The sequence below is a fragment of the Aethalodelphis obliquidens genome, unplaced genomic scaffold (assembly GCF_003676395.1).
Source record: "Aethalodelphis obliquidens isolate GAN/ISIS:26980383/991018 unplaced genomic scaffold, ASM367639v1 scaffold30, whole genome shotgun sequence".
Taxonomy (NCBI): Eukaryota; Metazoa; Chordata; class Mammalia; order Artiodactyla; family Delphinidae; genus Aethalodelphis; species Aethalodelphis obliquidens.
Window position 1 is genome coordinate 9604068 of NW_020837974.1, and position 140983 is coordinate 9745050.

Genomic DNA, 140983 nt, shown 5'->3' on the forward strand with positions numbered 1-140983 from the left:
CCCGTGCACTACAACTCCTGAGCCTGAGCTCCAGCGCCGGCGAGCCGCAAGTACTGAAGCCTGCACTCCTAGAGCCTGCGCTCTGCAACAAAGACAAGCCACAGCAATGAGAAGCCCACACACTGCAATGAAGAGTAGCCCCCGCTCTCTGCAACTAGAGAAAGCCCACTCGCAGCAACGAAGACCCAACGCAGCCAAAAATTAAAAAAAAAAAAAAAAAACTTAAGTAACTTTGCAAATAAAATTTCAGTGCACAGAAGTTGTCTCAGGGCCCACCAGAAAACCCCCATTTCCCCTGGGTGTTGTCACTGTATCCTGCAGTGTGTACCAGCATAGCTCCTACCGCAGTACCAGGAGGTAAGTTTTGTTAAGTGCTAATCAATGCTTGAGTACTATTGTTAGTACAGATGAGACAACCACAAGGGTCACTGAGACTGAGATTCAGTCTGCCTCTCTGAGGACATCGTGGCATCCTGGGGACCTTGATGGCCTGGGGTTAAGGTCAATCTACCTGCAGAGAAGGTGCACTGGCCACCTGAAAGTCCCTCCCTCCGTGCCTGTCTCTGTCTCTCCTGGAGTCTCTCCCTGAATCTGGTGTCTCTGAATTTGCGAGCTGCTCCTGTCATTCCGGATAACGAGGTCACAGAGTGACCTCCAGCCAGCTCTCTCCAGAGGCGCCCCAGAGAAGGCAGCCCATCTTTCCAGGACAGTCCTAGCTATTGAGCCAGGATGTGAGTCTCACACTGTCAGTCCACAAAGGACCGGCCCTGTGTGAGCTCTGTTCTGGGAGCACTGTTCTGACCACAGTGGGAGATGCAAAAATAAGCCCGACGAGAAGTTCGTGATTGGAATGTCCTCGCACCTGGAGAGCACTTGCGGCTGGAGTGGCCCAGGCCCCACGGGGAGATGATCTGTGAGCTCAGCCTTCAAAGGAAGCACAGCTCAAGTTTAAATCGATGCTCCTGAGCAAGAGTGTCCAGAGGAAGCCTGATTTTGAAACGTCTACACCTCTCAGAGGAAAATCTTGGGTCCTGGGCCCCCAGACACCTCCATTTTGAGGGGCAGGGGGAAGATGCCTACACAGGACCCTAAGATGCACCTTTTAAAAGACCTTCATTTTTCCTCACAAGGAAAAGTGGCATTTTAGAAGGGGTGGGACTGGGGATTTCAGAGAGCCCACCCTGCTTTAGGCAAATCCCCAGTAACAGTCCTTTAAAAACCCTCCCAGAGTACCAGCTAGTCTACAAAAATGCGGTTCCAGTTCAGTGCCTTCTGTATGTAAATTTTTCACTTTAACCGTTTCGTTACATTTTAGCAATCGGGAAATTTTGAAAACTGCTTTACATACTTCCTTGCCTTCTTAAAATAAAAGCGGATGCATGTTTCCTGGCGCCTTAGGGCTTTCACTACAGAGGCTGCGTGACTTGTGTGCTATAATGGGGGGTTGACCCCAGGGCTGGGGGGTTTAAGTGCAAGTGCTGGACCACTTGTCCTCACCCTTGACAGCCCGGATCGTTAGTCTCTTTAGATTTTTTACTTTTTACTTCTCATTTTGTTCTGTTTGTTTATTCATCCAATCTCTCCCTTCTTCCTGCTCTCAGTCTGTCTGCCCTGGCCTGCGTGTAGCTACCTCTCAATCCGCTAGTGGATGGGAGACCAGAACATGAAGTTCGTTCAGTTATGTCCCGGCTATCCCTCCACCAATAATGTTAAAATTACTACATTTGAGAGATGAGAGAGAGTACTTTTTTTTTTTTGCCAATCTGGTGTGTATGTATATATATATATATATATATATATATATATATATATACACACACACACACACACACACACACACACACACACACACATATATTATATAAAATATAAATTATATGTATATATAATTACTGTTTTAATTTTCATTTTCTTTTTTTTTTGGCCACGCTGCTAGGCATGCAGGATACACCCACCAGGGATCCAACCCGTGCCCCCAGCCCCCGCAGTGGAAGCGTGGAGTCCTAACCACTGGACTGCAAGAAAACTCCCTAGTTTTTTCCTTGATAAGCTCCTTTTAATATGTGTGTTGACCTTTGACATTTCCTCTTCTGTGACTTGTCTGTCCATTTTTCTGTCCTGTACAAATTATAAGGCCCTTTTGGAGAGCAATGTGTCAGTTTCTAGGGATGGTTTGTTTTTTATTTCTATTATTATTATTATTATTATTATTATTTTGGCTGCGTTGGGTCTTCGTTGCTGCGCACAGGCTTTCTCTAGTTGCGGCGAGCGGGGACTACTCTTCGTTGTGGTGCGTGGGCTTCTCATTGTGGTGGCTTCTCTTGTTGCAGAGCACAGGCTCTAGGCACGTGGGCTTCAGTAGTTGTGGCACACAGGCTCAGTAGTTGTGGCTCACAGGCTTAGTGGCTCCGCGGCATGTGGGATCTTCCCAGACCAGGGATCCAACCTGTGTCCCCTACATTGGTAGGCTGATTCTTAACCACTGCGCCACGAGGGAAGTCCCGATGCTTTAGAACTATACATTTTTTTGACCCAGAATTTGCTTCTAGAAACTTGTCTGAAGGAAATACACATATTCACAAAGATATATGCACTAGGATATTCATTGCAGCGGGTTTTTGTTTGTTTTGTTTTGTTTTTGGGGAACACACACTGAGCAGCTTATGGGATTTCCGTTCTCTGACCAGGGATCGAACCCGGGCCATTGGCAGTGAGAGCATGGAGTCCTAACCACTGGACCGCCGGGGAATTCCCTCACTGCAGCAGTTTAGAATGGAAACAAACAGAAAATGATAGAAATGTCCATCTGTAGTTGAATGACTAGGTAAATTATGGTATATTCATGCTGTACAGTCACTTAAAAATGAAGGCCATTTACGTATACTGAAATGGAAAGATCTCCGTGTGCCCCCCACCCCCCGAAAAAAAAAACTCACAGGAGAAACATAGTCCAATGCATTTAAAAAGAAACTACATCTCAGCCTGAAACAACCAACGTTAGTTGTGTTTCCCTCTGGGGAGGACAGTGGTGTGGAGGCACTTCTGGTGAATTGGGGAAGGAACTCTTTCTCTCATGGACTTCTGTTAGTTGTAACCTTCTACGACAAGAGTTACCTGTGAGCTACTTGTGTCTGAACTATCTTATTTCAAATGAAAATTATTCTGTCTAAAGTCTTGCCACATCAGCTGTGGTCCAGGGTCCAGCAGCATGGGCACCAGCTGAGAGCAGGTTAGAAATGCAGGCTCTCAGGAATCTCTCCACCAGTAATGAAACCGGCAGAACGCGTCTCAGTGCTCAGTAGAGCATAGGTTCTTCTGTCTCAGGGCAGAAAGAATTCAGCGAGAGGCAGAGTGACAAGTAAGGAAAGAGTTTATTAGTATAAGACACTTGTGAGAGATACAAGCAGGTGGGCAACGGAGTGCCACCTTGAGAATTTAGTGGGCTATAGTTTTATAATCAAAGGAAAAGTGGGGAGGGGGAGAAGACCACCTTCTCCCTCATTCTTTTTTTTTTTTTTTTTTGCGGTACGCAGGCCTCTCACTGCTGTGGCCTCTCCCGTTGCGGAGCACAGGCTCCAGATGTGCAGGCTCAGCGGCTATGGCTCACTGGCCCAGCCGCTCCGCGGCATGTGGGATCCTCCCGGACCGGGGCACGAACCCGCGTCCCCTGCATCGGCAGGTGGACTCTCAACTACTGCGCCACCAGGGAAGCCCTCTCCCTCATTCTTGAGTAGACGTCAAGCTTCCATCATCAGCTCCGCCTCCACCTCAGGTGGGGGAGTTTTTTTGTCCCTACGTGGTCAAGCCGGGACTGTCATGGTGCAATGGAAAAGAGGCAAGAGGCAGTAACATATACTAAAATATGGTAAATCATCTCAGGTTTCAGTATAATGTCACCTTTTCCTTATATTTTTGTTTTTCTTGGGCACCGAGAAGCATGTTCTAGAAATCATTAACTTACTGAGCTCACTGGGCAGGATGTGGGTCTCATTCCACCATTTATTGTTTTGGGGCATGTCTCATGCTTCTGTTGCATGGTTTTGTTGCTAAGCAAGCCTGCTTGGTTTTGTGGTTGAGCAAACCTGCTTTCTTGAGTGATCATTAACTTACAGGGTCGCCCATAATTTTTTCTTTACTTAGAATCCCCTAGTGGGATTAACTATTTAATCACCTACTCTGTCCCTTTACTCTGTCCCTATCAGTAATGTTAAAATTACTACATTTTAACGTATGAGGATGATTAATGAGACAGCATGTTTTTGCTCAAGCCTGGCTGCAGAGAATCACCTAGAGAGTTTTACACAAATGCAGAGGGCCCAGAGGTTCTGATGTAGTAGGTCTGGGGGCCTGGGCATGCAGCTGGGCTGAACCTCTGCTAAGGTGTCAATAAATGAGGGGGAAGCAGTGTGAGTAGGGGTGGGGGGATTCTCCCAGCAGGAACGTGAGAGCCAGGGCAGGCTCTTTAGGCTGATCTGTGGGGTATATATTTTTATTTTTTGCTTCCTGTTGGGTACTCTGTGGCATGGGATATTTGGACTGCCAGATCAGGAAACCCACTTAAGAAGTCCTGGGAATTCCCTGGTCACCCAGTGGTTAGGACTCTGTGCTTTCACTGCCTAGGGCTCAGGTTCAATCCCTGGTCAGGGAACTAAGATCCCACAAGCCACCTGCCCCCCCCCCAAATTTTTTTTAATAAGAAAAAAAAAAAAGGCCTATACTGAAGAAAACTGTGTGTCCTCACAGGATCAATTAGGGGTTGATTAACTGCATTCAAAAAACCTCATCTAAGCAGTTTCACATTTCTTTCAGTAACAGCCTCCCCAGGACATTATTTCTCAATCTGAGGTCATGTCCACCATTTCAATACCACATCCACTGCGAATGGTTCATGTTGGTCCAGTCTAGCTGGCTGGTGCTCCAATTTGGGGGGTATATTTTATGTTTCCCCTAATCCTAGAAATAGCCAAGCATGGGTCTCATCTGAAGAAGATATCATGTACATTTTAAACAAAGCTTAGTCCCAGCATGCCCACTCATGCTCACACAAGCACGCCACATTCCTTGGGAAGCCCCGAGGGCATCAGTTCCATGAAGGATGTGTCTCACAGGTGGAAATGTTTTCTTCATACCTGAGGCCCTTGGGTGCAGGGTGTAACTGTGAAAGTCCTCTGTACCCTGATTCCACCAAGACTATAACTTCTTATGCTCCAGGAAGTGTCCTGGGTGCAGGGATGTGTAGTACACAGGCTGAAGGGTGAGGCGGTGAGGAGACACAGCAAGAAAGGCTGGTGCACAGTGTGTGTAAGGCCCTAAAAGAGTAGGGTCTGACATCCATGGAGCAGATGTGCGGGAGTGAAGGGTTCCATCTGAGGGTGGTAGCAAGAAGAAATGGCCACAGGGCTTCTCTGGTGGCTCAGTGGTTAAGAATCTGCCTGCCAATGCAGGGGACACAGGTTTGAGCCCTGGTTCGGGAAGATCTCACGTGCCGTGGAGCAACTAAGCCCATGCGTCACAACTACTGAGCCTGTGCTCTAGAGCCCATGAGCCACAACTAATGAAGCCCACACGCCTAGAGCCCGTGCTCTGCAACAAGAGAAGCCACCACAGTGAGAAGCCCATACACCGCAACGAAGAGTCGTCCCCTCTCGCCACAACTAGAGAAAGCCACATGCAGCAACAAAGGCCCAATCAGACAAAATAATAAATAAATAAATTAATTTTTTTAAAAAAAGAAGAGATGGCCACAGACACAGGTGGTAATTGAGTTCTCTTCAGCTATCCATCCATCTATCCATCCATCCATCCATTCATTTATTCAGCAAGTATTTATTTAGTGAACGAGGAACAAAAAGTCTGGGCCCTATTAGAGTGTGGGATACGGATGAGGAACTGCTTTAGCTCAGCATTGCAGGTGCTACAATAAGGGAAATCCCAGGCCATGGATGCAGGGAGGGGGACTCCGAACCCAGATTTGGAGAGGAAGCATCAGGACCCAGGCCGGGACCTGATAGTTGAGAGGGAGTTATCCTCCTGGGGGAGCCCAAGAGATGGGGTGCCCTGGGTTTCAGGAAAGGGTGTAGTCCATGCAAACATCCGGAGGGGGTGTCTTAGAGATCAGTTGAAGCTCACAGAGGTGAGTTCGCACCAGGTGGAGCAATTGGAAAAAACAAAGGGACAGCACCCTGAGAAGGTACAGTTTGGGGAATGACGGGGGAGGTGGGGGCGGTTGTTAGGGACACTCTTAAGTAGCTGAGACAAAGGATGCCCAGCTGCAGGAAGGGCAGGTGAGGGGCTGGAGAGGAGGCCAGGCACTTCTGCGAGTGCCAGAAAGTCAATCCTGTCTCAAACCGAGGAGGAGGGGATGAAGGGACCCATGAAGGGATTAGGGGAACCGGATGCACCGTAAGGTTAAGCGGCATCCCGACTCACTTGGAGGGCACTGGAGTCCCAAACCCGGTCTCCAATCAGGGGGTGGAGCCTGTACATGCCCCCCACTCCCAACCTATAGAGGAGACGGAGGTGGGCGGGTCCCAAGTAAGCATTGTCCAGGAGGTCCCCACTTTGGACAGTCCCCGATCAAATACCACCTCTCCACAACCACCCGCAAATATTTACATCCTGTTTATGCCGAGGCCTCCCAGGGCCTCAATTTTCATGAATAAAATATGAGTTTCCAGGCCGAGCCAAGGAGGGAAGAAACCCCCGCCAGCTGGTAGGGACCAGAGGCAGTTTAGCATTTCGGTTGCTGTCGCCTCCCGCGTGGTATTTGGAGGAAATTTGAATTGGCCCCGGTCAAGGTGACCCGGGGCGGGAGATTCGGCAGTTTCCATACTCTCTGAGGGTTCCTGGAACTGAACTACTTGCAGTGCACATACCCGGAACTCTTTTCATAAGGCTGTTCCCTGAGAAACTCAAGACTTTTGCTTGTTTATCCTTCAGAAATGCTGAAGTCTGAGCATGTTATAGCCAGAGGGGGGTGTTTAGACATAATCTAGCCCAAAGCCCTCATTTTAAAGATGAGGAAACAGGCTCAGAGGGCAAGGAGCTTGCTCAGGGCCATTCAACGAATCGGTGATAATCTGCCGCGGTTCCCTGTCGCCTGGTCCGACGTTCTTTCCACTGCATCACACTTCCGGCAAGTACAAAAAATTTAAATTAATACAGTATTCTTCAGAACAGTTTTAGTTTTACAGAAAGTTAAGTAGATAATACAGAGAAGTTCCCCTCTAGCCTATTCCCTGGCACACAGCTTCCCCTATTATTAACATCTTGCATTAATGTGGTGCATTACTTATAATTAGTGAACCAACATCGATACATTATTATTATGTAAAGCTCACAGTTTACATTAAGGTTCACTCTTTTTTGTTTGTTTGGGTTTTGATTTTTTTTTTTCTTTTTTTGACCGCGCTGCACAGCTTGTGGGATATTAGTTCCCTGACCAGGGATCAAACCCAGGCCCTCGGCGGTGAAAGCATGAAGTCCTAACACTGAACCCGCCAGGGAATTCCCAAGGTTCACTCTTTATGTTCATCAGTTTTATGGATTTTGACAAAGGCATAATGTCATGCACGTATTCACGATTACAGTATCTAACAGAATAGTTTCAGCACCTAAAAATCACCTGTGCTTCACCTATTCAATCCTCCTCCCTCCCTCTCCCTCCCAGTCCCAGGCAACCACTAATATTTTTGCTTTTACAGTGGTTTTGCCTTTTCCAGAATGTCATATATTTGGAATCATACAGTGTGTAGCCTTTTCAGACTGGCTCTTTCACTTGGCAATATGCAGTATATATACATATATTTTTAATACCCATAGAAACTTCCTCATGAGTAATAGAGATCTTATAGGTTGATTGAATATTTCATATTCTTTGCTCCTTCCAAAGATGTGGAAATTCCTGGAAAATGATGCAAAATTCTTCCTTAATTAGAGAGACGGATTCAGGTTGGTGCCTGGACTTGCTTCTTCGAGCCTCAGCAATTTTTCTCCCTTGCCTTTCAGATACCTTCTCTTTAAAAAAATTTCTTCGTCAGCCTTTCTTGTCGGGATTGCCTCTCACGTGGTCTTTTTCTCGGTTCCGACTTCTCTATAAAACCTGAGTTGGGAGTGGGTCGGGGAGAAGTTTTGTTTCTTTGGACATGGAGTGTTTTTCCTGCGCCAGGCTCTGTACTAGAAGCTATTTCCTACATTTTATTTAATCTCTACAAGTCTGTAGCAGAGAAATCCTTCTTCCTATTTTTATACAGGAGAGAACTGAACAAGTCCCTGATCAATTAGCCCACAGCCTGGCAGCCAGCAAGTGCCCCAAGGCGGGGGTGGGGTTTGAACCCAGGTCCCAGGTCCAGATCTGGGCTTTAAACCTACACTGCTTCCTTGGACGGCCTTAATTTTAATTCGGATCCAAGTAAAAAGTCCCCCAAATTTCCCCCGTTTTCAGAGTGGGGTGACAATGTTAGTAACCTGAGGAAATACTACTTGTGGGAAAGAAAGTTCTGGTTTAGAACTGCTGACCGAAAACAAAACAGGAAGTCAAGCATTCCTGGCTTAAATGGACCATCTGGGAATCTACTAGAATTAGTCCTGCCGGAGGCCAGGCTGCGCGTGCTTCACCCTGGGCTCGGAGGAGAGGAGAGGGACTCGAGACTGCAAACCGCCCTGGGCCGGATCTGCCCTCCCACGAGGGTGGGAGTCAGGGAGGGGGTGGCCACATCTGAGCTGAAACACCAAGCGCGGGAGAGAAGCGGGAAGGACAGGACACCGGAAGTCCTGCAGCTGATGGGGAGGCAGTGCTGTGGGGAGGTGTGGAGGGAGTGGGGGGGGGGGCGCAGACGCCAGGGCTGGTGCGGGGATGAATCAACCTCGGGGGCGTGTGGAGAGCCTGCCTGGCTGGAGCTGGGTGGGCCCTTGCAGTGCACTGGAGTCATTCTTTCCCACTGGGCCGGTGGTACAAATCCCTGGCACCCCTGCTCCTTGAGAGCATAATTACTGCCCCCTCCAGAGGACCTGCAGAGGTGCCAGGGCCAGGCGCTGCGTGCAGAGCCCTGGAGAAAATGCTGTCTTATTTTGCTCTCCCAGAGGGGCAAACTGAGGCACGGAGCAGTGAAGGTCGTCATCCAGGGTCACACAGTCAGTGGCAGGACCGGGATCTGAAGAGAGGTTGTTGTTCCCCGGACATCCCTCCTACCCCTCTGCCCGCAGCCTCTGTCTAGACACCTTGGACCGCCTCTGTGTCCCCTTTCCCAGGAAGTACCCGGGACCTGGGTCCGAGGTGTCATCTGATCTCCTCTCTGAGGCAAAAAGGGGGGAGCCAGGATGAGGGGCCCCCGATGTCTGTGGCCTCAGTCCGGTTAGATGGTAGGAAGGAATATACCAGAGAACGGGCTGCAGCCATGGGAGGGGAAACAGGATCCATGGATTCTTTCCCAGTTCCAGGCTCCTTGAGTTAGAGCCTCCAGGCCAGAAAGCGGGCCCCGCACCAGGGCGATGCCCTCTCCACCCCAGCCCACCTGCCTCAGTACCACTGGGGTCTGAACCATTCAGCTGGAGGACAAATGGCCATACTTAGATTTTAACAGACAGCTGGAACAGGGCCCAGGTGGAAGGGGAGACCAGGTGGGGCTGGCAGGGTCCCTCACCTCCCTGCTAGGGGCGCTGGAGCCCAGGTCACAGGCTGAGCTGGCGCTACCCGCCAGCAAGGCAGGGATCAGTTTCGCCGCCCCCCCCACCCCGACGTGCAGCCGTTCAGGTCTGAGAAGCCCGTCTGGGTGGAGAGGCTTCGTTCACTGCCCCTGCCCTCCTGCTTCCTGGAAGCTCTTCGTCTTTCGGAGGCCTGCTCTGGGCTTTTTGCATCTCGTACCTTTGAGGAGGGGATGGACTGGAGAGGTGGGTGTAGGGGGTTCAAAGGTCCAGGGAACGTTACTTTCTTAAGCCAGGGGTTCCTAATATCGCTGTTCTTTTTATTATATTTAAGCCATGTCTACAAATGTGCTTTATATGCATGATATTTTATGATCAAAACCAAAAGCAATTTACCACCCACCTCCCCACCCCTATTCCCATCTTATGAACCAAGGACCAGGATGGTAGGGGCAGAAATCTGACCCCGGTCTTCCCTGGTGGTGCAGTGCCTGAGAATCCGCCTGCCAATCCAGGGGACATGGGTTCGAGCCCTGGTCTGGGAAGATCCCACATGCCGTGAAGCAACTAAGCCCATGCGCCACAACTACTGAACCTGCGCTCTAGAGCCCGTGAGCTGCAACTACTGAGCCCATGCGCCACAACTACTGAGCCCGTGTGCCACAACTACTGAGCCCGTATGCCACAACTACTGTAGCCCGCGCGCCTAAAGCCTGTGCTCGGCAACAAGAGAAGCCACCGCAATGAGAAGCCCGCGCACCGCAACAGAAGAGTAGCCCCAGCTTGCCGCAACTAGAGAAAGCTGGCTCGCAGCAATGAAGACCCAATGCAGCCAAAAATAAATAAATTTATTAAAAAAAAAAAGAACTCTGCCCCCAAATCACACAGGGAGTTGGGAGCAGAGCGCAAGATTACAGCCCCACCCTGATCTAAAGACCCCCCCCCCGCCCCCCCCTGACCTACACACTCCCCACTGTAGGCAAAACCCCCTATGTGTCTCCTTTATTCCCACCCGATACTTCACTGCACTCCTGATACCAGATGTGTGGGATCCCCACACCAAGCAATGTTCTCTGCTACACCAGCTGGGGTCCTGCAAATTTTTTTTTTCTCCACACCGCGTGGCTTGCAGGATCTTAGTTCCCTGACCAGGGATTGAACCGGGGCCCTCGTCAGTGAAAGTGCAGAATCCTAACCACTGGACCACCAGGGAATTCCCAGGGGTCCTACAATTTAACTCAATTCTGATGCTCTCTACCTGGAGTTAGCACTCCTAGCTTCTCCCCAAACATCTGGCCCATAAGTTAAGGGCCGAGTCCCATGAGACTGTCCCCTACCTCCCCCACCCCCGAGATGCCAGTCACAAGTCCAGGTTGTCACCTGTGCTTTTGATCAACTGGCTGTAAATTGGACGTTCCCACGACCCCTCCTTGGGTTCAGTCATGTGCTGGAACGGCTCACAGAACTCAGGGGAACACTTACGTTTACTGGTTTATTATATAATAGAGGATATGGTAAAGGATAAAGATGAACCGCCAGTTGAAGAGATACATAGAGCCGAGGTCCAGAGGGGTCCCAAGTGCAGAATCTTCTGTCCTCGTGGAGCTGGGGTGCATCACCCTCCTGGAGTGCGGATGTGTTCGTCCACCCAGAAGCTCCCTGAACCCCATGCTTTGGGGATTTTTATGGAGGCTTCATCATGTAGGCACCATCGATCATTAACTCCATTTCCAGCCTCTCTCCCCTTCTTGGAGGATTACGGGGTTGGGGCTGAAAGTTCTAAGCCTTTAATCATGGTTTGTTCTTTCCGGTGACCAGCCCCCCATCCAGGAGCCCACCCAGAGCTGGCTCATTAGAACAGAAGATGCTCTTGTCACCCAGGAAACTCCAAGGGTTTCAGGAGCCCTGTGTCAGGAACCGGGGGTCAGATACCAAAGAACAGCACAAAAGATGCCCCTGGTGCTCTTATCACTCAGGAAATTGCAAGAATTTTAGGAGCTCTGTGCCAGGGTCTGGGGGACAGAGACCAATATATTTTTTCTATTGTTTTCCACCCGCCCATCTGCACCCTGATCCAGAGACACTCCCACCCCCCCACCTCCACGCTTACCTAGAGACCCTCCACCCTACTCCCACCTTGATCTAGAGACAGCCCCACCTCCACCCCTCACCCCCACCCCAGTCTAGGGGCCTTGCTGTGACTCTGATCTTGGTGTTTCCACGAGGCTCCAGGGAGGAGACCAGGGGCTTTGATCCCAAACCCGGGGCAAAGGGGCTAGAGGGTGATCTGTCCCCAGTGCACCCTCACCTGCGGGGAGCTGGCAGGCACAAGAGGGGGAGGGGTGGCCTTGAGCAACATGCCGGGCCTCAGACAGAGATCCTTGTGGACAAGAAACCTGGGGAGACTGCAGCTGCAGGCTGGGTGTGGGCAGGCGGGCACCCCCTGATTTGATAGATGGAGGCCCTTTGGTGGCTAATTCTGGGGAGCCTTTGGTCAATGATACCCTCTTGATTTCTGACAGCCCCTCTGACTTGCCCTGGGGCCTCTGGACACTTCAGCTCGGGGTGCTGGCTGGAGGACGGAGTTGCAGGGAGAAGAAGGAGCACGTCGGAGGGGCTGCAGGACCTGGGCTCCTCCCTGCACTGGCACCAGCCCTGGGACCTTGTGGCGAGGGTTGGGGGAGCTTGGCCGTGAGAAGAAACAGCAGCGGCGTGTGGTGGGGAAACTGAGGCAGGAAGTTGTTAGGTGGCTTTCTCAGAGCCCCAGGGAGGGTTTGTGCAGGAGCCGCTTTTGGCTCTCCAGGCTGGCGGAGGAGAGGAGCCAGCTCGCTGATGACATTCACAGACGCCCTCCCTCCTGCCAAACACGGACAATGTTCATTTTGGTCCCCTCCTCCTCGCCTCCCTGCTAAATCTCGATCAGAGCTGCTCACTCTGAGCCAACATCGCTGCTTCTGCCTCTTCTTGCCCAACCAACAGGAAAAGACAGGCGTGGCAATGCTTTACAGACACGGCCCCACTGCCCTAAATTCCCTGTCTTCTTAGCCCCGCAACTGAGAGGGAGACGTGGCCCCAGGCACCCTGACCATGACTCCATCAGAGCACTTAGGCTTTGAACCCTGTCTGTCTGTCTGTCCATGCAGGTGGAGGTGGAGCCTGTCATTCCCATTTTGCGGACAAGGAGACTGAGGCTGCCCCTCCACCCTCACCTCAGTCCCAGTTCCCTGGTGCTCTGCGGGCTGAGCTCTTCAAGTTTCCTCCCAACATCACTTGTGAGCTGCCCCCTCTGCCTGCGCACCACATTTATCCTTCCAGGCACATCGGGGCTGTCACCTCCTCCAGGAAGCTGCATTGAGAATTAGATGTGGCCCAAATCACTCTGCCCACAACTTCATCAGAGCTCTTATCACTTTATACTGAGAAACCGTGTCTGCATCTTTTCAAAGCAATTTGGTAGCCACACACTGGGCAGAAAAGTGGTGAAAGTATTTAAAAGCAGTAAAAGGGGTTTTGTTGCTGGGACACTAACATTTTGAATATGAGCTCTAACTGTTGTATGTTATGCACACCTGGACCACATCTGTGGGATGTTTAAGAATGATGAAGCTGCAGGGGTGAGCTGTAGCGTAAGGAGGCTGCCGGTGGTTTTCCTAATGATGCTTTGTCTAACGCACTTTATCTTTCCTGCTGAAAAGCAACAGGGGTTAGACAAATGACCTCCTAGCTTCTCCCCAAACATCTGGCTCACAGACACTGGGGATGGAATGACACCAAAGCTCAGAGCGTGCCAGAAGGTAGGGTGGGGAGGATGGAAGGGTGTGTGGGTTGGTCTAAGAAAAGCCAGATTAGGCAGCGCAATTCTGTCAGGCAACCAAGGTGGCCGAGAGCCCCAGGAGGGGTGGGACCAGGAACGTCACTGCCCTGGGCCAGCGTGAACCTCCTTAGGACACTGGTTCCCAAACATTCCAGGAATAGCTGCCAACTTTGACCTCCATCTGCCACAAAGTGAATGGAAGTTTTCCAGAAAGCCAGGTTTACATCATTCAAAGGGCTGTCTTTTATTCCAAAATGACGTTCTTACCTTTTTCTGGTGCTAAAATGTCCTTTCTCGCAGGCCGTGACGGTGGTAGCCCAGTTGTTTTTTTTCCCAGCGTCTTTTTATGGTCAAATCACAAACTGGTAACCTTCTGTCAGTTTCAAGTTTTGTGTTTCTGGTGGGGTGGGGTGACTGGTGATCGGGGTGACTTCTCAGAAGGACCCGAAAGACCGAAACCAAAAGAGATGACCCCTTAGGCGGGGGCTGCGGAGAAGGTGCGGCCTGTGAGGGGCAGGCGGCCCGGGAGGGGGCAGGGGCCAGCAGCTGGCATCCTGGGGAGAAGGACACTGGCAGTCTCCCCAGGCAAGAGGCTCACAGAGACGGAATAAACATGATTCCAGGGCATGTTACCACCTCGGCCGAATGATGCAATGCACAGATGTGCAAACTTGGGGACGTGGAGAGAGGAATGAGGGATGGCAGCTGGGAAGGAAGGCTCTTTCCCTCGGTTGGAAAGCAAGGGACTGCAGAGGGGCCCTGCAGGTAGCACCTTCTAGAGGCTTCCCTTGGCGAGAGGAGGCTGGGTGCTTGTGGCCCAGCTGGGGACCCAGGGAGGAAGTAACCCCAGGGATGTGGCAGGCACCGGCACCTAAGGCCTCTACCCACAGAGGCAGATTTCCACCCCAGCGGGAACCACGGCAGCAGCAAAGTCCTTAGCCACACGTCACCCGATTCTCAGTGATTGTGGGTGCTGTCCATCCACGCAGGGGGTGGCTTCTTCCCTCCACAGTCCCCATTTCCAAGGTCCCCCGTTGAAGGAGCCCATTCAGGAGTCGCCCAAGGAGAAGCGCCTTCCCCCGCCCATCAGGCCTCAGCGGGGGACTTGCGCCACCCCAGGGTCACAGGTGCCCCCCCGATGCATATTCACAGCCACTGCTTCATCTGAGAGGCCGGAAATGCAGGAATTAAAACATGGACTCTGGCCCTGGGCCGCCTGGATCCCACAGGGTGCTTCTCCCTACCTGCCTGTGAGCCTGGCCGACATTCAGAACCTCACCTGTAAATGGGGCGGGTACAGCCCCTGTTCCTGGGGCGTCCTGAGGATTACGTGAGCTTACAGAATCTCAGGTGCTTAGAAGGGTGCCTGGCATGGAGCGAATCATCAATGCAGCGTATACAATAGGCTCTCAAAGTGCACGCCTGGAACCGGCACTTTGCGAGCAGCCCTGTGGAGCAGGCAGGATTCCTGTGTTACTGGCCCAGGGTCATAAAGCCGGGGAGCAAACAGAGCTCAGGTTGGAGTTTAAGGTGGCATCTATCTCCCTGCTCTTTCCTTACAGGCTGGAGGGAGCCTGGCTCTGAACCCCGGGGGCCTGGCTAACCTTGCACTCACAAGCTGTGTGACCTTGGGCACGTCTCTTAACCTCTCTGTGACCCGGTTTCCTTTTCTCTAAAATGATATAGTAATCCCACCAGCTGTAGAATATTTGGTGAGGATCACAGGAGTTGATACTGACAGGCTGCATAGACAAACGGACAATGGCAGACCGTATATAAAAAACAACTGACTCACAGCCTGAAACCTCCAGTCCAGGAAGGCAAATGGTAACCCCCGGAGCAATGGGCCCCGAATGGCCAAGGTTCGATCAAGAACTGCCAGCTTCCTGAGTTTTTTGCCTCTACTTCCAGCTTAGGGCCAATCCCCGAAAGCCAGATGCGCTCCCCTCACCAGTCACAGAGGGGATATTCATCCCTCTCTAGTTACCCAGCCTCCAGCCTCCCCAGCCAACAGCCTCCAAACAAAACACACCCAAGGACCTCCCTGGTGGCGCAGTGGTTGAGAGTCCGCCTGCCAATGCAGGGGACACGGTTTCGAGCCCTGATCCGGGAGGATCCCATATGCCGCGGAGCAACTAAGCCCGTGCGCCACAACTACTGAGCCTGCGCTCTAGAGCCCGCGAGGCACAACTACCGCAATGAGAAGCCTGCACACACTGCAACAAAGAGTAGCCCCCGCGCGCCACAACTAGAGAAAACCCATGTGCAGCAACGAAGACCCAACACAGCCAAAAATAAATAAATAAATTTATTAAAAGAACAAAACAAACCCCACATCCGAACCTTCCCTCTGGTCCTCTCTGAAGCCCTCCCACTCCTGGCCTGTGCGTCTTTGCCAAATGCGAGTGTTGCATCTGACTCTGTCGCTAGACCGAGCGCTGCATAAACAGCCCTGGCTGGTTCTCTGCTGGGTGGGCTTTGTGGATTTCCATAATCCATATAACTACTCTGTAATAAGTAGTCAGAAATGCCAGCTTTGGGTCACTCAGCGAGCCTGGGTACGGGCTGTATCAAGCCTGTACCAAGCGGAGGGAGGGCGCACGGCTTCCTCTTGAGGAAGGAAGAACTGGGCTCAGGCATCTTCCTTGCGTTCGAAAGTAAGGGTGTGGCCTTCAGAGTGATGTGGCCTCAGCTCCTGTCTCCATGGTGATGTCACTCCCAGCTCAAGGCCACAACAACATCCAAACAATGTTTTGTGTGTTTTTAACAGAGACACAACATCCAAACAACCATTTGAACAGACACGGGTTTGGGTTTACATTTCTTTTGTTAGTTCTAAAAGTAACACATGCCTGTAGGAAAACACAGAAAAGGGAAGAGAAAAATCCCATTGGCTCCCCCTACCCAAAGGCTACCACGGTTACATTTTTCCCCCTTGATGGTTTACGAGGCTGAGATTGTACCATATGTACATTTTGTTTTTCATTTGACATAAATCCAGGGGTGTTTCCCGTGTTATTTATTACAAATTCCTTGTAAACAGCAATTCAGAAGCTATAAAATATTCTATCATGTGAATGTGCTATTGGTCCTAAAAAATTATACAATAAAAAGTATCCCAGGGAGGCAGCAACCTGCAGGGCAGCCAGGCCTCTCGCCCCACCGCAGGCCCCCTGCGAGAGCGCTGCCCCGGCCCCCCCGGCTGTTCCCAACGTGCTCTTCCCATGAAACTCCCCCTCCCGTGGGGCTGCCAGTCGTGGCCAGTGTCAGCAAGAAGATGGCCAAATCAGCACTTTCTGTGGAGACAAAAGAGCCGGGTGAGAGGTCTATGGGGACAGCCCCCTCCCCCAGGCCTCCCCCCTCCCCCCATCCCCAGGCCTGATGCCCAGGGCATCGTGCCCAGTTCCACCCTCCACATCTACAGCAGAAAACCCCAATCGAAGCTTCAGCAAGGTAGAAGCGGATCTTCTCTCTCGTAGAACAAGCCTGGCAGTAGCAAGGGCAGAACCTCTCAGGTGAGTTGCCCCTTTGCAGCTCCGCCCACCATTCAGGTGAGGGGAAGCTAGGACTCTGTGGTGTTCTCTGCTGCTCTGAATAACTGGGGAGGGGGGGGAAACGGCTGTCAGTGAGGGAGGGGGGCCAGTGGGGGCCGGGGTGGGAGGAGGGCAGGAGAGGGGTGACTGAACCTGCCAGGTGGCACAGGTGAGCTCAGGTGTGTCACAGCAGCACCTGGGCAAATCCCTGTCTCTCTTCAGACCTCAGTTTCCCCACCTGTACAAGGAGGGGCCAGTACTAAATGGTGGTTTTGTTTCCAACAAGGAAGCTTCTTAGTCCATCCCTGATGGGCTGGTGTCCTGGGAACTTTATCCAGTTTCCTGGTTCCAGAAGCCTCAGGTGTTGAAGAAGGGAGAGGTGCCCACAGGGCCCAGGTGCCATCTGATCTGGGTCAACCCCCCTCCCCGGCCCTGCCCCAGTTCGGGCAAATCCCACTTTCTGCTACACCCCATTTCCCCCCTGTCTGTTCTGAGCTCTCTCTCCTGCCCTAGAACCTGGGTGTACAGACCAGGTGGGCTTCAGGGATCTGTGAACTGCCTGAAGCTGTCTGCAAAACTCTGTGTGTGTGTGCACGCACACACACGTGTGCACATACATGTGTGCATGCGTGTATGTGTGTAAGCATATTGCATGTGTCTGGGGAGAGTCCCCATGGATTTCAGAGTTTCCAAGGCATGTGTGGCCCTAAAAACTTATAAGAACCCCTGGCCTGGGCCTCTCCCTTTGTTTTCTGTGCTGTCTCCCCTCCCCAACAGAATTCCAGATCCCCAGCTCTAGCCTGGAGCCTCCCAGCCTCCCAGCTGGTCTCTTAGGGCTTCAGCCTGCTCCCATGGGCTGCCAGGAGAACTTTCCTTTTTTTTTTTAATAATTTTTTTTTTTGGCCACACCTCAAGGCATGTGGAACTTCCCCGACCAGGGATCGAACCCACGCCCCTGTAGTGGAAGTGCGGAATCTTAACCACTGGACCACCAGGGAAGTCCCAGAACTTTCTGAGTAGTTTCTCATTGAGTCCTACCTGCTTTCTGTCATCAGGACCCCCCTGGCCTTTGTAGCCATCCTGGGCTCCCTTCCTACCCCACACTAATTCCCAGGCAGAATCTTCAGAGGAGAGTAACCTGCAAAAGCCCTGCCCCTTTACCCTTTGTGTTTCCTCCTCTCCGTGAGAGAAGTCCCTGTTAGAACTCATTGCCCACAGGAGAAAATCCAAACTCCTAATAGGCACTCAGGTTCTTTTCTAACCCAGCCACTTGAAACAAAGTTCACATTTCGCGAATGCAGGCACTATTCGTTCTTAGCACTTCACCTAGATTAACGTATTCAACCTTGATAACAGCCCTAGGACGTAAGTGTGTCACTAGCTCCATTTTATAGATGGGGGAAACTGAGGCCCAGAGAGGATTGCCCCTGAGCTGGCAGGTGATGGAGCTGGATTCTTACCACTGCGCTTTGCCTAAGGTCTTATGTCTCAGTATCAAGACCGTCCATCCCAGCCACATGGAACAATTCACTCCATGTTTCCTGAGCTCAGCCCTCTCCTCCCTTCCCACCCTGTTGACACCTCCTCCAGAAGCCTGCTCTCCACTGGGCTCACTCTGCACCCTCCTCCTACCTTGGTCTCCAGGTCTGGCTCCCCTGACCAGCGGAGACCTCCTCAGGGCTGGTCCAGTGCCCAAACTCCATCATCAATATCATGACCCATTTGCTGAACTGAAGTGAAACACTATCTCCAGTTTATCAGCGGGGAAACTCAGCTCAAGAGGTGAAGAGGACTTCCCTGGCGGTCCAGTGGTTAAGACTCCGCGCTTCCACTGCAGGGGGCACGGGTTCCATCCCTGGTCGGGGAACTGAGATCCTGCATGCCAGGCAGCGTGCCAAAAAAAGAGAGGTTCATTCATTTCTCAGAGATTATGGATACTAGTGGAGAGATGGTTGGTAGCAACTTAGCAAATTCATCCATTCAAAAAGTGTCATTGAATGTCGACCCTTGGCCAGGCAGTGCACTTATACACAGGGCATATAAATAAGACTGGGCCTGGTGCCTGCCCCCCCCCAGTCTCACTGTACAGACCACACCTCCCACGACACACCCACATTCCCATATGCAAGGGAGATGGAGGTGAATTTGAGATGGGCTTTGAAGGGGAAATAGGATTTGTCAAACCGAGAAAGTGGCGAGGAACCAGCAAGGGCAAAGGAACTGAGGTTAGCTCATCAAGGGGAAAAGGGGGAACAAAGGCACAGAGGCCGACCACAGCCAGGTACCTTGGGTGTTGGGATTCAGTTACTTCTCATCCCTGGACTGCCACTTAGCCTCTGCCCTTGACCTACCTGGGAGGGGGTGGATGGTAGGGGATGTGGGGTAGGCGGGTAGCTATCCCAATCCTCTGATATTGTAGGAGTCAGCTCCTGCCGGGGGAGGATGGTGCAGGGTTCAATCTGTATCCTGGGTACCACTTCTAACAAAATAGTGTTGGGAGAAAACCACCAAGACATCCGTGCCATTTGTCTCCACCCGTTTTGGCCTCAAGACAGCTCAGTAAGACCTGGAGTTCGCACGTCAGCTACCCTGTCTCCTCCTCATCCCTTCCTGTCCAGTTCAAACGTCACCTCCCCTGTGAAGCCTTCCCGGAAACTCCAGGAACCTCCCCAACCTTCTCCGCAGCTTCCCGAGCTTCCATCTCTCGCAGTGCTCTGGGACATCCTTGTGAGCAGAGCAAGGCTGAAGGATGCTCTTCCGCCAAACACGACTGAAGCACCAATAGGTGCCCAGAGCTGAGGTAGGGGATGGCGCGCCTCGGACGCCCCACGATTGACTGCCGCTGGAAGCGGTGGACAAGGCTCCACTCCGTTTTCCGCCCGCCCGCCCCCTTGCGGCGCGGCGCCGCAGCCTGAGAAACGCGAGGCCGCGCGAGCGCGCGCCTGACCCCCGCCGCGCCAGGCCCCGCCCTCCCGCGCCCGCCCTAGCGCCGGCCCCTTTTGTTCCCTCCTGGAGCCCGGCCGCTCGCTCCGCTCACCCTCAGCTCCGCTCTGCTCGGCCACCGGGAGCGCAGGCGGCGGCCGGGGCTGCCAGGGTCAGAGCCTCCCGCCTTCCCGCCGCCGCCCGGCCGGCCGCACGCGCGGCGCGAGGCCCGGGCCCGGAGCGCGAACGCGGAACCCCGGGCGCCAGGAGGGGCTGCAGCCGGTGGGCAGCGGCGCGCGGGGAGGGGCTGCAGCATCCTCTGTCCCCGCGGCGCCCGGGCCGGGAGAGGAGGGGGCCGGGTGCCCGGCCACCCGCCGCTCAACCTGATGCTGGAAGGGCGAAGGTAGGAGCAGCCGGAGGGACCCCGAGGGAGGGGGCTCGATGGGCAACAAAGGACGGAGGGAGGCGGGAGGCCGCGGTAGCCCCGGCCTGGTCCGAAGCGGGGCGGCCGGCCCGCAGGCATTTTCGGGGCGTGGGGGAGGTCTAAGGGTCGGGGGATGGCGGGTGGGCGTGAGCGGGAGCTGGTCCTGGGTGCACCCCCAACTTCCCCGTCGCCTGTAGGCGAGGAGGGGGCGCTACTGGTGTTGGCGGACCCTTCCCGGGCTGCGGGTCCTCTCGGTGAAGGCATCACCGGCACCCTCGGTGCCCCCAACAGGGCTTCGGCACATATACTGGGGAGCCGCCCGTTCCTCCTCCCAAGGGCAGCGCTGGGCGGCTGGACGCGCCGCGGGGCTCTGGGCTCACAGGCCCGGCGGAGGGGGGTGGGGTGAGGGTGGTGGTGGGGTGAGCCTGGTGGGCGCGGCTACGCAGCCCCAGGATCCGGGAGGACACGGAGCCCCCGCTCCGCTGGCCGGGGTCGCCTGGCCAATGCCCTTTGCACAACTTGGTTGAAGTGCATGGCGGAGGGGGTTAGGGGGAGACTGGGGTGGGGCGGCTTTCCGCAGGGGTGCCCCCCCTCCAAGCTGGCGCTCATGGCTGGTGAGGCAGCACATTTTCTGCCCTCCCCACAGGGAGGGGCCGTGGCCGCGCGGAGGATGCTTCGCTGGGTCTCCAGGGCCCGCCCGTTTGGGTCCTTCAGGCAGGGCCTGGGCGGGGCGGGTGCCCACTGGGCACTGCCATGCAAGTCCCAGCCCCACCATGGATAGGAGGGGGCACCTTGTGGGGAGTCACACACCCAGCTGCGAATCCCCCAACCTCTGAGATGCCGCCTCTCCCTTCTGGGTGAGAAGTGGGAGTCCAGTATGGGGGGGGGCTGCCCTCCATCCTGTAAGATGCCCTGGGAGGCTAGTGGGGGTGCTGCTGTCTTAGGGTTGTGGGCAGAGGAGGGGGAGGGTGCAGGGAGTACCACGTGGGGCGAGACTCCCAACCAGTTGTAATGTAAACAATGAGCTCTTCATTCATCCAGCTGCTGTCACCTGGCCCTGCACTGCCAGGGGCCGACAGGTACCCAGGACTGGGGCCTCGCTGCTCCCACGGAGCACAGCCCAGCAGCCTTTGACGAGTGCAGTGATGAGGGAGCTGGGAGCACAGAGGAGGGACACCTGGAGGATGGGGTGGAGCAGGGAGCTTGATAGAGCTCACTGTAGAAGTTTGCTGTCAGGATGCCAGAGGGGGCTTGAGGGAGGGGAAAGAGCATTGGCAGGGGATAGGAGTCAGAAGAGGAGGCAGGAGGCCTGGTGGCTGGTGGCTGAGAGGAGCAGCAAAGGATTTGGGTGACTGGGGCATGAGGTTTAAGGCAAGAGAGGTTCTGTTGAGGGAAGGGATTGTTCTGTCCCTCCTACTTTCCCAGGTGGAGCTCCTTAGATGCCCTTCTCCATAAGCCCTGGATGCACTGGCATCTGCAGTGCCTGGCCTGGGAGGGGTGTTGGGATACAGGCTCTGGGACAGGTGGAGGGGGATGGGACAGAGAGGAGTTTCAAAGGCAGAAGAGTCTGGCGGAGGAGACCCGGGGGGACCCTAAGCACACAGGACTGTGTACCCGGAAGCCCCCAGGTGCAGCCAGCAGGCTGGGAAGGAGGTGCCTGGAATTTGTATCCAGAGCCTGAAATGCCAAGGGGTGCCACCCACAGAGGCACTAGTCCCTTTTCAGCATCTGCTGTCCACTCTGGCGATTAAGAGTTTGGATGCTGGAGCCTGACAGCCTGGGTTCAAAGCCCAGCCCTGCCACTTACTAGCTGTGTTACCTCAGACAAGTCACTATACCTGTCTCTGTCTCAATTTCCCCATCTATAAAATGAGGATACTTAAGGTGTCTACCTTTTAGGGTTATTGAGAGAATTGAATGGATGGATGTGTGCAAAGTGTGTACTGTGATGGAGAGAATGCCCGGTGTTTGTTGTCGCCGCTGTACTAGGTGGCCCTCCAGCCTCCATCCACACCCACGAGTGGCCCATCCCCTCCCCAGCTGTTTGTCCACTGTCAGGTAGTCCTGCCTTTAGCCCTGCCCAAGGCCCTGCTGTTCTCTGCTTCAATGCAGCCTCCTCCCTGGGCTGTTCTCTCTGCTCTGGTCCAGCCTCCCTTGGTGATGGGAAGGCCGCCATCCCCACAGCCCTGGCCATCCTTGCTCCTTCTGCTCTGGTCCACGATGTGGGGGACAGTTTTCTCTTGACCTTTCCTCCCTGGCCTTGCCACCCTAAAGATTGATCCTACCCTCTTGATGCCGCCTACCCTACCTCTGCTTCAACACCCAGAGGAGAGAAGCTGCGTTCTTCACCCCTCCTGGTTCCCTGCTAACATAGTCTGAGCTGTCCTAACAAAATACTAGGACTGGGGGGCTTATCAACAACACATCTATTTCTCACAGCTCTGGAGGCTGGAAGTCTGAGAGCAGCATGCCAGCATGGTTGAGTGAGGACCGTCTTCCAAGTCGCATTTATTTTTGTATCCTCACGTGGTGGAAGGGGCTCGGGAGCTCTCTGGGGGGTCTCTTTTACAAGGGCACTAATCCCATTCATGAGGGATGCACCCTCATGACCTAATCACCCCCCAAAGGCCCCACCTCCTAATACTGTCTCCCTGGGGGGTTAGGATTTCAACCTATGAAGTGGGGTGAGGGGGGACACATTCAGACCAAAGCACCTGCCCGGTGGTCCTTGGGGAGAATGTCAGCCTTCGTATAGGTTAAAAAAACCAAACAAACCCAATGCATATTGAATGCTTACTCTGCCAGGAACTGTTTGAAGCTCTGAGTGCCTGTATTAGTTTGTGGATATCTTGATACCATCGCCTCCATTTTACGGATGAGGAAATCAAGATGTGGAGAGGTTTCCCTGTTTGCTCTCCACACGTTTGTTAAACACCTACTGTGTGCTTGGGAGACCTGCTTCCTTCCCCCGCCCCACCCACCTGCCTACCTGGTTCATTTTCCGAAAGCGAGGTTTTGGCGGTGCCTTTCTCAAACACCTCCACCTCATTGGCTCAAGTACAAAGTCCAGACACCCCCAGCTGGCTGTGCCCTGCCTTCCCAGCAAGGCTCTACCCAGACAGGCCTCACCTTTTATAAACTGACCAGTGACCCTGGCTTGATGGGCGGGCCTGGCCCTGAGCTGGAAGAGGGGGGAGGGCCCTGACACATGTCTTAGGATTTTGTCGCAGGGAACAGGAACCGCCTCCAATTAGGTTAAGTGAAAGGGGAGTTGAGAGGAAAGGAACTTTGCAGGAAACAGTTGCAGGCAGCCTGGCTCGGCCTGGTTCCCCCAGGACCCGGGAAGCTGGCAGGCAGCCCCTCCTCCGACTTTGCTCTCTCTGGACTGTGGTTTCATTTTCTCATCCTCTCCCAGTGCCTCTGTCCCTTCTCCTCTCCCTGTGGGCTGCTCTCTCTGGATTGCCGGCCTGGCCGCCCTGAATGGTGGCTTCCGCTTGAGGCCCCAGGACCACCCAGGGCACTCCCCTCAGTCTCTGGGCGCCTAAGAGCCGGATGGGCCCAGCCTGGGTGAGGGCGCCCACCCCATCCCCTCCGCTGGTCGGGGCAGGCCACGTGGTCTCTGGGGCTGGGAGTAGAAGACAGTGCTGGGCACAGCTGGTACAGTGTCAGCTGCAGTTATGACGCGGGGTGTGTGCTGGGGGAGAAGGAGTGAGTGGTGGCCTCGCTGTCCCTGGCAGCCCACCTCAGGCCTCCCGCCCCCCTGCCCCGCCCCGGGCTCAGGGGCAGAGGATGTGCTCTCCCTTCAGCGCCTGGGAACTGGTGTGGGGGGGTGGCGATTGCTGGCAGGGCCCCCCCCCCACTCCTTCCTCTGGGCTGTGCTGCCAGGCGCACAGAAACAGTAACACAGAACTCAAGTTTTCAGAGGAAACGCTTCAAAATGATAATGAAACATTACCCCTCTGAATAGAAAGTAGAGCATATCAGGTGGTTTTTATTAACAAGGCATAAATTTGGGGCCTCGTGCACTTACCGGCTTCCGTCTTCCCGGAGCAGCTCTGGCTCCATCCCTGGAACCTACCTTTGACTCCAGCTGCAGCCCAGAGAGACAGACGCCCACTCCTCATTCACTTCCATCTGTGCCTTTGTCACCCTGAGAGGGGGGAATTTGAGGCTCACACCGAGGACCTGGTTTTCTAATCTCTCCTCCCTAAGGAGGTGACCCTGTGGTGTCCAGGGCTGATCTGCTCCTGTTTGCACCCATCTCCTCCCCGGGGTGCCCCAGTCCTGCCCTCCAACCTGCAGCATCGAGGGTGATGGCTGGGGGGAAGCCAGCCCCTCGCTGTGGGGGGAGCACAGTACACCTTAGTTTTGGACCCTGCCTTTGAGAAGCTTTTGCTGAATTAGGAAGACATCAGCCCCCTTCCTGAAAGTGTAAACGACACCAGCATCTTTGAGGAACATTTTAAGGCCAGAGCAGAAGAGCCTCCCTGCCCAGTGGGGTCATTGCCCCGGGAGTGGTTCAAGCCTCGCGAGGGTTGCTCGGGCAGGGCACGGGGTGTGTGGGAAGGCTGAGGAGACTGTCTGGGGGAAAAGGACTGGGCTGCGTCCCGAAGGGTGGGTGGACTTGGGTAGGTAGGGAGTGCCTTCCGTATGGGCACAGGGAGAGAAAAGGGAAGGAGAAGTTTGGGCGGCAGGGTGTCGAGTGTCCGGCGGGGGTGGGGTTCAGCGTGGAGCCCACCATTCTTCCAAGTCCACTGTGAAGTCGGGCATCTGGTTGTCGGACCCTGCGGTGAAGGAGAGAATGAAGTTTGGTGTTTCCCGATTTGTTTTTTTTTGGCTACCTTGTGCGCTGACCCCGCTCCTGCCGTTCCCTTTTCTACCGTAGACTGTGCCCTGCTTAACGTCATCTGCTTGTAAGTTCGCTCCGTCAGCTCTCATTCAGCTTCTTTCCCATTCAGCTGGGCACTGGGAACTCGGAGCAGAGGAGGGAAGGCATCTGAAAGGGTCTCGTGTCTTCTTTGTCCGATTCCAGAAAGGACTTGAGGTGATTTACAAAGATAAATGCAGTATAACGGGATGAAAAAGTTGTGAGAAAATCAGAGCGAGGAGAAACCCTGGGTAGCAAACATCAGATGAAGCTGGAGGAGCTGCGGCACCTTCTATCGGCGGTAATTTGACTCTGAGCTTTCTAGCAGCCGGATCGAGGGGGATAAGGGGTTTGGAGTGTCTTCGCATTGTCACATTGTCTCGTGTAAGCTGCTGCTATATATAACATGAAAGCCTGAGTGAGGGGCGGCAGCTCCAGGGAGGGGCTGGACAATGTGGTCCTGGTTCTGGGGTAGGGTCCCTGTGAACCAACGTCTAGAATGCGGTGGTGGGGTGGGGGGGTTGGAGGAAGGCAGCCACCTTCTGATCTTTCTAATTCTCCTCCTGGAGGATCCTTACAAGCAGCTGTGGGAGCTGGGGCTGATGCTCACAGCCAGCCCCCTCCGTGAGAGCCTAGTGGGCTCCAGGGCTGGGTGAGACCTCGTGAGCCAGGAGCAAGACTGGTCCCTGCTGGAGAATCCCCATCCTGCTAGGAGGCCTCAGGGGCTGTGGTACAGGGGTGTGCAGAGAGCTCCGGACACACCCACTTGGCTCCAGGACTTGGCTAAGGGGCAGAAGAGGGGTGAACGCATTCCAGCAGAGCAGGCGATGGGCTGGGGTGTCTTCAGGAGCAGTGAGAAGTTCAGGGAAGCTGAAATCAGGGTGCTGGGTGGGAGGGGTTCCAGGAAACAGGCCAGAGGCGAGTGGGGGCCAGGCCAGCTGGCAGAGGTGCTGTGGACCATGACCTTGGCTCCCAGGGCCGTGGGGCACCCTCATGACCTCCTGCTTAAATCTGTGCCCTTGTTCCTGCAACCCTGTGCCTGGAGGAGCGTTGGTCCCAGTTCTGAGGAAGTAAAGAGCAGTGGTTAAGAGCATGAACTCCAGGACTTCCCTGGTGGCGCAGTGGTTAAGAATCCGCCTGCCAATGCAGGGGACACGGGTTCGAGCCCTGGTCAGGGAAGATCCCACATGCCGCGGAGCAACTAAGCCCGCGCACCACAGCTACTGAAGCCCACGTGCCTAGAGCCTATGCTCCACAACAAGGGAAGCCACTGCAATGAGAAGCCCGCACACCGCAACTAAGAGTAGCCCCCACTCGCCGCAACTAGAGAAAGCCCGTGCCCAGCAATGAAGACCCAACGCAGCCAAAAATAAAAATAAATTAGTAAATTAATTTTAAAAAAAATGTGAACTCCATGGCCAGAGGGCCTGAGTTCGAATCCCACCTGCTGCTGCTCAGTTGTGTCATCCCGGGCAAGTGACTTGCCGGCTCTGGGCCTCAGTTTCCCTGTTAGTAGAGCTCCCAACAGTATCTTCTTCACAGGGCTGCTGTGAAGACTGAACAGGTTAATATCTGTAAAGGCCTCCGACATGCCTGCAGCAGAACAAATGTTACTGGTCTGGGAATTCCTTGGGCTGAAACAGCTTGGCAGGGGGTAGAGCCTCATCCCCTATGAACCACCACACCCAGCACACCGCACAGGTTCAGAGTCAGGCGCAGTGAAGAGCACTGCTGCAGTGGACCAGCCCTGGGGGCGTGGGGCAGGGCTCAGCAGGTTCTGGTTAACCTTACTGACAGTAATAATTGCTGTGCAAGCTCATGAGAGCCTCTCAGGGCAACAGGAACCCACTCTGAGAGCAGGCCTCAGTCTCTACTTGATTCCCTCCAGAGACAGGGAGCTCACTACCTGATTCTTTGCTTGTTGGATCCACTGGTGAGCACTGGCTCTGTGCTGGGTGTGCTCAGTGCTGGGATTCAGAAGAATGTGAGTTAATCCTCTCTGTTCTTATCAAAGATAGCTCCAAGCCGACCGGTGAGTGTGGCCATGGGGTGTGACAAGCTATTGTGGGCCTCCAAGTCAACATGGGAAGGATGATGGAGGCAGAGGACTGTATTTAATTCATTCATGTATTCCTTAGACATCTTTTGAGCTTCTCTATGTGCTGGGCGCTGTCCTAGGTACCGTGAGTCCGGAAACCAACAAGATATGCAAAGAACCTGCCCTTTAAAGCTGCTGTCAGTGAGAGAGTCTAGGGCTTATGCCAGCGAATGAGAGGAAGGGTATTCTAGCAGAGGGAACAGCATGTGCAAAGGCCTGGAGATGTGACAGAGTGTGCGTGGGGTGGCGGTGGCACTCCGCCAGGATTTGGTGGCTGGGGAGCATTGAGGTGGGGAGTGCCTTTCTGGAAGCAATAAAAGAAAACACTGACTTTGAGAGCTTGTTAGCGACTGACCTCACCCCTGGGACCACCAAGTTCTGCCCCTCCTCCCCCCTTCTTTCCCCAGCAGCCCTGGCTGGCCCTGCTGGTAACCATGGCCCCCTGCCTGGTTCATCCCTTCTCCAGGCCACCCAAGCGTGACCCCCTTCCCTGATTTCTAGCACCATTAATACATTTTGCCTGCCTTTGAGCTTTTTTTTTTTTTTTTTGCGGTACACGGGCCTCTCACTGCTGCGGCCTCTCCCATTGCGGAGCACAGGCTCCGGATGTGCAGGCTCAGCGGCCATGGCTCACGGGCCCAGCCGCTCCGCGGTATGTGGGATCCTCCCGGACCGGGGCATGAACCCGCGTCCCCTGCATCGGCAGGCGGACTCTCAACCACTGCGCCACCAGGGAAGCCCTGAACTTCCTTTTAAACGGAAGCATAAGGTCACACTCTAAGCACCTTTACATCTGCCTTCTTTCACTCAAGATTCACAAGGTTCATACGTATTGTTGCACGTGGTTGTACTGACACTTTGTATATTCTTATTGCTGTGCTTTATTCCATTGTGTGAATAAGCCACCAGGTATTTACTCATCCTGATGGAGGGGTAATTTGGGTTATTTTCAGTTCGGGAGTATTAGGAAGAGTCCATATGTTTTGGTGCATGTGTGTGCCCTTTTCTGTGGTGGCATAGCTAGGAGTGGGATCGCTGGTCATGCTCAGCTTAAGTGTGTAATGCCAGACTGTCTTCCACATTGTTTACACCAGTTTCCACTCCTACTAGCAGTGCACGAGCGTTCTCGGTATTCCACATCCTCACCAACGCGTGGTGTGGTCCGTGTTTCATTTTATACATTCCGGAGGATGTAGTGTTGGCATGATGCCTAATGAAGGTGAACATCTTTTCACCTGTTTATTGGTCTTTTGATTACCCACTCCCCCCCCCTTTTTTTTTTTGGTGAAGCGCCTGTTCAGGTCTTTTGCTGATTTTTCTAACTCGATTTTTGGAGTTATTTCCATATGCTGAATAGGAATCCTTTGTACAATACAGGAATTACAAATTCTTTCTCTCCCTCCCCACCCACCCCCACTGGTATCATTTGATGCAAGGAAGCTCTAAATATTGTCCAGTTTATCCATCTTTTCCCTTATTTTCAACACTTCCTGGGTTGAAATCTTTGCCTGCTCCAGCGTTAAGGCAGATCTTCTTTCATGTCTACTTCTAAAAACTGTATTGTTTTACCTTTCACGTTTAGATCTTCTATCCATCTGGAGTTGATTGTTGTGTGCGATGTGAAGTAAGTGTATTAGTTTCCTGTGGCTACTCTAACAAATGACCACAGACTTAGTGGTTGAAAACAACAGAAATGTATTATTTTGCACTTCTGGAGGTCAGAAGTCTGAAATGGATCTCACCAGGCTCACAGCAGGATGTCAGCAGGACTGCGTTCCTTCTAGAGGCTCTAAGGAAAAATCTGTTTCTAGAAGCCTCTTCCAGCTTCTAGAGGCCTCCCGCATGCTTTGGCTGTTGGCCCCTGCCTCCATCCTCAAAGCCAGCAATGTTGGACCGGGTCCTTTGCAGGCTGCCATCTCTTTGCTTCTCTCTCTCCTGCCTCCCCCCTTCCATGTATAAGGACCCTTGTGATTACATTGAGTCTGCCTGGATAATTCAGAATAATCTTCTTCTGTCTGGTCAGCTGATTAGCAACCGTTCTCTCTGCAACCTTAATTCCCTTTTGCCACGTAAACTGACATGTTCACAAGTACTGGGGATGGGGCCATTACTCTGCCAGCCGCAGAAGGGAGCATGATTTTTTTCCCACGTGGCTGTCCATTTGATCCAACACCACTTATTGTAAAGACTCTCCTTTGCTCAGGGGTAATTTTTAGTTGCGTGTGCAAATTCCACCCCGACAGGCTGGGTTGGGGAGGAGAACCCAGGAGATGGGGGTGACTTTCCTGCAGCTGCCCTGGCCTGGATGTGTTGGATGGGGCTGCCATGGAAACCAGAAGCGAAGGAGGCAGTAGTGAAAGATGACTGGGTCAGCATCCTGGCCCGGAAGGCAGGATACCAGAGCCTGTTCCTTCCTATTCCCCTGATCGCTGGGCGACCTCAGCAGGCCCCTCCCCTCCTCGGGCCTCTGACTCTGTCTGGTCTTAGGGCCCTTCTTGGCCAGCGCAAGTTTTCTTCATTTGGGCAGCTGACTCTCACTGTCCTGTTTGCTTCACTCCTGTGCCCTGGGCCTCAGTTTTCCCATTCTGTGAGGTGGGAATAAAGGTGGGTCAGGGGGCAACTTGAGGTGTGTTGTTCCCCAGCCCTTCTTTTTGGGCCTGACTGGGGAGCCCATCCAGCAGAGCCAGGGTGATGCCTGCCCAGTGTCCTGGGCCAGTAGCAGGAGGGCTACAGATGTCCAGTTGCTGGGGCCGTGGGTGGCCACACAACCAGGAGTGAGTTCTGGGGCCATGGCTGTGCCCTGGTTCTGAGCATGCCAACTGTGCGTGCATGCGTGTGTGTAAGACAGGGAAGTATATTGACGTTCCTTCCCCTCCCTAGACCTGACACAGCCCTGATCCTTTTTTTCTTCTTTTTTTTTGGCTGCCCCACATGGCTTATGGGATTTTAGTTCCCCGACCAGGGATTGAACCCTGGCCCTCGGCAGTGAGAGTGCGGAGTCCTAACCAATTCCCAGCCCTGATCCCCTTTGCCAGGAGACAGGATCTGAACTCCAAGCTCGAGGGGAGGATGGCCACACCCCAGTGTGTCCAGCTCAGGTAGGACTGACAGGGTGGCCCTTCCCAGGGCTCTGCAGTCACCCCGGGGGTGGGCAGGACACGGAAGATACCAACTGACTTTACAAAGTAAGAACCGCAGCCCTGAGCTCAGAGGCCGTGAGGATGGTAGGATGGTGAGTGTGTGGCACTGGATGCCAGCCTTCCGGCCTCAGCCCCTGCTTGTCTCCCCCCAGCAGGTGCCAGGGAAGCGGGGAGTCGACGGGCTCTTAGGTCGGTCTGTCCTTCCCCGCTCAGCCCCGTGGGTGCCCCTGCACCCCATGTCCGAGCTGCTGGCACGCATGCCCTGCCGTCTTCCCAGCGTCATCCTCCCTCCCCGTCCTTGAAGCCATATCAGCTGGTGTGGCGTGGGTTCCTGCCCCGGCCCTGCTGTGAGGCTTGGCTGGGTCCCTTCCCCACGCTGGTTCTGGATGGCCACCAGGCCTCTGGGTACTCCCAGGGCGACTCGGGGCCCCAAGCCGGGCCCACCACCACCACATTCTTCCTGGGGTCTCCCGTCCCATCTCCCGCTGCTGGCCGGCCCCTGTGTGAATGTTGGGCTCACACAGCCCGCCCCGCGGCCTCACTGACTGGGGGAGAGCAGGGGTGGGTGGGGGGCTGGGGCGCGGGCAGACGGGCGCCGTCTCCTCCGCTCTCCCAGGCCTGAGGGGCAGCTGGTATGAGCTGGCAGGACTCGCGGGGGGCGGGGGTGGGGAGGCTGTCCCAGATCTGCTCTGCTCAGTGGGGATTCTCGCTTCACCACTGGGTGAAATTCCCTGGACCTCAGTCGCATGCGAACAAGATGGGCCTCTTTTCCAAGCAGGTGGGACAAGCAGTGGGTGCCGCCTGGGCGGAGGCCCATGGGGACGTTGGTCACACTCGCCCTTGGGGCCCCTGCTGGACATGGGGGTTGGGGTAGCACTGGGTTTCTAGTGCAGGCGGGAGTGTTGGGATGCCCCGTGGGGCAGCTGGGGGGGCCCACGCCGCGCCCACATAGGGGCCTGCCTTTGGGAGCCTGGCGGTCAGCACCCGTGGGGTTCACTCTGTTTGGGGCCTGTCCCCCATTCCTCTTGGTGGGTGTGCATGGGGAGGGGAGGAACTGTTTCCTCTCCCCGTCCCCTGGTGTCTGTCTTTAAATTTTTTTGACTTAAAAAATGTTCTGAAATATTTGAGGCACTCAAAAAGAATAGACAGGGCACAGTGAACTCCCACGTACAGCCTGCAGGGCTTGAGCAAATCTCGGGACTTCCCTGGCGCTCCAGTGGTCGAGACTCTGTGCTTCCAGTGCAGGGGGTGCAGGTTTGATCCCTTCCCTGGTTGGGGAGCTAGGATCCCACGTTGCCATTCAGCATGGCCTACAAGAAGAAGAAGAGGAGGAGGAAGAAGCAAATCTTACAAATAGAAACGAAGCCCCAGTTGCCCAGCCCCGGCCCCGTTCCCATCCCCCAAACTGCATTTCTTGGCCGTTGCGTGGGATGCCGTGGATAAGCGCCGTGTAGGCGCCTCCAGGACCCTCGGCCACGGTCCCCGGCCAGTCTCCACTGCACCTGCACTGTTCCCCCAGGCTGTGCCTGCCCTTCGCCCAGCCCTTGGCCCACCTGCCCTTTCCCGGAGGCCTTTCTAGCAACTTGGTATCACCTGGCTTTTTGACTTTTCGCCCATCTGATTGGGTGGGAAAGGGGATCTCCTTGCAGCGTGGATTTGCATTTCCCTGCTGACTGGGGAGGCCCAGCTGCTCTCCAGCCTAACAACATCCTCTCCTCGAAAGCTGGCCCTGCTGTCATCAGGGTGCTCTCAGGTCGGTGCCCTCTGCTCCCTTTCTTCTCTGCCTCCTGCCCCGTATACTACACACCAGGTGGGTGCCCCAGGCCTCAGTCACTTCACACCCAGCCTGTCCCCAGATGAGCTCCCCACCCTGGCCCCTTCCTGCTCCCAGGTCCCTCCAGGTGTTGAGAGGTTCTCCTGACTTATGCAGTCCTCAGCCCTGCCTCCCCCCCACCTCCTCCCACCTGCCCTCCTCCACCAGTACTTGTCACCTGCTCTGTTCCCTCCAGCCCCTGCCTCCGTCTCAGCTCAGGCCTCGTGGAGTCCCTGTCTGTCACGGCACCCGTCCTCCTCATGAGCTCCCAGAGGTTTTGCCAAGATGCTCATCCGATCTGCGGGTCCTCTGGCTGATGCCCTCCGTGTCTCATCGTCCCCTCAGCCTGATGCCTGGGCATGATTGGAAGACCCCCTCCCCCCGCCTGGATACCCACCCCCTGCACATTGTAGGCAGTCTAAATCCTTAGCTGTTGGGTTGACCTGGCAGAGCAGAGTCTGTGCCCTGCAGTTTCCCCAGCTTGGACCCAGCCCCCCACCCCGTGCGCCTCCCACCGCCCGCTTCGCCCCGCGGCACTGCTGTGGTCTGGAGGCTTTGGGCCTGCAGTGAGGGGGCAGGGGCCACACTAAGTCCATCTCTGGCTGCCATGTGGCCCGGCACATGGGTCACAGGCTCAGGAGGTGGGGGGAGCATGGGCACCCTGACTGCTGGGACCCCTGGGGTGGGCAGGAGGAGCCCCCCCCCGCCCCCGGAGAGCTGCGTCTGCTGGGCAGCAAGAGAGCCCAGGGTGTGGCTCTTGGCCGAGGTCTCTGAGCTGAGGTCTGGTCCTGGGAGCCTGCTTCCTGGTGCCCGCCTCCCATGCCCTCTGGGCGACGCTGGCACAAGGACATGGGCTTTCCACTGCCCTAGTTGGCATCTTTCCCCCTTCTGTCGGGGCCGCACCCTGGGCCGCTGATTGGTGGAAAGTTCCTGGGCCTCATCCCCCGCCCCCGAAGCTGCAGCCCGCCACCCCCGGGGCAGCTGAAATGGAAACCCTGAAACGCAGCCCGGGTTTGTCTTTGGTAAATGGTAATTGAGGGTGGCACAAAGGGGGCCTGTTGGTCTGAACGCCACCCGCCCTTGCTCGCCTCTCCCACACCCGCCTCGTCGGGGCCCCGGCTCCCTGGGGGAGGCGGGGTGTGCATCCCGGGCCTTTGGAGAACGTAATAGAGACCAGATCGTAGTGATGCTGCCCTTTCCACACAGCCTGTGCGCCGGGCACAGAGGGACGTTCGTGGGGCTGTCTCATGGACTCGCTCATCTGTGCTCCCCACACGGCAGCAGTGCTTTCCCCCCCATTTTACAGGTGATGACACTGAGGCTCGTGCGGAGCCAGGGTCCCACAGCCACTCGTGGTGGGTCTAGGGTTTGGACTCCATGAGACTGGAATCTACTTCCTCCCAGGCCTCCCCCATCGGCTGCAGTGTGGCCAGAGGCCAACTTATCCCCACGTCCCAGCTTTTTCCAAGAAACCCCTCTCTTCCTCTGTCCCACAAGCAGGGCTGAGTCATAAAGGGGCCTCCTCCCCCTCTTCCTGTTCACCATTCTTCTCTCCATCTCCCCTTCCCTGTGTTCCCCCAGCACCGGAGGCCTGCACGGGGGCAGGGGTGGGACTGGGGTGGGCCAAGTAATGCAGCCTTGGTTCTTCTCTCTCCCGCCAGCTCCTCTGGTCTCCTTTGTCCGTGAGGCACGTGGGTGCTCTCCCCAGAGGCCAGGGGTCTCACAAATGTTATTCCAGGCCTGGGCCAGGCAGTGTAGGGAGGCGGAGGGCTAGACCTGGGTCTGGTTCCAGCCCAGCTGCTGAGCCATGTGTGACTTTGGGCTCGACCCCGCACTTTCTTGAGCATCGGATGTTCCTCCTGTAAGGTGACCACCGCCTCATCAGGGCGTAAGGCCTGGCACACAATAGGTTCCTCACGCTGGACGCTGCTGGGTCATCAGGGTCTGGGAGGGTAGGAGGGTGACTGTGAGAGCCTCCAGAAGCCTCCCGTGGGAACAATGTCCCTGGGGATTTGTGGCCTTGAAGGCCTTTGTCCTCTGGGCCGTAGCACGTGTGCTCTCATACGGGGTTTCCAAATCACAAGCTCTGTGCCGGGCGCCATGCTGGGGCTGGGTTCTCAGAGAGGAGACGGTGGCCCCACCTGGGGTTACCCGTGGGCTCCCAGGAGGCATGATGAAGGTAGGAGAACGGTATCCTCTCTCCTTGGCTCAGTGTGTGGTCCTGAAGTCTCTGGGTCAAAGGTCCTGGGAGACTTCCTGGAGGAGGAGGCATCGAGCTAAGTGTTCCATATGTGGTTGGAATAGGTGAAGTGAAGCAGGTGGGAGAAAAGGCACAGGCAGAGTCTGGGAGGTGGGAGACGGTCAGGCGAGTGGTAAGGAAATGCAGGGTCATCGGCAGCAAGGCTGGTTGGGGAGCCTCCAATGCCGGACACAGTTAGGACGCCTGGTCCCTGTCTCAGAGGGCATGTGGGCTAGTGAGGAGTCTAGACCAGCTGCATGAAAAGCTGTGGTGTCAGACGGCCAGCTGGGCTGATCACTACAAGCCACTCAGTCCTGAGGGCTGGGCCCTGAGGAGGTGAGGGGGGCCTCCCGGGCCTCTCATCCCCATAAGCCAGCATCATTCATCCATTCAAGTGTTTTCCTGAGCACCTATAGGCACCAGGCATCCCATCAGTGCCGAGGATACCACAGGAAACAGACTCAAGTCTTTTCCTTGTGCAGTAGAGAAAAACAAAGCTGGGGAGGGCTGGAGAGGGGTTGTAATATTCGAAGGGGACGTTGGAGCAGATAATTGGAGGAGATGAGCAACACACTGGATATTTGAAGGAAAAGCATTCCAGGCAGAGGGAACAGCATGTGCAAAGGCCCTGAGGCTGGAGTGTGCTTAGTGTGAGCTAGTGTGGCTGGAGTGGAGTGGGTGAGGGAGGGCCTTGAATCCCATTGCACTACTAGGGGGAGCCTTCAGGGATTTCTTCTTTTTTTTTTGGCTGCGTTGGGTCTTCATTGCTGCACGCAGGCTTTCTCTAGTTGCGGCAAGCGGGGGCTTCTCATTGTGGTGGCTTCTCTTGCTGTGGAGCGCGGGCTTCAGTAGTTGTGGCACGCGGGCTCTAGAGCGCAGACTCAGTAGTTGTGGCGCATAGGCTTAGTTGCTCCGCGGCATGTGGGATCTTCCCGGACCAGGGCTCGAACCCGTGTGACCTGCATTGGCAGGGGGATTCTTAACCACTGCGCCACCAGGGAAGCCCAGGGATTTCATTTTTTATAGAATTTTTTTTTAAAGTTGAGATCTAATTTACACATTATTAAATCTATCCATTTTAAGTGTACAGTTCGATGACTTTTAGTATAAACATACAGGTGTGTAGCCATCACCACAATCCAGTGTTAGAACATTTCTACCACCCAGAAAGTTCTCTCATGCCTGTTTCAAGTCAGTCCCTGCTCTCAACCCCTGGCAACCGCTGATCTGCTTTCTGTGTCTATAGTTTTGAAATTTCAAATAAGTGGAATCAAACTATATGTAGTCTTTTGGGTCTGGTTTCTTTCACTTAGTGTAATGTTTTTGGAGGTTCACCCATATTGTTGCAGATGTCAACAGTTGGGTTCTGCATTTGCAGATATGGAGGGCTGACTGCACTATACCATTTTATATGAGGGACTTGGGCATCCTCGGATTTGGGTAACCTCAGGGATCCTGAACCAATTCCCCAAGCATACCGAGGGGCAACTGTGTACTATTGTCTAGATGAACTTTGCGTTTATATATTCACCCGTTGATGGACATTTGGGTTGTTTCCATGTTTTGGCTATTGTGAATAAGGTCACTATGAACATTTTTTTTTTTTTTTTTTTAACAAATGATTGTATGGTTATATGCTTTTATTTCGCTTGGGTGGTTGGGTCATATGGTAGGTATATATTTAACTTTTTTTTTTTTTTTAAAGATGTTGGGGGTAGGAGTTTATTAATTAATTAATTTATTTTTGCTGTGTTGCATCTTTGTTTCTGTGCAAGGGCTTCCTCTAGTTGTGGCAAGCGGGGGCCACTCACTACGGCGGCCTCTCTTGCTGCGGAGCACAGGCTCCAGACGCACAGGCTCAGTAGTTGTGGCTCACGGGCCTAGTCGCTCCGCGGCATGTGAGATCCTCCCAGACCAGGGCTCAAACCTGTGTCCCCTGCATTAGCAGGCAGATTCTCAACCACTGCGCCATCAGGGAAGCCCCTAGATTTAACTTTTTAAGCAACTGTCAAACTGGTTTCCAGTGGGGTTGCACCGTTTTTCATTTCTACCAGCAATCTGTCCTGATTACTCGACATCCTCGTCAGCACTTGATATTGTCGGTTTTTCTGATTTTAGCCATCCTGATCTGCGTGAAGTGGTATCGCATTGTGGTTTTCATCCACATTGCCCTTGTGACTAATGGTGTAGGTCATCTTTTCACGTGCTTATTGCTGTTTACGTATCTTCATTGGTGAAATGGGTATTCAAATCTTTTGTTCATTTTTTTATTAGGTCTTATTAGTAAGTTGTAAGGGTTCTTCATATGTTGGTGAATAAATGACCTTTGTTAGATATATGATTTGTAGCTTGACCCAAGCCTGACAGCGAGTGACTCCTGAGCCCCAGAATTCCTGGGGTGTCAGGGAGTTGGTCAGGGGATTAGAATGTTGGATTTGGCGGACTCTGGGGGGGCAGGCCAAGGCTGGCAGGCATGCCTCATACTCCCATCAGCCCACCTGGGCATGTAGGTGCCACTACTTTGTGCCTTGCAGGAGCTCATTTTCCTTTGCTCTTATGTCTAACCACCCTGTGTGAGGAGCTGATCCTTCCCATGGCTATGCCAGGACGGTAATAGTGTTGTTGGCTCATCCTGCTGGCTTGGGAGCCTTTCCGGGGACACATATTCCTGCTGTGAGCATTGTGGGTTGGCTTCTGTATTAGTCAGAACTTCTTTGGTTGCAAGTGACAGTGTCCCTCAAAGAGAATTAGGCAAAAAGACATGACAATGCCTGTGTGTGTCAGGATTTGTTGGCTGATGTAAGTGAAGGGCTCAAGTGACCAGCTTCAGGTTCAGCTGGATCCAGGCCCTCCAAATCCTGGGACTTAGCTCTGCTTTCTCTGTGTTGGCGTTGTTCCCTGGCAGTCTCTTCTATGTAGTAATCCTGCAACTCCTGGCTTTCATCCCACACCTGGACAGCCCCAGAACAAGAAGAGCACCTTTTCCTAAAGGTTCCAGCCAGAGTCCAGGCCCTGATGCTCCTTGGGTCACATGATCTTCCTTCAGCTAACCATGGGGCTCTGGCCAGGCCTGGGTCATGTGTCCACTCTAGGTGTGGGGATTGGGGGTCAGCTCATGTAAGTCATATGGCTCAAGAATGGAGAAAAGGGTTCTCTAAAAAGGAATAATATTCTGTGACCATGAGTGGGATAAGGATACGGCTGGACGGGCGAAGGGTGCGGCGTCCCCTACTGCATGAGTTTAATGTCCAGAAGGCACTAATGTCCCCTGTTCCCGAGGTCCTGAGGGGGTGATGCTTTCTCCCCAAATCCTCTGTCCGTCCGCTGTGCTCTGCATCCCCTCTCCCCACTGGACAGTGTGCTCCCCTAGGTGGAGGACGCATCCTGCCTGCGGCTCTGGGGCAGGACAGGGCCTGGCCTATGGTGAGCCCTACATGAATACCTAGTAGAAGAGAGGGTGTGCACACAAGACAGTGGGGGAGTAGGGGATGTGGGCCTGTCCTTTCTGCCTCTCCCCCAACTCCCCTGCAGCCAGTCCCATCTTTCTGTCACCTGGTACCCTGAGCTGATCACCATGGAGATTGGGGGCTTCCCCTCTCAGGAATCCCCTTTGTCAAACACTAGTGCCCTATTGGCCCTATGCATCGCATCTTTCTCTGCTTAGTCATGAAAGCAGGGAGCTGTAATCGCGGGAGGGCAGGCTGAGGGCACGGCAAGTCCGTCCCGGCAGGGGGTTGAGGCGGGTGTAAGCTCCTCTGTGTGTGTGTCCCCGCACCTGGGGTGGAGTGGGTGAGTGCTGGATGGTGAACCCAAAGCTGGCGTATGGCCTGTGTGGTGAGGCTGGTTGATTAAACTAGATGTTGCTTTGTCCAGCCTGCATTGAGGAGTGTGAGCTGTTGGCTGGTCCTAGAGGGTGTGGGGGCCACTGGAGAGTGACCCACTGGGTTGCCCATGCATGTCAGGATCTGCTGGCCAGTGCTGTGTGGTGAGAGCTGCATTCAGCTGTTGGTGGCCGTGCTGAGCTGCACGGTCCTGCTAAGGGGCTGCTGGGGTTAATACAGCCTGTGCCGCAGACCCCTGAGCCGGCTTCCTCCCGATTTTCACCTCCTGGGTCCCGGATGTAAGAGAGAGTGTGTGCCCGACCCAGAGTCTGGCGGACTGGAACACGTGTCCTGGCAGCGCCACCGCCATGCTGGGCCCACGCCCGCAGCCACTTCTCTGTACCTCAGTTTCCCTATCTAGAAAATGGGGATGACCATGGTCCCTGCCTCACGGGGCCAGGGGTGCTCTGCCATCTGGTGACGTTGTGATGTGATCCCTCCTGTTCTCTGCCCACAGGTGAGTGACGATGGTGGAGAGCACGTGACCTGCACAGACCCTTCTCTGCCCACCGAGTGGCACCACCATGCAGAAGCCCAGCGGCCTGAAGCCCCCCGGCCGCGGGGGGAAGCACTCAAGCCCCATGGGCCGGACGTCCACTGGATCAACCTCGGCCTCTGCCACTGTGACGGCCACTGGCTCCAAGGAAGGTGCGCGGGGCCAAGGGTGGAGCGGGGGTGGGTAGTGGTTCTTCCAGAAGAGCCAAGGGAACTTGGGCTGCTCCCTGACTAGCCTGGAGGCCAGCAGTTCCCAGAAGTTCTTCTGGATGTCTGACCACATCCCTTTGAAAATTAACGGGCAGGGACACATGCTTTATGTGCAATTGTTCCTTTTCACGCTCCTCCAAATTTGGGAGGCGGTACCACTGTTGGCTTCCCTTAGGGATGAGGAAATGGAGGCCCAGGGAGGCATGGCAACTTGCCCACATCACTCAGCCTGGGAAACACAGGCCGATTCAAACTCCAGCCTCTGCCAGCCTCCCTGCCCCCACTCATTCCCCTTCCAGGGTCTGAAATGCTCCCCATCTTCCCATCAGCTTTCTTGTCACCACCCAGACCTATGCCCTTTGAGCTTTACTTGTGTAACCTCTAGTCGTCCTGCTGGTGGGCAGAGGGTTCCTGGCAGGGCAGGGGTAAGGCCAGGTGCTCGGGCTGGATGCACCAGCTCTGAAGGCAGATGGGTTGAGGACAGCTGTTAGCTATTGGCTTTTTCTAGTGATAAAAAGTAAGAGAGCCCACTCTGTAATATTTGGAAAGTTTGATGTAGGGGTAAAATTGCCTATAATCTTCCCTAGAGGTAACTATTACTATTTTGGTTTATATCCTTTCACTTTTTTTTTTAATATATATCTTTGCAATCATGCTGCATATACAACTTGAAAATCTGCTTTTTTATTTTCTTATAAATTTATTTATTTTATTTTTGGCTGCATTGGGTCTTCTTTGCTGCACGCGGGCTTCCCTCTGGTTGCGGCGAGCGGGGGCTACTCTTGGTTGTGGTGCGCCGGCTTCTCATTGCGGTGGCTTCTCTTGTTGCGGAGCTTGGGCTCTAGGTGCGTGGGCTTCAGTAGTTGTGGCACGTGGGCTCAGTAGTTGTGGCTCATGGGCTGTAGAGCGCCGGCTCAGTAGCTGTGGCACATGGGCTTAGTTGCTTCCCGGCATGTGGGATCTTCCCGGACCAGGGCTCGAACCCGTGTCGCCTGCACTGGCAGGTGGATTCTTAACCACTGCATCACCAGGGAGGCCCTCTTATTTTTCACTTTGGTAAATAATGCTGTGATGAACATCTTTGGCACAAATTCCCACTTTGACGACACTCCAGCCAGCAGGGTAAGACGGGGTCCATCTCATCTGATTGGCATAGAAGTTTGGAGAGGCAAAACCAGTCACAGGCCAGACTGGGCAATCTGGGCCCTGGGTAGGGTCAAGTGAAGTTTGAGCCAAAGGCACGGGCAGTTGACAGAACCAGGTCCTGGGAAAGCCAGACAGCTAGCATGGAAAGGTGAGGAAGATGTGTCATGTGGCCCGTGGACTGCCCTGCCTGGTACAGGCTCTTGTGGAGGCCCAGACAACCCCTTTCAAGGTGGCAAATCCTCCTTTCCTCATTTCTGAGCCTCAGAAGAACCTAGGCGGGGGGAAAAAACAAGGGGAAAAGGCTGTTCCAGGTGAGGGAACAAGTAACGCAAGGACCCTGAGGCAGGAATGGATTGTTTGTTAAAAAAGAGAAAGAAGACAGTTCTGGGTAAAGAGGAGTGCAAAATGAGGTTGGGGAGGGCAGCAGAGGCAGGTGGTGAAGGGCAGGGGGACTGGGTTTGTTTTAAGTGTGATGGAAGCTGTTGGAGGATGTTAGCAAAGGTCGTCTGGTGGTGTTGGCATTCCTCAGGCCACCAGGCAGAGGGCGGGTTGCGGGGGTTAAGAGTGGGGCTGGGGAGACTGGTGAGGAGGCATGTGGTCACCCGGGCGAAGATGTTTGTACTCACTTCCAGGGCTGTGGGAGGTGAAGGGGGCTGACCACCATGGGTGGGCTGCAGGGAAGACTTCCTGGAGGAAGTGTGAGTGAGCTCAGCCTTAAGGAAGGAGGGAGTGTAAGTGTGGAGGAGGAGGACGATGTGGGGCCTGGAGACAGAGCATGGGCAGAGGCACCAAATGGGCCTAGTGGTCTAGAGCGGGTGGGAGTTGTATATCCCACTGGCTGGAGAAGGGCTACAGCCAGGCTTGGCCCTGACCCTCTTCTCCACTGGAGAGAACCCCTAGCACCTTCTGGATTCTTTCCTCATTGCCTCCTCTCTGATCCAGAGGGCCTGGGTTCTGGCTCCGATCCAGCTCTAATGTCCCTCCTGTGTGACCTTGGAAGCATTACTTAACCTCTCTGAGCCACAAATGGGATAATGTCATTTCTCTCAGGGAATCAAGTGAGTTAATAAATGAGAAGTGCCTGCAGGCACAAGACTCATTAAAGAGTAATTTCTTTTCCTTTCATCCCTCCATAATCTCATTACAGAAAAATTTGAGTGATAAAAGAAGGAACTCCCATTACCCCTCCACTTAACCTAATCACAGCCACCACTGTGACCTATTCCTTCTGGTCTTTTTTCCTGTTCACATGTTGTTGTTTCAAGCAGTTAAGTCATGGGTTGTATCCAGACTTGCATCCTACTGCTTCACATTTGATTGCGTTCTATGCGAAGCGCCCCCGCCCCCGTGCTACGGCAGTGTCCTCTTTGCCATCATTTTGAATGGCTACATCCTGGTCTCTCGAGGGAAGGGGAATGGACCACACTGTGTGGCCTGCTGATTGCCTCCTGGTCACACCGCACGGTGGTCTGGGGGCCGCTGAAGGTGGGGCCTGGGTGGTCTGACTCTGCCTGGACCCCAACCCTGCAGGGCTGTTCCTGTGCCGGGAGAGGAGGTGCCGCTCCATGAATGCCCAATTGATCACAGAGACACGCCCCCTGCCGAGGGACACGGTGGCGGCAAAAGGCTGCAGCTGCGGTTGGTGACGCCCTCCTTCCCGCTCTGGCACCTGCTGCCTTTGCAGGTCAGAGAGAGACAGACCCCCGGGCTGGGGGAGGGAGCAGAGAGCCGGCAGCAGTTGGCCAGGGCAGTGGAGCCCTGTGACAGGGCAAGGGAGATTTCTGCGGCCCAGAGCTGCTTTCGTCCCTGCTCCAGGTCTCATAACAAGAGTCCCAGCAGAGGCAGGATGTGTGGCGGCAGCAGGGGAGGACAGTGGCCCCATTCCTGGCCCGCAGGCTCCCTCACCCACCCTATGGAACTGGCCATCAGCTCTCCGAGGTGCTGGAGGCGCCCACCCCCGTGGGAGGCTGGGAGGCTGGGACTCCGGAGGTGGGTGCTGGAGCACCAAGAGAGGGTCTGGCAGAGGCTGGAGCCTGGTGGTGGCTGGAGGGGGGCAGTGGCTCTGGGAATTGGGGCAGTGGCAGCCTCCCAAAGCATGAGCTCAGCCTCCGGGCAGAGGATCTGCCAAGGGTCAGGCCTGGGCTGATGCCTCCGCCCCGCCCGGCCTTTGTCGGTTCCCAGAGCCGTGGGACCAGAGGGGCCGTGGGAGGGGGTCTCTTACACCAGGAGGTGGCCCAGAGGTGGTCAAAGCAGGTGCACAGGAAGGCGGTCTGGGACCCACCGGTGGGCCAAAACCTGGGTGGGGCCTCTAGGTCAGGGGCAGCCCAGCCAGATGGGATGGACCCCCTGGAGACTGCTTCAGATCAGGCGGGCGGGGGAGGGGGTCCTCGCTCAGGAGGTGACACCGGCGTGAAGATCTTAGCGACAAGCAGGAACCCGCAAGGTCAGGGAAAGGGCATCCAGGCAGAGGCAGTAGTAGCTACAGAAGTCCTGAGTCTTGAGACGTCTAAGGACAGGGATGGAGGCAGAGCGGCTCGAGAGGCCCGGGGAGGGGTGTGAATGGGCCAGGGCAGGCGTGGCGACCGGAAGGGAGTTGGGGAGCTGTGGCCCAGGCCGCCTGGGGGTTGGGAGCCTATCCTGGGCCTGAGGAAGATGTGGGGGGAGCTCAGGTCTCCGGGCTGGCGGCCCAAGATGCTGCCGGGGTTAGGCCTTCCGTTTGGGTCAGGAGCAGCCGGCGCTGGCCGGGCAGGTCCAACCCTGCTGGGTAGTCGTAGGAACCACGGCAGGCTGTGCATAGGAGCCCTTAGTCCTTCCCGGGGTCTGCTTCTGAGCCTCAGGTGGGGGCAGGCCAGGCTAGGCCGTGGGTGTCCCTCTTGGGACAAGAAGGGCTGGCCGCAGGGACCTGGGGAGGGCTCTAGGGACAGGGACAGACCATAGGCCACTGTGAGGTCCCTCTGCCCTTGCCCCCCACTGGGGCAGGAGGACCCTTGGAGGGCCTCTCCCACCCCTTGCCCTGTGGTCCAGCCCCAGAGATTTCCCATCTAGGAGGGACAGCGTTTGACACTTGTGTGTCACAAGCCGGCCCTGCAGCAGGTGTCTTATCACATTTCTTTCTCATTAACAACTGAGTGAGAGAACTGCTCTTCTGTCCATTTGAAAGATGACAGAACTGAGGCTTGGAGGTCTCAGCTGAGTTGCTCAGAGTTACAGGGCCAGAGGGTAGCAGGGCTGGGCTTGGTCTGAAGCTGGTTCAGGCTGCTGGCACCTGCTGCCCCCGGGGTTGAGGCAGCTGCGGTGGCTGGACTCGAGTCCACTCCTACGCTCTGCTCAGGCACCGGCTAGATGGGCGGGGTTGGAGGAGCCATCTGTTCTCGTTAGGTTGGTCACAGCTATCCCCCAGTGTGCCTGTGGCCTTTGCACACGTGGGGGACCCAGGACACAGGAGGTCGAGGACGCGTGTGCATGGGCGTCCCCCTCGGAAAAGCAGCGGGCCACTTGGGGCAGGGTCCACTTCCTGTATGTTGATCTCCCCCAACGGGCCCAGAGCTTTGAAGTTCTGGCTTATTGAGCTGGGGCCCGGGTGCTCCCACACCCTGTGGGTGCTCCAGACATGGGAGCCAGTGTGACATGCCCGGGGTGGGGTGTCCCACAGAGCTTCACAGCTGGCCTCTAGTCCTAGACACTGACCCCACTCCACTCCACCCGCGGAGGTTCGTGTCTTTCACCTTGATCCCCATGCTCCCTGCAAGGGTAGGTGGCTTCATCCCCGTTTTAACTGACCTGTCCCAGATGCTGCGCAAACCTGGGCAGAACCGGACCAGCTGCCAGCCCTTGCTCCTGCAGAGCTAGCCCTGGCTCCAGGCGGCACTCACTCCCTTCAAGGTCAGCTCTCCTGCTCTCCTCCCCTGACCACATCCTAAACTTTTTAATGGCATCAGGACGGGGAAAGCCAAGCTGAGCTTTTCTGTGGCTGGGCTGCGGATGGGCGGGGGGCAGGGCAGCCTCCTAATGTTCCTGACGACGCCCAGAATCGATCGGGAATGGGGGCGGGGGGGGAACTGGGGGGAGCAGGGGCCCAGCTGCCAGCGCCCGCCCGCCTGCCTGCCTGCCGTGGCTGGCGTGGCTGTAGCAGGGCTTCTCCATGGGAAGCTGGCTCTGCTCCTTCCAGGGTAAGCCTCCCGCATCTTTTTCTCCCTGGGGCCTCAGCTGAGTCTGCTGGGTAGGGGCTCTTTCCCCCTGGTTTGGGAGTAAGGGGAACAGAAGGGGGCTTCTGAGTTCCCTTTGGCTCAGGAAGGACGCTGAGCAATCCTTGGGACTGGGGCCCGCCCCGGAACGGCCTGGTAGAGGGTCCCTTCTGCAGGGACGGCTGGCTGGAGACGGGGAGGTGGCCACAGGGGGCGGGCCCTGCCTTGGTCAGAGTGGGTTGGGAGGGGTCTTTCCAGAGACCATATGGGCGGGACACTGTCAAGGGACTGACTGGAGGGTGGACCGGGCTGGGGGACTCACGGTGGGAAAGCTGGCGCCCTTGAGGAATGCTCTAGAGACCCCATCCCTTCCTTTGGACCTTGGTGTTGAGTCCCTGCCAAGAGAGCCGGGATCTTAGAGCAGAAGCTGCTTTGGGGTTTGTGGGGCATTTATGTATGTTGCATAGAGGCACCAAGGAGGGGAGGTCAGGGTCGTGGCCAGGGTATATTTCAGCCCCATTTTGGGGCCCCAGGGATGGAGAGGGGGTCTGTGTGGACCCCACCTCCCAGGGTTTGTCTTCTGGGTGGGGTGCAGACGTGTACCCTGGCAGCCTGGGTGGCAGGCTCTGCCAATCAGGGAAGAATGGAGTTCCGTGGGGTGGCAGTGCCAGTGAGGGGTGGTGGAGCTGGCCTGATGGGCAGGCAGGGTTTCCTTAGGCGACACAGAGAAAAAAATGCTATAATTTTAGGCCAGAGTAACTGTGTACTGCCTGTGACAGCCCTAGTTTATGCTTGTGGTCTTGGCATGATACTATATTAATAGCACCTCTTTTCTCTCCACCGTGTCTAGTTTTGGATTATAAATTATGTAGTCACCTTATTTATAGCCCTTCCTAAGTCATCACACTGCTCATTTGCACATTAAAGGCTCTGACAAGTCCTGCAGCAAAGTAACCTTAACTTTGCTTAAGCCCCTGTTCCTCAAGTTGTTTGAATTTGGAGATTAAGGTTTTGTTTTCATGATACTTATTAACGCCTTGTTGAACTATGTTCTATGGAACATTTATAGATACGCTTTTTTTCCCTCTGGCTTTCAGGGGCAAAGGGCCAACTTCATCATGCTCCTTGGTGCATGTCATATCATCACTGTGGGTCCCTCCAAGGCCCCTCTTGTGGGTTTTTTTTTTTTTTTTTTTGCGGTACGCGGGCCTCTCACTGTTGTGGCCTCTCCCGTTGCGGAGCACAGGCTCCGGACGCGCAGGCTCAGCGGCCATGGCTCATGGGCTCAGCCGCTTCGCGGCATGTGGGATCTTCCCGGACCAGGGCATGAACGCGTGTCCCCTGCATCGGCAGGCGGACTCTCAACCACTGCGCCACCAGGGAAGCCCAAAATTAAGTACATTCTATTAAAAACATAGGTAATAAATATTCAAAACTCATGACTTCTAGTGTTTCTCCTAGTAGTGTTTATACCACTACTACTACTACTATTTTACTACTGGTAAAAAAGCTACTATTTACTACTAGTAAGATTTTGTAGCATCTGTGTTTTTTTCGTTTTGTTCTGTTATTTATTTATTTATTTATGGCTGCATTGGGTCTTTGTTGCTCCCATGGGCTTTCTCTAGTTGCAGTGAGCAGGGGCTACTCTTCATTGAGGTGCATGGACTTCTCATTGCAGTGGTTTCTCTTGTTGCGGAGCATGGGCTCTAGGCGTGCAGGCTTCAGTAGTTGTGGTGCACGGGCTTAGCTGCTCCGTGGCATGTGAGATCTTCCCGGACCAGGGATCAAACCCGTGTCCCCTGCGTCAGCAGGCGGACTCTCAACCACTGCGCCACCAGGGAAGTCCCCAGCATCTGTGTCTTTGAGGTTATTTACTCTGTGTTGGAAATACTATATATAATCTCTTCCCAATTCTGTGTTCAGTGGCATCATGCTGGTAGCTTGAGGTGGATCATGGTGGGAGAATTTACACTATGGAAATTGGCAAAGGCTACAAAATCAGGGTTATTATTATTATTATTATTATTATTTTCTCTTGGAGAACTAGTTAAGCCTTTCCCAGCACAGCACTGGCTGGCATATAGGTGGAGAGGTAGTGGATGGAGACCACCCCATCGGAGAGGACCACCAGTGTGGGCCAGGGTGCAGGACTGGGGAGGCCCCAGTCCTGTCACAGGAACAGGGAGCCTTGAGAGGAGCATGGACAGCAGGGCCAGGCACCACAAGGCCAGGAAGGGCCCCCTGCAGTGCAGCGAGGCATCCTTGCAGGAGAAGTTTCCGGAGCGGGGAGGGGTCAGGAGCTGAGGGTCAGAGAAGGACTGGGAAGCAGAGTCTTATTAGGGCATGGAACCGTTTCCTTCTAGACACTGCTGGATGGAAAAATACCAACTGCAGGGAGAGCAGAGGACCGAGGAATATCTAACTACAGCCTGGCTTGTGTTTTTGACTTTTAAGTACTACACACACACACACACACACACACACACACACACACACCCCCTTACACGCACAGGATAAAGCGTGGAAAAACACACACCAAGATGTTAACTGTGATTATGTTTATATGATGGAACTATAGATCCTTTTCTTTTTCTTTCTTTTTTTTTTTTGCGGTACGCGGGCCTCTCACTGTTGTGGCCTCTCCCGTTGCGGGGCACAGGCTCCGGACGTGCAGGCTCAGTGGCCATGGCTCACGGGCCCAGCCACTCTGCGGCATGTGGGATCTTCCCGGATCGGGGCACGAACCCGTGTCCCCTGCATCGGCAGGCGGACTCTCAACCACTGCGCCACCAGGGAAGCCCAGGTCCTTTTCATTTTTATAATCAGTAACTATGTTTAAAATTTTTTCTGCACTGGACATGAATGATCTATGTAAGAAACATTTAGAGAGAGAAAAGCTTGTTTGCTGGGAAGGAGAATGGGTGACGGCAGGAGGGGGCGAGGTGAGGGAAGCTGTTTTGTGGGCCAGGGCGGTGTTCATGCCACCCGTGGGCTCTGACCTCTGTCGGAGGGCCATCGCGGGGAGAGGAGAGAGGTGGCGGGGAGGCGGGTCCCAGGGAAGACCAAAGCGGGATGGAGGTTTGCTTCTAAAAGGAGAAGAGGGTTCTTAGCTTTCCTCTGGAAACACAGGGAAAATGGGAAGGGCTCAGGGAGGTACAAAGGCGGAAGAGAGACCAGGTGAACCGGAAACTGCCTGGAGTGAGCCTCAGATTCCTTGACTGAAGAAATGGGAGCGACGTTCTGCAGCTCGGATTGTTGACTGTTCCGTGCACCCAGCACAGAGCCGGTGTGGGCCCCCGTTCTGAGCCGGCAGTGCAGTGCAGCTTGCATGGAGGGCCTGCTGCGGGGAACCAGGCTGGGTGCTGGAGAGGAAACAGCCCGTGTGAGCTTCCATTTCAGTCTGGAGGCAGACATACTCAGGTGAAGACGGGGTAAATCTCTTGAAGAATGAAGTGAGTAGAGGGTGCTGCAAGTGGGTGGGCTTTTAGGTGAAGCAGTCAGGGAAGGCTGCTCTGAGGAGGTGAGGGAACGAGCCCTGTGACTGTCAGGGCAGAGGTTCTGGGAGGTGCTCCCACCTCTGTTTGCAGTGAGCCCTCTCTCCCCAACCCCAGGGCCCCGTGGACCTTGGTGCCTTCCTGCCAGGCAGAAGGCCGGCTGAGTTGTAGCTGCGGTCCTAGTGTTCCCCCCACCCCTTTGCTGGGCCCACTTTGACACTGGGTGCTCAACGAATGGGGTCCCTGGTGGCTGAGATTCGGCAGGTATGAAAAATGCCTGTCTCCGCTTCCCAGGCAGGGCAGGACCAAAGCCCTTGCGGAAGCAGGGGAGGATGCGCTCTCATCTGGGCACCTCCCACCACCCCCGCCTTGAGCGCCCCCCGCTCACGTTGGAACAGGCCACCAGCTGCTGTCACTCCACACCATGTCCTTTAGCCCTTTTTATCAAAGTTCTACTTTGAACTTGAAACCAGCAGTCAATTCCCTTGTGCCTGGTGTCTGGGGAAGGGTCAGCTGCTGGCGTGAGGTTTAAGTCTGTTGCTGCCCTTTGCTTTCTTGGGGGTTTGCCGAGCCGCTGCTGGTCCATTTGGGAACTAGGAGGGCGGGGAGGCCCAGGCCCTGCCCTCAGGGAGCCTCCAGAACCACCCCAGAGGCTCAGCCCATCAGCCGGGTCTCATAGCTCTGATGACACGCCCCCTCCTCTGGGAGAAGAGGTGGGGCTTGTAGCATGTCAGTGCTGGCCAGTACCTTAGCAATTTCTGACCTCGCCCTTTGTTGCCCCATGGGGAAGCTGAGGCCCAGATATGGGAAGGGGCTCGGCCAGGCCCAGCCAGCGTGTTACTGACGGCTCCCTGGAGGGAAGGGGGCTCTAGTGGGGTTGCCACCCTTTCCCCAGCTCAGGCGGCTGCAAGCTGCCCGGGGTGAGTGGGGGAGTGGGTGAAGGTTTGTGCCTGTGAGACTGGAGCATCAAAGAGGAAAAATGCAGCAGAACGCCCAAGTGTGGTCGCCAGGCTCGTGACCTGGATTTTATTTTAGCAGCTGTTCAAACAACTGGTCCCCGGGGCCTGTGACCTCTGGAAGGGGCAGGGGTGGGGAAGAAAGGAGATTACCTGGGGGTCTGCCTGGGCCAGGACAGCTGGGAGGACAGCTGAGTAGGCAGCTTCTTGCCAAGAATAGCCACGCTGGGTCCCCCTCGACCTGGGACCCTCCTCTATGCTCTCCGCACAGACAACAGGTAGGGCAGGGTCTCACCTGAGCCACGGCCATTCCGTTAAGCAGACATCACAGAGCCCCTCAGCACGAGGAAGTGTTCTGGAAACGGATATGGGAAGGGCACTGACACCTGCTAGACACCTCCTATGCCTGCCTTACGGGGAGGCTCTGAGCCAGACCAGGTGGGCCTGGCTCCTGCCTGGGTGACTTTGGGCAAGTTTTATAACCTCTGTTTCCTAACCTGCAAGATAAGAATATAATATAGAAAAAGTACCCAGTCCAGGGCTTCCCTGGTGGTGCAGTGGTTGAGAATCGGCCTGCCAATGCAAGGGACACGGGTTTGAGCCCTGACCCGGGAAGATCCCACTTGCCGCGGAACAGCTAAGCCCATGCACCACAACTACTGAGCCTGAGCTCTAGAGCCCGCGAGCCACAACTACTGAGCCCACCTGCCACAACTACTGAAGCCTGCATGCCCAGAGCCCATGCTCCGCAACAAAAGAAGCCACGACAATGAGAAGCCTGTGCTCCGCAACGAAGAGTAGCCCTCGCTCGCCGTAACTAGAGAAAGCCCGTGCATAGCAACGAAGACCCAACACAGCCAAAAATAAAATAAATAAATAAATAAATTTATATATATATTAAAAAAAGTACCCAGTCCGTTGAGGGCATGTAGTCTCACTTCATGAATGGTAGCTGCTGTCTTCATGATGATAACCTTGACCCCTCGTTGTTAGCAGGACCCACGGGCTGCTTGGGCAGTGTCACGAGGGCCCTGGAACACCATCTAACTTGTGGCTTCCTCCCACTATGGCTGCTTTTCGGAGCAGGTTTTTTTTTTTTTTAAGGAACGGGCCCACCTGACCTAGCGGGGTTCCCAGGCCCCGTACTGCTGTGATCCCAGCAGAAGCTCCTTGTAACAGGATTGTCCTAGATGAGAACCAGGGACCCGGAGCTCAGCCCAGGCACAGGGAACAGCAGGACGAGGTCGGCTGCTCTGGTGGGGGGTGTGTGTGGTGGGGGCAGAGCCATGGGTCCAAGGTCACCAGAACTTGCTGGAAGCCCTTCTTCTGCCCCCTGATCCTTTTGTGGTTTAAAATTTTTTCTAATCCCTTAGTTTGAGGATCAGTCATTTTCATCCCAGTAAGAACGGTCAGCACTTGTTCACTTGTGTGGCCCAGGCACCATCCCTAGGGCTTTGTGTCCATCACTGTACAGCAGCCCCGTGGCGGAGGGCAGGTGAGGAGACCGAGGCGGGGCTCCAGGGTCTGCTCCCTCAGCCACTGTGGCCTCCACCTTGTGGGATCTCAGGGGTGGAAGAGAAGAGCCTTGGGGACACCCCCCACCCCCACCCCCAGGGTCCCACAGAAGGAGAAGGAGACATCCCTCTGCAGGAAGGAGTACAAGATGAGATTGTTCCCTGCTCGAAGGGAACTGTAGGGTTTGGTCAGAGTGTAGGAAACGGGTCCATGCAGAGGAGTCCAAGATTGGGGTGGTTGTAGTTTAGGGCTTGGCATGGCGGGTGCCTGGTGCACATTTCCTGGACGAATGAAAGCGCCCTGCACCAAGAGCCAGGGGCTGTTGGCCGGACCTTGGCGCTGCTGCCTCCTGCCTGGGGGGCCTAGATAAAGCACCTGATATCTCCAGGCCTCAGTTTCCTCATCTGTAAAATGGGATCATGGAATCACTTCACAGGGTTAACTGAGGGTCCAATGAGCTACTGTACGTATGTCTGCCTCTTAGCACAGAGCATCAATTCGTGGGTGTGATCACTCTGGTTGTTAATCAAGTTCAGTAGCAAAGCTCACTGATTTCCCAGGAGCCCGGCTCACAGCTGAGAGGGAGCCCCTTGCTCCTCAGTTAGGACGCCCGTCCTGGCTCCCCAGGCCCTGGGTGATCACATGCTTTCCCACCACTACCAGTGCCCCGGAGGGAGAACCTGCCTGCTGGAGCTCGTATGTCAGCCCTGCCCTGGAGTTGTGTGGCTTCCTCATCTCCCAGAAGCTCTGTCCTTCCAGCCTTGAGACAGCATGCAGCCAGGCCTGCGGCCCCAGGCTCCTTGGCCTTGGGTACAAAGAGGATGCTGGTGGAGCCGCTGCCCCTGTGGCCCCTCTACTGGCTACCCATGGAAAGGACCAGAAACACAGGCAACCCTGATAGGGGCATGGCAGTGTCTGCTTGCCTCCTGTCCCCATCTGTATTTGACAAGTCCGTCAGCCTCTGGAGTAGAGGAGGAAAAGGATGAGTCCTTCCCTGCCTGATACTTGGTCTGGCAGGAAGGAGGGGCAGCCTCCAGACCTTGAGGTGTAAATGGGCAGGCTTGCCGGCATCCGCTTGCACAGGAGGCCCTGCGTGGGGCCCAGGAGCCAGACACGCACAAAGCGTGGTGGGTTTGAGCTCTGCTTTGTCCTTTTGTGAGCAGGTTGCCCCCCTTCCCTTCTTCTTCTGAGTCTAGAGCACATCAGAGCCCAGGCCTGGGAGGCAGGCCCCCTCCAAGGGTTTGAGTCCCCATTTCTGCTGTGTGGCCTTGGGCGAGGCCCTGGCCTCTCTGAGCCTCAGGGTCATTCTTTCTGTAAAGAGGGGCTGGATTAGGGTACCCAGTCCAGGCCAGAGAGCCTGGAGTTCAGTCCAGCAATGAGGTTAAGTGCTTGCTTCCGCCTCCCACCCTCCTCACACCCCTTCTCCTGGTCTGTGTGCCCTGAGACTTGGCCTACAGCTTGGGGACCGGGGAGGAGAGGGAGACTCAGGAGTGGAATAAGAGGGTTTTCTGGCTCCTTCCTTGTCCCGAGATGTCTGTGGCCAGCTGCCAAGGAACAGTGAGGAGCCCTTCGTGGGGCCCAGAACTTGCTGGAGAAGAAGGCGGGGGGCACAGAGATCCCCCCACAAGACCTGAGTCCCACATGGGACCATGGGCGGCCTCAAAGTAACAGCTGAGGGCCTGAGCCCACCGGGATGCGGAAGTAGCAGCTTGTAACCCTCGGTCATGGGTTCATTCTGCCCTCAATTTCGAGTGACCCTGAGCAGTGGAAAGCCTTCAGAGGAGGCACTGTCCTGAGCTTTTCATCCCTAGAACTTTCCAGAGGGGTTGGCAGAGTAGGGAGCCGCCCGGGGATGCCTACGGCCCAGGAAGAATGAGACCCGCCCCAGGCCCCACTCCCAGCCCCGCCTGCCTCAGTTTCCCCCCGGCCAGCTGGACTACGCGCTCCTGGGACGGCCGAGGGTCCAGCCCCCACCCGAGCCCTAACCGCCGCCTCTCTCCTCCTCCACAGGCTCCCCCCTGCACAAGCAGGCCTCGGGCCCCCCCGGCCGCAGCCCCCGCCGCCCCCGAGAAGCCCGGCGCCAAGGCGGCCGAAGTGGGCGACGAGTTCGTGGGGGACTTCGTGGTGGGCGAGCGCGTGTGGGTGAATGGAGTGAAGCCGGGCGTGGTGCAGTACCTGGGCGAGACGCAGTTCGCGCCGGGCCAGTGGGCGGGCGTGGTGCTGGACGAGCCGGTGGGCAAGAACGACGGCGCCGTGGGCGGCGTGCGCTACTTCGAGTGCCCGGCCCTGCAGGGCATCTTCACGCGGCCCTCCAAGCTGACCCGGCAGCCTGCGGCCGAGGGCTCGGGCAGTGACGCGCACTCGGTCGAGTCGCTGACCACCCAGAACCTGTCGCTGCACTCGGGCACGGCCACGCCGCCGCTGACCAGCCGCGTCATCCCCCTGCGGGAGAGTGTCCTCAACAGCTCCGTCAAGACCGGCAACGAGTCGGGCTCCAACCTCTCCGACAGCGGCTCTGTGAAGCGGGGTGACAAGGACCTGCGCCTGGGAGACCGTGTGCTGGTGAGTCCCCCCAACCCAAGCACTCCACCCCACGTAAGTGAGCTGGATCCCTGGGACTGGGCAGGGTGGGGGACCCACGGGGTTCGGGTGGGGTCCAGGCTGGGGTACCCGCTCCTGGTCAGAACCACAGAGTGGCCAGGGAGACAGGTAAAGTGGGTACCCTGGAGACTGTCACTGTGTGACCCTGGACAAGTGTCTTAACCTTCCTGGGCCTCGGTCTTCCCATCTGTAAAATGAGAACTTTAATAGTACCTGCCTTGTGGGTTGAAATGTGTGAATACATGTTAATGCCTTTAGACAGTGCCTGAAACTTAGTGCCCTCAAAATGTTAGCTGTCATTGATATTATCCATTGATCCAGCCCACCAGCGTGGATGTGCCAGGATTATACTGGAAAAGGCTGGGGACCAGAGTGCTCAAGACCCTTGGCCCTCCACTTCCTAGAGTAATGAAAATAAAAACAAAAATAAACAAATGGGACCTAATTAAATGTAAAAGCTTTTGCACAGCAAAGGAAACCAAAAACAAAACGAGAAGACAACCCACAGAATGGGAGAAAATATTTACAAACGAAGCAACCGACAAGGGATTAATCTCCAAAATATACAAACAGCTCATGGAGTCAATATCAAAAAACAAACAACCTATTCAAAAAAAGGGCAGAAGATCTAAATAGATGTTTCTCCAAAGAAGATATACAGATGGCCAAAAAGCACATGAAAAGATGCTCAACATCACTGAGAGATGTTGAGATGTTATTAGAGACATGCGAATCAAAACTACAATGGGGTATCATCTCACACGGCTCAGAATGGCCATCATCAAAAAGTCTACAAACAGTAAATGATGGAGGGGGTGTGGAGAAAAGGGAACCCTCCTACACTGTTGGTGGGAATGTAAGTTGGTACAACCATTATGGAGAACAGTATGGAAGTTCCTTAAAAAACTAAATATAGAACTACCATATGATCCAGCAATCCCACTCCTGGGCATATATCCAGAGAAAAACATAATTTGAAAAGATACATGCACCCCAGGGTTCACTGCAGCACTATTTACAGTAGCCAAGACATGGAAGCAATCTAAATGTCCATTGACAGAGGAGCAGATAAAAAAGATGTGGTACATATATACAATGGAATATTAGCCATAAAAATGAACGAAATAATGCCATTTGCAACAACGTGGGTGGCCCTAGAGATTGTCATACCGAGTGAAGTAAGTCAGACAGAGAGAGACAAACATCATATGATATTGCTTATATGTGAGATCTTTAAAAAATAGTACAAATGAACTTATTTACAAAACAGAAATACAGTCACAGACATAGAAAACAAACTTATGGTTACCAGGGAGGAAAGGGGGGGATAAGTTGGAAGATTGACAGATACACACTACTATATATAAAATAAATAAGTAATAAGGACCTACTGTATAGCACAGGGAACTCTACTTAATACTCTGTAATGACGAATATGGGAAAAGGATCCAAAAAAGACTGGATATATGTATATGTATAACTGATTCACTTTGCTGTACGCCTGAAACTAACACAACATTGTAAATCACCTATACTCCAATTAAAAAAAAAAAAAAAGACCCCTGGCCCAAGGTCGGGTGGTTCAGACATCTAATCAGCTAGAACCCCGAGTGGTCAGGCAAGCCGGCTTACAGTCTCACTGAGCTGTCCTTGGGGGTGCCTGGGATCTGAGGGCACCTGCTGGCCATGGCCACTGCAGGGAAATCAGGCCCAGGTTCGTGCCTTTGCTGCTACTTCCCAGCCGTGTGATGCTGGGTGATTCACTTAACTGAGCCTCATTCCCATTCATTCATCATCTGTCCATTCAGCAAAACGGGCATAGATAACTCACGTGTGATACTTCCGTTGGGATCATTAAGAAGCTGCTGGCCGTGGAAGTGCATCGTAGTTACCAAGGACTCTGGCTGTGCAAGACCTTGGTAGTGTCATGTGAGTGCCCTGTGGGGTGGGAAGTGGAGCCCCTTAGGGTTATTGACCATCCCTGAATGCTCCTCAGGTTGGGAGAGGAGAGAGGTTTAACCCCAGTGTGATCCTGCCTGGAAATCCTCTTGCACCTGCTCCCCCCTCAGGGAGTGAGAACTGGACGTACTGAGCAGGGGGCACTCAAGCTGTCACGAGCCAGGCCCTGCTCTGGAAATCTCCGCCAGACTGCAGCCCTTCAGCAGGGTTGGCAGTAGCAGCAGACGGGCCCCAGTGACTTCTCAGCCTGAGACTGGGTTGCATCCTTTGGTTTGAAACACTGCTTTCTCCAGGGCGAATCCATGCCCAGCACTTTCTGCACCTTGTCTCTTTTGGTTCTTCCCGCTACCTTACGCAGTGGGTGTTATCTCCCCATTTTACAGATGAGGAAACTGGGCTCAGCCCTGGAAAACAACCTGCCCAGGGCCACTCAGCCAGGAGGTGCTGGGCCATTCATTCCTTTATTCACTCATCAACTGTGACTGCCCTGGAAACAGGACATGCTTGGATTCTGGTGGGTTGGGGAGAGGAATTTGAAGGAGGGATTTACTTTCACCTCAAGGATGGAGCCCCACATGCCCCACCCTAGTCCACAGTTTCCCTTGGGTTAGTCCTCCAGCCTGGACCGCTGTGTACAGCTAGGATCCAGCTGGCTCGGCCGACCCTGGGACTTGCTACTTTTCCCTTGTGCCTTCTATAAACACCTGACACAGCATCTTCCTATCCCTACCCCTCCCTTTAACAGATTATATCCTGGACATGAATGAAGGTAGAGGCCTGAGCTTACACAATTTGAGGATGGGGGCTTTTTAGGAAACAACAATACAAAAAATATTGCTTTCGCAAATTTTACAAATCACGTGATCCCATGAATGTATTGTCAGGGCCCTCCCCACTCAGAGCCTCCAGAGAGGCTAGCGTATGTGAGGGGCTCTGATTACCTAAGCTACGTTAGCTTCACCAGCCACAAACCTGCTTCTGACCCGGGTCAAAGGCATGAACAATATTTGTTATTTTTGAACATAAGTAACAGAATTTGTGTCCATTAAGTTACGCTGCTCTTCAGTGATACCTCTGGGTCCTGGTTTCATTTGGGCCTCAACACTACCCCAGGAGGTCTGAGTACTCGCCAAATAGTCGTGGGCAAGTTGTTTATCCTCTCTCTGCCTCAGTTTCTTCACCTGTAAGATGGGGATGAAAGTTCACCTGCTGGGAATTCCCTGGCAGTCAAGTGGTTAGGACTCTGTGCTTTCACTGCCGGGGCCCAGGTTTGATCCCTGGTTGGGGAACTAAGATCCTATAAGCTGCACAGCATGGCCAAAAAAAAAAAAAAAAGTTCACCTGCTGCATATGTAGTGTTTAGAAGGTAGTCTGGCTCCAAGTAAGCTCTGTGAAGTGTTAGCTGGTATCAGCATTAAAGTCCATGAAGGGTGAGCATTCTCCCTGGGCCATGGGGTCCTGGGCACAGGGAGGAACTGAGCTCTGGGAGCCTCTCTGAGGTCACACAGCGGCTCACGTCGGCCTGCATGTCCTTGGCTTTCACTGGCCGAGTGCTCGCTGGGAGCGGAGCCTTGTGCCAAGAACTTTACACACAGAATCCATTTCCTCTTCAACCCTGAGGGGCCCTGGCCCCCGGAGGAACCCCTGGGAGGGTGACACAGGGGGAACATGCCTGACCTTCCTGGAATAGTGTCACTTAAATACTGGGCATCTTGTCACATGCCTGCCAGAGTGAAACTGGCAGAAGTTTCAGGTGTGGTTTGGAGTTTCCACACTGAGCTGCATGGACTCACCTCTTACTCTCCCAGCTGCCCACGACGCACATGCGCATTGTTCCGTTTTACAGCCTGAGGATGAGAATCAGGCCTGAGTTTCCCACAGCACCCAGAGTGGAAGTGGCAGAGCTGGGCTGTCCTGCCTTTGTCCTTCCCGCCCTCGGCCCCTCCCCCGCCCCAGGACACACACAGGCACACACATGTGCACACACGTGCGCACGCACACGCGTGCACACACACACATAACCTTTCTGGCTAATCCCTGAAATTCCTCCAGCATTGAATCATTCTATTCCGTCCCAACTTCCTCTTCTGAAATCCTCCCTCCCCGAGTGCTCCCGTAGCTCGGACTGGGTGAGTTTGGGGTAGTACTCAAGGATCCTGGGTGTCTGGAGTTGGGGCGCATGGCAGAGTTGGGAGCAGAGAGATGCAATGACTTGTCCAAGGACACGCAGACTTTTAGAACATGCCTGGTACAGCTGAGACGGGACCCAGGCCCACTGGCCCAGGCTGGTGGGACCCTGGCATCCCAGGCCACCTCTCTATTTCCTTCTGCCTGGGAACACCCACCACTCCCTTTGGTCCTGGGCACCTTCCAGGCCCGGGGAGCCTATGGGGGGGCACTCAGCTGCCTAGCTGGCCGGAGACGTAGCTGCTGTGTGTGTTCCCCAAGGTGTGGTCCCGAGGGTCCATCCCAGGAAGTGGGTCTGTCCGCGTGGTTTTAGGGATGTTTCTCCAGAGGCAGCAGGGCTGGTGCGGCAGACTCTAGAGCCAGCCATTAGTTTGGGATTTAGGTCGTGGAAGAGAAGAGACGTTCCAGGGGAACTAACGGAGAAGCAGGAACCGAGACTCTGTAGAAAGGCAGCTTGAGAACTGGTGGCACAGAAGAAGGGTAGGAAGACAGCCCCACCCAGGGGCTGATCCAGACTCAGACAGGCCTGCTGGGGCAGAGACCACCGGGCCTTAATCACTCATTGTACAGGGAAGGACCGTGAAGGCCAGAGAGGGTGAGCGGTTGCCTGGGGTCACACAGCGCATCATGGGCTGGCCTGGAACAGGAGCTCTGGGCTTCTATCTATCAGTCCTGGAATGTCCTCTGTATCCCCCCCACCCCGAGTGGATCCAGCAGTCCAGGTGGAGGGCTGGAAGTATCTTGGCCAGCTACGGTTGCCAGCATGGGGTATGATTAGCAAGGACCAGAGGAGGCTGTCTCAGGAAGGAAGAGGCCTGGCTGGTTGCTTGTGGCTCCAAGAGGTGCCCCAGGGCCAAAGCCGCAAGGAATGGATGTCAGTGGGGTAATGGGAGAGCTCTGACCCCCAAAGATGTCAGATGGCTCATAGGTTGCCATGGAGGGTCGGGTTCTCCAAAAGTAGGCGCCAAGGTGGGGTTTGGGGTGTTTCTTAGGGCTTTTAACTTCTGTGAAAGATTGGGCAGAGGGAGAAGTCAGACTGCTCTGCAGGCCAGACAGAGTCTCGGCCAACCTGGGGCAGCTCTGGAGCGAGATTGCCCATCACAGCGTCCCATGCTGAGCCAACGTGTCTGGGCCTTTCTGCCCCGGCCTCGCTCAGTCACCGCATGTGAGTGCCCCAGCTCAGGCGAGGGGCTCCGCACAGCAGGGCAGCAAGGGCTTCCTTGAAGCGGGATCTGAGTGGAGCATCTCCAAGTACTTGAAGTCTCTGCCCCTTTATGTCCCTTCATGTACTGGCCACAGAAGCATCCTGAGGAGGGTGGACCAAGAAACCTTTCCAGGGAATCGCCTCTCCTGCTGTCACCCTCCTCCGGCGTATCCCAAAGCTCCCTGCCGGTGCCAGCCTGGCCTTGCAGATAACCCGGAGTGTACCAGCCCGCGAGGCAGTCTGAGCAGCCCGGCCCCTCTGCACTGGGTGGGTAGGTTCTCTGCAGGGCTGTGTCCTGCCTGCTGCCCCCTCGGCAGCTGGCCTGGGCAGTGTGGGACCAGCCTCCTGAGAGATGAGGAATGAGATTTTCTCTCTGCAGGTGTCTCCCTCTCTCCTCAGGCCCCGGTCAAGTTCCCACCACTCTGCTGAGAACTGATACCCAGCAGGGCCATCTGTAGTGTAGAGGCTGCAAGGTGGCCTCTGGGGTGTACAGGCCTGGGCGTGAGCTCAGCTCTGCCCTTCACAGCAGTGTCCCAGGGCAGGGTGCTGAGCCTCAGTTTCCTCATCTTTAAAATGGGCCTGATATTCCCATTTCGTAGGATTTGTATAAATTGAATAAGGAAAGGACTTCCCTGGCGGTCCAGTGGTCAAGACTCTGAGCTTCCACTGCAGGGGGCGTGGGTACCATCCCTGATCGGGGGACTAAGACCCCGCCTGCCATGGCGTGGCATAAATAAATAACAAACAAACAAATAATTAGAATAAGGAAGACTCCCGGCATGCAGTGAGCCCTCAGGAAAGGCTGGTTTTCTTTCCTTGTTCTGGGTGTTGTTTCTTCACCCCGGAGTCTTCACAGCTGAGGGGCAAGTGCTGTGATGCCCAGTGTGAGGCCTGGCTGTAGACGGGAGAGGTTTGTGAGGACCGGCCAGGGGGCATCCTGGGGGCTGCTGTCCTGGGTGCTCAGGCAGAGGGAGCTGGTGTCTGTTGGGAGCGGGGAGGGGTGAGCAGGAGGGGACTCGGTGGCCCACCGAGCACACAGGGCTGCTGGGCCTCCATGTTCAGGCTCTGCTAATGGGGGGCAGAGCCAGGTAAGGCAGGGGGCCCAGGAGGTACTAGAGCTGCCTCCTGCTTCCTCTGTGTGTCATGGGGCTTCTGGCTGGGTTCCATCAGGGTTCCGTCTCCTGTCTCGTGTGTCAAGCCCTTAGTCAACATCTCCACTTAACCTGCATTAGTTTCCTATGGCTGCTGTAACGAGTACCATAAACTGGATGACTTAAAACAGAAATGTACGCTCTCCAAGTTCCGGAGGTTAGACATTTGAAATCCCAGGTGTTGGCAGGGCCATGCTGTCTCTGAAGGATCAAGGGAAGCATGTGCCCCATGCCCTTCTCTTGGGTCCTGGTGTTGCTTGCACTCCTCGGCATTCCTTGGCTTGTAGGTGCACTCCTTGAATCTCTGCCTCAGCCTTTACGTGGCCTTCGTCCCTCCGTGTCTCTTCTCTTACAAGGACACCAGTCATACTGGATTAGGGCCCGCCCTCATGACCTCATCCTAATGTGATCACATCTGAAAGACCCTATTTTTATTTATGTATTTGTTTGTTTCTTTATTGGCTGTGCCGCACAGCTTGCAGGATCTCAGTTCCCCGACCAGGGATTGAACCCGGGCCACGGCAGTCAAAGCCCGGGATCCTAAGCGCTAGGCGCCAGGGAACTCCCATAAGAGACCCCGTTTTTTAATCAGGTTACTCTCAGAGTCGTGGGAGTCAGGGCTTCAGCATGTCTTTTTGGGGAACACAGTTCAAACTATAACACACCCAACCCCCATCCCCGACCTGCTCCCCCGCCCCACCGTCCTCCCCCCACCCTCCCCATCTCAGTAAATGGCACACGTGTCTCCAGCAGACCAATCCAGGAACTTGGCAGTTGGCCTTACGTCCTGTTTTTCTCTCCTCCTGACCACGTGATTCACAATCAGGCCTCTGGTGCCGCCTCCAAAATACACCCCAGTTGGTCCCCAGCGCCCCGCCTCTGTGGGCAGGTCCTCTCTCTCCAGCAGTGGAACTGCCGCCCCCTCCTTGGTCTCCCTGCCCCCACTCAGGGCCCAACACTCCAGGAGGCCCCGTCTCACGTGGGATAAAACCCACCCATCTTCCCATGGCCCCCAGACCCTTGTGGTCTGCCTGCCCACCCTCGTATGATCTGACTTCGCCCTCCGTCCTGGCTGCACTCGGCCGCCCTGGCCTCCTTCTCTTTGCTCCTGTACCAGGCCAGTGCCTCTGCTGTGCCCTGCTGACCTCCTCCACCTGGGACTCTGACCCCAGGGCTCCCCACAGCTCACTGTCCCGCTTCCGTTAGGCCTCTGTGCCAGTGTCACCTCTTGGAGACGGGGCCCTCCGGTACTCTTCCACATAGCCCTCGTCATCCGCCTGGAATGACAGCATTTGCTCACTTACTGCTGGGCTGTCTGCTTCCCGCCCTGACGAGGAAGGTTGTGGTGTTTTGCTCACATGGTTGCTCCCCCAGTGCCTGCAACAGAGCCTGGTGCCAGGAAGGCGCTCAAACCTTCCTGCTCAGTGAATGACTCACGGCCCTGCCGGGTGGTCCTGAGAGCGAGTGAGGTACCTCGTGTATGACGTCGATGCCACAAAAGCTAATTGAGCCCCAGATGCCCCTCACTAGCTGTTCAGGTCAGCGACCGTGGACATGGTCAGGGAGGGTCACCGAGAGGGGCTGCTCACCTCTGTCCCCTCATCTCCCTGAAGGTGGCCCAGTGGCACCACTCACCTGCCTGTCTCTCCCAGGCAGCCTCTTTCCTACCAGGACCCCCTCCTTCCCCGCTTGCTCTGCTCTTCCGCCCCACTGGCCCAGCAGGTGCTGCCCCAGGCCTTGGAAATGAGCCCCTCACTGGACCCTCATGGCTGCCCTGTGAGACGGGGGGACTTGCCCCAGCCTCCTGATGGCAGAGCTGTCTGTCCTTGTGGGCGAGATGCATGGGTTTATTTTAAACGAGTCACCTGTTTTAACTTCCTCAGAGGAAAATCCCGGAGAAACAGATAAATTCAATCTGCCCACCTCCCTTGTTTTATGAGACCCGGGATGTAGTCGCTGTTTGGCCCAGGCCAGTGGGGATTCCAGCCTCACAGATAACCCTCAGGGGCTGGAAAAGGAGCGGGTGGGGCTCATCCCTCCGGAGACTGGGGCCCAGCCTGTCCCCCAGTGGGGGTGTGGGGAGGGACAGTCCCTTAGTGGAGCTACAGGGACTCTGGTGCATTGCTGGAGAGGGCCAGGATGCAAAATGCACAGGCACTTAGGAAGACAGCTTGACCACTTCTTACAAAACTAAACATACTCTCACCATGCGATTCAGCAGTCCTGCTCCTTGGTGCTTACGCAAATGAGCTGACATATCTGCATGAAAACCTGCACACAAATATTTCTAGCAACTTTATTCCTAATTACTAAAACTTGGAAGCAACCGAGATGTTCTTCAGTAGGTGAATGGATAAATAAACTAAGGTGCGTCCAGACAGTGGAGAGTTACTCAAGGCTAAAAGGAACTGAGCTGTCGAGCCATGAAAAGACACTCAGGAACCTTAAATGCGTCGTATTAAGTGACTGAAGCCAGTGGGAATCTGCCACGTACTATATGATTCCAACTGTATGACGTTCTGGAAAAGACAAAACTTTGGGGACAGTAAAAGATCGTTGGTGACCAGGGGGTAGGGGAGGGAGGGATAAATAGGTGGAACACAGAGCATTTTTAGGGCAGTGAAACTATTCTGTATGATACTATAATGGTGGGTACGAGTCATTATATATCTCAAAGTCCATAGAATGTACAACACCGAGAGTGAACCCTAATGTAAACTATGGACTTTAGTTAATAACAATTTGTTGGCTCACCATTGTAATAAAGGCACCCCACTGATGCAGGGTGTTAATAAGAGGGGAAACTGTAGGGGCGAGAGGTGAGGGGATATGTGGAAATTCTCTGTATTTTCTGCTCAAATTTTCCAGAAACCTAAAATATCTCTATAAAACAAAGTCTATTAGGGACTTCCTTGGTGGTCCAGTGGTTAAGAATCCGCCTTTCAATGCAGGGGGTGCGGGTTCAATCCCTGGTTGGGGAACTAAGATCCTACATGCTGCAGGGCAACTAAGCTTACACACCACAACTACTGAGCCCTCGCGCTGCAACTAGAGGGAAGTCCACGCGCTGCAATGAAGATCCCACGTGCCACAACTAAGACCTGATGCAGCCAAATAAATAAATTTTAAAGCAACATCTTTAAAAAAGTCTATTAATTTTGTACAGTAAAGACAGGTTAAATATAATAAAAAAAGAAAGAAGGGAAAGGTCTCATACCTTGGAGGGCAGGGCCTGGCACACATGCAGTGGGGTCTGGTGAGGGGGAAGCTTGTCCATTTCTTCTAGGTTGTCGAATTTGTTGGCATGTAATTGTTCGTAGTATTCCCTTATGGCTTTGGGGATTTGTTTTGTTTTGTTCTTTTGTTGTGCGCCGCGGCATGCGGGACTTAGTGCCCCAACCTGAGATTGAACCCGGGCTACGGCAGTGAAAGCGCCGAATCCTAACCGTTAGGCCACCAGGGAGCTTCTGAATTGCAAGGTTTAGAATTCATGTCTTCAATGTGCCTGGCACGTAGCCAGTCCTTAAGAAATGGTGGGAATAGAGTGAGTTTTAATTAGGGAGCTGGTTCCTTTCGGGCACACCCGAGGCATACTTAAGGGTGTCAGAGAAGGTAGCATTTAGAAAGTCCTATTTTGGTTCAGATAAACACAGTAGATAAACACACACATTTATTTTCACCCTTTCCTGAATTTGCACTAGAATGACAGTGAAGGGATTTAAAAAAAAAAAAAAAGGTATTAAACCCTCAAGGACAAAGAGAACAAGAGAGGAGACAGCAGAAATACCACTGGAAACTCGGTGCAGCCCAGCGCACAGGCAGCCGCGGGGAAAGCAGAGAAGCAATCAGTGTTTCCCTCAGAAGCCCCCTGAGGATGGGAAGTCAGCCGTATGGTGGCCTCTGGAAATGGAGCTGACGTTGTTTGAAAAATCTTCAGACTCCACCTCCCTGCCTAGGGTCCCCTCTGTGCGGTGACTGCCCCTCCAGCAGACGTCTGGGATGAGTGGTTGTCTCGTGAGAGGTTCAGAGAAGGAGTCTTTGGATGGGGGAACCCCTGGCATGTTGGACTGAAAAGGGAGGATTAAATGAACATGTCTATCCTAAAAGCTGAGCCCCTTTTTCCCACTGGCTTCTCCCTCATTCAGCTCCTAGATCACTGGCGGCCAAGCCTGCACGCTCCAGAGGGCGCAGAAGCTTCTTCTCTGGGGAAGGTGGCCGGTCCTGTGAGAAATAAGAGAAGGTGATACCAGTGTCAAATCTGAACAGAAGGCCACGGAATATAAATACGGATATTCAACAAAAAAGCTCTGGATAATGAAAAACCTGATTGCAGATACAAGAAACATCACAGAAGTACTAGAAAATAAATTTAAGATAGAAGTACTAGAAGATACATTTAAGGAAATTAAATTTAATAAATTTAATTTATTAATTTATTTAATGGAGTCTGATCAAAATGAAGCCATCACTGCGTGGCAGGGGTAGAAACCCAGTAGGGGTGTGTGCAGCCTGGTGATGGGGAGGCAGCGCCTGCCCTTCCCTGATGAGACGTCGATGGATGTCACCCCCAAATTGAAAAATTGACAAGTAGCAATATTAGCGTGTCATTTAGAAATATGGAGGTCAACACCAAAAACTTCATCTTAAAGAGTGAAAGTGCTTCTGGGGAGAGGTGGAGAAACTTATACGGTTTTTTAAGGCTTTGGAAGTGTATATATGTATATATGTATATATATATATATATATATATGTAAATCTATATGTATATATATATCTTGAATTGAAAGTTTTTTAAATCATTGTTACAGTAGTATTCCCGATTATTGGCCTGTCCTGAGTTATTTTAATTGTGGTAAAATGCACGTAGCGTAACATTTACCTTCTTAACCATTTCTGAGCGCACAATGCAGTAGTGTTAAGTATATTCACATTGTTGTGCAACAGGTCTTTTTCATCTTGCGAAACTGAAACTGTATTCCCATTAAACAACTCCCCATTTCCCTTCCTGCCCAGCTCCTGGCAACCTCCATTCAAACCATTTTTTTTTTCCTTTTGGCCGCACAGCTCGGTTTGGAGGATCTCAGTTCCCTGATCAGGGATTGAATCCGGGCCCTCGGCTGTGAAAGCGTGGAGTCCCAACCACTGGACTGCCAGGGAATTCCCTAAACCTTTTTTTTTTTTTTTTAAACATCTTTATTGGAGTATAATTGCTTTACAATGGTGTGTTAGTTTCTGCTTTATAACAAAGTGAATCATCTATACATATACATATATCCCCCATCTCCTCCCTCTTGCGTCTCCCTCCCACCCCCTAAACCATTTTTAAGGATAACGTTTATTGAGACTCTAGTATGCTCCAGACACTGCACATTCAGTACTTAATCTTCACAAAAGCCATTTTGACAGATGAAGATGCTGGAGCTCAGAGAGGTTAGGTCTTCCTGACTCCAGAGCTCTTGCTCGGGACAGCCCTGGGAAGCACTGTTTATACCTGTACCCCTCCCAGCTGTCCTTGGGCCTCCTCCTCATCTCCCCTGGCCCTTGCACACTGGAAGGGAGGCGTGGGATGAGCCCGGGCACCCGGGTGCCTGTGCCCTCTCCGCAGTTCCCACTGCATCCTCTGGACCTGAGTCTCTCTGTGTGCCTATAGGTTGGTGGGACGAAGACTGGTGTGGTACGGTACGTCGGGGAGACAGACTTTGCCAAGGGCGAGTGGTGTGGCGTGGAGCTGGACGAGCCCCTTGGGAAGAATGATGGGGCAGTGGCGGGCACCAGGTATGGTGGGGAGGGAGGAAGGGAGTCCTCTTCTCCTAGGGTGGGTGCAGGGGTCGGGGTTGGGGCATCTGAGAATGCCAGTGTTAAGCATCTGGGTGGCTGTGCCAGATACCATGTACAGATGCTACCACCTCCCTTCTGTCATAGCAGCTCACGGAAGCAGGTGGTGGGACTATCACCCCCATTTTACAGATCAGAGAACCAAGGCCAGAGAGGTCATTGCCCAAGGTCACACAGAGAGTCACGAGCAAGCGCTAGGAGAGTCATCTGTCCCTGGGTTCCCCTCCCCCTGCCACCCATGACTAAGTGAGGTGGGAGCACCAGAAAAGGAGAGGCAGGGGTCCTGCCTTCTGAGAGTTGCCCTGGGTGACACAGGAAATAATCAGACAGTGCTTGGTGCTCTACAGCCAAGGTTAGGGTCACAGCTGGGTCCCAGGTTTCTCAGCATCTCTGATGAAAGGGAATTGACTGCCAGGAATGCTGGGTTGAGAAGGTCTGAGGCCATGCCTGGGCCCTTTGGGAAGGGCGTTGATGCTGTGGCTGAGCAGTGTCGGGGGTGTGGGGTAAGGCACGGTGGCCTGCGAGCCTGCGTTGGCTGTCCCCGGGCTAGGTTCTGTCGTCCAGGTGAGGCTGTGACAGCTCTGAGAAGGAAGGTGTGCTAGGCTGGGGGTCAGGCTGCCCAAAGACCTGAATGTGGGAAGAGGCAGGTGGGGTGGCAGTTTCAAGGTGAGCGGGAAACTGGACAGAACTAGGTCCCTGGTCCCACATGGAATCCATGGCTAGAGAGGTTTCGAGAGAAGAGGATCCAGACTTCCATGACAACACTTGCCTTCCTGTTTTCAAGACGGATGTTTCTCTCAATTTACTCTTGCTTTCAGAATCCAGGGGCAGGTTGGGCAGCATCCCTCACCCCACGCCTAAGGTGCCTCCTTCAGGCTTCTGCTTCTCCATTCGGGGGCTCCATGGGCAGAGAGCCTTGGGGCTGGGGGTGGTCCAGAGGCAGCCATGAGAGTGGGGCTGCAGATACGGCTGGGGGCCGCTGACTGATGTTTGGGAGACAAAGCACAGTGGGCTTTGGAGTCCACCGGGTCCAGTCTCAGCTTTGCCATTTAACCAGCTCTCTGACTGTGGGCAGGTTACTTAACCTCTCTGAGCCTAAATCTCGTCTGTGGAATATGGATAACAATAGAGTGGTTGGGGGATCGAAATGAGCATTTATGTAAAGGGACTGGCATAGAGCAGGTGCTCGGTAATTGTTATTCCCCCATCCCCCAGAAATATGCCCAACCGCTGTTCATGGCTATGCAGAACATCAGGCCCTGCTCACCTCTGTTCCCTTTCTGGGAGTCCTGTCTATTGGTCTTAGGGTGTGGGTGACGGGTCCCCCAGGAGAAGCCTCTCTCTGCTGGGCTCTGAAGAGGTAGGGGAGGCAGGCCAGGCTCCAGGCTGTGGGGTTGTGACAGCAGCATGGTCTCTCCTACCTCTCCAGGTACTTCCAGTGCCCACCCAAGTTTGGTCTCTTCGCACCCATCCACAAGGTAATCCGCATCGGCTTCCCATCCACCAGCCCAGCCAAGGCCAAGAAGACCAAGCGCATGGCCATGGGAGTCTCGGCACTGACCCACAGTCCCAGCAGTTCCTCCATCAGCTCTGTCAGCTCTGTGGCCTCCTCCGTGGGGGGCCGGCCCAGCCGCAGTGGCCTGGTGAGGGATACCCTGGTGTGTGTATGGGAGTGGGGCGGGGACAGAGAGACCCAGTTGTCCCCTGACTTGCTCTGGTTCCAGGCATCCATCAGTTTGGAGTTTTTGAACAAAGATGAAAGTATATATTTTTTAACAGAGAAATTGACCCATTTACATTTATTGTTATTTTTATATTACCGATTTGTCAGTAGCTTAAGCCCTTCCCTGGGAGTTAAAGAGGGTCATACAGAGGCAGGGCAGGTAATACAGGTGCACACAGGTGATACAGGTGCAGGGCAGGTGCTTTAGAAAGGCTGGCACAGCCACCTTGGGTGAGGAGGGAAGGTGAGGTTGCCCTTCCAGCAGAGCTCTGTCTACACGAGAGGTTCCTCCTAGTCCAGGAGAAGGTGGCCCAGGTGAGAGAGCCCACCTTGAGGCAGACCCCCAGGGGCTGTGACTCTCCTGAGAGAGGAAGTTCCCTGGATCGCAAACATCATGATTCCCTCTACATAACTAGGCAGAGTGTCTAGGGCCCTGGGAGGGGAGGAACCGAACCCCAGGAGTTGAGGCACTTGGGCCCCCCACTTGCTGGGTAGTGGTGGGTTGCCTGGACGGTGCTCCGCATCCCTGAGTCCTGCCTGCACCCACGCCTTCCTGCAGCTCACGGAGACCTCTTCGCGCTATGCCCGCAAGATCTCGGGCACGACTGCCTTGCAAGAGGCGCTGAAGGAGAAACAGCAGCACATCGAGCAGTTGCTGGCTGAACGGGACCTGGAGCGGGCCGAGGTGGCCAAGGCCACGAGCCACATCTGTGAGGTGGAGAAGGAGATCGCCCTGCTCAAGGCACAGCATGAGCAGGTGGGTGGCAGGCAGGGCCACGGAGCACCCGGAGGGCACCAGCGGTCTCCTCGGGCCAGTCTTGTCCCTCAGTCACGCTCAGTGAGCAGAGAAAACTGAGACGCATGTTACCAACACCCCTCATCCTCCTGGTGAATTTCCTTCCAGTGGTAGGTCCACATTCCACCTCCAGAACCTCGATACAAAGTTGCGTGTCCTGCTTTTTCCTACTTCTTATAGTGCGAGCACGATTTCTAGGTCATGGAAAATTCTTCCCCGTTTGAAGGACTGCGTGGCCGTCTGTTGCGGGCCGTGTCCTTACTGACGTGGCCTGTCCCCTGCTGGTGTTTAGGTTGTTTTCCAATTCCTCACTTTTTCTAAATAATCCTGATGTAAACATTTTTGGGGTACATCTGTCCACATTTCAGACTGCTTTCGGGCAGGTTGATTCCTGGGTTGGGTTTCAGGGAAGGAAGTCCTTGCCCATAGCCTTGGCTCTGCTGCTGTCATGTGTCTACCCTTCCCTGCTGCTTGTTCCCCACGTGGGAGCTCCCTCCGAGGCCCCTGTCCCCATTTGGAGCCAGGCTCACTCTTCCCTCGGGTTCTGGAATTACTAAGGCCAAGCTCATGTGTGTGCCGTGACAGGGGCCTTGACAAGACAATAGGTCTTAGGCCCTCAAGGGCTGAGGGAGGTGGCAGGGACTGGGGGCAGGTGGACCTGAGGTTCCCGTCCCTGGCACGCAGCCGGCCCTCTTCCCTCACATCTAGGTCCACGGTTCCGGTCAGACTAGGGCTGGCAGGGGAGTAGGGGTGGCTGGGTTCCAGGCCTGGCTCCTTGCACCCCCTCCACACCCACCCCTCCCCCACCTGGCTCCCGGTCCCCAGGAGGAGGCTGACCCTGTCCTGGCCCTCGCTTGGGGCCCAGTATGTTGCAGAGGCAGAGGAGAAGCTGCAGCGGGCCCGGCTGCTGGTGGAGAGCGTGCGGAAAGAGAAGGTGGACCTGTCCAACCAGCTGGAGGAGGAGAGGAGGTAGGTGCCGCTCCTGTCCTGGTCCTGGCGGGACACTTCCCAGAGCCTTGTTAAGGATGACCAGGAAAAGCAAGGCTCGGGACCAGCAGGCACAAACCCCGCCTCCACCACGTACTGGCTGTGTCACCTGGGCTGGTGACATGAGCTCTGCGGGCCTTAGTCGTCTCATCTGCGAAGTGGGGTGATGATCCCCATCTCTGCAGGCTGTTGGGAGGACTTACGAGATAACTCCAGTAAAGCACCCAGCATGACACTGAGCACATGGGAGACACTACATACGTCACTGTTTTCCTTCCTGACATGGGGTTCACCGTTCCTGCCCAGCTCGGCTCATGCAGCATCATGAGAACGCCCAGGCGGGTGGGGGGACCTCTCACTAGGGAGACGTGCATCCGACGTCCCCACCCCGTGACCCAGTTCAGCGCAGGGAACATCCCTTCTGCATCAGGTCCCTCACGTGGAGCTCACAGCCCGTGTCCTGAAGCTTCATTCCCATTTCATGTGTCAGGAAACCGAGGCTCAGAGAAGCAGCAGGAAAAGGCCCCTGGAAACACCTTGCGCCTGGGGCTCAGCCCCGGGGCTGGGGGCGCTTTACCTGCTCTGTCTCTCTCTGGCTCACAGTTAGCCCAGGAGGCAGGTTTTGCCCCCCAGGTCACAGAAAAGAAAACTGAGGCTCAGAGCAGGGAACGGACTTGCCTGAGGTCACCAGCCTGTTAGTGGTGCCACTGGCTCTTGCTGTCCTGCCAGTGGCAAGTGGGAGTTGTGTTCCCTCCGTGTGGGGACTCTGGCCTGACTTGGTCCTGGGTCACCTGATGGAACTCAGAGCTGACTAGGGCCTGACAAGGGTTTCCCTTAGCCCAGAAGCCTCTCTTTGTCTCCTAGCTGCTGACACACAGATTTCTGCAGCTTCCTCTGCTCCCCTGCACAGTAGCACCTCCCAGACCCAGCCCTCCACCTCCCCCCGACTTGGGTCTGGTTTTGGGCTTTCAGCTGAGGCATGTGCTCCACGAGCTGTTGTTACTGTCTGACTTGGAGACAGGAGGGCTTATTCATATCTGCCTGAGAGGGTCGGCGGGGCCCACGCATCTGGTTCCCATGGCAACGTGCCTGATGCCAACAAACAAAAACAGATCTTTGAGACGTCGTGGGAGTTGTGTTCAGGAAGGCCTGGGTGCAAGTCCCAGCATTGCCCTGCACTTGCTGTGTGACCTTGGGCAGGTCACTGGCCCTTTCTGGGCCTTAGTTTCATCCTCTGCTGGGAGCTGTCACGAGGCCCCAGGAGTAGCAGCTTTGTGAGCTGTAATGTGCCTGTGTCTCTTCCCTGTGCTCTCTCGGGGGTGGGTGGGTGTCTCCTTGAGGGTGGGCCCCACACTTGCAGCAGGCCTTTGGGGGCCCTCCACATCAGGGAGCAGCCCAAGCAGTGGGGGCTGGGGCTCTGGGCCCTGATTTTGAGGGGAGGGAATGAGAATGGGGAAGCCCACCTGGCCTCCTTCCCCATAGACTGTTCCATGCGACATGTCTGTTCCCTGCTGTGATGAAAACAGCTGTTAGTGCTTCCATTTACTATCCATTCTGTTTTTTATTTCCACAACCACCCTAGCGGGGAAGGATGCTGCATTAAACATTCCTATTTTATGTGTGTGTGTGTGTGTGTGTGTGTGTGTGTGTGTATGTGTGTGTATTTATTTTTTATTTTTTTAACTTTTTTGCAGAAGGAAGGATTTATTTCTTGCAGCAAGTAAGGAGAACACTGAGGATCTTTCCCAGAGCAGTGTCTGTTTTAGAGAAGCCAGTGTTCTCTGTGTAGAGCATGGATCAGTAAATTGGGAGGGCTGGATGTTTCCGGGAACTTGGGGCTCTGGGCAGTGTCTTCTGCATAATCTGAGTGTGGACTTTGGGCCACCTGTGGCCTTGGCTGTCTCGGCTATTGCTGACTTGGCAAAGCCCACCCCTCTGGGTGATGCTCACTCAGCCCCCTCTCCCCCTGCAGGAAGGTGGAGGACCTGCAGTTCCGAGTGGAGGAGGAGTCCATCACCAAGGGAGACCTGGAGGTAATGGTCAAAGGCCCCCCCACCCCAGGCTTGCACCCCAAGCCCCGCCCTCGAAGGGCAAATGGCCATGAGGTCTAGGCAGCAACTCTGGGCCCCCTGGGAGGGGGCGGGGGTATTGCAAGGAAGAAATGGGGAAGGGTCAAAGATCATACCCTGGCGGGGGGGTGGGGGGGTGGCGGTCATGAGAGACTCAGGTGTCAGAAGTGGGAATGGCTCAGCTCCAGGAGCCCCAGAGGGACCATGCTTCCTGTGTCAGCAGCTGGGTGGAATGGACCCAAGGCATCCACAGAGCTGGGCCTGAGGACATAGTGGCCAGGCTCCCCCATCCCTTCTTTCTTGGGCAGTAGCCCTAAAGGTGTTCCCTGGGCCCTTTGTTCATCTTGAATTCCACGTAAAATTTTGGCTGGAAATAGCTTGTGGTTGAGTCACAGAATTTATAGACGGGAAAACAGGCTCAGAAAGGCAAAGGGACCCTCCCAGTCATGGAGCAAGTCAGCAGCCAGTGGGACCAGGACCCAGGACTCCTGACTCCTGCATCCAGCCCGTAAGAATGGCTAGTTACAGCACCTCCTCAGTTATAGCACCTGGACGAGGGGTCTGGACCTTTCACTCTCACTCTGCAATCCAACCCACCCTTTCTGAGCTGAGGGATGAAGGATGCTCACATCAATGAGTAAAGCACTTAAGGATCCCTGCCCCCCAAGACAAACACTAGCCCCCCTCACCAAATCATTTGGAGACCACGGGGCTCATTAGGCCTGCTCACAGTTGGGTGGGCAGGAGTGCCTTTCCACTGAGACCCTTCCTGCTCCCTGGGAGGTGACAAAAGACAAGGACTCCCAGAACCGTCAGATGGGGCAGGGGGCAGTCAGTTCAGTCCCTCTCCACACTCTGGTCCTGGCCCTAATTGGCCTTGGGCAGCCTCTTCCTTTCCCTGGGCCTCTGTTGGCTCCTCTGTAAAATGAGGAGGTTGAACTAGGTCAGTGATTCTCAGACTTGAGAATTCATCACCTAGAGGGTGTGTTCAGACACGAAATGCTGGGCCCTGACCTGAGTGGCTGTTCGGTAGGTCTGGGTGGGCCCTGAGAATCTGCATTTCTAACAAGTTGCCAGGTGATGCTGGTCTGGGGACCATGCTTTGGGAATCACTGCACTAGATCATGTCTGAGCTCCAAGGGGAAATTATGGTTTCTGATTTTGTGACAAAGCCGTGTTAAGACCCCTATGACTTCCAACGTCCAGCAGAATTGTGCACATGGCTGTCCTGTCCCTGGATGACCACGGCTCAGGGAGAGACATGTGTGATCTAGGGTCACGGACAGCTGCCCCTGTTGAGGCAGGTTTTGCTGCTTGAGCCTAAAGGATGGATACTGGGGCACAGCCTGGTGTAGGGACCCCAGCCTGGTATCAGGGTGTTCCAGTGTAAGTTTCCGTCTTAGCCAAGGGGGCAGGTCATGTGGTGATGTGTAGCAGGCTCTCCTGCTGCGCGGCTGCCCTTCTGCAGAGGCTGGGCGGGGGGGCTTCTGGGAAAAGCACCTGTGGTTGCAAAGAACAGAGACCCCTCCTGCTAAGTCCAGTCATCCGGGGGTTACTGAAAGGCTGCAGGGAAGTCTCACAGCCCCAATGGCAGGCAGTTCAGGGAACCAGAAGGAGGAACAGCATCAGAAATGGAGCCTATTCTCCCCCACTGAGGGGCCTCCCTCTTCTCATGACTCATGGTCAGTCTGTCTGTCACCGTGTCTGCAAGTCTCCTGGCACATCTGCTCCCTTCTCCCCGACACCCATCCTCCTGGATCCGCCCAGCCTTCAGCACCCACTATCTCCCAGCTGTCCTCCCAATCTGATTGGCCCCAGGCTAGCCAATGGGCTGGCTGGCTTTGGATCAGGTGTCCAGCCCAGATCCAATCAGCCTTGGCTGGGAGAGGCGTGGGGGTGGGACAGACAGTGACAGACAGCTAATTCAGTCCAAGGGCAGTGGAGCCCCGTTGCTGCTGTTTTTATTGTGACTATATTCATGGTAACCAGAAGGCAAAAGTCCCTCTCATCCTCACCTGTCTTAAAAGTCAAAAATAAAACCCAGAATACATCCTTGAGCTTCTGGTCCCCCTCCAGCTATGTCACCCCAGTTCTCTGCTTGTCCTTCTCCTGTCCTCACTCCCCCAGCTACGCAAGGTGCCCCATTCCAACTTCTCACCTCCTTCCTGACCTTGAATGTTGGCCTGTCCAGGGGCTCAGTCTCAGTCTACACTCTCCCTGAGAGCATCCAGTCTGTGGCATTAATGCCCTTTATAAGCCCACGATTCCCTTGGTCCTCCCCTGAGCTCCGCGCCAGTATACCCACTGGACATCCCCACCAGGAAGAGCAAGTGGCAGCTACTTGTAATAGTTCCCGGGGCTTCAGGAAAAAACTACCACAATTCAGTGGCTTCAGACAGCACACATTTATGCTCTCACGGTGCTGGAGGCCACAAGTCTGAAATCAAGGTGTGGACATGGCCAGTCCCATGCCTCTCTCCCAGCTCTGGTAGGATGGCTGGCAGCCACTGGGGTTCCTCGACTTGTCGCCGCATCACTGCCTCTGTCGTCACGTGGCCTTCCTCCCTGTGTGTTCCTGTGTCTCTTCCCGTGACCTTCTCATAAGGACACTAGTCATCAGACCCACCTTAACCCAGTATGACGTCATCGTAACTACTTCCATGTGCAAAGACCCTATTCAAAACGAGGTCACATTCTGAGGTTCCAGGTGGACATGAAATTTGGGGAGATGCTCTTCAGCCCAGGACAGCACCCCCCACATGTAACGTGCCCCAGACAGATCTCTCTGTTTGTTCCTGCCTCCCCTTCACCCCGCACCCCATCTCAGTAATTGGCCCCACAATCCACACGGTTGCTCAGGCCCCGCAGCTAAAATTCATCTTGAACCTTCTCTTTCCCTCGTCCTTCCATCAGAAACCCACTTGACCTTGCCTCCAAAATTGTCTTCATCCCCGCCGCCACCTTCCTGGACCAGGTCACAGTGGGTGACCTGGGACAAGTTACCCCTCTGTTTGGCCCCTGTGTTTCCTCTCTTGTTCCACACTGAAGCCAGATAGCCTTCAAAAAGAATCTTTAAAATTTTTTAACGTGGGAAAAAATTTTAACATAGGTAGAGAGGATGGTGTGATGCACTTCCATTTACCCATCGCCCAGCTTCAACAATGATCAGCTCCTGGCCACTCTTGTTTCACCGCCATCCGCAGCCCTGTCTCAGGTTATTCTGAAGCAAACTGCAGACAGCCTATGACCAAATCTCTTGAAAACATAAATCAGATCCTGCCCCTTCCCTGCTCACACATCTGGTGGCGCAACTCTAGATAAAAGCCGGGCTCTGTAGCCCAGGGACGACCCTGGGGATCCAGCCCTGCTCCAGGTATGTGGGGCTCCTGTCTGAGCTAGAACACCCCATGCTCTGTCTGAGCTGCTGCACGCGCTGGTTCCTCGTTCCTCCTCCACCCCTGCCCTGGTCAGCCGGTCCTGCTTTTCCTGCAGGTCTCCTCTTGAATTGTATTTCTCAGAGGGCCCTTCTCTGCCTCCTTGATTTTGTGTCATCCTCCTTGCTCTGTTCCTAGGCCAAGTCACAGTCTGAAATGGTCCTCACTGGTCGCGTATTGTTTGCATCCCTCCCCAGATGTAAGCCCCTTGGGGGGGCCCTGTCTGTCTTGCGCTCCTTCCTGTCCCTGATGCCAGAGCAGGGCACAGCATGGTGAGATGCTTCTGGAAAACAGGCCGGGGACATGTTTTGTGGTTCTTGAATGGGTGTGGCCTCATGTTGCCTCATGAAAACGTGGGCCACTCCCTGCTGCCCCCCTGGTGGGGACGTCAGGCAGCTACCTTAGACTTGAAGATACTGGGTTTTGCTGTTGTTTTATCATCCAGGGGATTTGTGTTACTGTTTTGTGAATTAAATAGCGCCTCGGTGTTTTTTTTCCTTGGCATGGGAACGCCCATTGTAAGGGGAAGAGTCAGAACTCAGAATCAGCTATTTGTTGAGAACTGGCTGTGCAGCTCAAGGCCTGGAGGGAGATTAAGAGGGGCGACGTGCCTCTGGCCTTCAGGAGCCACTGGTGCAGTTGGGGAGACTCCTCCCCAATTAATAATAGCAGCTTTCTGTTATCCGAGGGGCGTCCCAAGGCAGTAACTTTGTGCTTTGGAGTGGGGTAGACACCGTGCGTGCAAGGAGAAGGGGGAAAGCTGTAGGTCAAGGGCTCAGGCCAGGCTTCACCGAGCTTCTGGGATTTGGACGGGGCCAGGGACACAGGGAGTCCCCCATTTCAGGAGCTTCCGTCACTGCTCAGTGTTGCTGCTGGAAGTCTGTGTCTCCCCTCCGTGGAGTCAGGCTGGTTTGGGGGTGGGGAGGCCCTGGCTCTAGAACCTGGGAGTCTGAGGTTTAGGCCTCCTGCTGCCCCAAGTTGCTGGATGATTCTGAGCCTGAGGTGTTCCCCTGGAGTGGCCGCTGTGAGATAGGGAGATAACCGAGATACCCCGTGTGTGTGTGCGAGGGGGCGGGGCTTGGGTTCTAAAGTTGGCACGTGAGACAGAAATTACATCCTCCCAGGTCGTCCATCTCACCTAAAATCTAGGCTTCAGGGGCTCTCCCCCCGCCCCAAGCTCCTATGGGTTCTCCTGTGCCCCCACGGACCAGGAGGCGGGGAGTTCTGAAAGTGAGAGTGAAGGGTCCTTTTGGAGGGGCTACCAAATGAAGTTGCCCGTGAACTTGTGAAGCTGGAGGCTTTTCTTGCCGTCGGGGCCACAGGTATGGTGTTTGTGATCAGGCTCTGTGTAAGTGTGGGTCCCGGGCAGGGTCGCTGTGCCTGTCATCAGAGGAGAAGGAGCAAGGTGACACGGCCCCTGCAAGGCTGGGGTTGAGGCACCGTCTTCAGCCTGTAATTTTCTGGAAGAGACTGAGCAGGGCAGTATTTTAGCACTGGGGCATGCTGCCCTCTTGGGGGGAGAGAGAGAAGAGGCATTTGTTCCTTTAGGAGGATTCACAGGAATACGATCACCGGCCAGAGGACATAAAGGTCTCTGTAGCTCTTGGTGAACTGCACGAGTATTTCTGGGACGGTACTGTGAGTCTGCACCGTCGCCATTACCCTTGCCCGTGTCGGGCGTATTCTTGGTTTTCACGCAACAGGCTGCGGTGCTAAGCCCCGCCTCTCCTGAACTGCCGCTCAGATTTGCTCTCACCTCGTCTCTCCTTGGTGATGATGGGATGCGCGGGAGGGTGCAGACAGAGCACCCTGGCTTCTCCCTATGGAGAGCTTGGTGTCCAGACCCCTCTGGATGCCCTGGGCCTTCAGCCTTCTGCTGCCCTCGCAGATCTCTTAGGGGAAATCCAAATGCCAGCCTGGATGCCCGGAGAATGTCGGGCTTTGTCAGTGTGTGAAGTGGGTGTTGTGAGGCAGGGACAAAAGTGCTCTTGTGCTTTCGGGAGGCCGGGCGTCCTCGGCAGGGCCTGGGGAGTGGGCAGTGCTGGGGCCGGGTTTGGGGCAGGGCGGTGGGAGGCCTAGTCCAGCCTCCGCTAAGGAGGCCTGGCCGGGAGAATCCTGACCGTATGGGTATATTTGAAAACCTCCCGTTCAGTCGGTTCTTTGACCTTTAAGACAGGCCTGGGGGCCAGGAATCCTGGGGTCATTTACGGGGGCTTCCTGTGTGCAGGAGTCTGTGCCTAAAATGAGAAACAGCCCTAGGCTTCCCGATGGGGCGGGGGGAGTAGGCTTTGGCTCCTGCCCCGGAGCTGCAAGGGGAAGGGCCACCTCGGGGTGACAGAAGGGATCCAGGTGCCCGTTGTTGCCCCTTCCAGGGGCCGGCTTGGGCAGGGTTACTGCAGTCTGTGCTCTGCCCTTAAACACACCCAGCGGGGACACAGTGAGGGGCGGGCAGCAGGCCCACCCCGCCCCGCCTCCCCAGACTCCTCTCTTTCCTTCACCTGCTCTCCTGCCTTGTGCACAGAAGATGACCTGCCTCTCTCTCTCTTTTTCTCTCTTCCTCCGGCTTCCTGTCCCTGTGCCCCTCTCTCCTGTCCCCACCTCGCCACCCGCCCCGGGTGGACCAGACCCAGACGCAGCTGGAGCACGCGCGCATTGGCGAGCTGGAGAAACACCTGCTACTGGAGAAGGCGCAGGCCGAGCGGCTGCTCCGAGAATTAGCCGACAACAGGGTAACCGCCCGCCACCTCCTGCCACCAGCGCCTTCGCCTGCTGACGCCCCTTCAGCTGCCCTGTTTTTATTATTTTCTCTCTCTCTGGCCGCTCTCCTCACTTTTTTTTTTTTCTTTCCTTTTGCGCCCCTTCTAGGGAGGTTTAGGAACGTGCTTCTATGCTCCGTGGCCATGTGGTGCTTGTTGAGAGGAGGGGGTCTTGGTTCTCTGGGACTTTGCTCCCCAGCTCGTGGACCCACTGGCTGGGAGCGTTCTGTGCGAGCCTCCCCCCGCCCCCCCACCACTGCATTGCCATGACCGTGCTTTGTCATCTTCAGAAATCGGGGGCTCTTGGGAACATTCTGCCCCTTCTGTGGCCAACCTGTCCATGCCTCCCTTCTCCCCAGGCTGGGGAAGGCAGAGGTTGGGAGACTGTGGGTCCTTTAACTGTGGATTCTTTAGCCTGGAGGGTCTTAAATAGAATGGCGTGAGGGGCCAACCTGAAGGACCTGGGGCAGTGGTGGGCCTTCGAGGGAGTGGGGTGTTCCCAGGGCATGAGACTCGGTGTCAGCCCCAGGGTGGGAGTGGTTCCTGGGCCAGGGAGAGCTCTGCGTGGGAGTGAAGTCCCCCCTGATTCCCAGGGCATGGGTCTGAGTCCAGTCTCCAGACCCTGCGAGCCCCTCCACGCGCATCATGCGTGCCCCGGGGGCTGGGCCCCCAGGCAGGCATACATCCAAACAGCTGGTCAGCCCAGCGGACAGCCCAGCTGCAGTTCCCCCGGCCGTGGAGTTAAGCAGCCGCAGAGCAGAGCTTGGGGAAAACCACCGAACACAGGCTGTGGGTGTGGGGTGGGCGACCATTGGCTTCCGCAGGTCGACCTCAGTACACGAGTGAGCACGTGTGTGCCCGTGAGCATCTGGAGACACACACGGGTCCCTGTCCACACACTGGCCTTTGCCAGGTGACTGCGTGTGCAGTACACATGCATGGACACGGAGTCTGCTTGAAGAAACGGACCCAGTCACGGTTGACAGGCTGGAGTCCTCCACACCAAGGCATCTTCCTCTAGGGTTCAACCTGATTAGAAAAACAAAAGCAGGTTTATTGAAGTAAAGGTCACCTTCAGAAACAAATTTCTTAAGCTCGTAAAAGATTTAAAACTTTCAAACGTATTGCACCCAAACCTGTGATCACTGACACGGTCGAGGTAGGTTTCTGGCGGGCGGAGCCTCTGATCTCAGAGTTTTCCATCAGAAGGAGGGTCTGGGAGCATTCTTTTTTTTTTTTTTCTTCTGCGTTAAACATTAAACCGGACCCTTCTTTGGCCACCCCCTCCAAAAGGCCTCTCTGTGAATCAGCTCGTTCCGGCTGGAACTTTTCTAGAGCAGGATAGTACGGAATTCCCTCTGTTGTGTCTGCCCTTTAAAAATAACATGAACTTGAAGAAAGCCATAACCTCAAATAGATGGTTTCCTTTCGCCACCGATTTTTCCCAAACCGCCTAGAGCAGCGGGGACCAGGGAGTCCCCGAGTCACTGGGACACAAGCTGGGGAAGCCTCCCTGGGAGCTGCGGTGGGCAGGGCGGCGCTCAGGTGGAGTGGGGCATCCTTCCCTTCTCACGGCCTTCCCCCGTGCCCTCCAGCCGGCCCGCTGACCCCGGTCTCCCTCTCTCCCGGTAGCTGACCACGGTGGCCGAGAAGTCACGGGTGCTGCAGCTGGAGGAGGAGCTGAGCCTGCGGCGCGGGGAGATCCAGGAGCTGCAGCAGTGCCTGCTACACTCCGGCCCGCCACCCGCCGACCACCCCGAGGCCGCCGAGACCCTGCGGCTGCGGGAGCGGCTGCTGTCCGCCAGCCAGGAGCACCAGAGGGAGAGCGGCCTGTTGAGGGACAAGTACGAGAAGGCGCTGAGGGCCTACCAGGCGGAGGTGGAGAAGCTGCGGGCGGCCAACGAGAAGTATGCGCAGGAGGTGGTGGACCTCAAGGCCAAGGTCCAGCAGGCCACCAGCGAGAACATGGGGCTCATGGACAACTGGAAGTCCAAGCTGGACTCGCTGGCCTTGGACCACCAGAAGTCCCTGGAGGACCTCAAGGCCACCCTGAACTCGAGCCCGGGTGCCCAGCAGAAGGAGATCGGGGAGCTGAAGGCCGTGATGGAGGGCATCAAGATGGAGCACCAGCTGGAGCTGGGCAACTTGCGGGCCAAGCACGACATTGAGACGGCCATGCACGTGAAGGAGAAAGAGGGCCTGCGGCAGAAGCTGCAAGAGGCCCAGGAGGAGCTGGCCGGGCTGCAACAGCACTGGCGGGCCCAGCTGGAGGTGCAGGCCAGCCAGCACCGGCTGGAGCTGCAGGAGGCCCAGGACCGGTGCCGCGACGCCGAGCTGCGGGGGCGCGAGCTGGAGAAGCTGGACGTGGAGTACCGGGGCCAGGCGCAGGCCATTGCGTTCCTCAAGGAGCAGATCTCCCTGGCCGAGAAGAAGATGCTAGACTATGAGCTGCTGCAGCGCTCGGAGGCCCAGAGCAAGCAGGAGGCCGACAGGCTGCGGGAGAAGCTTCTGGTCACTGAAAACAGACTCCAGGCTGTCGAGTCCCTGTGTTCGACCCAGCACACCAACGTAGGCGGCCACCCCTCCTGCCTGGCTGTGCGGGGACCACGGACGGCAGCGGTCCGGGCTCGAGGGCCTGGCTGGGGAGGGTCTAGGCGTCTACTGACCGTTTATTTCCAGTCCAGGGAAGCGTCCTCGTTGCCCCCAGGAGCACGCCGTGCGAGGTCGGAGGGCACCTGGCTCAGAGGAGGAGGTCCTTCCATTAGAAGGGCAGCAGGCCCGGGTGACTGTGGGGCCCCAAGGCGGTCTGAGCTGACCTGGCTGGGTCCCCACAGGCCAGGCCTGGAGACATGTGTATCTAGGCACAGGGAACAGCCTTCTTCCCAGTCCCCAGACACGTCCTCCTGTGCAGGCTCCTGGGCCTCCCCAAGGCACCAGTACCAGATGCTCTGGCACTGGGCTGGCAGACATGTGGAGGGCAAACCCTGCCCATCTCCGAGGCGAGCACCGACCTGGGGGACCCGAGGGCGGCCCCCTACCTGCTGGTCCTGATGAGACTGAGCAAACAATTCAGCAGCCGCTTTCCCAAGAGTGGGCTGGTCCCTGGAGCGGGACCCTGGAGAGGCTGCTGCCATTGGAATCAGCTTTGCTCCAAATCTAGAAGTCCCAGCTGAGCATGCTGGGGAGGCCAAGACCCCGGGTAGCCTGGGCGTGTGCTCCAGCAGGGGCAGGAAGGGCCTTATGAGTGGCTCTGGGCAGCACACCGGGTGCAGGCCCTATGATGCCCTGTCTCACCTGGACTCCTTCAAGGTCCATATAGGCTTCATTTCACAGACGAGCAAACTGAGATTCCGAGGCAGAGTACCTTTCCCAGGTTTTCTTGTCCATCAGTGGCAGAGCTTGTGTCCAGCCCCACTGCCTAAGGGCCAGCAGAGGGTGCCCGGGATGACAAAGTCAAATCTTACATGATAGGACAGCTAGCAGCAAGATCGTTGCCTTTTTATTAGCCTTGGGGGTTCCTGAGCTTCTGGTTCCCTTTGTACACTTAAACCAGCATTTAACAATTGAGCCACAAGTATTCAGGAGTTCCCCGTACCGGGGGTGCCTTTTTTGTAAAAGGAGCTCTGCCCGTGTCACACCTTGAGGTCCCACTGCACCGGCCTTTCTGCCCCCTTCTCCCAGGGAGGGAGGGACCAGCAAGTGCTCTCCCAGGATGCTGGGCAGAGAGAAAAGGGAGATCCTCAGGTTAGCTGGGTACGCATGACCTGATTGGCTGCTCAGGCAAGGAGGGTCAGGCCTGGGACCCCAGGACCTGGACTCCTTAGCAGGGGAGGTTTGGGGCTGCTGTGGTTCCACAGGATGGCCTGCTGCCCCTCAGTCACAGACCTCAAGCCAAGGAGTGGGTGGTGATCTCAGGAATGCCCATCTCTCGACTTCCACACCCGTGGGGACTTGGTCTGGACCCACATGCCTCCCAGATTCAAAGGTTTAAGTCCAGGGACAACTCCATTTTTGGTCTCGTGTAGTAAGTATAGGAATTTGGAAAAATTTTAGTGTGTGCCTCATTTTCCCTGCAGTGTGTGTAAATTAAGATCTAGGAAGCTTAGTTAATCGCAACAAACTGAGATTAAAGCAGGGCTTGGGATGTACGAGCAGAAGTATGAGGGGCAGGTGGACGGAGGTGACTGCCTGCTCAGCTCTGTGCTGCCCTGGTATGCAGTGCAGAATCGCAAACTGCAGGCTCAGGGGACAGCCGGCTTGGGCAGGAGTCCAGAAACTTCTACCGAAAGGCAGCAAGGAGCGTGCTGATGTTTGCCACGCAGATTTTTTTTTTTTCCTTGGTTGATCTTTTCTTCTTTGGCTTCTGGATTTATTTTTTTTTAAGATGTGTTAGAAAAGAAGTAGCATTTCTTGAAGTCCCTCCGGGAGCCGACCCCGGTGCGTGCCCAGCACACGCTGCCCCATGGCGGTCCATTCTTGCTTTATGGATGGGAACCAAGGCCGGGAGTCTTGCCTCTGGATGATGATGGAGACAGAGTCCCAGGACCAATCTCTGTAGGCATCCCAGGGAAGGAGACATCTGTTTAATATAATAGGCGTTTGCACGAAGGAAAGGTTAGGAGGTGATCACGTGGAAGCTACGTAAACAGCCTTCCGGGGCCCTGGGAGCAGAGGGGGTCCTCTTGTCAGGGAAGCTAGCCCAAGGACCTCTGTGCCCCCTGCTTCATCGAGCCCCTGAAAGTCTCCTTGAATTGGGGAGAGGTGGGCTGGCTGGGGCTGAGGGCCGAGAGGGGGAGGCGAGTGTCCCCCTTACCAGGCTCTCCTTTCAGATGATTGAGTCCAACGACATTTCAGGGGAGAAGATGAGGATGAAGGAGACTGTGGAGGGTGAGTGGCCGCTGGGCCGGATGAGATGCGGGGCGATGGGGAAAGGCTGGGCGGTCCTGCCTCTGAGCTGGGTCCCGCTTTGTTCTGCATCATCTGCCGATTGGTGAGAGCACTATTGCGTGCACCAGCCACTCACCCACGAGGGGAGGAGGGCGGAGGCTCAGTTTATTGAGAACCTGATTGTATGTTTGGTTTCGTGGTTTTTTTTTTGTTTTTTTTTTTTTGCGGTACGCGGGCCTCTCACTGTTGTGGCCTCTCCCGTTGCGGAGCACAGGCTCCGGACGCGCAGGCTCAGTGGCCATGGCTCACGGGCCCAGCCGCTCCGCAGCATGTGGGATCTTGCCGGCCCGGGGCACGAACCCGTGTCCCCTGCATCGGCAGGCGGACTCTCAACCACTGTGCCACCAGGGAAGACCTGGTTTCGTTATTTTTAAAATAGGTATAAACTTCAGATTGTTCAAAGGGCATATGGTGAAGCATCCTCTGTCCCCTACCTAGTTCCCTCCGCAAAGGCACAACGTTGGCCAACTCATGTCTCTCTTCCAGAGATGTTTTATGCACATACAAGCACAGACACAGATGGTGCCACACTTCCCACACTATTCGGGCCCCTCACTCTTTTTTTTGGCCACGCTGTGCGGTTTGCGGGATCTCAGTTCCCTGACCAGGGATTGAACCCGGGCCACAGCAGTGAAAGTGTGGAGTCATAACCACTAGCCCACGAGGGAACTCCTTCGGGCCCCTTACTTCTTTTTGCCCATTTAATATTGTATCTTGGAGGCTGCTCCCTGTCTCCACATTCCTTTGTATGGTATAGAATATTCCATCGTGTGGAGCTACCGTCGTGTATTTCGCTGATGGATCACGGGTTGTTTCCAGTTTTTGTCCGTTACAAACCCTGCTGCAGGAAATTACCTTGCCCTCCATCAGGCTCAACCCGGGCCATCAGCAGTGAAAGCGCAGAGTCCTAACCACTGGACTGCCAGGGAATTCCCAAGGCTCAACTCTTTTTTTTTTTTTTTTTGCTGTATGCGGGCCTCTCACTGTTGTGGCCTCTCCCGTTGTGGAGCACAGGCTCCGGACGCGCAGGCTCAGCGGCCATGGCTCACGGGCCCAGCCGCTCCGTGGCATGTGGGATCCTCCCGGACAGGGGCACGAACCCACGTCCCCTGCATCGGCAGGCGGACTCTCAACCACTGCGCCACCAAGGAAGCCCTCAACTCATTTTAACTCCCACCGGCTCTGGTTGAAAGTATGTTTCCCCACAAGCTTCACCAACAAAATATTTCATCAAACTCTGTGATCTTTGCCTATCTCAGCTGTAAAAGATGTTACCCGCTGTAGCTTCAACTTGCCTTTCCCTTACTGTGAGTGACACTCTATTGCCATTTCTCCTTGCATCCTTTGCCCATTTTTTTCCCTGTTGGGTTATTGATCTCTTTTGTTGATTTTTAGAAACTACTTATATATGACTTTGCAAACATTTTCGCCCCATTTGTGGTTTGTCTTTTGACTCTTCTTTGGGTGGTGGTTGCCGTGCAGATTTTTAAACATAGGTCTTTTCTTTTTGGGATCCTGGGTTTATTATTTTTAAAATGTATTCCGTGGTTTCCTCTAGTACCTTTTTTTTTTTTTTTTTCCTCTAGTACCTTTTAAGTTCCATTTTCTATGTTTAAATCTCTGATCCATCTAGAATTCTCTCTTCTATAAGGTGTGAGGTAAGGATCCATTTTTATTTTTTTTCCCAAGAGTACCCACTTATGCCAGTACCATTTTTGAAAACCTCATCTCCTGCCTCCACTGATTTGAATTAACCATATTTACCATCTTTAAATTCCATCGGGTAATTGGCTCTATTTCTAGACTTTCGATTCCTTTCCAGTGACTTGTCTGTCTCTTCATGTGCCATTTCTACAGTGTTTTGAAGCTTTGTTTATATTTCAGTTACTGGCAGGGCTAGTCTTCCTGTTCTGCTTTTCCAAAATTCTCTCAGCCATTCTTTTTTTTTTTTTTAATCGAGACAAAATTAACGTAAAATAAAATTAACCATTTTAAAGCAAACAATTCAGGGGCGTTAATACATTCACAATGTTTTGCAACCACCTCCTCTATCTAGTTCCCAAACATTTTCATCACTCCAAAAGGAAGCCGCATGTACATTATCAGTCACTGTCTATTTTCTCCTCACTGCAGCTGCTGACAACTGCTAATCTGCTTTCTGTCTCTGTGGATTTGCCCATTCTTGATGTTTCATATAGATAGAACCATACAATATGTGGCCTTTTATGTCTGGTTTATTTCACGAGGCATAATATATTCAAGATTCATCTGTGCTGTAGCACATGTCAGTGTTTCATTCCTGTTTATAGCTGAGTAATGTTGGCATCGTACGCACCACCACATTTTGCTTATCCATTCACCTGTCGATGGGCATTTGGGTTGCTTCCACCTTTCGGCTATTGTGAATAGTGCCGCATGCGCAGGTACTTGTTGAGTACCTGTTTTCAGCTCTTTGGGGTATATACTTAGGAGCAGAATTGTTAAGTCATATAGTAATTGTGTGTTTAACTCTTTGAAGAAGTTTTTTGCCAGACTCTCTTGGCTAGCCTTGCTTATTTTTTCCAAGGGATTTTAGAATCAGTTTATCTAGTTCCACAAAAATTACAATCTGGCTGGTGTTTTTATTGGTATCATGTGAAATTTATACATTAACTTACAGAAAGTTAATAGCTTTCTAGCACTTTCCGTGAATCTTTTTCATGACTGTTCTGAGGCTGTCCAGTATTGAACGCACATGGCCAAGTGACCTGGGCACCGTTACTATCCCCATTCTTCACTTGAGGAAGCTGAGACTCTTGAGAGTTAAGTTGCCCAAGACCACACAGTATTGGTGCCTCTTCTTCAGGGTGGGTTACCCAGAGGGACCACTGGAATGAGGAAGAACTTGGACTCTTGAGGCCAAGTGTGGCCCCATTTTAGGGTTTTGATGGAAGGGCCAGCCCCTCACCCACTGGACCGCAGTGTTGGCCCTGGAGTATTGATGGCCCCTCATCTCTCCCTTCACCCCAGGCCTGCAGGACAAGCTGAACAAGAGGGACAAAGAGGTGACAGCCTTAACATCCCAGACCGAGACGCTCAGGGCCCAAGTAAGTGGTAAGTCTCCCTCCTTCAAGGCAGATGCGGGGAGCTTTCTTTGGGCCGTGTGCCAGTCCAGCAGGGGGTGGGTGGTACTGCGTCAGGGTGCCCTCCCCCACTCTGCCTTGAGGAGAAGGCGGCCTGGCTCAGTTCCCATGCACTGGGCTTCCACCTGGACAGCAGTGAATGGGGAGCAGTAGCCCACACTCGGTCCATAATATAATTGGGGGCCCCAGCCAGCTTCTCTCCTCAGAGCCAGGTCTGTGTTCTCTGTGTTCTGAAATTGCATCACTAGTTCTCACTTTCTGGGCTTGAAGTCCCTTGGGTTTCAGTCTCTCTACCTTTTGATACAGTATTTGTGCACCAGCCCCTAGAAGAAATACCAGGATTTCAGAATCAGGGAGAAGGTCTTCGGCCACAGCAGAAAGCAAGGCACGGGGAGAATGAGGCCAGAGGGGAGACTAGGGAGAGACGGGGGGGTCTGGAATTTGTGACTTGGTGACAAACTGGCCCTGCTTCTTGTCCGCCAGAATGCCATTGGTGGTGTCCATGAGACGGCCCCCATCCTGGGAAATGGTTCCCACCCCCACTCCTATCCAGTTCCCATCACGTTCACGTGGCATAATTGGTCCCGACAAAGGTCAGTTGACCTCAGATTCCTCCGGGGCCAAGGTGAAGTTTTAGCTTTTCCTTGTCCAGGCAACAGTGTAAATACCCGGGCCCCGTCTCGGGAAGGGTGGACTGCTTTCCTGACACCAGAGGGCCCAGCTACTGTGTGGGAACTTTGGTCTGCTTTTCGTAGTAGCTCTTCTCGGCCCCTCGCCGCCTGGCCCTACAGGACGAGAGAGGCCCACTCGGTGAAGTGTGTCCCTGTGACCCCTGGGAAACCTGCTCCCTGCCCGGGCCTTGGCCCCCAGGTGGGATAGATTCCCACGGTGATCCCAGCGCTCTCCCTCCTTACCCTGCCGGCTGGCCCTTAGCACTGGAGAGCAAGTGCAGGTCGGGAGAGAAGAAGGTGGACGCCCTCCAGAAGGAGAAGCGGCGCTTGGAGGTGGAGCTGGAGGCCGTGTCCCGGAAGACCCACGATGCCTCGGGCCAGCTGGTTCTCATCAGCCAGGAGCTGCTCAGGAAGGAGCGGTGAGTCAGCCGTGGGCTGTGTGTTCAGACCTGCCTGACCCTCACTCCACCCAGTTAATATTAGCCAGTCTTCTCCCGAGGCGGGGCAGGGATAGACCCGGTGGACAGATGGCTGGCATCACCGATGATCACCATACTGTGCACTGCTAAGCTCCGATGAAGCCTCAGAATCCTTCTTAACACAGTTCTCCAAGCAGAGCTTATAGGAAAGCTTAGTGGTTCCCAAGCATCCTGGGCCCAGGGACTCCTTGAAACTCTTAAAAATTATTGAGGATTCCCACCACCTCTTCCTTGAAGCTCTTCTTGGTTGATGTAGGCCACTGTGAGCTCCTCCATGCTTCTGTGGTACTTAGGATGGGAGTGGGAGATCAGCAGATTAAACAAGTAGAGATTTATTTTCCTCACATAACAAGAAATCTGGAGGTAGCTGTAGCTGGCATTTGGTTCAGTGGCTCAAGATATCAGTGCCAACACCTTTGTTCTCTTGGGTTCTGCTAGACTCTCCCTCGTGGTTGCAAGGTGGCTGCTGAAGCTCCAGCCATCAGGAGCCATCATTCCTAGGAGGAAGAAGGAGGAAAGGGAAAGGGTCAGTGCCAGCAGACTTCCACTTTGTTCTCAACTACCCATGGCCACCTAGAGAGGGAGTTTTCCCCTCCTCCATAGTAGATGCAAGCAAGGGAAAGAGCTTAGAAGGTGTGTGTCCTTTTCTCCCGTGCTGTGCCCATGGAAGACATTGCTACTTGATCACTGCACTCTTTTTCTGCAAAGCCCAGAATCATTCTCACCACAGTACTCCAGGTAGCTACTGCCAGTTGATTAAGAGTTGACATAGGAAATAAAACTTATTTGACATCAGGCATTTAAAATGTCTTGCCACATGAGCTAGCTCTCTTGGATAAATGTTTTTTTAATTTAACTTTATTATTATTTTTTAATTTGAGATAACATTGATTTATAACATTATATAAGTTTCATATTTCTACTTCTCTATTATTTAGTTTTTAATTAAACAAATACTATATTCTCTTTTTAAAATTTATTCTATGGAAGTATAGTTGATTTACAATGTTGTGTTAGTTTCTGCTGTACAGCAAAGTGATTCAGTTATACATGCATATACATTCTTTTTCATATTCTTTTCCATTATGGTTTATCACAGGATATTGAATATAGTTCCCTGTGCTCTACAATAGGACCTTGTTGTTTATCTATTCTGTATGTAATAGTGTGCATCTGCTAATCCCAAACTTCCAAATATTCTCTTTTTTAAAAAAAACTTCAAAATCATCCTAAGAAAGGCTAAGTCCTCTTGACCGTACCATCCCCGAATCCTGGCCCCTCTCGGGTTGTGGTTGGATGGTTTCGGGCCTTGTATTTCGTCTCTGGCCCCTCCTGGCACAGATGCTGTCTTAGTAGCCAGCGTCCCCCTTCAGGGTGGCCAGTCTCCAGGCACTTGGCAAATTGTGGAGCACGGGAGGGGAGGGGCCCATCTGAGTGCAGGTGTTCTGTGCGCCCCCCGCCCCCTCCAGGAGCCTGAACGAACTGCGTGTGTTGCTTCTGGAGGCCAATCGCCACTCCCCAGGGCCTGAGAGGGACCTGAGCCGCGAGGTCCACAAGGCCGAGTGGCGGATCAAGGAGCAGAAACTCAAGGATGACATCCGGGGCCTGCGGGAACAGCTGACCGGGCTGGTACGTGGGGAAGGGGGCGGCCTCGGGATGGCAGACACCAGGGAGGGGCTGGGGCTATCTGCTGTCAGCCATGGAGACTGGTGACCTCCTGGAGCCACCCCAGGGATAGCCAAGTCACAGGGAGCGTTCAAAATCCCCTAGAACCACAGGCAGGGTCAGCGAGGTACCTAGTGAGGGGCCGTGGGCGGCCCCTTTTGTAGATATTGTGGTCGGCTGTGTGTCCGTCTGGGTGATGCAGTGCAGAGGAAGACTTCCTAAGAATCTCACCAGTCCAGAGGTGGGATGGGCTACCGGCAGCTGGTGAGCTCACCATCCAGAGAAGTAATCAACCAGAAACCAGCTCCTTGTTCAGGGTCCAACAGTGGCGATTCACACATCCACCTCAGGAAGGAGAGGGGAACAGGGGCCTGACTGGGCAGAGTCTCCAGAGGTGGGGGTACGGTAGGCGAGTGATGCTGGTAGCACAGGACGGAACCATCCCACTCCATCCCCCTGTGGTCAACCTTCAGGACGAGCCTGTGGCCGGTTCCTGGGCCTGGTCAACTCCAGAGCGTTGACAAGATAGGGTCTGGGAGGACAGGATTGCTGTCAGGGGAAGCTGCTCCAAAGCCCCTCGCTGCCCTCCCACCCAGCCACACAGGCTCAGCCACGCTGGAGGAGATGGAAGGAGAAGAGGGTCCTGCAGCCGTGGAAGCAGCCCTGGGCCTACAGGGTTAAGCGAGAAGGGTATCACTCTGGCTGCACCCAACTGTGTGTGTGGGGACCACCGGGCCCAGCCGCCCTGTGGCCTTTCAGTCCTGGCAGGTCTGGCCAGCAGGGGGTTGGTTACACGTGGTCCTCGTGGTGCTGTGAGCCTGGGCGTAACTCAGAAGCCAAGGCCCCGAGGCTGGCGTGGATTTGGGAGCTCTGATTCCAAGGCTTTCCCAGAGCCGCGTGGAGGGGGCAGAGCCGCGCTGACTGTCTCCGTGGGCCACAAGCTGGTCAAATTTACACGTGACTGGCTGCCCCTTACCCTAGGAGAGCCTCTCCCATGTCCCCCTGCACTGTCCTCAGTGCCACGGAGCTGCCCCCCTGGGAGAACTACGCACGGGCTTCGTGGTTAGAAAACCTCCGGAACGAGGAAGGTTTGGGTGGAGGGGGAGGTTTGGGTAGAGGGTCAGAGCAGAGCAGAAGGACCCTGGAAGCACCGGCCCAGGGAGGGCAGTGCAGGGAAGCTTCGTGTGGGAGTGAGGAGGCTGGTCTGCCCACAAGGCAGGTGCATCTCCAGGTACCACGGTGGGCGGGGTCAGCTGCAGAGCACTTGGAAGGGAGGGGAAGGCATGTCCTGTTGGGGCAGGGGAGGGTTCTGAGGAGAGGTTCGGGAATGAGGCTGTAGGTCTAGAGGTGAAGAGGAGGGACCCACATAAACAGTGTGGAGGGAGGCGGGGGTGTGCAAGAAGGAAAGAGGGGGAGGAGGGGTCCTGGGTTTTGGGACCTGAAGAATGTGGAGCATCTGACAGAGCCTGGGAATTCAGGGCGGGGGCCAAGGAAGATGCTTCAGAGAGAACCCTTAGGTGAGGGAGGCCTGGTGATTCTCAGGCCTGACCCAGAGATGAGGCGGGACACATGAGGTTCCGGCCTAAAGGAGAGACCACCCTCCTGCAACACGTACACGCATGCACACGCTCTTCCTCTCCTACTGCTTCCAGGACAAAGAGAAGTCCCTGTCGGATCAGAGGCGCTACTCCCTCATTGAGCCGTCCTCGTGCTCGTCACCGGAGCTCCTGCGGCTGCAGCACCAGCTGATGAGCACAGAGGATGCCCTGCGGGACGCGCTGGACCAGGCTCAGCAGGTGGAGAGGCTCATGGAGGCGATGAGGGGCTGCCCCGAAAAGTCCCAGGTGAGCTGGGTCTCAGCCAGGTCCTGAGGGGAGAGACTCCGCCCTGCGCCCTGGGAGTCCCAGCACAAGGGGTACATGGCTTTATCCCGAGGAGCTCAGACTAAGGGCGGAGATGCCCTGAGAGCCTGTGTTTCCTGGGGTGTGTCCTGGGACCCCTATTCTGATGGGTTCTGCTCAGAGTTTGGATCCTGAGATGGTCCTGTTGGGAAAACCTCGCCATCTAGTGGACAAGCCAGGAAATGCTGCCTGGTGAACCTTGCTCAGCATCTTGCCCTCGACTCTTACAGGCCACCGGCAATTCCGGTTCTGCAAATGGCATCCATCAGCAAGACAAGGCCCACAAACAAGAGGTAAGGGGCACCCTGGCCCCGGGGAGATACTCTGCCATTCCCACGGCCCTCCCGTGCAGGCCGACCTCTCTGGAGAAAAACTTTGAAAAGCCACCAAAAATACACAGATACATCGTGCAAGAGGCTTTACAATAGGGTCGCTCACAGAATGTAGTCAAACTTGATTCAGTTACCATCCTGCTCTTTTAACCTTGTTTCTCTTTCAAAAAAAAAAAAAGAAAACCTTTTATTATAGAGTAATACATGCCTACTGGGCAACTTTTGGGGAAAAAAATTAAAAATATATAAAGAAGAAAATACTCGGAGTTCCCTGGCAGTCCAGTGGTTAGGACTCCGTGCTTTCACTGCCATGGGCCTGGGTTTAATCCCTGCTTGGGGAACTGAGATCCCACAAGACACGCAGCGAAGCCAAAAAAAAAATTACTTACCCGTAGCCCTTCTACCCAGAGATGACCAAGGTTAATATTTTAAAGTGATGTCCTTCCTGAACTTTGCTAAGCATGTACACGTGTGTATGTGTATGGGTGTACAGTCAATCCTCACTATTCCGTATTTGCAGACTTACCTACTTGGTAACATTTATTTGTAACCCTAAAATCAATACTCATAGCACTTTCCTGGTCATTCGTGGACACCCGTGCAGAGTGGAGAAAAAATTTAATCACCGGACATGCATGTTCCCAGCTGAGCTCATACAAAACACCGTGCTGCCTTCTTGTTTAGCTCATTCTGCAAACAAGTGTCCTTTTCACGGTCTATTTAGTGACATGTTTTTCACATTTTCATGCGTTTTTTCTTGGTGATTTCTGCCGTTTAAAATGGTCCCCAAGTGTCTTGCTGAAGAGCTGTCTAGTGTTCCTAAGTGCAAGAAGGCTGCAATGTGCCTTCCTGAAAGTACTTTAGAGAAGCTTCATTCAGGCATGAGCTACGGCGCTGCTGTCCTTGAGTTCATTATTAATGAGTCAACAATATATATTCAGTGAGGTGTCTTTAAACAGAAGCACACATGAAACATGGTTACATATTGATCAATCAACGAAAATGTCAGACCAGAGGTTTGCAGGAACTTTGTATTTCCACTGGGAGCAATGGTTCAGTATTTGCTGATTCCGCATCTGTGTGATTCTGTAGAACAGAACTCCTGCAAATAATTGTTATATGTATATGTATGTGTCTGCAGATGTGTGTGCACATTAACTTTTAAAAAAATTTATTGAAGTATGGTTGACACTTAGACATTAACTTTTTATTTGGAAATAATTTCAAGCTGACAAAAAAGTGGCAAGAATAAAATTAGCACCTAGAGCATCAGCTGTCCTTTCCCCCAACATAACATGTTGTTACTCTTTTGCCCCATTTGCTTTATCTTTTGTTCTCTATGTGTAGATGGGTGTGTTATATGCATGGAGTATTCTTCTGAACCATTTGAGTATAATTGCATGTGTCATGGTCCTTAATACTTCAGTCCATATTCCTGAGAAAAAGGACATGATTTTACATAAACACAGTACAATTCACAATCTCAGCGGCTTCCCTGGTGGCGCAGTGGTTAAGACTCCACGCTCCCAATGCAGGGGGCCTGGGTTTGATCTCTGGCCAGGGAACTAGATCCCACATGCATGCCACAACTAAGAGTTTGCATGCCACAACTAAGGAGCTGGTGAGCCGCAACTAAGGAGCCTGCCTGCCACAACGAAGGAGTCCATGCGCCACAACTAAGGAGCCCACCTGCCGCAACTAAAAGGAGCCCACGTGCCACAACTAAGGAGCTGAGAGCTACAACTAAGGAGCCCGCCTGCCACAACTAAGACCCTGCGCAACCAAATAAATAAATATTTTTTAAAAATTAAAAAAAAAAAAAATCTCAGCAAATGTAATGCTGATACGAGATTTATATCCAATCACTCTCCATACCCAATTTCTTCACTTGACCCGGGAGTGCCTTCAAAGCTCTTTCCCCCTCAGTACAGGATCCAGTCTAAGGTTGAGTCAGCTCATTGCATTTACTTGTTATGTCTCTTTAGTCTGCTTGAATCTAGAACATTTCCTCAGCTTCACTTTGATTTTTATGACATTGATATTTATTTATTTATTTATTTATTGGCTGTGTTGGGTCTTCGTTGCTGCACGCAAGCCTTCTCTAGTTGCAGTGAGCGGGGGCTACTCTTTGTTGCGGTGCACGGGCTTCTCACTGCGGTGGCTTCTCTTGTTGCGGAGCACGGGCTCTAGGTGCACAGGCTCAGTAGTTGTGGCTCGCGGGCTCTAGAGCGCAGCGTCAGTAGTTGTGGTGCACAGGCTTAGTTGCTCCGCGGCATGTGGGATCTTCCCAGACCAAGGCTCAAACCCGTGTCCCCTGCATTGACAGGCGGAATCTTAACCACTGCGCCACCAGGGAAGTCCCGACATTGACGTTTTTGAAATACCGTCCTCCCTCCTTTTTTAATAGAAGATTCCTCCTTTGGGGTTTGTCCCATGGCTCCTGCTGCTCAGAGCCAGGTTCTACAACTGAGGCTGGAATACACAGTCAGTGCCACGTTCTCCTCCGGGCATCACGACTGCGGTGTGTGATGTCCATCTGCCCTGCATTCCTGAGTGAATCTTGATCACCTGGTCAAGGTGTTATCTGACTCCTCTGCTGTGTAGTTGCTGGTTATTTCCTAACGAGCATTCGGTGGAGACCCTGGAAGACCTTGTGAATCCTCTGTTCCTCACCCAGATGTCCCCTGGATTCGTCATCCATTCATGAATCTTGCCTGAGCCGGTCTTTACTGTGATGGTTGCAAAGTAACATATAAATTACTACACTGTATTGTATTATTATTATTTTTTTGGACACGCCGCGCAGCTTGTGGGATCTTAGTTCCTCCACCAGGGATCAAACCTGGGCCCCCTGCAGAGGAAGCGTGGAGTCCTAACAACTGGACCGCCAGGGAATTCCCTAAATTATTTTAATGGAGTAGGTAGTGTGCTCTATGTTCTATTTCACCTCTTGTTTTTTTTACTGAATATTTTCTCTCTTCCTTAAGCAGTCTTCGTAAAGTCTATGTTTTATAAAATTGTGGGTGGAAAATTTGTTTCCTAAAACTTCATGGACCTGACTCCCTTACTGGGAATGTCTTTGCTGTGTTGTGTTTTAAGAGGGTGCCTGGTGGCCTCCACCCCACAGTTAGCCACTGGCATTCACCCACAGTGTTAGAGAGCCCACCTGGGGCCCAGGTGCTAGCCCGATTAGGCTCTGTCCCTGGCTCGCTGTGTGACCTTTGGGCCAGTGAGGCTGGAGCACAGGAAGGAAGGCTTAGTCCTTCCAGCTTGGCCAGTGGGACCACGGCCGCAGGCGCTCACGTAGAGACAGGAGAACCTTGGCCACAGCATCTGCCGAGGGCCTGGCCCTGTGAGTGAGAAGCAGAGAGAGAGATGGGCGCGGGGAGGAGGGGACCCTGCGCAGGACCTGAGAGCAGGGTGGAGGCACGGAGCTGTAGTGGGACGTGGTGGGGTTGTGTCTGCAGAGGAGCTGCCTGTACCAGGCACCCTGGGAGTTGATGTCCAGACCTTGTGCGGCTTTGTCCTGCAAGGCACACGGGGGTCATCCTGGTTTACAGACACGAAAACTGAGGCTTGGGGTCTCAGCACCAGTTTTCCTTTCCTCGGATCCAGCCTCCGTGCAGGCCCTCAGAGCTGTCTGTAAAACCCACCTGCTCTCGCCTCTTCCCCTCAATTCTCATAAACTGCTCCCACCCGGCCTCCTGTCTCACCAGACACACAGCGAAGAGACTGCTCCTGCCTCAGGGCCTTTGCACATGCTATTCCCTTTACCTGGCCCAGGTGGGTCTCCTCCCCCAGCCCCACCCCACCCCCTCTGCCGCTTGTCCCTGTGCCCACTGAGACACTTGCTGACCAAGCCCATTCTCTCTCCAGGACAAGCACTGACCCTGAGGGACACTGTGGAGCTGCCCGGTCCACACCAGAGCCCCTCCAGCCTGCCCCAGCGGCGCCACCTCCAGGCAGGGGCCAGGACTGTCGCTTTGGAGAAGAGAACAGTGTAACAATAACGTACCCGCCACCGCGGACAATCCCCTACCCCGACCCCCCTGCCGGACCAGGAGGCTTCCTCAAGCGCGACCTTCCACAGAAGGCGGTACAGCCCCGGCCTGGCCCCCGGGACCTTGAGCCTGGACGCCCTGGACACCCTGGACACCCCGGCGGTTTCTGGAGTTGGTTTGGGGAGGCCGAGGTGATCCGGCCAGGCCCCCTGCCCAGAAGGAGCTGCCCTGAGGACCATCGTGGCCCTCTGGGCACATCCCTGCCCTCCCTTTCTTCCTGTTCTCCTGGGTCCCTCTCAGACCCCAGAGCCGTTGTTCCGGGAAGGGGCCAGAGGAGGGCTCCAGCTTCTCCTTCCTTAGGAGCCAGTGGGGGACCCCCTTTTCTGCAGCTGCTTCCAGGCCAAGGCAGTCCCCAGGGCTTCTTGTCCCCGCATACTGAGCCTCTTTCATGCAGTGGTACAAGCTCCCTTCAGCCCGTCTGCCCAGTGAGGCCCCAGGTTCAAAGTGCTTGGGAGGCAAGGCCCTTCGTTCCCACCCTGACCCCAACGCACACACGGCTCCGAGCTGCTGGCCGGAGGGTGGTCACCAAGGCTGGGAGCCACGGTATTAGGAAAGTCTGGAAGCCCCTCTCCTTCCTGCACCCCCTACCCCCAGTGACCTGGCTTGGAGCTGGGGCAGGGCGGCCCCAGGGGGGCCCAGGACTAGGGCTCTGGGTATGTTTTGATTGGTCAGTAATATGCTGTCCCCTGGGTTGACTTGATGTTCCGAAACCAGGCCTGCCACCTGCAGACTCACCCGTGCAGACCCCGACATACACACCCACTGACCCTTGGCACACACACACTCAGAGGGGTCATGCGTGCACACGTGCCATGTAGGTGGGACTTTTGCAGTCAGCCACACTCAGACCATGTGGACGCTCACCCTCGGGTTCCAGGCCCCAGCCCCAGGCCTGGCAGGGCCGTGAGCACACACACTGCAAATGCTCCTGCGACCTCACCGTGCACATGCACAGCCAGGTGCGCGTGGGTGAGCCTTCAGGGGGGCGTGACCACACATGCACAGGAACACGACCCAACAGCCCCCTTTCGGTGGCACAAGGCATCTGCCTTGGGCTTTCTAAGCCCTGTCTTCTGTAGCCAAGAAAGAGCCCAAGGATGATTGGGACAAGAAAAATCTCCCTGCCTCCCCCGCTTCCCCTCAAGCCCTGCCAAGTTACTCCAGCCTCATGCGTGGTGGGAAAAGAGCGTCTGCCCAAAGCCCCCACTCTTAGAGCTGGAGGGCCCATGGGTGACTGCCTTGTACCCTGCAGCGTCTCTGTGGAGGGCCTGCCCCTCCTCCCGCAGCTCAGGGAGAGTGCTCACAGGGGCCTCTCCCACTAGGGGCTAGAGGGGGGGATCTGATGGCCCATCACGGTGTTCCTGAATTGCACCAGGACAGGTATGCAGTTGGTGCCCTGGGAGCAGCCCAGGTAGCCTCTGAGTGCTCCTGGGTACAGGTGGGTGGTGTTCACATCCCTGCCCCAAAGCAGCCCATCCTGGGGATGGCCAGTTAGTCCCATCGGCCCCCTCCCCTCTCCCCGTTGGCTTTCGGTAGCTCTTGCATGCGGTTTTATTAACAACGGTCTAGGAGCAATGCTGTAGTGACTTAACCCAGAGTCAAATTCTACTCTTTCCAGCAGTCAGGCAGCCGCCCTGCCCACTGGAGATTAGTCTACTAACAGCCAGAAGCCCACACCGGGAGGGGCTGAGCCCCCGGGGGCGGGCTGGCGGGTGGCGAGTGCGTTCCCTGTGAGCATCTGCGCCTGCCCAGTGTGCGCTCAGCCACGCCCCCTCCCCAGGTCCTCCCGCACCCTTCCCTTCCCCAAAGTGGAATTGTTGAAGTGTGGCGAGTCCGTGCTCGAGACAATAAAGCTTGTGACTGAGGTCCAGGACCCCTGCAGTTTCTGCTTCTCTCTGTGGGTTCCCTGGGCTCCCCCATCCTCCCTCAGCTCACTGGCACCCTGGTGCCAGGAGTGTGTCTCGATCCTGGTTCTGGTGGACTGCCAGCTAATTCTTACTCAGGTGTGAATGGCTGATGAGAGCCTCAGAGGGCCTGGTGTGGCTGCCACGTCCAAGGAGAGGGAGCTCAGCAAGAACAGGCAGAGAACCAGAGATGGGGGGCAGCAGCGGAGGCCAGGCAAGGTTGCCAGAGAGGTCTGGGGGGTTGGATTTGAATCTGTTGGAGGTATAAGTGGGCCCACAAGGAACAATCGAAAATACAAAATAGTATGTACAAAATAGTGATGGATCAGCTAACACAAGTTTGACGCGTTTGGTGAGAACACTTAAGACTTCAGTGAGCTAATCCTGTCTCCTGCAGCGAGATGTCTATGGATCAGATGGTCAAAGTTTTGCAAGCCTTATGGTCATTTTGCAGGCTGTGCAGTTGAGGGTCCTCCCCCCGCCCGCATGGAGACTGAACAAGGCTCTCGAGGTTAACAGCTGAACGTACCCAGAAGATTTGTGCTCCTTCTCGGGCACTGTATCAGCAGAGTCCTGGAGGAAGCAGTGGGGCCACGCGAGGGGGAATGAGAGTTTAAGGAGGGGCTGTGTGCACAGGTGTGGACAGGGCAAAGGAAACCTATGAGGGTCTCTACTACCCCCCACCCCCCGCCGCTCTTGCCAGCCCCTCCCATTGGCTGAGCACAAGCAGAAGCCAAGGCAGGGGAGCCTATTGGAGGCCGTAGAGGTCAGCTCCTGGGGCACAGCCAGGATGGAGGGGGGGGGGGCACAGTGGGTCTGGAGGTGGGGACAGATGGAGAGCAGTCAACACAGTGTCCATCCGGGGCAGATCCCGGATAGATTGAAACAGCAGCCAATTCTTAGGTTTCTGCCGCCTCCGATATAAATGGTCTCTATCTTTCCGGAACTCATCAGCCCAGTACTCTGAAAGTCAGAGAGCTTCTGCGAAGATCCTTTCCTCTGAGACTTACCAAGCACCGCTGTGACTTATTGGGGTTTTTTTTCCATTTCACCCAAGGCACCGTGTTAGCCCAGTCACCCACCTGGCGATGATGCTAAGTGGGTCACCCTCCCCGAGGTAAAGCGTTTCCGGGACCAGTTTAACCTTCGGTGGGAACTCCACGCTGGGGGCTCGTGGTTGGAAAAGAGAGAGGCCCCCCACCCGCTCATGGCTCCCAGGCCAGCAGTTGACGTAACCCTGTGTTAGCTGCGGTGAAGAAGAGGTTGCTGGGGGCGGGGGCGGGGAGGAAGGAAGTGTGGGCAGGCAGGGACTGTCAAGGGGAGGGCGAGGGGCCTGGTGTCTCTGGCCCTTACAGGGGCTGAGGGTGCATGCGATCTGAGGCCAGATGGAGAAGGAGGGCTTGATTCTCATGGAAGGAGCTTCCTGAGTCCTTATCTGTCCGGGGCTTGGCATCCAGCAGGTGCGGGATGAAAGGAGGACACCTGAAGGAGAGTGAGGGGGCCGTCCGCCAGGGGTGAAGTGGTGACGACAGCCTGCCACAGAGTCCTGCTCACAGGGGCTCAAAGCCTGGGGGGCAGGAAGCCCAGGGGTGGGGACTCAGGGAGGTGTGTGCAAAGTCAAAGACCTGGAGGGCGGCCTTGAGCCCTTCAGAGCTGTACCCCTTGGGGGGGGGGGTGTCTCTGACAGCATCACCCTGGGAAGAGCTCAGGCACTGGACGTCCTTGGGGTCCAGCCCAGCCCGCCACCCTCTGGCTGTGGGCCAGGCCCATTTCTCCGCTTCCCTGAGCCTCAGTTTCTTCATCTGTAAAATGGAGAAAATGAAACTGATCTTGTGCACCGTGGGGTCTAAATGAGACCGTGAGACGCCCTTAGCTTATGGGCTACACCAGCTGGTTTCCTTCACTCTCCCAGCCTAGCAGGGAAGTTGTCCTTTCTCCATCTGTAGGCCTCTGGGAGCCCTCACCCCCAGCTTGGTGGGCCCCTGGGCAGTCCAGTGTAGAGGCAGCAAGCTCGCTTCCCTGAGAGCCGGGTCTGGTGTATGGGTGGCAGGGGGCGGGAGCCTGCCAGTCTGGGCAGAGGGTGTCTCGACACCACCCCGGGTCGATTTTTTGTTTTTTTTTGGCTGCATCACGCAGCATGTGGGATCTTAGTTCCCCGACCAGGGATCGAACCCATGCCCCCTGCATTGGAAGGTGGAGGTTTAACCATTTAACCACCGAGGAAGTCCCATCCCCTGTCCCTTTGGTGTGCCCTCATCCTTTTGTCTTTTGAGCACTTCCATACTTTCTGCAGCGCACTCCAAACTCATTTTGTATGTTTCCTGCCTCAGTCCTGGAATCAGCCACTGAGATAAGAATCTAAAACACAAGCAACCAAAGGGGAGAAAAATAGATCAATTGAATTTCATCAAAATTTAGACCTTTTTTTGCCTCAAAGGATATCCACCAAAGGTGAGAAAAAATGTTTGCAAATCATTTACCTGCTAAGGGTCTAGTATCCAGAATATATATAAGGAACTCTTTCAACTCAACAATAAAAAGATAAATACCTCAATTTAAAGTAGGCATAGGGGGACTTCCCTGGTGCGCAGTGGTTAAGAATCCGCCTGCCAATGCAGGGGACGTGGGTTCGAGCCCTGGTCCGGGAAGATCCCACATGCCACAGAGCAACTAAGCCTGTGCACCACAACTGCAGAGCCTGCACTCTAGAGCCCGTGAGCCACAACTACTGAGCCCGGGTGCCACAGCTACTGAAACCTGTGCACCTAGAGCCCGTGCTCAGCAACAAAGAAAAGCCACTGCAATGAGAAGCCCGTGCACCGCAATGAAGAGTAGCCCTGTGGGCAGTAACGAAGACCCAACACAGCCAGAAATAAATTAATTAATCAATTTTTTAAAATAAAATAAAATTAGGCAAAGGATCTGAATATACGTTTTTCCAGAGCAGACGGACAAATGGCCAAGAAACACATGAAAAGAAGCTCAGCATCGTTGGTCATTGGGAAATGCAAATCAAAACTTCAATGAGGGGACTTCCCTGGTGGCGCAGTGGTTAAGAATCCGCCTGCCAATGCAGGGGACACGGGTTCAATCCCTGGTCCGGGAAGATTCCACATGCCGAGGAGCAACTAATCCCTCAAGCCACAACTACTGAGCCTGAGCTCTAGAGCCCGTGAGCCACAACTGCTGAGCCCGTGAGCCTACAGCCTGTGCTCTGCAACAAGAGAAGCCACCACAGTGAGAAGCCCACGCACCACAATGAAGAGTAGCCCCCGCTTACCGCCACTAGAGAAAGCCCACACGCAGCAACGAAGACCCAATGCAGCCAAAATTAAATTAAATTAAATTAGTAAATAAAACTTCAATAAATAAATAAAACTTCAATCAGAGGGGAATTCCCTCGCAGTCCAGTGGTTAGGACTCTGTGCTCACTGCCGTGGCCTGGGTTCAACCCCTGTTCAGGGAACTAAGATCTTGTAACGGGGCGGCACTAACCCCCACCCTCCCAAAAAAAACCACTTCAGTGAGATACCACTTCACACCCACTAGGAGGGCTACAGTTAAAAGGCAGACGGTAACAAGTGCTGACAAGCTTGTGGAGAAATTGGAATTCTCATACATTGCTGGTGGGACTGTAAAATGGTGCAGCCACGTGGGAAAATAGCTTGACAGTTCCTCAGAATGTTAACCATAGACTTACCATATGACCCAGCAATTTTACTCCTAGGTATATACCCAAGATAAATTTTTAAATGTCCACACCAAAACCTGTGCACAAATGTTCACAGCAGCATTCTTCACAGTAGCCCCAAAGTGAAAACAGCGCAAATGCCCATCAGCTTATGACTAGATAAACAAAATGTGGTCGATCCACATAATGGAATATTTTTCCACCAAAAAAAAGAATGAAATACTGATACATGCTACCAGGTGGATAAACCTCCAAATCATGATGCTAAGTAAAAGAAGCCAGTCATAAAAGGTCACATACCCTATGATTCCATTTAAATGAAATGTCCAGAATAAATTCATAGAGATGGAAAGCAGATTGCTGGTTGCCAAGGTCTGATGGGAAGAGGCAGTGGGGAGGAAACTGCTTAAGGGAGGTAGGGTTTGACTTTGGTGTGATGGAAATTTTTTGAAACTAAATAGAAGTGCTGGTTGTTGGACTTCCCTGGTGGTCCAGGGCGTAAGAATCTGCCTTCCAGTGCAGGGGACGTGGGTTTGATCCCTGGTCGGGGAACTAAGATCCCACATGCTGCAGGGCAACTAAGCCCACACGCCACAACTACTGAGCCCTCGCGCTGCAACTAGAGAGAAGTCCACGCGCTGCCGTGAAGATCCCGCATGCCACAACTAAGACCCGACGCAGCCAAATAAATATTTTTTTAAAGCAACATCTTTTTTAAAAAGTCTATTAATTTTTACAATAAAGACAAGGTTAAATATAATGAAAAAAGAAAGAAGGGGAAGGTCTCATACCCTGGGGGGCAGGGCCTGGCACACATGCAGTGGGGTCTGGTGAGGGGGAAGCTTGTCCATTTCTTTTATGGAAACTTGTCCATAACTACTGAGCCCGCGCACTCTAGAGCCCGCGTGCCACAGCAAAAGATTCCCGCATGCCCCAACGAAGATCCCACGTGCCAGCAACGAAGATCCTACGTGCCACAGCTAAGACCCAACATGGCCAAATAAATAAATAAATACATTTTTAAAAAAGTGTTGGTTGTATAACGTCATGAAAATACTGAATGCCACTAAGTGATCATTTAATCATTTAAAATGATTAATTTTATGTGATATAATTTTCACCTCAGTAAGTTACTTTTTAAAAAAGAAAAGGAATTTTACATTATGATAATTGCCATGTTTCCACATGTGTACCAGTAAGATTGTGGGAGGAGCGTGACTTGTTCATATTAACACCAGACTGTATTGGTAATCTTTGTTAAGCCGTGATGTGTGAACTTTTTTATTTGTTCAGCTAATTTCAGAGAAAAAAATTGCCAAGAACCTGAGCAGGCTTAAGAACTGGACAGTCTGATCTTGTATTCCAGCTCAGCCACTTACCAGGTTTATGACCTGCACCAGACCCCTAAACCTCCCCGAGCCTCTGTTTTTCCATCTCCAGTATGGCAGGGATAGTGGGATACATCTTTTGGGATTGTTGTGACATCCCCTCCCCCCAACACAGGGTCCGTCTCCTGGGGGGTGCTGGTCTCAGGAACCGGGATTTCTCTTGTCCCACTTCCCTTCTTTACTCCGACTTCCTGGGGAAACATCAGTCAGACCAGCTAGGTCAGTTGGGAGGTCTTGGCCATCTCCTCCTGAGGGAACTGGGGGTGAAGCTGGAGGGTGGGTGAAATACACAGCCCTGGATCCACGGGAACCCATCTGGCAAGCCAAGCCTGTGATGCTTCCCACTCACCAGCAGGTGTCACCCTCGGCCACCTCACCACTGCGTATCAATCCACCGTGGATGGATGCGGAAGGGGAGACTGAGGCCCGGAAGGAACATGGCCACGTTCACAAGCCAGAACCAGATGGGGACCCAGATGTCCCAGTGCGTGACCCTAGAGCTCTCCACCCCTGTGGGCTCCGAGTCTTGCTTCCGGGCTCTATGTGAGTATCTATCTGGGACCGAGGCCAGCTGGGGGTTGATATTCATTCCATCACCAGGACCCTGCAGACCAGGACCTGACCCATCTCCCTCCTCCCATCACGGTGGCCTCCCCACCGTGCAGGACCTCGGGTCTTGTTTTTGTTTTTGCGGTACACGGGCCTCTCACTGTTGTGGCCTCTCCCGTTGCGGAGCAGAGGCTCTGGACGCGCAGGCTCAGCGGCCATGGCTCACGGGCCCAGCCGCTCCGCGGCATGTGGGATCTTCCCGGACCGGGGCACGAACCCGTGTTCCTTGAATCGGCAGGCAGACTCTCAACCACTGCGCCACCAGGGAAGCCCAGAACCTCGGGTCTTGATGTACCCCCTCCTAACTCTAGGCTCTACCCCCTCCATGGAGATGCCTCCTAGACCTAGAATCTCTGTCCTAAACGTTTTCTTCATGTCCCCCTTGCCAACCCCAACTCTGGGTACTTTTTCTGGTCCCCCTCCTACACCCCAGGAGTGGCTGAAAAATGTCTTAAGACAGAAGTGTGGGGCCCAGTGTAAATTTAGGAGACAATATGGGATAGAGCAAATAACCAGGAGACCGAGTTCTAGAGTCTTCTCTGGAAACTTGGGCAAAGTTTTCTGCTCTTTCGCTCGGGTGTCCCAGCAGAGGGAAGGACCTGCTGCCTCCAGGGCTGCCCCAACGCCCATCTAGATGCCCCTTACAGCCTCCTTCTCCCAGTCACAGTGACCACCCTCCCCTCTGACCCACACAGACAACTTTGCCTCTAATTTCCCAGAAGCCTTGAGCCTGAAATTTACCAGGAACCTCTTCATTATGCCCCTAGCTAAGTGTGCATCTCTGGACATCATTACGTTTGTCACTTTCTATCCTTCATTTCTCAGTCCTGCGTGGACCTCCCCCAGGTACCCCGTCCCCTTTCTCACAACTCAGCCCTCAGATCCTGGCTCAAACCCCATAGCCTCAGAGAAACCATTCCAAGTGGCAAGACACACACACACATAACCCACGTTTTTCTCGCCCTGCACGCTCCCCACCCCCTCATGGCACAGACCACAGTCTGAACTTGTGTACCACCTGTCTCTTCCAGGGGCAAGCACCGTGTGGGGCTCACTCCATATCCCTCACAATTAGCGCAGTGCCTGACACAGAGTAGATGCTCAATAAACGGTTGTCAGACGGATCTATCCCCACCCGACACACACACCTAAATCTTCAGCCTTGCTTTCCACTTGGCCATCTTCCTTGAACTCCAAACGTTCCCAGGTTTGCCCTCCATTCTAAAAAATATAGCCCTTTATGGGTCTCTTAATTGTCCTCATTTACTTGTGATCTGAGTTTATTTTCTGTATCTGTAAACTTCTCCAAGTTTTTTTGCTCTTGTTTCCTTTAAAATGGTTTTTCTCTTAGTCCTCTTTCAAGTTTACTTCTTGTTTAGAAGGTAAACAGCACCATCTTCGTTCTCGAAGTCACTTCTTCATCCAGGGTCCCGTCCTCTTGAAAATCTCTCTTTATCTCATGGGTGGTTGTCTGCATCTTCTTAAACTCTTACATCTTTACCTTTCCTAGGTTTAATCTTTTAATCTCAGACTTTAGGCTTTGATCTTCAATCTTAAATCACATTCATTTTGTCACTTTATTTTATCATCATTTTAAACCTCTTAACTTTCATCTCTCATTCAGGGTAATTTTAAGCCCGATTTCCTGGTTTTTCATTTTCATTTTGCATTGGCTGATTACAACTTTGTATTATATATACACATTTACATTTTAAAGTTGTCATCTCATTGGTCCTAGTCTTTGATTTCTGTCATCTTAAATTTTTTTCATTATTTCAAATAATTCTCTACCATGAGTCTTGGCTGGCTTTTTTTTTTTTTTTTTTTTTTTGGTACATGGGCCTCTCCCATTGCAGAGCACAGGCTCCGGACGCGGCCGTGGCTCACGGGCCTAGCCGCTCCGCGGCATGTGGGATCCTCCCGGACCGGGGCACGAACCCGTGTCCCCTGCATCGGCAGGCGGACTCTCAACCACTGCGCCACCAGGGAAGTCCTGGCTTTTTTTGTTTGTTTGTTTTTTGGCTGGCTTTTGATTTTCTCAGTTTAAAATCATTGTTTTTCTCAGGGATTACGTCTTCTTCATCTTCCAGGCATTCAAGCTTCACTAAACCCTGTGCAACTGGTGTTCTAGGATTGCCATCAGCTCTTTTTGAAAGGTGAGCAGATGAGACCCAAGGAGGATAAACAGTTGCTGGAGGTCACACCGCTGGTGAATGGCAGGAGGGATGGCAAGCCCAACGTGGCTGAGTCCAGGCTCTCACTCTCTGCTTCCCCTTCTCCTGGCCCCTGCCACCGCTTCACCTCAGGAGCCCCCCTGCCCCTCTGCAGAGATCCCATGCCTCATTCCCCTGGCTGTCCCTGTAGGCCCCCTCAGGTAGCCCCATAGATCTCCCCACCCATTCACTGCTGCTTTTTCCAAAAACTTCATTCCAAGAAACTAGAGAGGCTCACTAGCCTCTCTGTGCAAAGGTCAGCTTGATTTACCGAAGCACATGGTTGCCTAGAATCTCATGCCACCCAGGCTTTCACTAAGGACCTGCACGCTTTAGAATCCGTGGTCTCTGACACCCACAGCTATTGGAGTCAGGGCAGATTCTGCCAGGAGGATGCCACGAACCTAGAGGCTATGCTGGGCAGGAGGTCCTGCCCATGTGCACTGGTCTCCAATGGGAACTGATGCTGGGGTCCTGGTCGCTGGTGATAGAGGACAGGAGAGGGTCTACACCAGGAACCTGGCCCAGCTTTATACCAGGCTGCCCCGACACATCCATTTCCTGGATGGTCCAGTCCTGTTCTCCGAAAGGCTGTGTGAAAGCCAGGACGCCATGTTGCACAACTCCAGGGAATGCTATTCACGTAGCGCCGCGCAGGGCTGCTGTGTGAGGGTCCTCCTGACGGGCCGAGGGTCAAGGAGCAGCTGGCTTTTACAGAGTTTATCCCAAACAGAGATCATCTTTGGGGTCACACAGGGGCTCCTGACTCAGGCCAGCCAGTTAGGTTACCTCCTCACCCCCAGCTCTTTCCTGCCAGGACCACCACAGGTCACCAGGATCCCCTAGAATGTCCATCCCTTAGGCTTGTCTCACCTGCTTCCCACACTTCACCCCCAGCTATAAAGAACAGAAGCGTAGCAGACAGTTAAAAAAAAACAAACCAAGGACTTCCCTGGTGGTTCAGTGGTTGGGACTCCACACTTCCAAGGGGGGCAGTGCATGGGTTCGACTCCTGGTACCCCGGTGGGGAACTAGGATCCTGCATGCCGCACGGCGTGGCCAAAAAAAAAAAAGGAATACATCTTAAAACAAAAGGTGCCAGGCAAAACAGCGCATACTGTAGAATCCCATTTGTATATGACATAAAACAGGCAACAGTAAGCTATGCTGTTGGTTGTCAGGTATGAGTAGCAGGAAGTATGGGGGTACTTCCGGGGGCCTGGAAGATTCTATTTCCTCACCTACATGCTGGTTACATGCAAGTGTTCAGTTTATGAAATCCAACATGCTGTACACTTGTGGCATGCGTCCTTTTCTGTATGCAATACCTCAATAAAAAGTTTTTTAAAAAGCAAAAAAAGACGCGTTCTCTTGCAGGCAGAGGATATAGCTTTCCCTGGGCCTGGACCAGGTCTGACCTGCCCTCTGATTATCACGTTAAGACGGCTCAGACCCACCATCCCAGGTCACGACTCTAGGAGATGCTCCAGGCTTTTAGAGACTTTTAGGTAACGATCCATTTCTTCAAGTCACCCCAGTGAGTCTGGGGCCTGATTTAGAGCCAGGAACCACAAGACTCACACCCACACATCTATGACACCTTACTGTGTGTTATTCTTTGCTCTCCTTTCATTTTTTTTAACAGCTTTCTTGAGATATGATTCACATACCATACAACTCACCCTTTTTTATTTTAATATTTTATTTATTTATTTGGCTGCGCCGGGTCTTAGTTGCGGCGCACTAGATCTTCATTGCGGCGTACGGGATCTTTAGTTGCAGCATGAGGGATTTTTTAGTTGCGGCATGTGGGCATTTTTAGTAGTGGCATGCGGACTCTTAGTTGTGACATGCGGACTCTAGTTGTGACATGCAGGATCTAGTTGCCTGACCAGGGATCGAACCTGGGCCCCCAGCACTGGCCCCCAGCACTGGCCCCCAGCAGAGTCTTAACCTCTGGACAACCGGGGAAGTCCCCAACTCACCCATTTAAAGTGCTATTTTTTTTGGTATAGTCACAGAATTGTGTAACCATCATCACAATCAATTTTAGAACGTTTTCATCACCCAAAAAGAAACCCCATGCCCCTTAGCTGTTACCCCCTCAATTTCTCCACCACTCCCAGGAACAACTGTGTTTACCTGGAATGGCCTGCTTTTACCTTTTAGATAAAAACGGATCATGTTTCCCTCTGTATATCAGATGCCAGAAATTTCATAGGGAAATTGTGGCCCACCTCTGACAACTACACAAGCCCTCACCTCTGGCTTTATCTTCTTTTCCTGCCGTTATTTTCCCTAATTTCCTAACCTGTTTTTGTTTATCTTTACAAATATAACTTGAAAAACCCACATTAGGATTTGATTGGGGTGGCATTGAATTTATAGATTAATTGAAAGGAGAATTAGCTTCCCATCCGTGAATTACCCTCCCATCTGTAATCATGGTACATCTTTCCATTTATCCAGGTGTTTGTTTGGTTTGTTTGGTTTTGGGCTGTGCCATGCGGGGATCTTAGTTCCCTGGCCAGGGACCGAACCCGTGCCGCCTGCAGTGGAAACGAGGGATGCTAATCACTGGACCGCCAGGGAATTCCCCATATCTAAGTGTTTTTTAAATTTACATCCCAAAGTTAATTTTACAATGTTATCTATTAGGTCTTGAGTAACATTTATTAAACGTATTCCAAAATACCTTATACTTTGTTTTGGACTATTCAATAAATGATGCTAGGACAATTAGCTGTCCATGAGAAAGAATGAAATTAGATTCCCACCTCCTACATAAGCAAAAATCAACTGCAGATGAATTAAAGAACTACTTGTGAAAAGTAAAGTTGTTCAACTTTTAAAAGAAAATGTAGGATAGGGAAATGTGTTCAACTGGAAACACCCAAAGCAATAGTGGCTTAAGTAAGTTCTCTCTTATTTAAGATCATTTCTATCTCAGGTATAATCACTCTAGAAGTAGGCAACAAAACAAAACTAAACAAAACCAGAAAAACTGTTATGACTGATTCACAGTGATACCAAGAATTAGGCTTCTAACTTTGGCCCTGCCATATTCAGCATGTTGCTTCCATTCTGAGGTCGCCTCAAAGTCCAAAATGACTGCTGGAGCTCCAACCATCACATCCACATTCTAGATGGCAGAATGAAGAAGGTAAGGAAGGGAAATGTCCCAGAAGTCCCACAAAACACTTTCACTCATATATCATCGGCCAGATGTCAGTCTAATGGCCACACCCAGCTGGAAAGAGGACTGGGAAATGTAGTCTTTTAGCTGAGTGGCAATATGTCCAGCTAAAAACTGGTATTCTGTTACTAAGGCAGAAAGGTAGAATGGATGTTGGAGGCCCCCAACAGAATTAGCCATAGTAATTTTTTTGAAACAAGATGCAAAAAGCACAAATGTTAAAGGAAAATATTGGCCACTGTGACTAAATTAAAATGTAAAACTTCTAATAAGTAAAATATTTAACTTATTTTAATAAATAAATATTGACAACAAATGAGTGTTAACTCTTAGTTTGGGGAAAGATTTGCGGTGCATATCGCTAAGTGTTTTAAAATTTTACACAAAGAATTGGGATCCATCGTATCTAAGGAATTCCTGCAAATCAATAAGAAAAAGGTTAAAACCCAGTACATGAAACTTACCCTCATGCACCTAAAAAAGACCATAAAGGATGTGTCTGGGTGGGGGGTGGGTTCCAGACAAACCAGCAATGTTAACACTGAACCCCAGAGTACACGGCGGGAGGCGGAAGCGGTGGCCTTAAGGACCAAGCTGCTGCAATGGGGCAATGTCAGTTCATAAGGCACGGGATGACCCAACTGACATGAGTGTTATACATGTGTTGTTGAAAGTGGCTTTAAATTTTCTCTGAAAGGAGGTACCGTCGAGATAACTGAATAAATGAAAGAGTAAAGATGCAGACTTTTTCCACAGATGCTTACTTCTGGGGTGTCTCAGCCTTTATAGCTTCAGACACCCCCTCTTCCCCAGGGCTTCTGCAGCCCCATACTCCTGGGCTGCTTCTTAAATAGGAGTCAATCCCATAGAAATAGGAAATTCTGGCTGGCTTTGCTCAAATTCCCCAGGGATTTAAGTGCAAGTGATTGGGAGGTGACCCAGGATGACAGTGGAGGGGGTGGGACAGGGAGAAAAGCCAGTAAAGGGTGTGTTAGTTAGCAGGTGACTTTGGGGTAACTGGGGCCCGGGACCCTCTGAGATCTGCGGCTGGCTTCGTGCCTCAGGATCGTCCCACGGAGCGGGGGCAGCTGGGGTGCTCAGTTTCCAGCTTCTGCCTTTCACTGGTTGAGGGAGCCCCCCTTATCTAGAGCCAGACGTCACCCTTAGGCGGAGTCATGGGATGATGTTTGCAGGTAATGCCAGGTGGGTCAAGCGTATATGGGGAGGACACCAACAGCAAAAGTGTCACAAACAGCATCGTGTCACCCCAACATTATGACTGTGGTCCACCACCACCCCTGCCTGCAGGGCCCCCTGCAGTAAATCTGCCGCTTCTCCTTCCCATCTTCTCTCCCACATTTGGGTCAAGCCGGACAACTCGTTATTCCTGACGCTTCCTGTTGTCTCTGCCTCCTGGCTTGTCCACAGGCTCTTTCTTCGTCCTGATCCGTCCTTTCTCTTCTCCCATCACTGAGGTCCAGCTTAGAAGCTAGTGTGTGTCTCTCCGCTCACCTTCTTTTGCCCTTTATCTCTCTCTTTCTCTCATCCCCGCGGCCTGTTGCCTTCCTCAGAGGATCCATCTAATTGCCTGGTATTTATTCTCGGATGCCCTCTCTCTCCAGCTAGGCTTGGGCTCCTAGAGAACAGGGAATGGTCAGATCTGCTTCCTCTGTGGGTCCCAGGATCTATCACTGGGACCTGCTCGTACCAGATGCTCCACAAAACGCTCAAGAATTCTCATTCTGCAGATGGAGACACGGACCCAAGAAGCAAAGTGACTTACATCCCAAATGCCTTATTGAGCACCAACAGTAAACTCAGCCCCGTACACGGAGATCCTGGGCTAGGACGTGTTGGTCAAAAAAGAGGAGACGACTTGGTCCCTGCCCTCCGGGAGTGTCCAGTCCAGCCGTGGAAAGAGTGACCTACGTCAGCGCCCGGGGACTGGCGCTCATTTACATGTCCAGCGCGCATGGAGTGTCCTGCCATGTGTTGGGAATGCAGGTAATTGGGGATGGCCAGCCCTGTTTGCTCAGGTCTGTGCAAAGCCACGTGTGGGGCTCAGAGGCAGGAAGCCCAGGAGCCAAGGGGATTCCTCCTTGACCTCAGTGAAGCCATGGTCCATCAAGGAGACCAGAGCATCCTGGGAGAAGAGGACCACCTGGAGGGTCAGGTGTTGGTGGGCAACATGGACAGTAAGGGGTGAAGTAGCTCAGAGAAGTGAGAGATCCAGGAAGACTTCTTGGAGGAGGTGAGTTGGGACTGAGACATGGAGAACAAAAAGGAAGTGTTTCCTGGCTGCCCCAACCCTGAGGGACCATGGCCTTGTCTTGCCTCAATTTTCCTTTTGTTGTTTTCCAGTGAGGGCCTGGTCTCCCCAAATTCCCTGGGGGCCCATCTCACCCCTATGGGGTGAGATGAAAGGACATTGAAGCCCTGAGTGATGTTGGACAAATCCCTCCCATTCTCTGTGTCTCAGTTTCCTTATCTGTTAAATGGGTCCATCCCCTTTATCACCCTTACAAGTTTGCAGGGAGGAAAAGAGACGATTTGCAGTTTCTGAGCCAGGAGGGGGCAAAGCTCCTTAGAAATCACGTCACCAGCCGCCTCATTTCACAAAGGGGAAACTGAGTCCCAGAGAGGCAGAGGGCCCTCAGTCAGGTTCAGTGAGACCCCATCTGGGACGGAGCTTCCAGGACGATGGCAATGTACTCCTCACCGGCAAAGTGGATTTCCTCCCAGAGCAAGGGGGTCCCCACTTGGGGTGTGTGTGTTGTCTTCTTCTTTGGCACCTTAGAAATGTTAATTGAGGGACATTATGTAAAGAAGCCCAGATTGGAGATGCTCATTTGAATCCCAACAAGGTTCTATGTTAAAAATAGCAGGAGGGGCTTCCCTGGTGGCGCAGTGGTTGAGAGTCCACCTGCCGATGCAGGGGACACAGGTTCATGCCCCGGTCTGGGAAGATCCCACATCCCACATGCCGCAGAGAGGCTGGGCCCGTGAGCCATGGCCGCTGAGCCTGCGCGTCCGGAGCCTGTGCTCCGCAACGGGAGAGGCCACAACCGTGAGAGGCCCGCGTACCGCAAAAAAAAAAAAAAAAACCAGGAGGAGGAGGTGGCTTTGGGCTTGGAGGGAGGCAGCCAACCCTGTGACCTGGGAGGGTCCAGACTGTTGGGCCCCTGGTGGGGCGTCCAGGTCTCAGAGCCTGAGTGTGGTCCACAGCTCTGACAGCCCGGGGTCCCCACTGTAGTCAGGCTCCCACGAGTCCCTTTAGCACACTGGACACCCAAGCAGTGGTTCTAAAAATCAGATCTGACCCCGTCACTCTTCTGTATATAACCTGCTGAGGCTGTCCGTTGCCCTGAGGATAAAACCTCAGCTCTGTGCTCAAGGCCTGTCCTGTCTGGTCCCTCAGCCTCATCTCCCACCATGTCCTCAGGGCTACCCGGCACTCCAGCCAAGGGAGCACCCTGTCTGATCACCTGGCCTCACCCTCACGCGAAGCCGTTGCACAGGCCACTCCTGCATCCTGCGACAGCAGTGTCTCCTCTTTCCCACCAGGACAGCTACGTCATCCTTCAAGCATCAGCAGCTCAAAGGCACCTTCCTGGAGCCTCCAGACCAGGCTGGTTATCTCTGTCTCTGCTCTTCCACAAACTTCTCTTGTAGCGCCTGCTCTTAGAATTGATGTGTCTGTGGGTCTAGCCATCCTGGGCTACATGCACCCCAAGGTCGGGGGCCACATTGGGGACCTCCCCTGGGCCTGCCCACCCCCACCCCCAGAGCCAGCCCTTCTGCACAGAGCACGTTGAGGGGGGAGTGTCAGAAATAATCACAGGGCTGCCTCCCTGGGCCCCGCCACGTACCCCTCCCTCCAGAGATGGCCGGACTGGCCTGGGCGACTTTGGGTCCCCCACCCCGACCTGTCCTCAAGGACATCAGGGGGAAGGGAGGGGAGTGAGGAGGGAGGCTGGTTATTAATTAAAAAGCAAGTCATGTGCAGGTCCTGCCTCATTCCAATAAAAACCGTCAAGGGTATTAATTACCAGATCTGGTGATAGACGCGGGGTAGGTTTACTCAGGCCGGGTGAGGATGCTGGTGGTCAGAATGCCAATGAGCGTGCAGCCTCTGTGGCTCGGACCTGGGCCTAGGAGGGGCTGGGAGCTGAGGGGCACCTTGGGTTGACGTCGGTAATGAAATAACACCACCGCCAGTTACCTCCTGCTGAGCAGTTCCCGAGTCCCAGGCAGGGCCCACGTGACCGCTTTTCTGTGCCTTCTGTCATCTCACTCCCTACAGCCTCATGAGATTGGTCCTATTTTTATCTCCATTTTTCAGATGGGGCCATTTGGGCACAGAGAGGTTTTGTAACTTGACAAGGTCACACAGCTAGCAAGTGGCTGCACGAGGACACCAGTCTGGGTCTTCACCACAGGGACACGAGGACCTAGACGTGCTGGCTAGCATCATCAAGCAGGCGGTCATCGCACAGGTGGGGAAACTGAGGCAGGAGAGGGCGTCACTTGCCCAAATCATACTGCACGTTGGTGGCATGGAAACCATGTCCCTGGGTGCTCAGTCCAGGAGTCTCTCTCCTCCTCAGCAGTTAAGTATGCGTGTTGGGGGTTCCCACCAAGAAGGAATAGGGTGGAGGGGCCTCAGGTGGGCCAGGGTTTGGGGCCAAGGCCACCTGTCCTGTCCCACCACCCTCCCCACCTCCCCACCTCCCCACCTCCTCCCTCTGCCACCTCCCAGAAGCCTCAGGAACCTAGCCCGTCTGAACCAACCCAGTACTCCTCTGTGTCAGCCCCAGAAGGCGGTCTCAGCCCAAGCACTCGTCCCAGTGGAATTAAAATAGGCCTGACCTAAATACAAGCACAATGCCAGCACTGAAAATACGGCTGTGTCAGCAGAAACTCCAACTGGTAGGAAACCAATGCACTTGGGGATGAACACCCCCCCCCCACCCCAGAAAGGCGGCCAGCCTGCGTGACCGTGAACACCGACAGTTCCTTATACCATACCCGAGCGTGACATAGAGGTGGGCAAGAGAGAAGGACACCTCCCTCCTGCCGGCCTGGCTGATGGCAAGTTCACAAAGCTGGTCAGGCAGCCGCAGCACCATGGCTCTCACCCCAGGGAAAATGAGACCCAGAGAGGGGAGGTACCCTAGCCAACGCTGCACAGCTCACGGGCAGCAGAGGTCGGGAGACAGGTCTCTGGTTTCTGGGAAGGAAGACAAGCTGGGAAATGGGCTCCTGAAACCAAAGTCTGGGCCCCTGAGGAGGACCAGGCGGGGGTTGATGCCTTTGACTGGCCTTAGGGTGGGGCCCCAGGAAAGCCCCTAGGGTTGCACACTCCCTTTGGTCACCAAAAAGAACCAGCGCTGCAGGTGTGCACTGATGATGTATAAACAGGCAGATGAGCAAACCGTGCTCCCCTGGACAGGGCCCACCTCCTGGGCCACACAGGGCCCTGCGCTCAGAAGGGCTCCACGCTCAGTTAAATGCTCTGCTGTGGCCATCTCAAAATTCTTAATAATTCTGTCACTGAATGTGTGTTTTGTAAGCGAATTCCAACAGGATGATGAACATGCGTGGGAACAGAGGAGGTACCTGGTTCGTATCCGTGCTCTGTGCCACCATGGTCCACAGTGGAGGCGATGCCCGTCGGGCATGAAATTCCAGTGGACCCGTCCAGAGCAGGAGACTCGAAGCAAGTACAAGGTGAGCGTGTCATACCAGGGGGCTGCTGACAACCTCGAGAAGCCCTGCTGTCTGTTCAAGCCACAACTTGCTTCGAGTGCAGAAAAGAAGGCAACGACTTCTAAGAATCACAAAGGACCAAGGACCCCTACCATACACTTCCTTATCCGTTACTTCCCTGCATTAGCCAACCACCCTTGCCGAAAATGATGACACAGAAGGAAAAGAATAAGTAGGGCAACTCAGAGTTTCTTTTCCTTTTGGTCCTTTCGTACACATCATAAGCCAGAGGTAGAGGGAGTTGGTTGAACGCGTGTGTACGGTAAAGTGAAATTAAAACAGGTGAGTTAGTTTTATGCCATGTTTCCACCTGTTGGAGTAAGAATGACATACACAGGCGTGTACAAGGCATGATATAAACTGCGTAAACTCGGGGGTTCCACATATGAGTTAAACGCTCTTATAGCTGCATTTAAAACTGGCCCTGGGCTTCCCTGGTGGCGCAGTGGTTGAGAGTCCGCCTGCTGATGCAGGGGACACGGGTTTGTGCCCCGGGCCGGGAAGATCCCACGTGCCGCGGAGCAGCTGGGCCCGTGAGCCATGGCCGCTGAGCCTGCGCGTCTGGAGCCTGTGCTCCGCAACGGGAGAGGCCACAGCAGTGAGAGGCCCGCATACCGCAAAAAAAAAAAAAAAAAACTGGCCCTGAAGAATATAAAGATGAATGGTGAAGATGAAATGGCACAATGCTAATCACTTTACATTTGAATTTTTCTTTACTTAGAATGACATTAAATAGTAAATTTTGGGGCTTCCCTGGTAGCGCAGTGGTTAAGAATCCGCCTGCCAATGCAGGGGACACAGGTTCAAGCCCTGGTCCAGGAAGATCCCACATGCCGCGGAGCAACTAAGCCCGTGCGCCACAACTACTGAGCCTGCACTCTAGAGCCTGTGAGCCACAACTACTGAGCCCGCGTGCCATAACTACTGAAGCCCACGTGCCTAGAGCCTGTGCTCCGCAACAAGAGAAGCTACTGTGATGAGAAGCCCACGCACCACAACGAAGAGTAGCCCCCGCTCGCTGCAACTAGAGAAAGCCCACACGCAGCAAGAAGACCCAACACAGCAAAAATAAATAAATAAATTAATTAATTTTAAAGATAAATAAATAAATTCTAAAAAAAAGCAAATTTTTCAAAACACCATGATAAGTCGAAAGAGATACTGCGGAAGAAAGGGGAAGTTTTATATTTTCGTACCTTTAAGGACACATTTTTCTTGCTTGTTGAACAATGAGCACCTGCCCCCCTCACCTACCCCCAACCCCCATTTTCATTCTGCAGTTCTGTAGCAGGCCCCGGCCCTGGGTCAGGCAGGAGGAGAAGCATGTGTTATGTGGTTTTATTTTTCTTCTTTATTCAAGTCTCTGCAAACCTGATTGATCAGGGGCAGAGTGCCGTGCGTCCACGGGGGCCCAGAGGGACAGCTGACCAGCCTGAGATCAGGGACTCCTTCCTGGAGGCAGCGACGTTGAGAGCTGGGCCTGGAGAGGTGAACAGAATGCTGGGAGGCAAAGGCGCTTTGAGGATGCCGGGCAGCTACCCACCTTGGAGCCTCAGGGCTGAGCGCCCGGCTGGCCCTGGCACGTGCGTCCACCTGGGCGGCAGCTCCAGGTGGCCTTGCACTGGCCCCAGAGGACCTGTCACAAGGCAAGGTGAAAGATGGTGCCCCAGGGACAGGGGGCCCAGCACTGCAGATCCAGGGCCTATAGAGGCCTACTCACCCCTCATTCAATGAACACCTCTTGCACTTCTTCAGGCGGTCTTCTGGGCGCAAGACATAGAGCAGAAAATGACACAGACCAGAGTCCTGGATGCGTGGGGACAGCTGGCTGGAAATGACCCAAGAGCTTGGGGAGAGATAGTCTCGGCCGTCAGTGGTGACAGGAAGCGCCGGGTCCAGCAGGGCCTCGGGTAGGACAGGCCTGGACCAACGGTATCTCCGAAGAGGACGTTGCTCTCCGGGAGCTTGGGCAGGTGACCCAGATTCCACAGGTGTCGAGGGATACCTCTCAGGAGGGCTCAGCAGGCAGGGGGCTGGTGGCCTCTGAACACATTAGAAAGGATCTCTGCTTTGGGCAGATGCCATGCCGGGGCACTAAGTGTGATGGGCTGACCGTGGAAGCAACCTCACACCACTGAGCCCGAGTGAGCTGAGTGTGACCTGGACTTCAGCCCCGGCCACCTGCCCACAGCCTGTCCAACCACCCAGGTCTGGCTCAGCAGGTCTAGACATCCAGTGTGTCTGTCCTTGCAGGTGCCTGGCCTGCTTCCCCCATAGGGTCCCTTAGAGCCGAGGGTAGTTGGGGGCACTCACAGCTGGTGCCGTGGAGCCTTACACATGCCAGGCCCAGTGCTGACCATTCAGACTCACGGACTCATTTAGCTCCCACAGCACCTCCTCGAGGTAGGCAAGTTCCTCATTCCCATTTGATCAGTGAGGTCACTGATGTACAGAGAGGTGAGGTTATTTGCCCAGAGACACACAGCTAGCGAGGGGCAGTGCTGGGATTTACACTCTTAATCATTAGTCTGAACAACCCCTTTCTCTTTATCTCTTGGTTCCCTTAGGTTCTGGCTTAAGTGACCCCCCTTTTTTTTTTTAAATTTTTACTGGAGTGTAGTTGATTGACAACGCTGTGTTAGTTTCAGGTGTACAGTAAAGTGATTCAGTTATACATATACATATATACATATATCCACTCTTTTTTAGATTCTTTTCCCATATAGGCCATGACAGAGTATTGAGTAGGGTTCCCTGTGCTATACAGTAGGTCCTTGTTAGTTATCTGTTTTATATATAGTAGTGTGTATATGTCAGTCCCAATCTTCCAATTTATCCTTCTCCCCTAGATGGCCCCTTTTAGACCATTTAGGATGAAGCCCAGGGAAATTCATTAGAACGTTGGATAACTCCTCCCATTTTGAAAAAAACGGAGGCTCAGAGAGGGAAAGGGACTTGCCTGCAGTAGCACAGCAACTCCTGACTCCTTGCTCCAGAGTAAAGCAAACAGTCCCATTCTGTCACCCAAAGGATACTTCCTTTTTGAGGTCTCAAAATGTCCCTCAGCCTCCGGGGACCTGGAAGGTGAGACCTCGGGGATTGGACAGTTTGTGCTGAGGGGCAGGTGGGGGCTGAAATCCTATCCACACTCAGCTCGCTGGTGCGAGATGGGGCCCTGGGCTGGGGCTGCAGAGAAGGAAATTCCAAGGGTGAGACCCTGGTTCCCTGGGTCCAGGTACTCCCCCTTGTCTCCTGTACAGCGAGAACACACGTTTGCCCACAGCTCTGCCTCCCTCAGGGACCAGAGCTGACGAGTTCTTTGAATGTATTCTTCGGAGTTTGCTACCTGGATGGCTTTCCCCTGTCCTCCCTCATCTCAGCAGCCCAGCCCTGAAGGTACAGCTCCTGTACGATGCGACGTCTCCACTTGACCTTCAAATGGACAATTCTCAGTTTGCCCCCTTGCTGTTGAAACCAAGTCCATTTTCTGTGACCTTGGCCCCGAGTACTGACCTCCATTTTTTAATTAACATTGACGTGGGTTCAACCGAATTAACATTCCCATCTTCGAGGCACTCTCTGGCAAGGGTCCAGCCCGGAGTTCTGGGCCGAGGACCTCCTGTGTGACATGCTTCTCCCGAGGGGATGGTGGAGAAGGGCAGAGGCAACTCGGGGGGAGTGGAGGCTGCGGAGGCGTCTTCCAGGCAATGGAGACAGGAGCACGCTGCCTCTTTTATTTACTTTTCAGGCCACAAAAGCACCAGTTAAGTGTGTGTCCAGCCTGACCCTGGAGAGGAGCCCAGGCAGTTCCTCTGGGTCTGACCAGCTTCCAGTCCCCGGAGGATCCCGAGACTGTGCCAGTTGCCTGGGACCCAACAAGTACCAGGGACCGGAGTCACCTGGGTCACCTGGATTTGGGGGTGGGCCGGGGCAGGAAAAGTGGACAGAGAGGGGCATCTGGCCTCAGACCCCCGCTCTGGGCTCGGCCCAGCTTGCCAATTGTGTTGGTCTCAGGCCCTGTTGGTCAGGGGCCTGGGGTGAGGGGACATAGGCCATCTGTGAGCTTTCCCAGGACTCTCAGGGGTCTGGGCCCATGGCCTCCGTGTGCACTGGCATTCTCTGCTCATTCATTTATTTTCAGAGCAGGAAAGTGGATTTGAAACGCTCCTTCTGAATGTTTATCCCCGGGGGGAATGTGGGGCTCATGAATAATGCAGGCCATGGAGGACCGGGGGCCGGCTGGGCTCTGTCCTGTCCGGAAAGTCTCCAAGTCGCCACAGACGGACCCAGGGCACATGCCGGCTGTGCCCCTTGCTCCTCAGGGTTTGGGAAGCGTCTCTTAGCCTCTGAGCCTCCAGATATAAAACAGCCTCCAGATATAAAACCCACAAGGCAGCCCATGGAGGGCCAGTCCGTCCTCGCTGCCACCTTGGCCCTCTCCTGGGGCACCGGTGCAGTCACCTACAGCCTCACTCTGATGCTCAGAGCACACCCATCTTTTCTAACCACACACTGAATAGCATCAGAGCCAGACGGTTATTCCAGGCTGCTGGAGGATGCAGGCTGAGGGACGCCCGATCCCACCGAGATCCAGGGGGCTCAGCTCGGCCAGGTGGGCTGTTGGGTGGTGGCAGTGGGCACATCTCGTCCCCGTCCTCGGATGACCTGGGGGGCCTCCCTTAAAGGGGCTGGTTTTGCATCTGATGCAGGATGCAGTTCTTGTTCCTGTTCACACCCTGGGCCTCCAGCCTCACTTCTCCTGGGCAGGGATCAGGGCCTCTGCATGTCAGAAATGTCCCCCGTCCCCCAGGGACTGTGCTCAGGGCAGTGGCCCTGTCCTGCCCGTAGCCCTCTGCCAAGACCCCTCAGACCACCCCCGAGCTCCTTTAGGACTGAATCTCCAGTCAAACCCAACTTGGGTGTGGAAGGACCATCCTTTCTGTGCCCCCTCACCTCCCCGGTGGCAGTCACACCACAGCTCTGGAGAGCCCTCTGTTGGTGGGGTGACAGCCTGCAGGCTTCTGAGTGCTTCCTGCTGAGCCGAAAGCAGGAAGGATTTAAGGTAGACACGGGGAGGATCGTTGGGGGTTAAAATGGATCAGCAAATGGCCAAGCAGAAGTTCTTCTGGTGAGGATGGAGTGGGGGACCACATACCCGCTGTGCCCCTCCTATCCCTCACCCCATCCTCAAGGTCTGGGAGGTAGTGACCTCGTGCTATCCTCTATCATAATATTTACCAACAGTGCTGCAATTGAGCCAGGCAGCTCGGCAATTATAATCACGTTATCATTATTGCTGATAATTCTGATCATAAGCATCAATTATAAACAAGAGCAGGGCCCAGCAGGTAGGCACAGGGAGGGCATGTAGCAGCAGGGAGACTGGCCTCCCTCTCCACTCACCCACTCCCGCCCCCCCTCCTGTTTTCTGGCCAAGACCACGTGTCCCCTCCGGAGCCTGGCCCTGGGATACTGGTAGCTACAGGTGGCCCTTTCCCGCCGGGGTCCCTGGCTGTCCTGGCCACCTCTCACCGAGCCCTACTCTGCCTCACAGAAACTATTACGGTGCTATTATTACAGAGATGGTCATTCCAAAGTGATCTTTCAGTTACCCCACAGCTGCAACCATGGAGACGGCCCCAGCGCAATTACATGCCTCTGTTCTTGAAAGATTCCAGGAGAGGAGAGTCGGAGGATACAGAGAGCAAGGACGGCAGAGACAAGAGGTGCAAGGAGAGAGAGCCGCAGAGAGCAAGAGAAGTGAGGACCCCCAGAGACAGAGAGAGACAGAAACACAGAGACAGAGAGAAACAGCGGCCCCTGAGAGAGCTGGGAGAGATAAAGGCTCAGGGAGAGAGAGATGACAGACAGCATCACGTGAAAGATGTAGACAGAGAGACAGAGACAGATTCAGAGAGAGACGGAGATGATACGGGAGGAGAGACAGAGGCCAGGGCAGACACAAGGACATAGAAACAGACCCAGGTGCATATCTTGCTGGAGACAGCCACATAAAAAGATAGCAACAGATGGAGAGTAACAGAGAGAGAGAGAGAGAGAGAGAGAGAGAGAGAGAGAAAACAGAGACCAGCAATCACGTGACAGCAGACAGATGAGGCCTTTTTCATTCATCCATTCATTCATTCAGCAAATGTTTGTGGAGCCCTACTGTGGAGGGCTGGGTGCTGGGGACCCCGAGGCACACCAGGACCCCTCTCCCTGTCTGTCCTCACGTGATTTTAATGGGTGAGTCAGACAGGGACTGAATCATCACTCACCCAACGTAAAATTCCAATGGGAGCAAGTGTTCAGAGTTTCTCCCCTGCTGTTTCCTCAGGGGCTCTGAGAGCCTTGGTGGGATGGGTGGCCGGGTCAGTGCGGTCAGAAAGGCTGAGATCTGGAGGATAAAGAGCTGACTTGGTTAGGCGTTGGGTTTAGAAGGACTGTGTATGCAAAGGCCCACTTGCATGCAGTGATGCAAAGGCCTGGACCAGACTTCCCCTTGGGAGATGGGCTGGTATGGAAGGCTGATGGGGGAGACAGGGAGACCCTGTGTGATAAGCCTTCTCCTGGGGTTGCAGCAGAAAACCCTGGGGCGGAAAGGACTATTTCAGCCTGTGCTGAGGCCCTGGACCAGCAGGCCCATGGCATGGATGCCAGAGGGGGCTTCTGGTTTACTATTTCCCATGGGACCCGAGAGTGTGGCCTCGGCCACCCCCATTCCTCCTCAGGCTGAGTTGGGTGCCCCCTCTGGCTCCAGTGCACGGGGCCTCTCCATTGCTGCATACACCACATCGTTGTGTGTTCATTGTTGGCTCAGAGCTCCCAGGGGCAGGTGGAGACTGGGTCTAAGGGATGCCTGCTACAGAGAGGGTGCTTTGGTGTGGAATTAGGGCTCTCCCATCGCAGGGCTGATCTGGCCTGGCCAGATGTCTGTCCTGACTGCTGGTCTGGGCACCGGCAGCCTGTGAAGGAGGAGCCAGGCTGGAGCGCCGTGTGGCACAGGGGACGTGGCTATGGGCTGGAACCGTGTGGCTGACTGGGCAAACCACAGATGCCAGCGCCTGGGCGACCCTTGGAGAACATGAAGGCTAGTGATCCCCAAACTTGAATGTGCATCAGAAGGACCTGAGGACTGGGTTCTAAAGTGTAAAGTTCCCGACCCCTCTGGTGTCCGGGCCAACGCATCTCCAGGAAGGGGCTGGACCTGCGCTTTTTTTTTTCTTTTTGGCCACCGTGCAGCATGCAGGATCTTAGTTCCCCAACCAGGGATCAAACCCTGCCCCCTGCAATGGAAGCACAGGGTCTTAACCACTGGACCACCAGGGAAGTCTCTGGACCTCTGGTTTGTTTTTTTTTTTTTTTGCGGTACGCGGGCCTCTCACTGTTGTGGCCTCTCCCGTTGCGGAGCACAGGCTCCGGATGCGCAGGCTCAGCGGCCATGGCTCACGGGCCCAGCCGCTCCGCGGCATGTGGGATCTTCCCGGACCGGGGCACAAACCCGCGTCCCCTGCATCGGCAGGCGGACCCTCAACCACTGCGCCACCAGGGAAGCCCGACCTGTGCTTTTAACAAGCACAGGGGAGGAAACTGAGGCCCAAGTCCCACCGTCAGTAGCTGAGCTGAGATGGAAGATGCCACAACACGACCCCCAGTTCCAGCTCGTCCACTTGCCTCCCCTGGTCCCTGCCCTTGTGTCAAGCACTGGGCTGGGGCTCAACTCACTATATGCCTTGGGCTATGTTAGAAACCCCCTCTGCAGATGAGAAAACTGAGGTTTGGAGAAAAGAAAGTACCCAAACAACACAGCTGAGCTTCAGTTCTTGCTGTGCTAGACTTCCAGCAGGGAGGGGGGCGCCCGGCTTCTCCGTGTCCTCTCTTCCCCGCACCCTCCATGGACACACACTCATAGCGGGAAGTCCCCCCAGAGCTTTTCTACTGACTTTGCTCTTTTCCTACGGTTTCTGGGGAAGTTGCTTTGAAGTGTTTTCCCCTTGTTTTTTCCTTTTCTGGCCCTGAAGTTGTTCTAAGTCTTCACTAATTTATAACTCTAAATTTGCTTAGCAGAGCTGCTGCCTGGTTCCCGCTGGGGGTGGGGGTGGGAGTGGGGGGCTGGAGGGCCAAGACCTGAGAAGCAGGGGCCCCTCATGGGGGATGATGTGAGGGACAAAAGCTTTGCTCCCCCTTGTCCCACATCCTCCAAGTTGGGGCCACGGAAGACTCATCGGCGGCTTCAGCCTAATTTCTGGGTGGGATGATGGAATCGTAACCTTGACCGTGTTTCTCAGGTGCCTCCCTGAGCCTGTTTCTTCCACAGAATGGGCTTGATGGGAGATGCTGAGTACCACGCCTGGCTTAGAGTAAGCATTCAGTAAGTGTTGGTTATTGTGGGGTTTTGGGGTGTTTTTGGCTGTGCCACGTGGCTTGCAGGATCTTAATTTTCCCAACCAGGGATTGAACCCAGGCCCACGGCAGTGAAAGCACCTAGTCTTAACCACTGGACTGTCAGGGAACTCCCACGTTATTGTTATTACTAGTATTTTTCAATGGTTGCTCTGTGGAGCAGGGAAGGGAGGGATGGAAAGCGGGGGGCAGGGGGTCTACAGGGGCTTCTCAGAGGAATCAGCAGATGAAGGGAATTTCGAGGCAGCTCCAGGACCTCCACTTCTGCTCCCATCCAGAGCAGCATATGGACTGAGCTTCTTTGCAAGAGTTTATTGGAAAAAAAGATTTTGCAACTTAAAAAGGGTTGGAAAATTACCTCACAGACCCGCATTTTCCAACACATGGCCACTAGTTACATATTAAAGTCTGTCTGGCCGAAACTGGGATGTGTTTTAAGTGTGAAATAGACACTATTTTCAAAGACTTAGTATAAGCAAAATAATGTAAAATATCTCAATTTTTAAAAATATTACATGTTGGGGCTTCCCTGGTGGCGCAGTGGTTGAGAGTCCGCCTGCCGATGCAGGGGACACAGGTTCGTGCCCCGGTCTGGGAGGATCCCACGTGCCACGGAGCGGCTGGGCCCGTGAGCCATGGCCGCTGAGCCTGCGCGTCCGGAGCCTGTGCTCCGCAACGGGAGAGGCCACAACAGTGAGAGGCCCGCGTACCGCAAAAAAAAAAAAAAATTACGTGTTGAACACACTTTGGGTGTGTTGGGTTAAATCAAATATACGACTAAAATGAATTTCACCTAGTTCTTTTACTCTTTCAACACGGCTACTAGGAAATTTAAAATTCCCTCCGTGGCGTGCATTTGTGGCTCATATTCTATTTCTGTTGGCCCGCGTGGCCGTACCCTACTTACCAGGGCCAAACCCCGGGGGCCTGGGAGGCTGGGGCTGCAGAGCTGCCTGTGTCATGAAAGGAAGACCTCCCTGCCTCCCAGCTGTCTGCCCCAGCTTGCCGGGGTGCCCGAAATCCCAGTACTAGGGCTTTGCTTTCTGGGGTCTGGAAAGCTTGGAAGAAGGCAGATGATTTCTGCCCTTAGCCTTCTGGATGAGCCGTGGAAAGAAAAATCTGGGGGGACAGGGCCCAGGCAGGGGATGAAAGGAGATGCCCGGAGGCCTGAGGGACAGCCCCTTGTTGGGGGAGGGGGTTGGAAATCTGGGTCCCAGACTTGGGACCCCCAAGCGAGCCCATCGCCAGTCCTTTTCTCCTGCGCAGCCCTCACACCATCTGAGCACCCTGGCTGACAGGGATAACATTCAACATCTAGGCTTACAGATTCTCTGCTCACCTTGCCTGACCTTGTTTTATGGATTCTGCACGCTGTCTTGAAAGCACATTTCCATCCATCAAATCTATTTTCCCTTTGGTTTCCATGATGGAATAAGAGATAGGTTGCTCTGGAGAGAAACAGGAGTAGTTAAATCCAGAAACCATTCAAGTCTCATTTTTAAAGCCTAGATAGTTATTATCAGATAAAATCATTCTTCCTGAAGATCCAAGGAAAGCCACGGAGATGGCAGAAAAGAACGGCCGTTGGGGGGATTGGGAGTCCAGAGGTCCTCGCCTGCCACTCGCCGCTGGGCTGCTGTGGGTTGATCCTTCCCCTTTCCGCTCTCAGTACTGCGGGCTGCTCACCTGTAAGAGGAGAGCATTGGGCTCACCGTCCTCACCTTTGGCCCTTGTGTTCACATCCAGGGCAGCCAAGCCCCAGGCTCCCTCTGGGCTTGTCCCAGTGTTCAGAACAGGGATACCTTGTTGGAGATGGCTGGGCTGTCCTTCTATCCCCCACTCCCACCCCCACCCCGTGGAGTCTCACCTCCAACGAACAAGGAGCCAGAAGTGGCCCAGAGTCATGGGAAAGGAAACAATGCACAAGGAGTTCAGGGATCCAGGTTGGGCCCAAACCCCCAGGGTGCAGAGGGCAGAGTCCATACGGCAGGTCTCTCGGGTGGCCAGTCTGCTGGTCAGAGACCCTGAATCAAACACACTGGGCCGGGAAGAAGAGACCGGCTCCTGCCTGGGAGTTCCTGGGCTGATGGGGAGACAGGACGCCCAGACGCACCGTCACTTCCACAAATGACCAACCCTCCTGCATTCCCACTTGTGAAATGAGACAAGTGAACGAGGGCGTGCAAAGGGCTTTGTCATGGGAGCAATCCTGTGGCTTTGAGAGAGTTAGGAGGAAGGTGGAGAGAAGGGCCTTGGTTTCCACATCTCTGTAATAGTGGGGACCTTGCCAGGCCTGGGCGAGGATGGGGCAGGGCCAGTGCAAAGGCGCTTCATAAAGCTGGCAGGAGAAGTTCCTGTAGGTGCAAAGAAGCCACTGGCAAGGATTTCTCAACCAAACTCCCCTCTCTGCTTAAGGAGGTGTTGCTGCCCTTCTCGGGAGAAGGAATTGAACTTGACAGAAATGTGAGTGTCCATGACCTTGTCCTTAGAATCCCCACCTCCTTATGAAAAGCAGTCCAAGCAAAAACTCTACATCTGACTTTGCCCCCTAGATGAAACCAACAAATTTATTATTATTTATTTATTTATTTTTGTGGTACGCGGGCCTCTCACTGTTGTGGCCTCTCCCATTGCAGAGCACAGGCTCCGGACGCGCAGGCTCAGCGGCCATGGCTCACGGGCCCAGCCGCTCCGCGGCATGTGGGATCTTCCCGGACCGGGGCACGAACCTGTGTCCCCTGCATCGGCAGGCGGACTCTCAACCACTGCGCCACCAGGGAAGCCGGAAACCAACAAATTTTTTAAATGAGCATTGCCCTTTGTCGAGCACTACTATGCCTCAAGTACTTTGCTAAACATTTTCCTGTATTGCATGCCATTTAATCCTCATAGCAATCTTATGAAGAAAGGACTATCTTTTTTTTAATTTAATTTATTTTTTTTATACAGCAAGTTCTAAGAGATATTAGTTATCTCTTTTATACATATTAGTGTATATACGTTCATCCCAATCTCCCAATTCATCCCCCCCACCCCCACTTCCCCCCTTGTGTCCATATGTTTGTTCTCTACATCTGTTTCTTTATTTCTGCCTCGCAAGCCGGTTCATCTGTACCATTTTTCTAGTTTCCACATATATGCATTAATATACAATATTTGTTTTTCTCTTTCTGACTTACTTCACACTGTATGACAGTCTCTAGGTTCATCCACTTCTCTACAAATGACCCAATTTCGTTCCTAAGAAAGGACTATCTTGACTCCATTTTACAGATGAGGAAGCTGAGGCCCAGAGAGGGCAACTAACTTGGCCTAGGACACAGCCAGTGAACGTGGAGCCAGCTGTCATACCCCAGTCACACGCAACTGAGAGGGGCAGGGCCTTCTGCTCTATAACACTGCCGCCAGTCTCTGCCTGGGTGAGGCTGAAGTGAGGCTGCCTGTTCCCACGTGGAGGAGCAGCCCAGAGGCAGGCCGTGCCCTCCCAGCACTCCACTTGTTTGTCTGCCGCTCTGGATTCTGCCTGCAGAGGGCAGTCCTGAGCACACACCAAGCCTCGGATCCTTTAGGCCCCCGGCTGGGGTCCAGAGGTTTCTGGCACTCTGCCCCTGGACTTGGGGTCCAGAGAAGCCAACAGCTCAGCCAGCCAGCCCTTCCTGGTACCAGCTTCCCCTAGCTGGGTGCACTGAGGCCATGCCTAACCCCCCAAATCTCATGGGTCTTTGCAAATGTAATGGAGGGACCATAGGCCAGTGGGCAGAATGAGGGCTATGGAGAGGGTCCCAGCAATGCCACTCACATGCTGCATGTCCCTAAGCAAGTCACTTCATCTCATTATAAAACGAGGCCAATAATACTGCCTTGCAGGCTTCATGTAAGGAATGGTAATAGCCTAGGTATTATGCCTAGTAGATACAGGTGCCTGGTAGATGCTTAACTAGCAGTGCCCATCATCACTGCTATCTGCAGAGACCACACCGTGGTTCACTGAGAGGCTGCAGGAAGGGGGAAATGGAGGCTCTGAGGGGTGAACTGCCTTGCCCAAGGTCACACGGTGGTAAGAGCCAGGATTTGAAGTCACCTGGTCAGCCTCCAGACCCTGGCCCTTCCCCTTAGTCACTCTGCCACCCCAGGGCCAGCACAGGGCAGGTGGGGATGTGAGTCTGAGGGGGACCACAAGACAGGGTGCTTCAAGGGGTCCCCAGGCCTCCCAGCGGCAAGGAGGATGAGAGAGTATCCCCAAGAGGCCGGGGCACCATGGGATAGAGGGCATGACTGTGGCCTCATTCCCAATCCCCTGCTCTGGCTGATACCCTCTGTGGGCAAGGCATTCAGTGGGCACAAGGGGCCCTCTGGGCTTGGCCTCGGGCTGGGCAGTGTGGACACAGCCTGCCAGGGGGACACCTGGCCAGCCAAGGTCAGCCTTTACCAAGGGCCCGTTGTGTGCCCGGCAGGGCCCCAGTGGGCTTTGCTAGGACCTAGTAGATTCTCAGTCTGAGTCCCTCCATCTAGGCCAGGCACTCCCTGGGGTTGGGGCCTGCCTGGCCTGTTTCCCTCCCCACAGTGTCCAGCATAGCAAGGGCCTAGCACAGGGCTCAGGGCACTGCCATGAACCATCGTGCTCCTCGTGATGAATTAAGATGCACGCTTTGCAGAGGATCGGAGGTGTGCTTCTGACTCCTAGCACGGCTGGTATGGAGGGGAAGGGGGTGGCCCTGGAGGGGAAGGCGGGGGAGTCAGGAGGGCTGCCCAGACAAGATGGGACCTGGCGTGTTCAACTGCATCTGCTGTGACCTTCAGCATGTCACTGCCTTCCTTTCCATCCCAGGGGACAAAGGCTGAAAGAGGCACCCGGGCCAAGCCACCAGGAAATAACCTGGGCACGGCAGGGGTGACCAGCCGCTGCACTTCCAGTTTCCCCAGCGCGTGGCGCGCCGGGCCTACGGTCGCTCCGGGCCCCGGTGTCTCCCGGGGATCCTCCCGGAGCCCGCTGAGTGACCTTGACCCTCCGGCCCGGCTCCTGCGCCCGGGTCTCCCGGGGCTGAGCCGCGGCTTTCTAATCCGCTGCGGCCTGACCTGGGGAGGCAGAGGGGCGTCGCGGGCAGCCAGGGGGCGCCGGGGCCGCCCCTCCTGAGGGCCACCCTGGCGGCGGGCGCTGCGGCGGAGCGCGCTCAGGGAGCCGGGCGCGGGGCGGGGGCACGGCGCTCCCCCCGCGGTGCCCAGGCCGGGGCGCGGGGCGGGCAGGGCGGGCTAATCCCGTATGTAAATGGCAGCCAATGGAGGGTGGTGTTGCGCGGGGCTGGGATTAGGGCCGGGGCGAATGGCTGGCAATCTTACTGGGATTACAGAACAAAGAGCCTCCCTGCGCTCCCGCTCTCGGCTCCGCTCCCCGCGCCGCGCCCCGCCCTCCGCCGCAGCCCGCGCCGGGGGTGGGGGCCGCCGAGCGCCAGCCCCCCGGCCGGCCCGAGAGCCCCCGCCGGGCCCCCTCCCCGCCCAGCGCCCCGCTCTCCTCCCGCCCGCCCCCTCCGCCGCTCCGCGCCTCCCTCTGCCTCTCCTTCCCCCATTCTCCTGGATTAATTAAGGAGGCAGCGGCAGGAGTCTGAGTCCTGGCCGCGGGCCGGGGCCGGGGCGCCGCTGGCAGGAGCGCTTGGGGATCCTCCAAGGTAGGAGAAACTTTTGCGGGGGGCGGGCGCCGAGGCCCTTCTCCCCTCTCCTCCCCCCCCCCCCCCCCGGGGCCCCCTCCCCTCCCCCTCCCCTCCCCCTCAAGGTGTTACAGAATCTGGGTCCGGCTTTTGGGTGCATTGGGAGGCACGTGACTGGGATTATAATTCGGGCCGGGGGAGGGGAGGGACGGCCGCCCCCACCTGCCGGGAGGGGGTGGCAGTCGGGAGCTGTCACCCCCCGGCCCTTCCGGATGTAGGGGCGCCCGGGGCGGGCAGCGGGCGCCCGCAGGCTGCTGCAGTTGGCGAATGAGGTCAGTTGTGCTGCCCAGACGGCGGGCGCCAGTGTGGGAGCGGAGGGGGCTGGGAAGGCCGCGGCCCCCGCCCCCCAATTCCCCCCACCTCCGCCTTTCTCGGGCTGGGCCGGTCTTCTGGCCGGTGCCCCCCACTTATAGGCTGAGTTCAGGCAGGACTGAACAGGACAGCCAGGCAGGACTGCCCCGGCACAGTGGTTCCTGTTGGGGTCCCTGGGGAGGGGGCTGGCCTGAGTGGTGGCAGCTGAGCTCCTCGTGGGGTGGGGGAAGGAGACTCAGAGGATGGCAGTGGGGGTCGCAAAGCTTTCAGAGGAGCAAGTTGGGGATGCTCTGTCTGTGGGTGGTCTCTGAGTTCCCGCAGATGGGTGGGGAGGCCCCTGGACCAGCCATAGGCTGTGGATGGGCTTTGAGGATGATGGGCTTAATGCCTTTCCTGGGTTCCCCAGCCCCTGCCTGTGGCCAGGGAGAGGGGTGATGCCCCGGCCTGGGCCCAGGGGAGAGGGGGACAGTGCATCTGAGAGTTCCGCCCTCCCGGCATTGCTGGAGGGGGCTCGAGCCCTGGACATCTGGCCCTGTGACCCAGGCTTCCAGGACTAGACCTGGGCTGGGTGGCTCCTGTGTCCACATCATAGCCCAAGTAAGGGAGCTCGGCATGTAGGGTCTCCTTGCCCGGCACGTGGGGAAAGCGATGGCCTTGGGTGGAGTATGGTGCTGTTGATGTGGGGCGTGGGGCAGGCCCGGACAGCTTCTAGAGGAGTGGGCATTTGCGGGGGCTTCTCTTACTGCCCACAGCAGAAGGAAGGGGTGGCCCGAAGCTGCTCTGACCCCTCTGGCCATCGTCTCCCTCGTGTGTCTGGTTGCTCGGTGGCCAGGACTGCTGCTCCCTGGTACTGACCTGGAGCCTCCGGACTGGGGAGGTGCCTCTGAGCAGCCCATTTATTTCAGCAACGTCATTCCCAAAGGGTAAGGGCATCGACATCGATTATTTATTCAGAGTGAGAGGCAGTGGTGGTGGGGAGGCTGGTGACTGCTGGCAGGGAGGGGCCGGGCACAAGGGCAGAAAGGATGGGGGTTGTCAGGTGGCCATCAGGAGTAGGGGTCCAGGAGGGTGGGGGGTACACTCTGCCTTCTTCTGAACAGGGACCTGTGGACCAAGGGATAGGCCTGGCCCCAAGGGGACAGGATGTCGGAGCCCCCAGTCTGCTTTTGGGAGGTGGGGAGCTTAAGACCACACCCCGTTCTGTACCCTGCTCCGAGGGTGACCTAGAAAGTTGTGGCTGTGACTCAAAGGGTCCCAGAGGACCCCAGCGGAGGAAGCGAGGCAGGGTTGGTTCTCGGCCGCCACTCACTGACCACTCGTTCAAAATGTGGGGGGAAAAGGTTGCAAAACTGGGTCTGGGAAGGTAGCATTGTAGGGGCAGGCTTAACCTACTTAGGAGGACCGTTCTCTAGATGCTGGAGGAAGGGTCATTTTTTTGCAGTGTGCTTCATCTGTTCGTTTAAGGCAGTCTCCCCGAGCTGGCTAGCCTTCTGACGTGGTTCTAGTTGTTTGATGCTTGGAAATAGTCGGAAAGGCAGACGTAATGATAGGGGTCTCAGAGACAGCTGTTCTTGCAGCCTCCCTGTCTCCAGCAGCCAGGGCGTCCCCAGTTTGGTAATGGCCCAGTTGTTGGAGACCCCGGGTGAGGATCTGAGGGTGATGTGGTGGGTGACAGCTTGGGGCTCTCGTGTCCTAAGCGTGACCTTGGAACCACAGACCGCATCTGCTGGTCCATCCTCATTCCAGGTTCTGCTTCGTGTCCTCTGGCTCTCGTCTGCCCACCCGCTGCCTCCTGGGCCCATTCTTTGAAACCTGCAATCTTACAGTTTTCCTGAATGGCCTTTGCACGTGCCGTTCCTCTCACCTCAGAGGTTCTTCCCACCTGCAGGGGCAGGGCTTCCTGAAATGGCCCCACTTGGTGAGGATGGGGGATAAGAGCTGTAGAATTTGCCTTTTTCCTCTCCTCTGTCAGGACTCAGCTGGCTGTCATGTCCTCCAGCCGGAAGCCTTCCCAGACCTTCCCAGGACTGGCCAAGGTGCTACCTCTGTGTCCCCATGACATTTCTGTCCTTCCCCTGTCCCAACATTGATCTTAATCAAGAGTTACATGTCCCGATTGTACTAGGGACAGGGCGGGGACTGAGGCTTGCTTTTGGTTCCGTGGTGCCCCAGGGCTGGTCCCCAAATACTTATTGAGTGAATGAATGAATGAAGTCCTGCCCCAGGGTCCGAATTGCTAAGCACACTTTCTCGCCTTGTTCCTGAATTCCCGTCTCTGGGGCAGATTCCCACAATGGTTGGAATCCCAGGGTCTTTTCCTGAGCTTCCTGCCCCACATCCTCTGGGAGGCTCCTCACCCCATCACCCCAGCCTGTGTCTCCCCCAAACCTGAGTCTGGGGCTTTGCTCCCTGAGCGTCATCCATCCAGCGTCTCTTGATCCTCCGACTCTCAGCCACTTGCGGACATCTCTCTCTTTGATGCCCTGCAGCCAGGACAGAGCCAGCTTCCTTGGGACAGACCAGGAGGGCGTGCCAGCTCCAGGGGTTCTGTGGAGGCCTCAGGGGGCACTGGGAACAGGAGCTGCAGGGTTAATTCACAAGTCCCGGAGAGCAGAGCGAGACCCAGGACCGAGGGCTCGGGATCCCCCGGGAGGATGTGGGGCCTATGAGATGTGACCCCTTGTGGTGACTGGAAGGGAATTCCCGGCAGGAATTCACAAGCAGGGGCAGGTGGGGAGGATTGTTTTATATGGGAGGAGTGAAGGAGACAAACCTGGTCCGAAGACAGTGGCATGTCACCCCTTTGGTGACAGGGTGACAGTGGAGACTTCTGGGTGTAAATGTTGGGGTGTCCAGGTGAGTCCCAAGGGGAGCCAGCCTCGCTGGGCGCCCGCCCGGGTTCCTCATTTGCAGGATGTCTGGCTGGGACTGTCTCACTGGGGTTGATATTTCGTCAGTTCAGACTTCGTGCTATGGGTTATGTCTGATGACACAAAGAGGCTCCGAGCGCTGGGGGAGGATGGCGCGTGGGGCACTGCCCTTGTTCACTTCGGGGTGAGGCTTTGCTTTGACCAGGCACGGGCTTGGCGTGAGTGGCGGGGGTGTGCCCGGCAGGGAGCAGAGCTCTCGCTCCGAACTCCCTCCTGGTCCCGAGCTGGGCCTGGCTGACCCACAGCTATTTGTGTGCCCACCTGTCTCCCTCCTTCAGGACCACCTGCTCCGGGCTGCCAGATTTAGCCAGTTAAAAGAGGGACACCCAGTTACATTTGGATTTCGGATAAGCAACAGATCATGCAGTATTGGGGCTCTCAGTGACACTAAAAATTTACTTCCTGTTTACCTGAAGTTCAGACTGAACTGGGGGTCTTGTGTTTTTTTCCGGCAACCTTTCCGCTGCGGCCTCTGGGCTGCGGCCTCTGGGCAGTGAGACTGTTGGGGGCTAGGGAGGGACTCAGGGTGTGGCTGGGGCCTGGAGTTGGGGTCAGGACTCAACCTGAGGGGCGGGGGATGGTCTAGAGCGAGTCTGAATCAGGCAGCGGCGATTCTCATTTCCTCGGTTGGGCTTTCTCCTGTCCGGGGTCCAAGCGTCCAGATCTCCTGTTAGGCCTGGGTAGCGTGGGGCCTCAGGGATCCCCAGGCTGGGAGGCCCTGGCGTTCAGTCTTCTGTGCCACTGCAGTCCATACGGTGTATGAAGAAGTGTTGGGAGGAGCAGGGAGGTTGCCGGGGTCGCCCTGTCTGACGCCGACTTAGGATTTGCAGAGCCAGGCCTGAGCTCTGGGAGGCCGTGTCTCTGGTGCTCCCCTCTCCGAGGCTGGAGATCGCACCTCCGGGGCCCCTGGTAGGGGAGGGTCCTTGGTGGGCTGGTCACAGGTTTGAGGGGCTGTCCCTTTAAAGGGATGCCGGGTGGGTACAGCATGCTGGTTGCTGGGAAGTACCTCCCCACTGCCATGCCACCATCCGAGGCAGAAGCCCCAGCCCCTGTGTTGCACTGAGGCCCCTGGAATGTCACGGGAGGGCCCAAGGCCAGGGAGTGACCCACGTCCCCTGCCCCCAGCGGGCTGTGTGTTTGTGTGCGAAGTGGCGATGATGCCCCCGCCCTGCCTGAGCCCGGTGGTGGTGCTGTGGTTTTGGGGGGTTCGGAGTTGCATGGTGGAGGCTCCAGAGGGTGGTAGGTGGGTCATACCACTGCAGGTCTGGAGTGGAGACGGGGTGGAAAGCCAGAGGCGAGAGGTCCCAGCTTGAGGGCTTGGGGTCCTGGGCAGCTCCTAGGTGCCCGGCCTGGCTGTGTGGTTGGGGAAGGAGGGACAGCTGAGGCCATGTCCCTTCCTGGCCTGTAGCTGGAGGAGACTCTTCAGGCTGCTTCTCTCCTGGAGGCTTGGGCAGGGCCAGGCCTGTTTGCTGGTGGGGTCTAGTGGGGTCTCAAGGTACATTTTCTGGCTACTGGCAGAATTGCCCTATGCGGGGGTCTGTATCTGTCCATCCATCCGTCGGTCACTCCACAAGCTAGTGCGAAACTTGCAGAGGCACCAGGTCTGCAGGGTCTCAGGTCCTGGCATCCAGCCCCAGGCCGGCACGTAGGAAGGGCTCACCCCGCGTGTTATCATGTATATTGTCGAGGGATGAGGAATATCTGGTGAAATGCCCAGGGCTTAAGTGTGCCGTCCAAGGAACTCGACCAACGCATGCATTCACATAGCCCAGCCCCTGTCAAGACGTAGAACATTCCATCCCCCCCAAAGGTTCTCTCAAGCCGGTATGCAGCCAGCCCCCTCCCTTCCCCCAGCCCCTGGCAACCCCTGATCTGGTTTCTGTCTCTATGGCTTCACATCCTCTAGCGCGTCATATAAATGCAATCACGCAGTATGCAGCCTGTGTCTAGCTTCTTCCGTTCCGCCTAATGCATTGTCGGGGCATCGGGAGCTGGTCCTTTTTGTGGCTGAGTAGTACTCCACGGCACGGCTATACCACAGAGCTCTGCCGCTCTTCTCGTGGAGGAGAGCTGAGCTCCGGCTCGGGGCCGCCCAGAGGAGGGGGTATCTTTTCCTCATGTTCACAAAGACACCCCTTCCCCACCCGCTTTGAGAGCTGACCCTGAGCCAGGATCGCTGCACACTTCTGTCCGCAGAGCTGGAATTTCATCCTCCGTTTCTGGTGACTTGCACAAACGGGGAGCTCCCGATGAAATTACACCTGCCTGCAGCCGCCCTCAGGGCTGCAGTCTTCCACCCGCCCAATGACCAGGTGGCTTCCTGGACAATTGATGCTCTGGGGACAGAGGGTGAACCTGAAGGGAGGGAAGTTCTCTGTGCCCGGTGGTGCCTTGCCCGTCTCTGTGTGCCCCGCTCCCCCAGGAGTCCGGGGGTCTCTGGCAGTGAGTCCCTGGTCTCCGCTTCTGCGGCTCTATAGTTTGGGATACAAATTCTGTGTTTTCCTGAAACAAGCGGATATGGAAGGAGGGCAGGCAGGAGCCTGATTTAGGGTCAGACAGAATGGGACTGTGTGACCTCGGGTGGGTGACACCACGTCTCTGTGCTTCGGCCTGGTCATCTGTGAACAGAACAGAGCATCTGGTTTCCAGGGCCAGCATGAGCCTCAGCAGGGGTCACACAAGCTGCTGGGCTTCCGCAGAGCCCTGGAGGGCACGGGACCCCGCGGGGGAAGGAGGTGGGGACATGCGGGCTTCCAGCACCCCGTGTCCCCCTCTGAGTTGGAGTAGGGCCACTTCTATCCAAGTTACCTGTTAGGGCTCTGGATAAAACGTTGGTTGCCACCCATCTGAGATCCACAGATGTGCTGAATGTCCGTGTGGACGGCAGCACTGAGATTTCGGTTGGTCCCAAGCTCCTGGTCAGGCCGATTCCAGCTCTGCCGCCTGCCTGCTGTGCGTGGCTTGGAGGACGGCCAGTCTGCCGAGCCTCAGTTTGACCATCTAGAAAATGGAGGCAGCGCTGCCCGTGGGCTCATGAATGGCGGTCCCTGAGTGAAAGGGGGCCCCCCAGGGGTCGTGGCTTCCTAAGGAAAGGGAGCACCGTGGGTGACAGCAGCATGGCCTATGGGTGTCTTGAGAGATTTGGGGGGTTTTAACTGTTTCTTGTGAGGAAGTCATTGACTTTTCCTGATGAGCCAGCTGCCCCCCCCTCTACCCCACCGTTGTCCCCTCCCCCATGTCCTCAAAAGCTGGACCCCTGAGTCCCACCCTTGGGCTGTACTCGGTGGAGGGACCATGGCAGGCTAGCCCTGTGCAGAAGGGCCCTTGGGTGGCTCCCTGGAGCAGGCAGGACTCCTGCCTGCCCACCCACCCAGCCAGCTCCAAGGTGGTCCTGGCGGGCTCCAAGGGGGTCTTGTGACTGGGCCCATCTGGTGTCTCATGTTTATCCAGGAGCTGGTTTTTCAGGTGTGGTGGCTTTCAGCAGAGAGGCCCAGCTTGGGAAAGGTAGGGCCTCTGGGAAGGAGCTAGGTGCCCCTGTTCTCCATGTGTACCCTGGCTGGGGGGTGCGGTCCTCTGGGTGGATAGGCTAACCACATCCTCCCTCTGATCCTGGTCCATTGCCCACCCGCCTGCCTGGAGCCAGCCACTGCCTCAGATGCTCTGTTCTCTGCACATCCAGGGCGGGGAGATGCTCCTGGACGCCCTGGGTGGGAGGCCAGTGCCCCTCCTTGGGGGCAGGCTCCTTTGGCTTCCTTAGAGCTTCCCCACTTCCCAGCAGGGTGCCGTTTAACCATCAGAGCCTTTGAAACCAGACAGGCAAGGGTTGGAGCCCCAGTTCTACCCCTCACCTGCTGTGTGACTTCAGACGAGTGACCTTACCTCTCTGAGCCTCACCTGAACAAATGAGTGTGGTTATCCCTGCGTGACAGGGTTCTTGGGAGGATCCGCGTGTTCAGTTGGGAGAAGCTGGTCCCCATCCCAGTGAAGAGTGTTTTCTCAACTTGTCACACGATGATCCCAGAGGCTGGCCCTTGGAGAGCTCCAGGCTTGCCCAGAGAGGACCTGGCCGCCACCATTCCCTGCTCTGCTCTTGCCTCCTCTGCCCGCGGCGCATGGGCTGTGCTGAGTCTCTGTTTCTGTAAGCTGGGAAAACCCCAGGGGTAGAAGTGCTTAGTCCCCTTGGCGTGTCCACCTCTCACACCCTTGGGGTGGGTGATCAGGCGTCCCGATGCCAAGTCCTACCTTGGTGCTGGGCTGCCCAGGGGTATGGGCCCCACCGTACTCCCCGGTGGGCCTGGGGGCAGCCTGCAGGAGGTGACTGGAGGACGGGTGGGATTCAGGAGTAGTCTGGGGTGGGCATTCTGGGGTGGGGCGAGGTGGGGGCAGCAGTGTAGGAAAGGGTCCAGAGATGGGAAATGACAGTCCAGAAGGTCTTCCGCGGGGACCAACTTGGGGGGGGGGGGCTTGTGTTGGGTCCAGGTGAAGACCTTCATCTGATTGCCTCACTCCCAGCCAGGCCCTGTCTGTTCCTATGAAAGCCATGACGAGCTTCATCAGTTTTCAGAACATACTGCGTTCCCGTCTTGCTTCACAATGTGCTATTGCTTCTCCTTTAAACACGTTTTCCCGCTCCCCATCCATTTCACTGGGCTAATTCTTGCGGGTCCCAGCTTGGATGTCACTTCCCTCCGGAAGCCTTCTCTGATGTCCCCTCCCGGGTCTGTGTTAAGTGCCCCTCCTCTGTGTTCCTACAGCTCAGCGCCCCTCGCCTGCCGTGTTCCAACTGGCCTTGTACTTGTCTGTCTCCCTCCAATGGGACAGGGCCGTGCTGCCCTGTCCCTCTGCATCCCTGCCCCCAGCTCGCTGCCTGACACAGTGAGTGTCCTGTACCCACTTGTTAAGTGAATTAGAAGCAAGCTGGGTGCCGGGACATTTGGGGCGGGGCCTTGGAAGGTCAAGGGGCTTTTCCACCCTTCCATCCCAGCTCTCACAGGCTCACCCCCTTGTCCCCAGTTGCTGCTTCTGCTGGCCTGGCTGTGCCTCTCAGAGGCATCCAGGGGGTAATGGCAATGGTGGTGGGGGGCACTGTGTGCAGACCAGTTTGGGGGGTTCCCCCTCCGTGAAGGGCAGCTGGTGCGTGTGGAGAGAGCACAAGCGTGAAGCCTCAGAACAGTTAATCCCCTGGATTATTTAGACACACGCTTTTGTGCGTGCACGTGCGTGTGCACACATCTGTGGTGATCCAGAGGCCGCTGGCAGCGACCGTGCCCAGGAACTTGACGTTTAGCTGAGTCCTGACCGCCAGCCTCAGACACATGCCGCCCAGTGTGCGGAGCCCCCTCCAGTCCCGGCGGGTGGCACAGGGACGAGACCATCAGTTAGGAGCGTGTTGGCTCCAGGTAATAGAAAGCCCAAGTACAGAGGCGTCAACAAAGAGGGGTTTATGTATCCCCCCCAAGAAGAAGCCTGTGGGTAGGTCCTCAGAGCCTCGGGTTGGGGCTCAGTGGTGCCTTTAGGGACTTTGTTCTCTTCCTCTCTAGCATGTTGGATTTTTTTTTTTTTTAATTATTTCCTTTAAAATGCACACTTCAGGACTTCCCTGGTGGTCCAGTGGTTAAGACTCCGTGCTTCCACCACAGGGGGCCCGGGTTCGATCCCTGGTCAGAGAACTAAGATCCCATGTGCTGCATAGTGCGGTCGAAAAAAAAAAAAAAAGTAAAATGTACACTGCAGTGTGTTTTCATATATTCATAAAGTTGTGCAGTGTTCGCCATGGTCTAATTTCAGAGCATTTCATCACTCCAAAAAGAAGTCCTGACCCATTAAGTAGATACACACGCACTCATCCCCTGGCAACCAGTCTGGGTCTGTCTTTCAGGATGTGACTTCTGTCCAGGCCTGGGGCCCAGAGCTTCTGTGGGAGCCCCCGTGCCACCTTCCTCAGGCACCCTTCTCCCTCCCCTACTCCTGAGCCTCCTGGATGGGGTGTGCCACAACCCTTAGAGCTGGAGGGGACCTCTTTTCCTTTTCAGATGGAGAAGCCGAGGCCCAGGGCTGGGAAGACACGTGGCTAAGGTCCCAGAGTTACAAGAATCAGGATCCAAAACCACATCTCGTGACTCTTGGTCCAGGGCTCCCTGTCCTCCGGCAGGTGCCCCGGAGCCTCCCCGGGCTTCCTCTTCCGGAGGCTGGGTGGACGCATTGAGGCAGAACAGCTGGCGGGAGGTCTGGGGGCAGACCGTGGTGAGGGGGGTGGTGGTAGGGGAGTGAGAGTGATCAGGGTATGGGAAACACCCCAGATGAGGAGAGAGGAGAGTCCGCAGCGGGACCTGGCGGCTGTAGATTCTGCTTGGAGGCAGGAGGCAGGAGGCAGGGGGCTGCTGAGGAGTTGATGCAATGGAGTGTAGGCTGACGGCCCCTGGGACCAAGCAGGAGAGAGGGGCACCGATTTCTGCCCCCGGGAGCTCATGGTGTCACCTTGGGGAAACCTCAAGCCTCCTTATGTGTCCAGGGTAAATCCCAGCAGACACCATCCTTGGGATCTGTAGAATGGGGCTGACGAACTGGAAGGACTGCCTAAAAAAGAGACCCCTGGAGCCCGGGGGCAGGGGTGGGCAGGTGGAGTATCGTGGGTAGTGACGCTCCTGGTACGGGTGGACCCAGTCTTGGTGATGCAGGTGCTACATTCATCTGGTGAGATGTTGAGTCACTGCCTGTGTGGGCTGCGTCCGTCCTCACGGCGCTGTCGAGAGCTCTCGAGGCTTCCGTGAGCACGTGGGGTGGTGGGCAGGTGGGCGTGGCACAGAGCTGGCGCTGGCTAAGGTCCGGGTGCCCACCACCCACCTTGGGGAGCCAGTTCAGAGCTATGTCAGTCCCACCAGGGTTCTCACCCTGCAGGCCTTGGAGGGCCAGGACCCTGGAGCCCAATGGGAGGGGACATAGGGATGCCAGGGGCAGTGCCTGGGACCCCTCCCTGCCGGCCTGCCCTTCTGCAGGGACAGAACTTTGGAAGAGGAGTGATTTTCTCATCCCAGGCTTCAGACAGGGTTTCTTTTTTGGCAATGAAGCCAGTGCCTCCTTGCTCCCATTTTCCTGGCTTGGTGTCTGCTGTTGCAGACGTGAGGGCAGACTGGGCGACCCCACGTCACGGAGGGCTGACAGCTGCCAGGATCTCCACCGTCTCCACAACTCATCCCAATGTCCCGGAAGGTCCGCGATCTTGGCACCGCCCTCCGCCCTGTTTTTGGCTCAGAAAATTACATCTCCGTATCTGTAGGGTCCCTTCTGGTTGTCAGGACCCATGATGACTCCCACGCTGGGCCTCACTGCGACCCCAGAAAGGAGGCCCGGCCGCTGTCCTGAAGCCCCTCACTCTCTTGAGGGAGGCAAAAAAGACAGTTTGGAATAACGAACCAAGGGAGGACCCCTCAGCCTTTCTGCAGATACCCGCACGCGAGCCACTGGGCAGTGAGCCGTGCTTGGGGCGCTGCTCAGGGGAGGTGTGTGGGTGTCGGGCACATGTTTGCTTCTGGCAGGCTTTGCTTTGAAGCTGACCCCGAAGTCTTCCTGCTGTGTGACCTTGGGCAAGCTACTCAGCGTTTCTGAGCATCTGTGTCCTCATCTGTCAGATGGGTAGAGTTGTGCTTGGAGGGTTGCTGTAGGGGGTTGAAAGAAGGATGCTAACAGCACAGCACTGGGTGGTCACACATAGCTGCTGATAAGGATGGCCGTCCTGTGAGGCTTTGTGGAAAAGTGAGGTTCAGCCAGGACCCAGGCTAAGGTGGGATTTGGATAGAAAGACTCCGTTGGGGCCTGGCTCTCACCTCCCACCACTGCTCTGTGAGGAAGGAAGGAGCAGGGTGCCATACGTGTCTACGGGAGGAGGAGACTGAGGCCCAGAGAGGGGAAGCAGGTTGCTCTACGTCACACAGCCCCGGCAGGTGGCACACCGTCAGTTAGACCCAGATCTCCCAAGGGCTGGCCCTGTGCACGCTCCCGAGACCATGGGCTTTTGGAAGGGGGGGGTGCTGCCCATCAGCAGTGATCAGGCCCTAAGGAGGGAATGGTGTGACCTGGGCTGGGTTCCTCCAGGCTGTCCGCGTCCCTGGGGTTGGGAGAGAAGGGCAGGCACGGGTCACTTTATTGGTACTTTTTTTTTTTTTTTTGCAGTACACGGGCCCTTCACTGTTGCGGCCTCTCCCGTTGCGGAGCACAGGCTCCGGACACGCAGGCCCAGCAGCCATGGCTCACGGGCCCAGTCACTCCGCGGCACGTGGAATCTTCCCGGACCGGGGCACGAACCCGTGTCCCCTGCATCGGCAGGTGGCCTCTCAACCACCGCGCCACCAGGGAAGCCCGTGGGGTCACTTTATTGAATCACATCACCTGGCTGGAGCTTTAGGGGAGCCCCATGTTGTCCCCGGTAGATCGAGGTAGCTAGGCTCCCCTCGCCCAAGTGAGGGTGGAGATGGGGGCATGAGTTTGGAGCAGGAAGTGGTGTCTGTGCACCCACCTGAGTACACACAGGAGGGGGGGGCCAGGGAGAGGAGCGGGAATGTGGCCTGGAGCCCTGGCTCCCCCGGCTTGTGCGGTGGAGGGCGGGTCACCTACACGCTGGGCCTCAGCTGTCCAGCGTAGGACGGATGATGATCTAGATCCTGCCCCGCTCCCAGGGTGCAGGGGCCTCCGATGTGAAGGTGTGTGAAAGCAGCTGTGGCCGGGGAGGGGTGACTGGTGTGCACCTGTGTGCGGGAGCCTGTGAGTGTCCCGCCACAAAAGAATGCGTGTCATCCCCTGGGGACCTGGTCATTGATGTGCACCAACCCCCTTATCCTGCAGGGGCAGGGATTCACCATGACACCCCCGGGATGGACCATGTGGCTCCATCCCGTGTGGCTCCATCTTCCCCGTCTGGTGGCGTTCCTCGTCTAGAGCACACAGTGGGTCTGCAGGTGACACTTAACTATTTGTGAAAGGAATGAATGGGACTTGGGGCACCAGCACGTGTCAGCCATGAGACGTGTGCGTGAGTGTGCGGACAGAGGGTGCAGGGACCTGGGGAGGCAGCAGGTGCAGTTGACAAATACCTGATGAGTGGACCTCTGAACGGAGGTGGCCTCCTCTCTCATGTGTGGGTCACCATTTATAACCTTCGGCTTCTCTTTCCCCGCCTGGGAGCTCTGGGGTGGGAACTGGGCCTGAGTCACCCCAGTTCTAGGTCTGTGTCATAACAGGTGCAGTGAAAATACTGTGCAATTAGTTAGGGTCCTGTGGCATCCTTCAGGTGGTTAAGGGGCTCAGGGGGGTGGACAGGCCCAGGACTAGGACTGGGGGAGCCCCCGGAATGGGGAGGGCAGGAGGAAAGGGTCCTGGAGTGTATGTGGTCAGGATTTAAAGGAGCAGGAACAGGGGACTTCCCTGGTGGTCCAGTGGGAGCTCTGCGCTCCCGTTGCACGGAGTCCGGATTCAATCTCTGGTCGGAGACCTAGATTCCGCATGCATGCCGCAACTAAGAAGTTCATCTGCTGCAAATAAAGATCCCATGTGCCGCAAGGAAGATCCTGTGTACTGCAACTAAGATCCCTGCGCAGCCAAAATAAATAAACAGATCGATAAATAAACCATTTTTAAAAATAGAATGAAAGAAAGGAGTAAGAACAAGAGGGTGGGGGGGCTGGAGGGCATCCAGGTTGGGGGTAGTGCCTGTGGACAGGCCGGAAATGAGGAAGGGGTGTGAGGGGGCGGGTGGCTCAGATGACTGCTCTGGAGTGGATCAGGGCAGGTATAGAGGCCAGATGCCGGGGAGGGGTCGTGGTGGTCCTTCTATCTGGAGCTGAGAACTTCTAGCCCAAGTTCTCCACTTACAGATGGGGAAACTGAGGCTCAGAGATGGGTGGTGCCCAGGCTCCACTTCAGGGTGTCATCAGGAGTTAGAAGCTAGGTTCCTTCCGATGGGTTCCTGGGACCCTTGCTCCACACCCCTGGTGGCTCACAGGTCAGGGGGCCGGGTTGAGTAGAAGCCAGAAACAGGAGGAAGGAGGGTGGGGCTGGGCTGCCAGTTGGGGTGGGGGCCCGTGAGCGAGCCCGGCAGCCCGATTAGCTCACCCACAGGTGACTAGCTTTCTTCCGCCCAGCCTTTTCCCGACAAGGCAGGGCCTGGGGCTCCTTGTCCAGGTTTCTCATCCTTCTGAGAAGGCCTGTTTACGTCTGGCAGGAGGGCTCTCGGGAGATGCGCCCGCCCCAGGGGCTGGTACCTCCTAGCTTCTTCCCACCGTCTCCTGACACCCAGCTGAGTGCCAGGCCTGCATTTCCCACCCAAGTCCCCCCAGCACGTAGGGGAACACAAGGGTCCTTGTGCTGCCCGTCAGGAGTCCCGGGTGAGCTGGCCTGGAGTTGATGAGACGGGTGATGTCAGGGGGAGACAGCCACTCAGCAGGTGATGTCAGCGCGAAGCCGTCATCGCCATCATCTCGGCTGCCTCTTTAACGAGCCCGTAGGATCTCCAGGCGCGAGCCAGACGCTTTTCACACGTTATGTCACACGTGATCCTCTCGATGCCGGGAGCGGCGCGTTTGGTGGTACCATTTCGCTCAGGAGGAAACGCGTGGAGG

At 54.8% G+C, this 140983-nt stretch overlaps 2 protein-coding genes across 5 annotated transcripts in view; both read left to right on the forward strand.

Moving 5' to 3' along the window:
- The first annotated feature begins 38897 nt into the window (after positions 1–38897).
- Positions 38898–96129, forward strand: CLIP2 (CAP-Gly domain containing linker protein 2). Its single transcript, XM_027126172.1, is given in 17 exon segments — positions 38898–39021; positions 52387–52417; positions 52419–52938; positions 65129–65253; positions 66743–66956; positions 67596–67793; positions 68698–68801; positions 70792–70852; positions 76947–77051; positions 78711–79646; positions 81908–81965; positions 85035–85118; positions 86081–86237; positions 87767–87926; positions 89615–89806; positions 90094–90156; positions 94072–96129. Coding segments are annotated over 17 exon segments (3144 nt in total). The 3' UTR covers positions 94084–96129.
- A 30563-nt stretch (positions 96130–126692) lies between these two features.
- Positions 126693–140983, forward strand: part of GTF2IRD1 (GTF2I repeat domain containing 1) — a 112628-nt gene continuing 98337 nt past the window's right edge. For 3 of the 4 annotated variants that reach the window (XM_027126178.1, XM_027126177.1, XM_027126175.1), the window contains exon 1: positions 126903–127092. The gene's annotated coding sequence lies outside the window, so the exon portion shown is untranslated. Of the gene's footprint in view, positions 127093–140983 lie in introns of all 4 variants that reach the window. The other variant, XM_027126174.1, reaches the window with a different exon arrangement.